The 114,964-nt window shown below is 38.4% G+C and overlaps 3 protein-coding genes across 4 annotated transcripts; 1 reads left to right on the forward strand and 2 right to left on the reverse strand.

Moving 5' to 3' along the window:
* Positions 1–46,917: 46,917 nt before the first annotated feature.
* LOC128504983 (V-type proton ATPase subunit S1-like protein) lies at positions 46,918–59,845 on the reverse strand. The gene is made up of 7 exons (XM_053475264.1): positions 59,745–59,845; positions 55,115–55,161; positions 54,899–54,960; positions 53,893–54,122; positions 52,412–52,462; positions 49,779–50,022; positions 46,918–47,523 (listed from the first exon to the last, which is right to left on the reverse strand). The coding sequence occupies exons 1-7, from the start codon at positions 59,834–59,836 to the stop codon at positions 47,200–47,202; spliced, it is 1,050 nt and encodes a 349-aa protein (XP_053331239.1). The 5' UTR covers positions 59,837–59,845; the 3' UTR covers positions 46,918–47,199.
* A 3,362-nt stretch (positions 59,846–63,207) lies between these two features.
* Positions 63,208–65,980, forward strand: RPS23 (ribosomal protein S23). Its single transcript, XM_053475242.1, has 4 exons — positions 63,208–63,347; positions 64,057–64,216; positions 64,907–65,027; positions 65,791–65,980. Exons 1-4 carry the CDS (start codon positions 63,344–63,346, stop codon positions 65,935–65,937), a joined length of 432 nt encoding a protein of 143 aa, XP_053331217.1. The 5' UTR covers positions 63,208–63,343; the 3' UTR covers positions 65,938–65,980.
* Positions 65,981–71,068: 5,088 nt separating this feature from the next.
* Positions 71,069–114,379, reverse strand: ATG10 (autophagy related 10). Of its 2 annotated transcripts, none has more exons than XM_053475233.1 (7): positions 114,243–114,379; positions 111,254–111,378; positions 105,939–106,058; positions 90,978–91,107; positions 85,525–85,622; positions 72,278–72,351; positions 71,069–71,194 (listed from the first exon to the last, which is right to left on the reverse strand). In XM_053475233.1, the coding sequence occupies exons 2-7, from the start codon at positions 111,365–111,367 to the stop codon at positions 71,107–71,109; spliced, it is 624 nt and encodes a 207-aa protein (XP_053331208.1). In that variant the 5' UTR covers positions 111,368–111,378; positions 114,243–114,379; the 3' UTR covers positions 71,069–71,106. The 2 variants fall into 2 exon arrangements, with proteins under 2 accessions (XP_053331208.1, XP_053331202.1); XM_053475227.1 differs by lacking the exon at positions 114,243–114,379 and adding an exon at positions 111,478–111,565.
* Positions 114,380–114,964: the final 585 nt, after the last annotated feature.

Consider the following 114,964-nt stretch of genomic DNA (forward strand, 5'->3'; position numbering starts at 1 on the left):
ATTCAGGAGGGTGTCTTATCTCTGGATAAGTAAAAATTAAAGGGCAGGCTCTGCCACAACAACACCTACACACCAGGACAAGCTGTGCCACACCGACATCCAAACACACACACCGGGACAGGCTATGCCACACCCCATATGCCAAACACACACCCCAAAGCATTGGGACAGAGATTGCTAACTTCTGGATTGCCTGACATGCATATTTAAGGAGAGATTGCTTCTTCTAGAATTAGCGAAATGGGTGTTTTCATTTTAGCCAAGAGAACATGGAGTCTTTCGACAAAGGTGATATTGAGCTAACATAGAAAAAAGTGTGTGTGTAACAAAGATACGTAAGACACATAAGCTTTTAAGACCTAATTTGTCTCTCTTTCAGAAAGAGTCTGAAGACATCAAAATTCTAAGCGTTAAACACCTAAACAAGTCTAGATTAATTTAATAATTTCTCAAATGGCTCACTTAAAGTTAAACCATTCTCTGTAATAATATTAACTTGCACCCCAAAATAGCAATGTCTTTTTCCATAGCATAGTTTAGGATACCCATTATTATGGTCAGTTACATTTTCTAAATGTTTTTTGCCGTGTTATACTCCAAAATTGATGGCTTAAATCATACTTGCCAGAATTATATATTTTATTTCTTATCATTTTTTTTTTAAGTAGGTAATTTTTATATTTCCATTATATGAAGACAGTGTGGACTTTGTAGGAAATTGTCATGGCATCTCAAAAAAATATTTTACAAAAGGAACATATTTAGAAAGAGAACAAAATGAAACAAATGTAATTATTAATAGAGTACTGTCTGTATTCAATGGGTCTATGTTCATTTATTGTGTGAACAATTATTTAAAATATAACCAAAGACCTTGGCAAAAAAAAACACATTCACTTCACTGACTTTAGTGTTTAAATTGCAGAGTGTTGGGTGTCAAAGAAAATGAAGGATAAATATATACCGCTCCTGAGGGGATGAGTGTTTTGTGATGGCAATGTCTGAGTATGATCAAGCTACCCAAGAATCAGGAGTAATGATGCAGCTTTCACAAGGAAACTCCCAATAATAAATGCTCGAGGGTAAAGTTTCAACTGTATTCACCAATTCACATTTATGGAACAACGTACAAAATTGGTAAAATTGGTTCTATTATGCACATCCTATGCCATGTAGTAATTGAGAGTCTAGATTTTCCACCTTCCCTTTACTGTTTTAGAAACATATATGCAAAGACAGATATGTTCCTTTTCTCTTAGAATTAACTGGAACATGTCTTGTAAAAGAGTCTATAGCATAGCATTCTTCTTTATTAAATATTGTGGTGATGCTGGTTTAAACATAAACCAATCTCTGTGATATCGTGAGAAAATAGGGGCATCACCGGCACCGCAAGATGAAGTGCTGCTGCTACCTTGTTCTTAGTTATACTGTCGACAGGGTTACTAATCACCATTCTACATTTAGTTGATCGGCCATCAATTCCTCCACGTTTTAAATTAAAAAATAAATGCCATCTCTATGAGAAGTTGCATATTTAGGGGCTGAACAAATAAATGTGATTTTAGACAGCAATTAATCATTGGTGTTTGTTTTTTTAATTTTCTGGACTTGAAAAAATGGTTACAGCAAAAAATAGCATTTTTTTCGTCAAGCCCATTATAAATATATTAAAAATATGCAAAATGTGTTTTCAACAGGTTATCCAAAAAAATGTTTGTGTCTATACATTTAGCAATGCAATTACATAAGCTTAAATATACCGAGGCTACAATTGTGATGATAATTATAATGAAATGCTAACATGCATATTAATTTATGAAATAAAGTGTATTTTCTGACCCCAGATGAGGCCCCAAATTGAAAATTGGATGCCGCTTGCCATAACGTGGCCAAAACTGTCATTACGCCCTATGACTACCCGGTCTCCATCTACAACAAACAAACCCTTTGTATACTTTTTAAGTAATATTTTATTTTTTATTTTTAAACACTTCTTGGCAATTTTTAAAGGTCAGAAAACAAGTAGTGATGGAATTACGTGATTCATTTTTAGAGAATAATAATGACTAATTCTGTATTAGTCTTTTTCTTTCTTGCCAAGCACCGTTCAGGCATCCCAGAAGTTATGGTCAAAATACAGCAGACAATATTGCCCTTTGAATGTATATTTTGAGATTCTGTCCTCCAATTGACATTAGCCATTGCTTTTTTCTCTATTATGTCAACATATACATTATTATTCTTAAATTTAACTTCTATAGCAATATAGAATCTTGGATATAACCCTGATCAAAATGCCACATACACAGTTGATCCCAATACATACATATATTTAGCTGTTGGAATAACCATTTCATTTTCCGAAAATCCAATATAGGTGGCTTGATTACAAGCCATAAAGGAAGGAACATTTGAAAAGCAGATTTGAATTATTCAGTAAGAAGCTTTTTGTTTTTTTGAAACATGCTTTTTTTAAGCAACCAAAGATTGTTCTTCCAAAAAGGCTATTTTATTTCTACTGATTAAAAGGGATTAATGTACTGTTTTAAACAAAAGTTTTTCTTTACTCAGGGGTATTTAAATGGAACAACTTCCTATCAGAAGTGGTAAAGGCTAATACAGTAAGAGAATTTAAACATGCATGGAACAGACCTAAAGCTATTCTGCCTCAACGAAAAGATCAAGAACTGATTAAGACCCCAGTCTTACATTAGGAAAAATGGGCTGATGGGCCAAATGCTCCTTATCTTGAATTCTTCTGCTTCTATGTGATGATCCTTTTGATGTTTATAACATTATCTAGTGAGCTTGGAAAGGTACATTATGGCTGTAGACAGCGAAACTTGCGAATTCTTGTCAAGGTTAATGCTAGGTGTATTCTCAGACATCACTTGTAGGGGATTTGGGATTGTATTTAAATAAAAGACCTTTAACTGGTAAATGGTTCCTTTACTGACATAATTTCCAGAGATTAAATGTTGGTCAAACAAAAACTTAAATGAAAAAATGGAAACTTAATTAGAGAAAATGACTTAGCTGGTTAGCAAAATGAAAATTATAATGTTTCAGCATTTTTTATACTAGAGAATTACGAAAGGATAAATTCACACATTCAGTTTGATGCAAAACATTAAATAATGATTTACTTTGTGGTGTTGCCTTATGGCAGCTTTGTGATGTTGCCATATGGCAGTTGCTAAATAAATGTTTTACTAGACTTTTCTTCAAAACTTTCTTTGTATTTGACAAAATGTTCGTCTGCTTTCCATAGAAACAGGAAAGAGGTTAGTTTAGAGTTATAGGGTTAAGTATAGTAATGGACTGGTTAAATTATCTTAATTCAATTAATTACATCAGATAAATTTATTAATGATCCTAATTAAATCAAAACTTTATAGAGAGTCTTAGACACTTTGTGAAGTGACAGGCTGAGGCTTACCAAGTCTCACACAAAAGAAACTCATTCTGTAAAATGCTCAGATGCAGCACAGCAGTATCACATAAAGCAGTCACAGTGAAATGAGCGGATCCCTTGCCTGCTCCGCTCTTATATAGGCTCTCTTCATTGCTAGTCTGCTTTTTTTTTCTTTGAAAGATTCAGCACAGCCATTGGACAAGTCCTTAGCAGGATGTGACACGAGTGAGCTGATAGGACAAACAAAGATCAGTTCACTCAATGTCCCTCCTCTTACTGCAGGCTCTTAGCTATTAGCACAGTTATTCGGACAAGTAGACAAAATGGTAACAAAAAATGCGCAAGTGTAGTTTTTGCAATAAATTTATTTGGCTAAATACCTCCAACCTTAAACTTAACTTAGTAAGTACCACTATTTACTTTACTGAGAGGAAGGTATAAAAATAGAAGAGTCTCCCATGAGGAGTGGTAGAGGGTATTAAAGTGAGGGAAGTACTGGCAACTCCAGCAAGCATACATGGGAACTCTTTGGGCGAAGTTAACGGAAAACTTTGGGTCACGGAAATTGCGTTCTGACACGCTCAACTCCCTGTCCATTTCTCTTTTAAACGTTTCTTTTTGCAAGAAAGGTGGCAACCCTACCCTTGCACGGTGTGGGACTTCCTGCCCACATCCTGGAAGGGAAGGGTTGCCACCTTTCTTGCAAAAAAATAACGGCCATGCTAATTTGCATAATTAATTATACATGCGTGGCATCACAAGTGATATAAGAGATTCGATACATATGTAGAGGAAATTTTCCTAAATCCCTCTTCTCCCAGATATGCTGCCACTCTGCCCCCCCAGATATGCTGCCACTCTGCTCCCCCACATATGCTGCCACTCTTCCCCCCACATATGCTGCCACTCTTCCCCCCAGATATGCTGCCACTCTGCTCCCCTAGATATGCTGCCACACTGCCCCCCAGATACGCTGCCACTCTGCCCCTCAGATATGCTGCCACTCTGCTCCCCCAGATACGCTGCCACTCTGCTCCCCCAGATACGCTGCCACTCTGCTCCCCCAGATACGCTGCCACTCTGCTCCCCCAGATATGCTGCCACTCTGCTCCCCCAGATATGCTGCCACTCTGCTCCCCCAGACATCTGCACGTTACGAGTAGACAACTTCCGTTGCCGGTTGTTTACGCGCATCACCACAGCCCGTGAACGTCTGCGCGATGCGCTTAGACAACCTTCCATGCTGGCACTCCCTCCGTGGGAAGTGCTGGCAGGGGAGTTTGTCTCAGCGCATCGCGCAGACGTCCACGGCTGCCGGAGAGTAGGATCCAGATCCCCCGCTGCCTGCCCGGCGGCACTCTGCCGGTATCAGTATTTTAAAAATACCGACAATGCTGTGCCGGTAAAATACCGGCCAGGTGGCAACCCCATGCAAGGGGGGCTTTAGGTAGCCGGAGCCGTAACGTTACCAGGTATACTAGTAAGACTACCACTGGCTTGGATCCTTACATATTACTTTTATATTGATCTAAAGGTGAGCATGTGTTTATTAACAGTGAACGTTTTAATATATATAGCAAATAATCACTAGCCTCTGTCCTTTTATCTGACTTTAACTATTACAGAGCAAGCAAAGGTAACAGCTGTCATTTAAATATACACACAAGTACAAGTTAAAGGTATAACAAAAATGTGAAATATACAAGTGCCTCTAATATATACCGGCAGCACCAATATCTATGTGCAATTCCTCAATTACATACACATTAGAACATAAATACCCCATTTGCTTGATTATAAGACGACCCCCTAAAATTTGAATTTTATTCTAGCCAAAAAGAAAAGGCCTGAATATAAGACTACCCTAAAGGAAAAAAAGTTTGACTAGTAAATATTATTCACATGTAAACTATTTTTCATATTTAATGAAAACTATGATTGAAAAAAAATAATATTTTTTGTTTTTATTTCCTTTTATTTGCCAACCTGCCCCCAGTTATGCACATCTGCCCCCCAGATATGCATTATATACCACTCTGCCTCCCAGATATGCCTTACACACCCATATATGCCACTCTGCCTCCCTGACATGCAGTTTAACCCCCTATTTGACACTCCCTCCCCACAGGTATGCCTTTTAACCCCCTACATGCCACTCTGCCTCCAGAAAACCATTTAACCCCACCCATATCACTCTTTGTTTGTTGATTAGTTAAAGGTAGACTACACATGTATTTGTAATGCAATAGGTGGAAGACTGTTTAAGCATGATCTTTTGTCATAATATTGTTTTTTCAACAAAAGATGCTTAGTCTGCCACCTAGGGACAGGAATTGATATGCCGTAGGTCATTTCCAAATGTGTTTTCGCCCTTTCTACTCACATCTTTTCAGGTATGGACATATTGGGCTTAGGCACAATTCAAGAGCTCAGTTATATAGAATAAACCTGTACGTTTGAAAACCGGGTGGTTTGTTGTTCAAAGTTGCATCTAAAAGGATTTTAGTGGCTGTTAAATCTAGACTGTGGTTACTAAATAGCATGCTTATAGAAATCCATGAGAATTTTTTTATTATAATTGGTTCATTTAAAAAGCACCCTCACCCACAGCATATATATATATATATATATATATATATATATATATATATATATATATATATATAAAGTCCAAAGTGTACAATTGCACACCAACCTTAATTTCTCTGCCCGGTGCCTGGTAACTGGAGCAGTCGTATATAAATTCCAATATATATATATATATATATATATATATATATATATATATATATATATACATACATAAATATGTGTGTGTGTGTGTGTGTGTTTTGTTATTAAATTTATAATGTATTATCTTATGCCCTAAAAAAAAAAAGTTGAGGACCTGACATTTTCTTGTTTTCACTTATCCCTATAGTGTACCACTCTATGTTATCAACAAAAAAAGAGATAGGTTTTAGAAATTATATTTCAGTAACCATACATAACTCTCCGGTTGATCCAAATGGTTGTTAAATTATTTTAGTTTGTACAAATTTCATTTCCTGGCCTTTTGTGCTTCGGATTAACATTCTGGGGTTTTCCCAAAAGGGTACTCATGTTGATGGGATGCATTTGTCGGATCTTGGGTATGACTTCTTAAATTTGGCAGTGGTTGAAGGTCTTGTTTCTTCTTGGTGGGAGAGCCCATCCGGCTTAAGGTGTCAAGGGATGGGCTCTTGGCGGAAGCTTGCCAGGTATCTAGGGGGTTAATGCTGCAGGTGGCAGGTGGAGTTGGGAACCTCAGATCTGGGTTTGGGCATCCCGGTATGTCCTTCTCTGTGTGATACCTGGTGTCATGAAAGGCACTCAGGCTCTCATCACACCTGGATAACCTGGTAAGCTTGGGGTGTTTTTTGTTACATTAAATGGTTAATGTTAATTATTTGTCAATTTATGTTATTTATTGGTTTCAGTGTGTTGGTCACTGTCCTGGTAACGCACCTATTTCCGGTTTTAGGTCTGCGTGGCAATGGCTAGTGTTAAAAAAAACAACTGTGGCCTTTCCTAACCCAACCTTGGTTGTCGTTATGTGTTTCTGGGGAAACCTAGCATGGGAGTCGAGGCTGCTGCAGTCATAACCAGGTATGTTTATCTTTGTATCTCCACCAATGGGAATGCTCCTGGACTGATTGGACATGCCCCTTGCAGCTTTTTCACTCCACTTTTTCCCTGGGGAAGCAGCCTACTCTGCAATCATGGAGCCACACAGGGAGACTCTGAAGATGCTGCCTGGGGTAGGGGACCCAACAATCCATTACTGTTGCTGTTTTGGGCCTAAAGGGTATAGAATGAATTGGTGCAATCTGGATGCTGAATAAGTCCTGTGGATGCAATCTGGACAAGTCCTGTGTCTGTGTGCAATCATAGTGCTGCGGCGAGTTCTTTTTTGTGCAATCTGGGTCCCGGGCAAGTCCTATCAAAAATATAGAATGTATAACTTATTTAACTCAAAATACAATCACTTTCTATGATCGGATATGGGCTCCTTAATCTATTGTAAAACCTAGCAACGATCTTTGATTGAGGAGATAAATGATTTCTTTTATATATTTAGTATATAATTAGTATATTGCACTATACAGATTGTATTTCATTTTATAAATGTTTTGTTTGCTTACACTCCACATGTCTTTAATATTTATTAAACCTTTCTAACATAAATAATAGGGACTTGATGGTTAGACAATATTTAACTTGTGTAATTATATATGACATTGTATCTATTCTTATTTTATTTATACCTGTCCAGTTCAGCTCTGTTAAAGATATTATTGTAAATTCATATGTTATTCTCTTATTATAAAGTTCAATAAAAATGTACTGCAAAAAAAGCAATGTGACCCGCTATGTTTGAAATGATGGATGAAACCCATCAGAGAGATAACAGAAATGTAAAGTGTAGCAATGATGAGCTTATCTACACCAAAATGCCTGGATAACCATGGAAGACAACTGTATTGCATGAATGAATGATTGCAGAACAGTAAATGTTTACTCACTACTTTACATTGTAGCAGAGTGTCATTTCTTCAGTGTTGTCACATGAAAAGATGTAATAAAATATTTACAAAAATGTCAGGGGTGTACTAACTTTTGTGAGATATTGTATTGTTGTGATGACAGACTAGTTTGTACAGTACTTTTAAGTAGAAATTAAATTACTACATTTTTTCATTATAGGTAGAAAAAAAAGAAATAAAAGCAAGTTTGTATACTGCAAAGACACCAGAAAATTATTTATTGGGAGATTTTTTAAAGTTGTTTTTCATGTGTACCTACAATATGATGTATGCTTACTTTATAATGGAAAGCTGGTGAGATGTGACTTGGCATGCCTGCATCAAGGATCCTGAACCCAAGAACATGTCATGAAATATCATTATCTTTCATAATGAAAGTCTAGTTTCAGTTACTAAATGCTTTACTGGCAAGCCCTTACACATGTCTCAGTACATGGAGAGACAAGTAATTTAATTGTAACTATTAAGATGAGAAAGCAGGCAATACTACTTATATTGAATACTAAACTAGAAACAAGAACTCATCTTTTCCTGGCTTGACTACACATGAAATAATTAGAAAAGCAACGCAGGAGTATGTTATATAATGAGTATTATTAAACAGGCAATTACAAAGCAATCTGATTGCCTTTCTGTCCTACATACCCCTTCACCACCAGGAGATTTCTCACCGTAGTGACCAGAACTTTCTTGCCATTTTTACACATTTGTATTTGGGGGGGGGGGGGTTTCAAGGACTGATACACTATTTCTGCTACATTTTTTATATGGGTAGTCTTTTATTTAGTATGGATAATATATATAAAAAATAAAAGTTTAAATAAGATACTTTTTTGACTTTTGTAATTTGAGGATTTCTTCTACAAGTTTTTGTCGTTTTTAAACTTTTGGGTTGGAGGGCAGGTGAGGTTTATTTAGATCTCTGCTGGGAATGGTATAATGGTATGTTATGTTTTAGTATCTTTTTTAGATTTTATTTTATTTTTCCATTTGTTAAATGTTTTACTTTTCATTTTATTATTATTATTATTATTTTACTTATGATCCGTTTGAGACCCTTATAGACCTCAGTCATCTCTCTGAACCAGTGGCGACTCTAGAAACAATATATGGGGGGGCACACAAGATACCACAGTCAAACTGGGGGGGCATTCATAATTTCCAAAAGTAATGTGCTATGGAATTATACTTTTGTTATTGGGCTAAAATAATACTTGATCATTCAACATGGGAAGCCTGAAGCCACAATTGAGTGCGACTAATCCTTGAAATAAATATTATAACACAATAAATAACTTTTCCACTAAATGATTTCAGGACCTTGAACGTTTTGTCCCCTGAAGTCACTACAACTTCAGGAGGGCATTTTATCTCTTGATAAATATAAATTAAATAATTCCTACTGTAAGTTAGGTGCCAGGAAACAGATGACCAAACACACACACCAACACATGCTCTGTCACACCAACACCCAGACACACACATCAGGACAGGCTCTGCCACACCGACAACCAAACACACACACACACCAGGACAGGCTCTGCCACACAGACACCCACACACATCAGGACAGGCTCTGCCACACCCACATTCAAACACACACACACCAGGACAGGCTCTGACACACTGACATCCAAACACACACCCTAGGACAGGCTCTGCCACACTGACAACTGAACACACACACCAGGACAGGCTCTGCCACACCAACACCCAAACACACACCAGGACAGGCTCTGCCACACCAACACCTATACACACACACCCGAGGACAGGTTCTGCTACACTGATAACCAAAAACACACAAACAGCAGGACACAATCTACGTCACAGACGTCTACATCAGGATGGATTTTTCACACTGCATTGTCGTTTATACCCCCCTTAGTGTTTTTGCCCCTTGTGTATTGATGCCCCTGCTGCCCATATATATTAATATTAGCCCCAGTTGCCGATATATATCATCAGGTATAGATCAACACATTAACACACAAACCAAGCTTTACATGTATAGATCAACTGATATTCACTTGTGATCTCAGCACTGAAGGTATATATCAAATAAACAGAATCAGACATACAAATCCTGTATTTGCAGGTATACAATAGTATATGAAACGTAGCATTGCAGGCATAGATCAAATAAATACATGGAAACAGCATTGCAGGTATTAATCAACTGAATAAGACATACAAACACTGTATTTGCAGGAATACATAAATAATGTATGGAAATATATAGATATGGCTCTACAGAATAACGCATAAACCCAGCTTTGCAGGTATAGATCAATTGGAATTCACATAAAAACACGTCATTAAAAGGTTAGAAATCACACTCCTATCATGCCAGGTCAGCCAGTACATGATGGTACAGGGTGGCTGTAAGTGATGTGTAGACCCCATACTGCTGGCAGCATCAATACACAAGGGGGCAGCTAGCTAGGTTTCAGCATGTACTGGCTGACTTGGCATGATAGGAGTGTGATTGCTAACAGCAACCAAAGTCCCATCATGCCTAGGTTCCAGCACTTACACATCCAACCAGTAAATGCTGGAACCTAGGCATGATGGGACTGTGATTGCTGTTAGCAATCACACTCCTATCATGTCAAGTCAGCCAGTACATGCTGGTACAGGGTGGCTGTAAGTGATGTGCAGACCCCATACCGCTGGCAGCATCAATACACAAGGGGGGCAGCTAGCTAGGTTTCAGCATGTACTGGCTGACTTGGCATGATAGGAGTGTGATTGCTAACAGCAATCAAAGTCCCATCATGCCTAGGTTCCAGCACTTACACGTCCAACCAGTAAATGCTGGAACCTAGGCATGATGGGACTGTGATTGCTGTTAGCAATCACACTCCTATCATGCCAAGTCAGCCACTATATGCTGGTACAGGGTGGCTGTAAGTGATGTGCAGACCCCATACTGCTGGCAGCATCAATACACAAGGGGGGCAGCTAGCTAGGTTTCAGCATGTACTGGCTGACTTGGCATGATAGGAGTGTGATTGCTAATAGCAATCACAGTCCCATCATGCCTAGGTTCCAGCACTTACACATCCATGCTATCACACACACACACTCATTCATTCATATACTCATATTCATTCACAGATTCATTCCCTCAATCATGCATACTCATTCAAACACCCTCCCCACCCCCTTACCTGCACTGCAGCTCCTCGATGCCGCTCACAGACTTCAGCAGGGGGCGCGGCCTCCCTCTGCGTTCTCTGCTAGCTTCCGCTTCCTCTATGCAATACAGAAGACCCTCCCACAGGTAAGTAGCAGGGCTTGAGGTGCGGCCCGCGTAAGATCGGTTGCCCTGGCTGCCGATCTTACGCGGGCCGCACTCTCTCTCTCTCCTCATCATTAAAAAATAAATAAATAAATAAAAAGACGGGATTTAAAGTCGCATTGCGACTTTATTCAAAATTCGGCAGGGGGGCAACAGGGGGGCAAGGATTAACCTAGGGGGGGCAATTGCTCCCCCTAGCCCCCCTGTAGCGAAGCCACTGCTCTGAACTAGATAATACTCCTTACGATGTCATGGTGACATCAGCGGGATCTGCTCATTAATTTGTTTAGTTTTTTTCCTTTTTTCCCTATTTTTACATCTTTTTTATGTTATTTTTTCTGTTTTGATCCCCCCACTGCAAGTGATAACAGCCTGATCAGGATGCAGGTGTCTATAGCTCTGCATTGCTGAACACAGTGCCTGTGATCAGCCTGCAGGGGTGGGGGCACATAAGATGTCCCATCTGGCTACAGGTAGGAACTCCTTTACACTTTGTCATAACAGTGTAAAAATACATTCTATAGTTGTTAATTGGTTAAGACACTAAACTGTTGAATAGAATGGTCTGTGAGTCCTGTGGTGGAGAAACTGATAAATAACAGAACACATCTTGACCCAAGGAGCTGCAAAGCAAATCACTGAGAAACTGGTATGCGCAAGATGCAATCCAAAGTAGTAGTACATTTCACACATTAGCTGTTTCCAATTTCCTTTTATCCCTTAGCCTGGTGTATACAAGGCATTAACATTAACTTCCATAAGGCCTATTGGCTTTGAGAAGTATCCATCAGACAACATATCAGTGCCTAACCCTGCCCATGGACCTCCTTTGTTTCTTAACTCGCAGTGACACCTCAAAATCAGACATCTGGGCATGTATTTCAATATAGAGAGGTTTCAGGTAATTTTTTTGTCATAATTCTTTGTATTTCATCCTGCTCATGAGTCTAAAAAAAAGTGGTCACTGAATATTTTAAGGACAGGAGAGAATAAACATAATGGAGCCTTAGGCAAGCATCCCCTTCTGGGCCCTTTTTGGGCTCAAACAGACCACCCCCAACTCAATTACACCTCAATAAGAGGGAGGTAAAGCTTCTTTCACAGATCTCTACACTATCTTTCCTCCTTTGCAGTCTGTGTGGTGCCTGCTGCTGGGAACCTGGATATGATGTCATATCCCGAAACTCTGCATCTGCATATCCCGAAACTCTGCACAGACCCTAAGGCAGCTGACCTGGGCCCCTAACATAATCTTCCCCTTTTGCTCTGTATTAAGGAAAGGCCTTAAAAAGCTCCACCATATTAGTACATTATTTTCTCATTATCTAGTAGTTTATTACTTTTCCTACAGAACAAGCTACAAACTTTGAATTAAAAAACATACAAATAAGTTGCTTTCTCAAAACGCCTGCGTCCAAATTTTCCTTAATAAAATAAACAAATATTATTAAAATATAAAGATTATTTGAAGCTATGACGCTTTTTGGTTGTATTGTTAATGACTTAATGTATTGAACTAAAGAATCATGTTGCTTCCCTTTTTGACTTTTATTTGCTTGTTTCGATTTAGCTGTTTAAATGTTGTATACATTGTCACATCTGCTTCACATATGGGGAAAATATAATACATTTGTTTAGCCCTAAAATTCTAGAAGTGGGTAATTGGCAAAGGACATTAAACCTAGTTTTCCTTGTTTAGCATCTTCTAGGCAATGACTTTTAAGTGTTGGCAGTGAATGAATCATCATACAGATCAAACAAAATGTTATTGTTTATCTTCCTGCCTTTCCAACTTTTGCCTTTTACCAATCATATAGGAAACGGTGATCTTTCCTGGAAAATATTATAGTCTGCCTTATAAGAAAGATGCAGGATAAGCTGATTTGTAAATCTAATTACTGTGTTTAAGGAAAAAGTACATTAAACAACAATAAACGGATGCTTTTATTTTTTATACGATAAAATACGGTAGTGTTAATGTTTATGACATTTCTGTAACCCACATGTGATACCAATAATGAAATCTCATTCAATTTGTGGTCACATTAAACTGTGAGACAAAAAACAACAAAACAACTTTAATTCTGAAATGATGTGTTAAAATATGATTATGATTATATTATTATCAGAGTCAAAATATTGGAATAGTACATAACCAAACAAAGCAAGACTTTTGAAACCTCTGGCATAGATCTGAAATAGGAAATCCACTGTTTCCAAATTAAATCCTATGAGGGGGAGATAAAGGCTAATTTATAACATAAGGAAGATGTAAAGAAAGAATCCAATTAAAATTGACACACACTAGTCAACAAACAATATTTGGAGCCCTGTACAAAATGCTAGTAAGGCCACATTTCAGTGTATCCATGATACATAACCTTTTTATGGCAACTTTACCAGTTAGCGAGTTATAGGAGACCCCAATGCATACATACATTTATGTGAGACTCATTAAGATGTCCTCATAAGTTCTCATACCTGAACAAAAAATGTTGAGGTTGAACATAATACACTTTCCAACATAGGACAAGGTGTCACATCAACTTTTAGGACCTCAGTGAGTTTTTTTCTCCATTTTCTCTTAAACGGATATAACTGCTTCCCTTATTTCTTTAATTAATTCATGATTTAAATAATTGCAATAGGAGACATAGAAAATAAGAACATTTTTGTCTTTTTCTGTTAAGTGAAGTAAAGAGAGTTCAATCTCCATGTATAAATCTCCAACTACAATTTTGGTTTTGTGTGTCTGTTTCTGCTGCTATGATCCTTTAACCCCTTTGGTTGAAATGACCAGCAATATCAGTATTGTGAACTAAATTCTACTTTAAAAATGCTTATTTCTCAATAGATCAATAGGTCTGCATGCTGGAAAATCTGATCCCTGCTATTATACATGTCATATGACATAACAGGTACTCCGTACACTCTAAATACTCCCTATAACTGTAAAACAAAGTAAAATAAAAGCACAGTGGCATGAATGTATATAAATATATACATTTAAAATGTGTAAGTATTACAATGGCTAATGAGCTTCTGTGGAAAAGAATTCCCATCACACCCTTTCTTATATGTGCTTATATGTGCCAACCTAGCTATATATTGTGTATAGCCACATGGGCTTTGTGTGCAATCTACATGTACACTATACGGACAGACGAATTGGGACACCTGACCATTACACCAACACTGACTTTTATGACATTGCATTCTAAATACATAGGCATGATTATGTAGTTGGTCCCCCCTTTGCAGCTATAACATCTTCTACTCTTCTGAAAAAAACATCTTTCTACAAGATTTGAAGTGTTTCTGGGAGAATTTTTGCTAATTCATCCAGTAGAGCATTTGAGATGTCAGGCACTGATTTTGAATGAGAAGTCCTGGCTCACAATCTTCATTGCAGTTCATCATTGCAGTTCATCGAAAAGTTTGATGTTTGATGGAGTTGAGGTCAGGGCTCTGTGCAGGCAAGTCAGGTTATTCAACATCAAACTCATCTTGCTGGAATAGAAAAGGACCTTCCCTTAAACTGTTCCCACAAAATTAGAAGCAACTTTGTCTCATTCAACATACCAAGACATTTTGGACAATGCTATGCTTCCAACTTTGTAGGAACAGTTTGGGGAGATGTTCAGTTCAGGAGATGTTGCTGAACACACATTGAGGTGTTGTTTTGAATAAGTGCTTGGAAAGAGTTAAAATACTAGCATTTGTCTTCACACACATAATTTGATGGGGTAAATTGAACTGACTGGCTTCAGATATGTCCCAAATAACACACGGGAGCAGAATTACCAGTTTGCTACTTGTGCTTATTGCCCTATTACTTGTACCTATGAGTACTTCTAAACTCAGGACAAATATTAGAATCTATTTAGCAGGGTTTTTTTATTATTATTAGCTGTTGTAGATAAAATTTTCAAGTAAAAGTCAGAAAAATAAAGTTTTTCTCTTCAATTTTCACCATATTATATTTTCATTATATATATATATATTAGATGATATGATCAAAATAATGGTATCTAAAGAAAGCTCTTTTCTTCTAAAAAACAATATACAATTTGTGTGGGTTGAGTAAATGAGAACGAAAAAAATAACAGCTAAATACGAGCACCACAGCCATTGTCACAAAAGGGTTAAACAATGTATTTAAAAGCCCTCTCTTTGTCAGAGTGTTTGGACTACATCACCCCCATCCAATCTACTTCTATCTTTTCTAGACCTAAGAACCAGAGAGTCCATTTAAACCAAGGACACTTATTACAATGCAAAGGTATAGGGTGTTTTTTTTATTTGTTATATTGTGTATTTTTCCCCCCACTCGTTTTTTTAGGGCCTGTCTGGTCCTTACCACATATTGTTTGCCACAACCGCACTGTAATATATACACTACATTTTTGCTGTTGCAACTGATTTCAGATTAAATAAAAAATGTTCTTCCATTACAAAGCTTTGTTTGCTAAGGGGAAAAAAAGACAGGTTCTACAATTAGCACATGAGTAAATGAGAAGTATTGGAGTTTTCTATGAATATTAGCTCAGCCTTTTGAGGGGTAAAATGTTTCCTGACCCCCAGCACTCAAAGGGTTAAATAAATGTACAAGTAAGTTTTCATCCCCAACTTACTTTATATAATTTTTCAAATAACTACCCTTGTAAATTAGTCTACATCTTTATTGGGTCATTATCTTTGTTTCCCTAGTGATACTAATGGAATGAGGAAAATTATTTCCTGTAAAAGTTAAAACCAGTAGCTATTGCGCAAACAAAATATATCTTTAATCTTGTTCTAATAATTCCACCAAGAATAAAAAGAATAGTGTATAAATAGAAATCTGGCCATAAAGGGACCACTGATAGTATATATCGTGCTTGACTTGACTTATAACCATGTCAGAATTTCACCGGATAAGATTACTTTCAAAATCGGTTTATCTAGTAGGTTTTATAGCAGATTCACACCATGAACGGTGGTTTGATTTAAATACATATTGATTACAGTTCCAAGAAAATCTCACTCTTCCATTTTCTCAGAAAGATTTTTTTTCTTCTTTGCGTTCCGTATATTTACTGCTGGTATAATTTCAGCAGACACATCTGTATATTATTACAGAGAGTTGGCAGGAAATCAAGGTCCTTTTAATTTACAATAAAGTATTAAAGGAGTGTGATGTCATCTAATCAATGAGGCTTGATCTTTTCCCATTATAAATCATGTTTATCCAATTAGCACTTTAGGTAAACAGTGATGTGGCTTTCACGGGCCACTTAAATAAAGGGAAGAAAAATAATGTGTAAATTATTCAAATAGAGTGGTATGTCCTATCCATGAACTAGAAGCACTTTGAATACAATTATAAAAGCATTATAAGGGCATTGCTAACTAAATTCAGCCAGCCCTTCGTAGACATAGCTTAAACTTAGTAAGAGGTAGAGATATTTAATATTATTTCTAAAATCAACATACACATATATATATATATATATATATATATATATATATATATATACATAAAACACAAAAACTGATTCACAGCTATCACTATAAATAGGCACTTATCAACCGCTTTATGTAAAAATTTGTCACTTCCCCAAATATTAAAGATTGCATACCATTACACAAACAAAACTATGTAATGGTGTTTACAAAATAAAATAAACAATATGTATTATGTATGTATTAGGATTGCCCTGTGTATCATGAGAGTGTCTATTTTGGACATATATGATTTGTCCTTTGCATGGGTGTAGAGGTAAGAATAAGAGATAATCTTGGAAAGTGAAATTAAATGATCTTCTTTGTCTCTCTTTTATCCATAATCAGTATATATATAGGGGGAAAACTTTAGTGCTGAGCTTTATTAAGAATTAGGGAGCTAACAGAGTTTCACAGTTTAATATTCTATATTCACACATCTAAGGAAAACATTGATTCAGCAGCTGTTCTTACTCAGCAAAGGCAAGAATAAAAAGACACAACAGACAAAACATATCCTAATGTGCTCCCAGTCAAGAGTAACATGAAACAAATGTGGTAAAAATGTGAAAAGTAGCACTTGAACCCAAGTAGCCAAATTATTAATACAAATCTTATCAGCAGGGATTAGCATCACTTTCAATTTGCAGACTGTAGATATTAATAGATAATCAATGTTAATTAAATAATTAAATTAACAGACAGGATATTTTAGAATAATCAAATTTAAATGATTTGCAGCTTGTGACAAATCACTAGGTGTATTACAGGTGCAAATAAACAATGTGTTGTGGATGATGTACGTATGTGTGTAGTCTTAATGCTAAATGTTACTCGATGTCCATGCATATTCGTAGCTGAATTTCCCATTACATATGCTTGCTTTGATACAAAGTTTTTGAATGACATCTCAGGAAACCATTCGGCACCATTTACAATTAGCTCTAACCTATCCCAAAAAATTATTCTGTAAAATAAACATTTTTTAAGAATGACGTAGAGGCAGCCATTATTTTTTATTTCTTGGGGTGGCTGAGATATTAAGTCAGCATATTATCAGGTTCTTGCATGTTGGGGTGTAGATTCACCTACAGCTACAGGCAGTCTGGAGCCTAGGGGCTGGGTAGCGCACACTCATGCAGAGGATCTAAAAGATGGAGGCACACAAAATATATAATACTCATGAAGACCTTGAGATCGCACAAGAGCTAGTCCAAAATGAAGGACCTGAAAGGGGACAGGCAGGAAATGTAGTTATGAAGCAATGATGTGGACTGAAAGATGTGGTTCATAAGTTCATAAATGAGTAAATAAGCCAGACAGTTCTAGTCACTAAACAGAGAGTACATGTGAGAAGGTTGAAAAGAGTTGGTAGGTATGTGGTCCTATTGGCCACTAGCCCACTGATCATAGGCCTGGTGAGCCAGATGGCCAGTCTGTGCCTGGTTGGAAGGGAGTCATATTTTGGTAATACTAACAATGCAATTGTTTTTATTTGTAACAGGAATTATAAATCAGTTCGGCATGAAATAATAATGTTTTGGTAATGGTTACCCCCAAAAAGTTCAGCTTATTTTTCAACAAAACTGCATCTTTATTTAATATTATCACACTACAATAAGCACAGATAACAATACTTCCACGAACAACATATTTATATAAGGATTGTTCCATTGTCATCCAGGATATTTTGTTACAGAAAGTCTTCGCATGTGAAACAGTGCAGGAAATCAGAGATAAATTTTATCAAACCAAAAAAATGTCAGCTGGGTACGAAAGGAAACCGCTACGTTAATATAACATTACCACTGTAGACATTACATAGCGTGACTACTGAATCCATGCCAAAATCCATTGCGGCCAGGAATGTTCCGTATATTAAAGAAATACAGTATGTATGGATTTCCATTTTAACAGGAAACAAAACACACGTTACACTTAACTAGTAACATAAGAGAATTAAGAATTTACATGAGGAAAAGAACAAATTTTACTTGTCTGTGTCTAATATACATGGAAAATATAGAATCAAGTTTGCAGGAGAATGTAAAGCCTCACGTTATTTTGTATGCATGTATGATACACACCTACCTTCTAAGTGTCTTTAAAAAATTATAAATGTATTATACCCAAGATTTCACAGTTGGCTATATAACCTGCCTGGTTTACAATTTAATTTCGTTTGCAAATGTTTTTTAGAGTCTGCAAAAAACGGGAGTTAATGTAAGCATGTGCAGGAACCTGGCACGTCTGATTGGCTTATGTTAGGGAATAAACTCTTGATGTAAAGAAGCGACAAGGAGTTTGGAATGTATATGTTATAGCAATCGGTTAAATCTTCATGATGATCATACCACTTTTCACCAATATTGTTTTTTTAGTCAATAACCTTCAAAGTGCGGTGGTTGAAGAGGAGGTCACAAAAAGGTGGTAGATAAGTGGTAGAACCTCTTAGATGTGCATTTAAACATGAGGTAAGCATAAGGTTGTCCTGAATATAAGACGCTAAGGGTTTAGTGTTTACATCAGGAAAAATGGGCAGACAAGATGGGACGAAATGTTCTTATCCCTCTCAAATTCTGTGTGTCTATGTGTCACATACAGGATGTTGTGAATCAAACCTTTGACTTTGTGCCCCTTTGTCATCAGTCTAGCAGTCTTGCCTAGCTCTAATTCTAATACATAGATCTAATACATAGATTTCTTCATTGACTTTAAATATTTCCACGTGTCTGACATTTGTTTAAGTGAGGTTCTATGGTTAGTACAGTTATAGGGCTTTATTGAGACATTTTGAGAGAGGCTATCATGCCAGCTGCTACAGGAGAAACCATGAACAGTGTGTGAAAGCCCAGTCTCCATGAAGTTGCATGAACAGACCCAACAGTGCCAGCTAACATAAAGGACATATATTTGTTATTAAGCCACAAGAGTGGTCTGATTTTTAGCATTTTGTTTAATAAATATTCTTCTTGAATGTCCTCACATGATGAAAATTACATAACATTAATTAAGTAAAGCAATACTGGTAATCTATATGTGTCCCATGAGGACAGGGTGCTGCCATATTGTGCTCAATTAACACTGGCAACAGCTCCTTTTGTCTCAAGGTACTTACACGATGGTCAGATGAGCTGTGTGTTTGGTTCCCCAGTCACTGTGTGCCCCCGTATTAATTATATGGTATTGGATTAAAGTTTCAGAATACACAAGAAACATCCAATTGGCTGAACTGTTCATCTGAAGTCAGAGCCATAACCACTGCCCAGGATGATTCTGTTTTTACTGAACTTCTCTGGGGCCTTTTACCTATTACCCATTTCTTGGGCCAAAAATATGTAATTGGAATTATTTGCTTCTCAATGTTGAAATGTCAAAAAGATAAATGTGTTAAAGGGTAGAACATGTTTATTCTTAATACACCAGGGTAGGTATTGTGTCAAACAGCATTTTACGTTATAATTATTATAAATTTAGCCCATTTTTGGTTAATTGTCCTTGGGATCTGAAAAAAAATAATTAAGTTGCAAGAAATGTCATTATTTTTGCTTTATACCTGCTTACAATTCAGTTTATTAGGTGACAAAATACAAGCTAGACTTAGCCACATGGGCAGGTTAATTTGGTTATTTAATTATACCTACAAATTAAGACAAAGTCATTAGTATGTATACAGATAGCAACTTTCACTATATTGTTGGTTAAACTGAACCAATAAGAGCGGCAACATGATGCACAAAATATGTAACAATGTTTAAAAAGAAACATGATTACTTTCTTCATGTTCACAGGCTGGGAGCATCTGGAATGACATAACTAGATATGTCAAGATCGAAGATGTTCTGGATCACATTCTAAGCTGATGTAGCCTTTGAAGCATGTTCAGCCCCCAAAAAACTTGCATCTGTACATTAAAAAATTATATTTTCACAGATTATAACTAAAAATGTTAGATTTGTTTGCAATTGTGTTTTTTGTAAGAAGTAGTGCCTTGGCGGAGTGCTAGGGTAGGTCTTTGTTGGTGGCTGGGGCAGGTGTACGGCTGACCGCAACCAAAATACATCACTGCTGAAAACTCACATAACTACATAACCTTTCGATCTAGATAGTGACCAATGTGTTCACCCTTGTTTGAGTCCTTATTATGGTGTACAGTTCTGTGGAACCAGCATTTGCTTTAAAATGTATTAATAATTGCAGCCAAGATAGACTGTATCTAAGATGAGTAGATAGTTAAGTACATACTAAAATGTCTATAAGGAATACTGGTCCAGGCCTAACTCACTACACACCCTAATATCGGGCACTTCTGCATAATAATACATATGTTTGGATCAAATAAAATATGTCATTAATTAATACCTCAGTTCCAAACATAGCAATTATGCAACTGACTGATCCTGGAATTTGTTAACAAAAAGACTGGTCAATGAAGATGGTAATATGGGTTTTTGATTTATGCCCAAATACAGTGATCACTGTGTTAGAAACATGCTAAAAGTAGCATTGAAGTGAGTCAGCCACTCAACAGTATATTACCCGATGTCTCTAATAAATTCTGATAAATTTCACCAGTCCAATTTTCTTTGGTGATAAGATACCGTCATTTTTAAAACAGTATCTCCACCTGAGGAGCCATCATTTCCTTTGTTGACTTGCTATTCTCTCTTGCACAGTCTTCCTTCTGCCCCCTGCCTCTGATTGGATGGGGTAATACAGCACTTTTTTAATTACTGCTGGAAATTATCTCTAGTGCTAAGAATACAATGTGTTATACTGTTTAATATAGTTTGGAATTTTCATACAATAAGTAAAGCTGTGTAATTTAGAAATGTATGTAGTAGATGATAAAAAGGAAAGATGTTAATTGCAACAAAAATGGCAAATGTATGTTGTACATTTACAAGAGTAAGGTTGCATGATGAACCTCTTATGCAATTATGTAAGTATTTATTCCCCTTTTCTTAAAAAAAGAAAAAAAAACTCCCCACCAAACATGATCCATTGCCGTTACACAATGGCTATGATACAGAACTTCGAGTTTTATTCTAACTGATATTTATTTTATTCCATGAGCAGAAAAGAGGAAATTGTGTAGATGTTTATACTGTGTATCTATCTATCTACCTATCTATATATAGATAGATAGATAGATAGATAGATAGATAGATAGATAGATAGATAGATAGATAGATAGATATAGATATATATATATATACACATTTCGAGACATGAATACCATGTATATCTGATAAGCTTTTAATTATTTAAAACTTACTTAATATGTAGCATTTACACCAAAGCATCATGGGGAGAACCATTTTTTCTCCCTTTTCATAGCCCAAGCCAAGATCACAAATATTTTTCTTTTCCCAGTTGACTTACCAACAAGACACTCAGGTTTCTCTTTAAGCAACCACCTAGTAATTATCCGTACAAGGCTATTGTGTCTATGTCAACATTAAAATATATTGCAGTATTCCATATACCACATACTAGTTTTATAAATAGTTTTGGGATATAGTTAGGATGACCAAATAACCTTCTAGAACTGAGTCTTATTGTATAAGTTTTCATATACAGCATTTCCCCAAGTGAAGCATACGTTTTTCTATTGGCTTGCTTGTTTTTTAATAACAATAGTTTTTTTTAAAGCGAAGGAAGTAAAGCAGTGACTTCCTTTTTTCAATTGAGTAGATCTTTCCTTTCCTAAATAAACTTCAAAGAGAACATATCTCTTCCAAATTAGACCAAGGAAAAGCGAGGGACTGTTGGAGAGCTGGTTTAGTGGCTCTAATGTAAATGTGGAAAGTCTGCAAGTTTTATCCACTTGGAAAAAAAAGATAAGATTATTAGTGGGGAAAATGTTTAAAATTGGTATATGCTTCCCACTTATAGAGCTCACATTAACAACACTGATATAGAACATATAGATAAAGACTTGCTTCCTTTTTTAAACCTTTGAGGAAAATGCTATTGTTTATTTCCCATAAATATCTTAAGCTCTTTTTGCTGTATGGTTTTACAGACAGACATTATCATTTACACTGATTATCCTTATATGCAGACACCTGCAGAAGAATGGAAATGTTACGTAATTCCTGTGTTTGTATCTAAACACAGACTTCACATCAATCAACCACCATTGAGGTGGCATAACACGAAGACCTTATACAACTTGAATGGTTACTTCTCTATGTTTCTGATTTACACTTAATCGATGTACCATTATCTGTATTTACTTTGGGTTGAAGGTGTATTTTTCTTTAGTTATTACATGCTTGTATAATATTCCATTCCTAAAATCATTCACAATGTTGAAATAAATGAAACCAATGAGCATAAATGTTCTATATTAAAGATATATATATATATATATATATATATATATATTCCAGTTCTGGCATCAAATCTGCCTCTATCCAAGGCATAGCCAGGAGATGTCATGCATGTGTTGACTACGAAATGCTGGCTACCTAGTATTCACTAATATTGTGTTACTGCCAAGGAATGTATTTACCAGAATAAAAATTGGATTTCTTATTCATCTGCCATCTTGCTGATGTTTATGAGTCCATGGTCGCTGACTTCTTTGCACTTTTGGTTATCCAGATTCTGTGCATTTACCATTCATTCAAGAAATACTTAAATGAAGAAGACTTGATTAATAATTCAGAATAATCTATAGCCAGGGTAACCAGATGTCACCCTTTTCAAGTCAGCCCCTAAATTGAAACGTCTGTTCCTGTTTGATCTTTGTCCCTGAAAATGTCACCTGAATCCCTATTAAGCCCATGAGGGAAAATTTATTTCAGAACTAGGGTTTACAATAAATGCCATTAAATATATCTACCATAGTCAAGGCTATATATATATATATATATATATATATATATATATATATAGCTAATATATAGCTAATATATATATATATATATATATATATATTACTATATATATTACTATATAACAAACACTATTAAATGTATGTTGTTTAATATTACTATTAAATATTGCGTTAACAGTATTGAATTTCTGAAAAATAAATATTTAAGCAAGATTAGGTTATGTAAGTAGACACACAAAATTAAATCACATTCACACTCTGTCCAATGTTCCAGGACAGAATGTTGGAGATTAAATAATTGCATAAAATTCCCCCAATTTTTGGTTTGTCCATTGTTTACAACCACTGACTATAACCAAAAAGAGCAGACGGCGCTTAGCCTCTGAATGTGACATCTTTTAATATTTCACAGTAAGTGTACTATATCTTTTTTTCAAATTTATATTTATTCATATATTTTACTGAAAATAATAGAATCCCCTCAAAAAGCTGGGATTAAGAAATGCAACGCTATGTCTCTAACTCTTTCTTGAATCTGAATAAATAGTTTGGAGATGCATTTTTTATTGTACAGAAATAGTAGTATCAAAATATACATGCACATATAAATGTATCACATAAACTCAGCCATCCACTGCAGGCATGTTTTTTCCAAAACATGGTGTTCAAAAACAGTATTTATTTATTTAACCTAGTTTTGCATATATTACTTACTCCTCTACGAGAAAGTATATACTGAAGCATTGGAATTCCAGAGGGGTGCCCAGCATTATCACTTAAAGAGTTTTGTTTTCCTGGATTATACAGTTATAGCAAACCAAACTAACGAAACTAAGACAAATTTGTGCAAATTCGTCCTGCAGCTTTTTATAACCCATACCTATTAACAGCCGAAGAAGAAAAGACATCAGCACTCAGATCACATCAGAGGACCAGAAACAGCAAACTACATTCCACCCAGATGCCCTGGTTACCTCCAATATCCTTTCACGGTGAATTATAAGACTGCCAGTTATTGAACAAAGATTTATCCTGCATCAAAGTGCTTGGACTAAGCAACAATACACATCCACTTAATCAGATGTAAGGAGCTGTTTCTTGTCAGATAGTTTTGTAATTTTAGATGTTCACTATTAGTTACATTCACACAGGGTATTGCATATATATATATACGCATAGGTACACCAGACCATTACACCAACAGGGACTTTTATGACATCACATTCGAAATACATAGAATTTAATATGGCTTTGGTCCCATCTTTGCAGCTGTAACAGCTTCCACTCTTCTGGAAAGGCTTTGTATAGGAGTTTGGAATTTGGGGATTTTTTGCCTATTTATACAAGCATTTGTGAGCTCAGGCACTGATGTTGGATGAGAAGGCCTGGCTCACAATCTACATTCCAGTTCATCCCAAAGGTGTTCCTTGGGGTTGAGGTCAGGGCTCTGTGCGGACCAGTCAAGGTTTTTCACACCAAACTCATCAAACCATGTCTTTATGGGCACAGTCATGGTGCACAGTCATGCTGGATTAGAAAAGAGCCTTCCCGAAATTGTTCCCACACAGTCGGAAGCATCTTTGTCCCCTTCGGCATACCAAGACATTTTGGATAATGCTATGCTTCCAACTTTTTGGGAACAGTTTGGGGAAGACCATTTTCTATTCTAGCATGACTGTGTCCCAGTGTACAAAGCAAGGTCCAAAATCAGTGCCTGATCTCACAAATACTCTACTGGATGAATGGGCAAAAAAAACCACTCCAAAACCATGTGGAACACCTTCCCAGAAGAGTGTAAGCTGCAAATGGAGGACCAGCTGCATATTACTGTCTATGTTTTTAGAATGCAATGTCATAAAAGTCCCTGTTCGCGAAATGGTCAGGTTTCCCATTACTGATCTTTACATCACGAAAAATAGGCAGATTAGATGGTAGTGATAGTAATTATTTTAATAGTTAAAACTAGTGAATGCAATTTTTCCAGATGAGTAATAACAAACATATGACATTTCTAGTTATACAATATTAGGTAGGGAGTGATGCAGTACCAAAAGGGAGCATGCAAAATATGTGGTTTATAAATTGTCAGAGCTGGATAGTCCGACCGACTACCTCCGCTGACTTGTGCTCCCTTAGCCTGGGACACCACACTCTTTCCCGGTTTACCAGTCTCTAGCCAAGACTCAGTGTAGGGTATAACCAAAATGAAGACTACTTTATTTTTCACACACATGGCTGGATATAGCCAGAAAAGCACACATTAACATAAATAAAAATATTGGGATACAATGGGTACACAACCGCCCCCTTAATCTGCCTCCTAGAGACAATAGGGTCAGTAAAGGGATTAACAGTACACTGACAAACACAGTCATATACACACATACCTGGTGCTGGCTGCAGCTCATGCTGAGCTCGGTGTGAAGGAGGGACTCAGTTTATCAGGAGAGGCTTTTAAACTCTAAGCCAATCAAGAGAATAGAGAAGTCTTTCCGGATTGGCTGGGACCTTCGCAGAATTCTCATTCTGGGAAAGTGCATTCCGGCTGCACGGCACCTGGCACTTGAAGTCCCATTGCGGGACTATCCTGGGCCTTCTGGGGCATGTGGTCACCCTAAACCCCATCAGTTTAGTAAAATAGTCTAAAACAGCAGGGCATGGCAGTCCCTCTGCTAAAAAGTGGGGACAGATCACAACACTCATCAGTAAGGATAGAGAAAGCAGAGGGGGTAGCTGGGGTTTTGACCATGGTCAGGCCTAGGGTGGATCCTAAAGTAAATGCAGGCATAACCCACATTAACATACACAATGGGTTCCAGAGCATGTATATAAAACTAAAATGTACTTAAAGTGAATCACTACCTTTTTCACTTAGCAAGTACTGCACTGCAATTGTCAGCTCATTTGCAGCACCAAATGCCCAAAAGATACTCTTCTTGCAATGCAAGCAAAAGTAAATGAGGCAGTGGTTGTGCTGCAACTCGCAAGTGTCCTTAAAGTGAATGCCTGTACATCACTACTTACTTACAGTAGCCCAATAGACATTACATGCATAAGGCAGAGAGCAAAGTGCCCAAAGTAAGTCATAGGATCTTATGTTAACACGTCAACATGTGCTGACAGAACATTGAAACTTAAGTAGAACTCAGCAGCAATCACAACTACCCATTCTGTCGTATGAATTCAAATGTAGGCACACTGGGTTCTGACCACATCCTGTTGAGTTCAGTTTTAATTAGCATATATAAAAAAGACATACTTGTAGATAATAACTCAAGAGCTTGTACTAAGTAAATAGAAACCATGCTTGTGAAATTCATATTACTGAGGACTTTGCATACATCTATTGTAATTTCTATTTTTATAATAATTTAAGCCAGGACACAATTACACAACAGGAAGTAAAGATTTTCCATGGTTTTTAAAAGGAATATCAGAGCCATTTATTTGTGGAACATGGAAAATACTGAAATATGTTTCCCTTAGTTCAGTATAACCATACTAGGAAGAAATTGTGTGTGATCGTATACTATAATGAGAATGGATGCATGGTTTTAAGAAGTTAAGCCAAGAAATTAATTTGCCAATAGTATAAAATCTCTTCAATCATAATGAATAGGCTGGGAATGTACACCAGATCTATGGGATAATTTCACTGAGGGTTATGGCCTTTTATGAAAAAGATTACGTTTTTTTTTTTTACTTTGACTATTTGGATTGGTATATAAGGGAAAGTAATGGGGTAAAATATGTATTTTCATTCTTTTTTGTATTTGTGCCACTATATCATGTAAGGGCATACACACTTTGCCTTAAACCGCATATCAATGAATATCTCTATTTGTCCTGAAAAAAGTGTTTTCCACAAGTAACATGTAATGTTGTCTCCAAAATATAACTATAGCAAAACTACAAAATTTTGCCCAGTTTCCCAGAGGAAAAAATATCCTCACCACCAGCACCCAGAGAGTTTAACATATGAAAAAACAAAACAAAATCCCTTCTGACCCTTATACGTAGTATGTGTCTTCCTCAACCTAATGTCCTCTACCAGAGGCCTGGGGGTTTTGAGGGTTCTACACAATATTCTAGCTGTTCCTAGCACTGCACTCTTCTGGACAAAGTGTTCTGATGAGTAGCCTTCACTCTTCCCATCTTCTCTAGTTCTTCTTTCAGACTCTGGTGCTTCTACAGCTTCTCATACTCCTTCTTTCCAATGTTGCTGTCACTTGGAACTGCTACACCTATCACAACCACTATCTTCTGGTCCTTGTCTACCACCATAATGCCGGATTGATTGACCAATACCTGCTTGTCCGTCTGAATCAGGAAGTTCTAAACCCTGCTAATCTCCCATTTGCACTTGGGAGAGTTAAGCCCATACTCTGTGCAGATGTTTCTGTACATAATGCCAGCTACTTGGTTGTGCTGTTTAGTGTATGCCATCCCTGTGAGCATCTAATACCCTGCCACTATGTGGTGGACTGTCTCAGAAGCCTCTCTACATACCTGCACCTTGAGTCCTGTCTGAGGCTGCAGATGCCTGCCTCTATGGATCTGGTGCTTAGTGTCTTCTCTTGTGCTGCCATTGCCTCAGTGCTGTCTTTGAGTCCAGCCCTGCCGAGCCACTGGCAGGATTTCTCAATGTCAGCAACCTCAGCTATTTGACGATATTGTCTTGGCTTGCCATGGTACTTCCTCTTCCTTCTACTTGATCTTCCTTCCACGTCTGTTGCTGGTTCATGCATTCTAAAGTTTCCATCGGTAGAAATAAACAAGTTGATTTAGATCAAAGTCTATGTTTCTATGTTTTTCTTTTTTCATTGTCTCTAATGTGCATCATCAGCTTAGTATGCTGATTGTATATGCAGTACTACATTGGAATATACCATACCAGCACTTTTTACACTGTCATTTTTTTAAGGCACTTATCATTACTGAAGGCGAATTAAACTCTTCCAAATTTTAACAGTGGGCTGCTGACTAAATGTTCATAAAAGGTCACTAGATTATTGCTGACATAGAGGTCTAAGGAGCTGAGTAATTAAAAACATGTCCCCTCTTAAAATTCAGACTTCATGCCCATCCAATGGTTTGGCTTGGTTCATGACATACTAAAGACAATTTGCCTACCTTTACCCATTGTCTTGAAGCAGATGGCTTCAGTGCAAAATGTTTAGGCAACAAATTTTAGATTTTCTATATTATCTCGCTCTGCCGTATGCTAACAAGCATGTTGCATTTGTGGTTCCTTTATAGAGTACTGTAACACCATAATAATTAAGAAGCTGTGTCTACTGTTTGTTTTAATGAGTCTTTGAATGTTATTTTATAATAAACAGCATGTTCCAGTTGGTGTTTCCACATCATAGATGGAGTCAGATGTTGACTCGTTCACTGTTCCATACTCCCTGAGCTAATCCATTTTAGAGATGTATATGAAGAAAATATGACTTAGCAGTCCAAAAACAGTCTATGTGTGGTGAGCCAGTTGGAGGAGAAATCTAAATATTACAGCATATACACATTCTAATTTGACTTACATCCAAGAGCTTGACTGGAAAAATATGCATCTCTCCTGGACCACGATCTGCTATTTATTTAATGTTACTGGCATAACTCCCAATGCACAAGTAAGAAATGAAGCAAAAAGTAAAATCAGAATATGTATAAATAAACGGTGTCACATCACAAAACCCTAATTAATCTACAGAACATAAACAAAGCTTAACACTGGTTGAGTTCTCCTATGGCCAGTCCCTTATCATATATGTCATAGCTGTGACATGGATGTGAGCGGTGAGGAGTATTTAATGCTGGTTCAGAGCCGTGGCAGGAGTGCAGTCAAAGGCAAAAAACATGTTTCCTAATAAAATTGGCGATAAGTAACCAAAATAACCATAACCACCTTCAACACAGACTGCAAAATATGTGGCTGTTTTCTTTCTCCTCTCTAGAATATGTTTTGTTTCTAATTTCTCATCTAATAAAGCAATAAACCCCACTTGATACTTCATCAGGCATTTCTTAAATGAAGAAAGTGATTGAGAGAGAGAGATCGAAAGGAGATATAGCAATATATAGCCAGTTTACTCCAGAAGAAAACTTCTTGGATACAGGTAAACCAGTGTCAGTGCCTCACCAATATCCACAGCAGTTTTGATAAATAGGAGAAATACCTCCTGCTTTAACTGTCAAATCTTTATTGAAAGAAAAATACACATATATTTTATACACACAACTCTAATTGTATTAATCACGTGCCCCATAAAAAGAGAGATGAGGTGTAAAACTGTGTTCAGATTCTTATGTTGTCCTTATACTTGATTCTAAGCTAGAGCTAGTTGAGGACCATGAAGCCCCATGTCTATTTGGGAATGCCCCCAGCATCTAAAATCTGGAATTACCATATATCAGGTAGAGGTGGAATCTCTACAATGTGCAGTATATATGCAACATTCAATAATATGATAAGGTTTATTTAAGTTATCTAGAGTTTTCAATGAAGCTCCAGGTCTTTTATAAGAACAAGATTAATACCCTGCATTTATGTGAAAAAGACCCGTAAGCAAGGTTCATACCCTATACCCACACCAAGGCCACTGACTAGATGGTGACATCTTATATTTTATAGACCAAGGACACAAACACTGGATTTTTTTCAATTTCTGAAAAAAATAAAATGTTATGTAGAATATAGATCCAGGCTTCTCTTTATATTGTCTTTAGTAGTAAAAGAAAATTGAGGGCAAGAATTGGAATATCATGGTGTGCAGTTTCCTCACTGATTGCTTGTCAGGAGTCGCTAGCATCACGTTTGTACAAGCAAAAATTCTATAGCATCCTGATCTTCGATGGCTATAGTGACACCCAAATATTAGCCAGTATCACAGAGAGTACACAAGGTGATGTAAGCTTGCCATACTTCTGGATAGCCAAAACGCATATTTTTTATCAAGACCCCAATGAATTCTTTCTTAAAAGCTGAGCATAAGGTTAAAAACATTGAGTGTTAAAAAGATAGAAATTTAAACTCAACCACATTATTATTTGAATTACATGTAATCCCATGTGTCTTTTTGTGCCATTTACCCATTCTTGGGACAATTTATAAATATGTGTTTGCATAAAGGCAAATGTCTAAGCATTGTAAATGTTGTTATTGATTCACTATCTATGTGTCTCAAAGGTAAAGTAAGGACAAGGAGTTTTGGTTCACATATGTTCAGCAGGGTTGTACGTTATATCGTGTGCAAGTGAAAACTGTATTTTCAGAGCCAGATTTACATTGTGATGAAATCTGTAATCAACTGTAGTGATTTTTATCAACAGTATGAAGCCAGCTTCAGAAGTTATTTTGGATCAACGTGTTTGGAACTCACTTGGTCATATCTCTAGAGAGGGACCAAAGCAACAGTTATCTCAGTTACCATGATTTTGTTTCTTGGTCTAAATATTTTTACAAGGGCGACTGATAATTGTGTGGTGTAAAATATCTTTTCTACAGTGTCCATTTTAGGACATCTGTACCCCATCCCCTCAAACTCCATCATCCCTACTCCAAAACTCTGTTATCCATCCTCCAAAACCCCTTCCTCGTTTCTATAAACCTCCATCTTCCAAGGATGGAGCAAAGAGTTTGATGGGAAGGAGTTTAGCAAGATGGATGAGAGAGTTTTGGAGTAGAGATGCTCTAAAATGTACTTTGCATATTGCTGTTTTGCCGATCCTCCATAACATCCTGAGATCACCAGCCTTAAAGGCAATCCAGATGGCCCATTAGTACATGCATGGGGGTGCTTATACGGTGGTCTCAAAGGGAACCACACTTTGCAGGCAATTCTATACCATGTCTAACGGGCCGATACGTCTTATAAGTTGCTTTTAATGCATTGTGGTGCAAATGGTTTGGAACTCCACAATCCCTATAGCAAACTCTCAAGACATAGGTTCCTAACACAATATGTACGCAGAATAGACTTAATAAGAGCCAGCTGCTAGTTCATAGCAGACAATAACTGGAAGCCCAAGTTGATGTTTAAGAGGAAAGGCTAAAGGTATTTTATAGTCAAAACAATAATGAATAGTTTTCCATTCAACAATCACCAAAATGCTTTGTTTTCTATTTTTTCAGACATTTAATTAATTTGTCAAATCATCCACTTTTTGTACATCAGCACTCATATTTTGTAGCATATCAAACATTTTTCTCCCACAAATTCCTCTCCAATGATCTTATGCAGCCATTATTTTAAGATCCCAAGCTTCTGTTGACCTGTGATGAAGAGTTCCTTAGCATTTTTCCTGTCATGTAAAGTTTATTTCTTTTTCACATTACTCCGTAATAGCTTAAGGGTTTGCTTTTTCGTAAGGAGATATAGCAATATATAGCCGTAATAGCTAAAGGGTTTGCTTTTTCTGAAAGTTCCGCGTGACATGTTACTTCCTGCTCATTGAACTAACCTTTTAATAAAACATTTTTTTTTTACTTTTGTTGATAAATATCTTTTATTATATTTATTCTTCCACAACTGCGTGGTTAATAATTCCCATTATATTAATGAGGATTGGATTTTTTTTATCCTGAGATAATATATGTCTGAAGTGAATGCTTAACATAAGGAGTAGCGGAGTATGACACTTTTTGTGAAAATAAACTAGTTCATATTTTTTTCTGGCGGAATAGTTTCTAATATATTTTAATAATAATCTACAATTTAAACTATAAAATCATATGTATGTAATTTTAGAAAAAAAATACTAATTTGCCTAATTCCATCCTCATTATAAAAAATGTTTTCTTGCCCCTATTTAAAAGGAAATAATACAAAATGCTTATGATCTCTTCTTAAAGATGCATTACTATTTGTTTGTGAATTCATTGGAATGAGTACAGGAATAAGCAGGTTTATGCATATATTAATATGCGTGTATCCAGCTGACAGCTGCACATGTGATCTATGGACTGCTTGCTTTACAGCGCCAATTCAACAGCCCAGTATAGTCCTGGATCAAAAGGGATAATTGTAGAAATTAAGCATTTGTGCCAAATCATAAACAAGGTCCATGATAGTTCTGTAGCTATACTGTGCAGCTATAAGAAATTCAATGAAACTAAATAGACAAGGCAGACATATCAGACATATCCTCATATCCTCATCCACATATATGTGGTTTACTTAATCTCCTTAACGGTTATATATTTCCGGTACATTTTTTTAATATGTGGTTTTTGCAAAATGCTTAACTTGTGGACCTAAAGGGAGGGGACCAAGTACTGACTGAGGTCTGAGTCCCTACATCAGGAAAAATGGGCAGACTAGATGGGCCAAATAGTTTTTTTGTTTTGTTTAATATTTGTTTATAGAAAGATTTTTTACAATACCAAATAGTGGCACATAGAATGTATGCATCAATATCTCTCCCAAGTGTATGCGTTACTCAGCCATACTGATTTGATCTTACAATTTCAATGAGGTAAGATTACATACCCGTTTATCACCATGGACATTTTTGTTTTGTGCTAAATGAAAAGAAAGAAATCTAGGTCAGCGAGAATGGAAGGAATATAAAGAAGAAGAAAAAAAAAGGGTGGTGGTCTCCGCTATTTCAGTAGCTTGGTTCCATTGCATAAAGCTGAATGATTTAAGTGATATAACCATACCTGGGAACTCTCTGGGTTTGACCTAGAGAACTCCAGAAGAAGCACCACTTCTCCGGGTCAACACCCGAATCCTTCGCGTTGCGGGAACGGGGTTTTGACATGCCCCACTCCCCTCCCATTTCCTCTTTAAATGGGGGTGTTTCCCGCAATGTCAACGGGAATGCCCACTGACATCAGCAAGAACACCCCTGACAACAGCGAGAAGGCCCTGACGTCAGCGAGAAGGCCCCAGCGTCAGCAGGACAGCCCACTGATGTCAGTGAGCAGTCCTGGCCTCTTCCCGCAAGGGCACACTCCGGGTAGCCAGAGCCCAGAAGTTCCCAGGTATGGACATAACAACTCTTATCACAACTAATTTTATTCAAGCCCCCTGGTTCTTAAGGCACCCCTCTCCTTTTAAAAAATTTTGCCCAGGGCAAAATGCACCTTTACCTTGTGAGGACGCTATCAAGTCCTCAGCCAAACTGATGGACTCCACCACAGCCAGCCAGTTCCCAATTGAAGGTGCCTCTGATTGTTTCCAGTGATGAGGAATAAGGGGTCATCCACTGATCTAACGACATCTATGAATGTTTGCTTGTAAGGTTGAATTTTTCAGGCAGGTCCATCAAATGTGCATAAAATCTCCCCTTTTGTCTCCAGCATCTGTCTGACATCCCAGGATAGAATGTATGCTGTGGGGCAGAATGGTTCTTATCTGTTGTCAAATTCTACGTTTCTATGTTTATTTTTCAATGTGTCTAAATACACCAAAGCCACCGTACAATAATATAATGCTTAAATGTTTCCCCTTTTACCTTTTACAGTTACTGTGTTTAAGTAGTTATTCTTAATAGCTTAATGGTTTGTAATGGTTTTGGTAGATTCCCCTGGCCAGGCTACCTGGAGCTCCCCCTCTTCGGAGAAATGGTTTCAGGAGAGGTAGGCTAGCTACTCAATGGTCGGGGTAAAGACTTAAAGGTCTGTCTGTAGACAAGGGCTGGGCTCATCTGAAAAATGCCAATGTAGCTTAACCCCTTAAGGACAGCTGTTTTTTGTTTTGTACCCTTCATGGCAATAGCTATTTTAAAATCTTTGTGGTCTTCTTTCTCATTTACTGTACCCACACAGATTATATTTTTTTTTAAGAAGGGCTTTCTTTAAATATCATTTTGATCATATTGTCTAATCTACTGTTTTTCCTGAGTTCTATTTAAAAAACATTTTACTCATCTACAAAAGTTAATGGAAAAAAATGCTAAATAGATTGTATTATTTGTCCTAAGTTTAGAAATACCCAATGGTTTTATGTTTTCTTTTTTGCACGTTAGAGGGCAATAAGTAGCATTTTACCATTTTACTACCATATATGTTTGAAAACTAGATACCTCATGGGCAAATATTCATGTACATTCTTCGTGTTCCTTTATTGTCTTCGTTTTTTTGCAAGTGTTTTGTAGAAGGGGTTAATACGGGGGTTAACGCGGTACGCACTATGCAGCAGCTTTGGTGCCAGGATTTTAAATGTCCGTACGAGCAACTCTATTGGTCGCCGGCAGGGACCTCCTCTGCCATCAACCAATGAAGTGCACCTGTACTTTATTGGTTGATAGCAGACGAGCCCCCTGCTGGCGACCAATAGAGTCGCTCGTACAGATTTTTAAAATCCTGGTGCCGCAACTTGGCCGGGGAGACCACTGGTCTCCCCACTCCAAGAGTTAAAGGTCCGTACGAACAACCAATAGAGTCTCCCCAGTTGTGCCATGAGCAGTTAAAGGGCCGTGCGAGTGAGTGATGCCAGAGAAATTCCCGCTGTGTGATGTCTATGGATATGTAGACGAAGATAGCAGATTGAAGAGAGAAAAGAATGGAGAAGCTAAAAGGTAGAAGAAGAAGAATATACAGAAATGGAAGTGGTCTGCAGAAGTGGTCGGCTGAGAATGTGGGGAAGAAGTCAGGGGAGCATGAGAGAGGAAGTCAACAAGAGTAAATATGGGCACAGGGCAACGAATTTTGTTCCTGAATTAAAAATGCCGCAGAATTTTTGGCCGAATCGAATGGGCGGAAAACGTTGTCCAAAAACAAATGGGGCAAAAATAAACTGAAAAATTTGGTTTTAGTCATTTTTGTCCCATTTGCACAAGTCTAATATACAACTGAAATAAGTCAATTTATTTAAGAAAACTACCTTTTATTTATGTAGCTATATGTAAAATTCCAGTTTCATTAAAAATAGTATCTGATGACACACAAGACTGAAAATTGTGCAGAAGCATAGATTTTCATCAAGTAACAATATTTTTTTATTTATTAATGAGACATTAAATACGCTAGTCAAATTTGCTGGAGCTATATCCTAATTTAAGCCACATGTTCTCTTAGCAAAAAAAGTGGAAACTAAGGGTTCTGTTCACTACAGAAGAACAATATTAATGAAAAGCGTCATTATAAATAGATTTCCACAACCTTAAGGGCGGATATAATGCTTATAATGGAATATATAATGCTGTAGTCTGGGTTTCCTTCTTGTGCAGTCCTTCAGCTCAGAATAAAAAGCCTGTTATGTTCTCCAGAGAGTGTCAAATGTGATTTATTAAGAGGTATGCTTCTTGTACAGCATTGCATAGGTACATCCATCCAGTTCATTTTCTTGACATGTGTTGTGCAACCAAATGTAGTTTTCTTTCACTCCTTTGTCACTTAGCTGGAAAGCCGATACCATACAGAATGCTATCAAACCCTTATGGTCCCTGATGTATTGTCTGATGTATTGTTACATATGTGTCAGCAAATACTTTAAACATTAAAGAATACCTTTCTACCTGTATCTATCAATTCTGCCTTAAATATTTTTTTCAAATAAATACAATCTTAGGAAATCAACTAAGTTGGCAATGTGTACTGTGATGGATCTATTCATTTATTCTATTTCATTTATCATCTTTCAAGTATTGTACAAGAGATGAAGAATGAAAAGGTAACATGACGAATGTTAACGTCATACAAAGGTAGCTCGTAAAAAGTTATATGTATTTTTTTTCTGTCCTTAAGACCAATTGTCACACAGAGCATATCCCTGACGAGGCAAAACAAAATCATGTATTTCTTAATAGTACCACAAGATTATATTTAGATATCATGATTGTGTCCCCATCCCTGCAGATATTTCTCAATATTATCAAGTAGGTATCTGTATAGCTGAACATAGTTTGCTTGTATCATCTCCAGCATAAGGGGATCCGTTGGCTCAGCCAAATGCTGCTAAAATATTTCTTCATTCCTCACTCTTCATTCCTTACCTACATGCCATTATTTTAATGGTAGTTCCTATTGTGTGAATCCCCTGTGTGCTTACTTTATTAGTGCAGAATTATAACATACTTCTCACACAGTGTGATTAACTCTTGTAGTATAGAGGTTCCCGAACCATCTTGTTTAAAATTATTCGCCTTAAAGATTTCAGACAGTCTTAATGTTAAACACGTTTCACTACCTCATTGTCTGTTTCTATTCTTGCTTACAAAGTTAAAAAGTGAGAACTTCATTTTACATCAGAATGTATACTTCATGGAGTACATAAGTATGCCTCTTAATCTCATATATATATATATATATATATATATATATATATATATATATAAGATATTCTTTGAGTACAATCCATTGAAAGATGACCAATATCAAACAAAGGAGACTGTTACAGAACACAGGATGATCTTAAAGTTATTTACGATACTTGGAGGGATTGAAATGTAACAAGAGGCCAAATTCAGATGCCAGATGTATCATTACAGAAGGATCCTGAGATTTCAGAATGATGCATATACTATTTGTCCTTAGTAACATCTATAAGTACACATCTCGTTTATGTTATTTTTTTATTCAATGTTCATCCTGGTGCAATGGTTTGGAACAGAATACATAGTAAGAGACTTGGAGATACAAACCTATATTTTTCAAATCGGGACCCGGCGGCAGGGGGGCCCAAGATCTTTGTTCCGGGTTTTTTTTTTTTTTTTAATAAGGCAAGCCGGGCCACGGAGCTGGCGACGGCCGCCTAGTCATTGATGCAGCATGAGGGGCGAAAGCTCCGCCCCCTCACGCTCAGAGTGCAGGAGCACCGGATGGCATCAAAGGTTGATAAGGTATTTGATGGTTCTGAAAATTAGATCTTATGTTTTGATTTTTTGTGATGGCTGCTCAAAGTGAAATAGTGTGTAGTAATCATATTAAAAAATAAGATATAAGGGTTAAAAAACACAAACATCCTGTATTTATGTAAACATGCAACTGCCCTAATTATGAATTTTAAGGGAATGAGTCACTGTTTTTTTTTAGAAAAAAATAAAAATTAACACCAAAGGGCAAGACATGTTTATTATTAAACACTTTGTTTAACCCCTTCACTACTGGGTTTTTTTAATACCCCATATAATGTATGTTTTTGCCATTTTTACTATATATTGGTTTAATTAAGACCCCCCTTTTCCATGTTTGATATACCTACACAAATTATATATGTTTCTTTTGTCAGGAAAAAGTAGGGCTTTCTTTTGAAACATGCAATAAATAATTATCTTTACTGCTAGTATGTAAAAAAAACTATAATAAAATTTTAAAAAAAATCTCAGGTGTCAATTATAAACATAAAAATAAATATATGTGTGTGTCTGTGGAGGGGGACAAAACGCATAAGTTTTTTTTAAAAAAAATTCTTTAAAAAAATGGAGATTCCTAGATTTATTTTTATATAGATATAATTGTCTAGACACATATATAACACTTATATATAGATTAGACACACAAGTTCAGCTCCCCAGTGTCACCTTTGTCCCCATCCAGCCAGGCACAGTATGGGCTGTTTGGGGACAAAGATGGCAAACCCTACATGTGTTATCTGGGTGCTGGTCATGGCTGGTTTTGGGGTGTGCAACCTGTGATCTATGCCTATAATTTAGGGGGTTTTATCTATACCTTTAATGCAGAGTTTTTATGTGAATTCTATTTGATCTATTTCTGCAATGCTGGGTTTGTGTGTTATTCTGTTGATCTATATCCGCTATGCTATGCTTCCATACATTATTTATGTATTCAAAGAAAAAGGGGCGCATGTACAAAAGGGGCCCTATGTACATGCGCCCCTTTTTCTTTGATTATGCCCTTTGTACATGCGCCCCTTTTTCTTTGATTTTTTTTTTACAGATATGATTCAATATGTAAATTGAATTTGTTGAATTTGTTGAAAAAAAATTGTTGGGTAAAAATCATGTTTTTTTGGGGGGGGTGAGGGGGTGGGGGGGCCCTTAACAGATTCTCGCACCCGGGCCCTGAGGCGTCTAGTTACGCCCCTGATGTGTACAGAATGCAAACTAGGAAGAAACCGCTAAAACTCTACTGTTATTCAAGCATGAAGGGTTAAAGTACTCTGTTAATGTATGGATGTTGTCAGTTTGTTTATATATTGTGGTTTCTGCCACATTAAAGCTTGTATGTAGTTGTCTTCTCACTGAGGATGTGGGTTTAAGAGGGTAACCATATGGATCAGAGATGCTCCATGTACCGGTGTCTCATCAGGCTCTACAGTCAGTATTCAATTTGCTAATAAAAAACACAACTCTGAGCATTTATGACCTAGCTTGACTTCATGGAGCTTCGAGGACATACACATGATACTGATACACCCAGCTTTTTAGACATTTTTAGTTTAAAAGAAAACATGTGAACACATTTTCTGTACAATGCTTTTTACAATACCGGGCATCTACATACTGTGGACTTCCTTCCTATAAAACTGTGTATTTAATATTGATCTTCTACATTGCTATGTCCCTGAAATAATAGAATGAAGTATAATCCATTGTTTGTAAACATGTCATTTAATCTCCTTCTCAAGGTGTTGGCAGATTTTTGGCCTATATTTAATTTCAACACGACTGGCCCATGGTCTGACATGGTCGCTGGCTGGTAGTCTACATTAATTGTCGCCTGCAAGGTGTTTAATGAACCCAGAAAGGCATCCATTCTACAATATGCTTTATTGGTTGTCGAGAAGTACGAGTATTCTCTAGACGTATGATCTAGGGCCCTGTATAAATCAAATAAGTTATTATAATGCAAGTAGTTAAGGAATCTTTTGCATTCTCTTTTCCGTGTAGCACTAGTATTTGAAGTGTCTAGGCTACTGTTAGATATCAAATTGAAATCTCCACAGACCAAAATTGTTTTAACAGTATGAAATTCTTCTAGTGCGGTTTGAATCACTTTAAGAGTTTGAAATTGTTCGCCAGGGGGTAGGTATCCATTAGCAATAACCATCTCTTCCCCTTTAATAGAGCAATGTAAAATCACATATCTTCCCTTTTTATCGGTTATAGATCTGTGAAGTTCAAACTGTAGATCCCGTTTTAGGGCAATAAATGTTCCCCTTTTTTTATTTTTATGTTTAGAGTGAAAAACATTTGGAAAGTCTCTATGGCCAAAGTGTGGCTTTTTTTAACTGGGCAAAATATGTCTCTTGCACACAAAGTATGTCAATGTTATGTCGCTTAACTTCATCCCAGAGCGTTTTGCGCTTAAAGGGCGTATTTAGGCCCCTTACATTATACGTCATAACCTTAACCATGGTGGTATATAGTGGTTTACGTTATAAGTAACATCTGGTAGCACGTAATATAAGTAATATAAGTTACCACTCTCTGTTACGATCAGTTTCCGTAACACCGTAGAAAATAATTTTAGGAAATAAAAATTAACAAACAAGCATAGGATGAACCAGAGTATTGTACAACGAAGAGAAACCAGGTGACTGTTCTGGCGCAACAAGCATGCCAGCAGTCTAGTTCTCTTCATACCTCTCCTTCGGGGTGTAGGAGTGGTAATTAACATGAAAGTGAATGTAAATTACCAATAATCCGCATCCACTCAATTATTTCCCGCACTGCAAGATGAAAAGTGTGGGACAAGAGCATAAGGATATATGTTCTGTACTTTACCAACATTTCAACAATTACCCATAAATTGTATGAACAGTAGTTACAAGATTTAACAGTTTTCTAAGACAAGTTTAGAACAATCATAAGTAACACACATTAACTGTTATATTATAGGAGATTGTGCTTTTTACCATATCTCACTCAGGTGTTTGTGGTGAGCCATGAGAGTTGCTGGATTGTCTCATGCGTTGTGGCATTTTATGCCAATCACTATGTATCTTTCGTGGGGTTTTCGGAATGCCACTTGCTGGTGGTCGCTTCGCTGTATCAACTGTATCCAACATGCCCCACTCTTGCAGAAAAGTGAACGCTTCTTTAGGCTCTTGTAAAGGTTGGACTTTATCTCCCTTGATAACTAATAACTTGCATGGATAGCCCCAGCGGTATAAAATTATTTTCTTGCGTAGAATCTCAGTTATGGGCTTCATCTGCTCCCTCCACTCCAGCGTGTATGTAGACAGATCCGGGAACAGCTCTGTAGCTTGGTATCTCTCCGGAATGTCCTTGGCCGTCCTCAGAGCTTTCAGCAGTGCAGCTTTGTGGTGGTAAAAATGGATTTGGGCTATAGAGTCCCTAAGAGCAGTCACTGGAGCCATGCGTCCTTTTGGGAGTCTATGTATGCGGTCAATTACCATATCAGCCTTTATCAAAGTCAATGACATCTATCAATCTAGAATGGGTTACAAAGCCATTTCTAAGGCTCTGGGACTCCAGCGAACCACAGTGAGCGTCATTATCTACAAATGGAGAAAACCTGGAACAGTGGACATCCTTGCACTCGTATCTCTGGTGGTCTAAGTAATGAGATCTGGGTCTCTGTGGGCTCAGATCACCCATTTTCTGCTCTCTGTGCAGTCAGCCCATTGATAGGGGCTACGAGAAATGTCAGGTTACAAAATTATATCATAATGCTCCTTGTGTACAGACACAAAAAGCAATGAAATCCATCCTTGAGGCAGGCAGACTGTTCTTTTGAATGTTTATTTTTAGTTAGCGTCATGACTACAGTGTGAACATGGTATTTTCCTGGTGTAAAAGTGGGGAGCTCACATGTGATGAAGTTTTGCTATCACTTTAAGATAAGCACATTGAAACTGGCTAAATGCAATCCAGAAGGGTGGAAGACAGACTTTTTATACCCTTATAAAGATTCCATTGCTTCAACAGTAGAAATAACTGGTTTTACGATTTTCATGGGTCATTTAGAGTAAAAGAATGACACATTACTGGAAGCAACAGCACGGGCCTATGTGTGACAGAAACCTTTATTCCAGTTTACAAAGACAAATCACCCATTTATTAAATGCCGCATGAAAAATGTAATATTCTACTCCTGCTTCCTGGGTTTCAGAACTTCAAAATAATTTTCAAATGTTAGAAATACAAAGGGAATCATGTAATTAATTACCAATAGTTAATCATATCCTGACATTTTAATCCAAGTCAGAGATTCCCACATTAAGCAGGAAACCTACTGGGATTTTAGCTCCACTAGTAACACAGGAGTTGGACGATGCTTTGCAAAGTACTGATGAGCAAAGTATGAGTCACAGTAATGAAATGCAATGGGTTAAATGCATTTCATGTAAAGGGTATATTTATTTCATAATATGCTGTCTTCGGGTAGTCTTAGGTTTTATGTAAACATAAAGTCACAGGCATTAGTTACATGATGTGTTAAAAACATTTGTCTTCGAATGTCTTACTATTCCCACAATCCCAATCCATATGGCTATTAATGTAAAGCAAAGTATTTAAATCCTCCTCTTTACTAAACCCAAAACAAAAGAAATCATAGAACTTCCATCCTTATGACTACTGACCAGAATCCACTTCAGTTCTCCTCTAGCCCTTCTAACATTATCTGTTCTACCCTTCACATCCTTTTCTGGCTTCTTTGTCTTTTTCGGAATCTCACCTCCATCCTTCTCACATTTTTTAACTCCCCTCCCTGTGTCATATTCCCCCTCTCTATTTGTTTCCTTGTTGTCTGTTCCAGGGAAATGCAGCAACATGTTTTGTGGGAACATCCCACATATGCCATATAAGCAGCACTGGCATGTTCTGCCACGTGGATGGGATCCAGGCTACTCTGTGACTGTTCACAGTTATGTCACCGTTCCTCATCAGCTGCTCCATTGTGCCAATCACTCAAATGGCTCCCCATACCATCTAGAGCCCTTAACAACTCTACACCACCTATATTTTTACCATCCTATCCAAATACACCCTTAACCACCTTCTTCGTTGGTATCACAACCTGAGTCTCTCTTCTATCATCATTACCTCTTCCCACTCCCGTATTCAGGATTTCACCCATTTGGTACCCATTCTGTAGAAGTACCTACCTCATTCTGTCAGACTTTCCCCTCATATACGCGACTTTCAAAGGTTCCTTGAAAACCCCCTTTTTTCAGCGTATGTACGTCTTCCTACCACTCACATCCTAATCAAGCCATATGGACAACCTCTACAGATCATCCTGACTCAACCAACTCATCCCCATTCAAGCAGTCCTATCCTACTGTTTTACTTCCCCCTCACTTGTGAACTCCAAAGATCATGGCCCTCTTCTCCTCTTGTACCAGTGTGTTATTGTTTGTTACTTTAAAATATTCTACTGACTCTGTTGTAACAGCTCCATGGAATCTGCTGGCATTATATAAATAGTGTAAATGTAAAGTAGTGAGTGTACAGCCTGTATAACAGTGTAAATTTGCTGTCCCCTCAAAATAACTCAACACACTGCAATTAATGTCTAAACCTTGGCAACAAAAGTGAGTACACCACTAAGTGGAAATGTCTAAATTGGGCCCAAAGTGTCGATATTTTGTGTGGCCACCATTATTTTCTCTTGGGCATGGAGTTTACCAGAGCTTCACAGGTTGCCACTGAAGTCCTCTTCCACTCCTCCATGATGACATCACGGAGCTGGTGGATGTTAGAGACCTTGCGCTCCCCCACCTTCCGTTTGAGGATGCCCCACAGATGCTCAATAGGGTTTAGGTCTGGAGACATGCTTGGTCAGTCCATCACCTTTACCCTCAGCTTCTTTAGCAAGGCAGTGGTCGTCTTGGATGTGTGTTTGGGGTCGTTATGTTGGAATATTGCCCTGCAGCCCAGTCTCCGAAGGGAGGCGATCATCCTCTGCTTCAGTATGTCACAGTACATGTTGGCATTCATGGTTCCCTCTATGAACTGTAGCTCCTCAGTCCATGACACTCCCACCACCATGCTTGACTGTGGGCAAGACACACTTGTCTTTGTACTCCTCACCTGGTTGCCGCCATACACGCTTGACACAATTTGAACCAAATAAGTTTGTCTTGGTCTCATTGGACCACAGGACATGGTTCCAGTAATCCATGTCCTTAGTCTGCTTGTCTTCAGCAAACCGTTTACGGGCTTTCTTGTGCATCATCTGTAGAAGAGGCTTCCTTCTGGGATGACAGCCATGCAGACCAATTTGATGCAGTGTGCAGTGTATGGTCTGAGCGCTAACAGACTCCCCACCCCTTCAACCTCTGCAGCAATGCTGGCAGCATTCATACGTTTATTTCCCAAAGACAACCTCTGTATATGACGCTGAGCACGTGCACTCAACTTCTTTTGTTGACCATGGCGAGGCCTATTCTGAGTGGAACCTGTCCTGTGAAACCGCTGTATGGTGTTGCCCACCGTGCTGCAGCTCAGTTTCAGGGTCTTGGCAATCTTCTTATAGTCTAGGCCATCTTTATGTAGAGCAACAAAATCCTTTTTTTCAGATCCTCAGAGAGTTCTTTGCCATGAGGTGCCATGTTGAACTTCCAGTGACCAGTATGAGAGAGTGTGAAAGCGATAACACCAAATTTAACACACCTGCTCCCCATTCACACCTGAGACCTTGTAACACTAACGAGTCACATGACACCGGGGAGGGGAAATGGCTAATTGGGTCCAATTTGGACATTTTCACTTAGGGGGTGTACTTACTTTTGTTGCCAAGGTTTAGACATTAATGGCTGTGTGTTGAGTTATTTTGAGGGGACAGCACATTTACACTGTTATACAGGCTGTTCACTCACTACTTTACATTGTAGTAGAGTGTAATTTCTGCAGTGTTGTCACATGAAAAGATATAATAAAATATTTACAAAAATGTGAGGGGTGTACTCCCTTTTGTGAGATACTGTAACTAGCCAGTGGGAACCTACTAATGTTCTTGCTTCATCATCATCAGATTAAACCTTCTTAAAAGGACCACATTATCAAATGACTTGGTGTTACCCATGTATTTGTATCTGTTTCCTTGCATTGGACTGATTTATTATATGTGGCATTATTTGTAGGCCCATCTGGTTTGTGTTATTATACAATCCGTGGGAAGTCTGTGATACAATGGGATGTGACAGCAGCCGACCTTTTGATAGAATGCAGTTTTTTTTACATTGTTAGTTTTCTCACCAAATCTTGCACAGTGGATCGAGATTATATTTGTTATTAATACAATCAAGAAGATAAATCAATTTTATCAAAGAGAAGCTTATTAAATTAGAAGTCAATAAAAAGTTGGTTAAACATGATAATGCAGCCTATTCACCCTTATGCTACTCTTCTATGGTAAGTCTTGAACACCACTGCCATCTTGTGGCTTGTTAAAGAACAATTCGGAAGTGAACGGACTAAAATCAAAGCAGGGAACATTTCTTTGGCATAAATCATCTTTTTCAGAAAATAATTATGTTAATTGATCAATCGCCAGCTGCTTATTATAGCTGATTGTACATATTATAACACAGAAAGATTACCCTAGCCAAAAAAAATACAAAACCATTTAAAGGGATGCCAGTCATCGTATACACTTGAATGCATATGATAGCTAAGAGGTCCCTTTGTAATTTAAGTCTCCTTTACAAATGCAAATGTTGGGGGGATTTGCCACTTTCCCTGCCCTGCACTATGTGCGATCAAGGCGATGTATTTGGCGGAACCCTTCTCCTGACACGTGGTTTACTCAAGACTAGTCGGCCAATGAAGGGAGGGTTACTAGTCCCGATGTGCACAGAAAGTGCTCCCTCTCAAACAGTTACAGTGACAAAGGATTTGAGTCATGATAGAGACCAGGGCCGGCCTTTGGGGTGTGCGACCTGTGCGACCGCACAGGGCGCCACACTCCAGGGGGCGCCGCCGCCGCCGGGTCCTCCCCCGCCGACGCTGCTGCCGCCGCCGCCGCCGCCGCCACGGGGTTCTCCGCCGCCGCGGGGTCCTCCTCCGCTGCCGCCGCCGCGGGGTCCTCCTCCGCTGCCGCCCCCTCTGCACCTAAATGAAAACGTTGTTTTTTTTGTTGTTGGTTTTTTTTAACTTTATTTAACAACTTCCATGTTAAATAAAGTTTTTTTTAACTTTATTTAACATGGAGGATGTTAAATAAAGTTAAAAAAACCAACAACAAAAAAAACAACGTTTTCATTTAGGTGCAGAGGGGGCGACGGAGGAGGACGACCCCGCGGCGGCGGCGGAGGACCCCGTGGCGGCGGAGGACCCCGTGGCGGCGGCGGCGGCGGCGCCCCCTGGAGTGTGGCGCCCTGTGCGGTTTGAAGGGGCAGAGGGGGGTAGTTTGAAGGGGCAGAGGGGGGGGGTAGTTTGAAGGGGCAGAGGGGGGGTAGTTTGAAGGGGCAGAGGGGGGGGGTAGTTTGAAGGGGCAGAGGGGGGGTAGTTTGAAGGGGCAGAGGGGGGGGTAGTTTGAAGGGGCAGAGGGGGGGTAGTTTGAAGGGGCAGAGGGGGGGGTAGTTTGAAGGGGCAGAGGGGGGGGTAGTTTGAAGGGGCAGATGGGGGGGTAGTTTGAAGGGGGGGATAGTTTGAAGGGGCAGAGGGGAGTAGTTTGAAGGGGCAGGGGGGGTAGTGAGGGGGGGCGCCAGAGGAGTAGTTCGCACAGGGCGCCGGAACACCTAAGGCCGGCTCTGATAGAGACTCTACTGGGATGTCCTATGATGCCCTGTAGTTGATCACAGAGACACAATATTTTACACGAGCAGAGCCCCTGCATTTTTACTGGGCCTTTTTACCACGCTTTCCTTTCTTCCTCTCTTTATATAACTGGTGAATTGTTTATTCCAGTCGATAATGTTAGTTTAGTTAGTTGCACATTTCTTTCTATAACGGCCAGTGTTTTTATACAATGGACTTCTTCCTCTACTAATGAAGACGGTCACACTTTCCGTCTTCTCTAGCCAGAGCCCCTTGAGTTTACTAGATCTCTACATTTCAAGTCAAGAGCTTAACCCATCGAAATCCTGTGACACCCAATTTTCAGAAAACGTTCCATGATTTAGACCACTGAGAAGCACTGTAGAAAGCTTTCTTAAAGCTTGTCAGGGACTGAAGCTAAGAACAGCCACAAGATTACTTCCCAAGATGGGTCAAGTAGGTTCTTGAAAGTAAATACCCTAAAATAAAAAGTGCCTCTAAACTATACATGATCCAACATGTTATGTGAATAAACACACTGCAGCTTTCTGTACATAGCATCTCATAACTCTGTGACCTCTGTTCATAGTCCATACACAACGTCCTTCTAATCATACTTAACTTTGTTCTAGAGTTTTGTAATCATGCACAACGTCAACTTATTGTTTACAAAACCACATCTCACATATAAACCCTTAAGCAAATAAATGACTTATGGTTATGATTATTGTTACCTTTATTGTTTTTTAAGCCACAGCCTAACACCTCAACAACACATTTGGGAAATAACTGTTATAAGGATTTAAAGACTTTTTCTTAAGGACAAAATTAGTGATACAGCTTCAAAACAGTGCTCTAGTGTCTTTGGTCTCAGGAGTTATGTTGCACAAGAGTTTGTTTTATAACCTCTTTTTCTGGGGAGTCAGTTCTTGGAAACTGTGTTTAATACGAATTCAAAACAACAGAAATACACAAAGGGAAACAATGCTCAATTATAATGCTAATGGGAAACAGATGCACAGTGCTGCATGTGAAGCTTAGAACATTCATGCTGCCGGAGTTCGTAATATTCCTGTAGAGTGCCTCTCAGAGGCTCCTTCTCATCTTCAAGGGAATCGTCTGTTGTTTTGGGAAAATAGACAGAACTTTTCCTTTGATAGTGTTTGTCAATAGACTTCAGGTGAATTAGCATGTGGAGCGCGTAGGCCAATACCAGAAGTAAGATAAGTGACATCACAAGCCCCATCAGAATGGCCGGTGAAAAGTAGGTAGTACAGTCTTTGGCATAAGCAAACTTCCCTTCTTCAATGTTAAATCCTTGTATCTGTAATAAAAAAAAAAGAATATATGACATATAACCACATAGTTATATAGGGCTAGACTGTGATCTATTAGTTACATTAGTAATTAGTAATGCTTTTTACGTTAACCTTTTCTGAACAACGAAAAGAATGAGACTTTCATTTACCAACTTTGTCAAAATGTGCATGTTTTATTCTTTTTTTTGCATGGTAAACGAAAGTTAAATCTACTTAAATGTACCAATGAGTGAAACAGGCAGGCCAGATGGGTTATGATGTGTTAAAGCAATACGAACCTGTGTTGTCATTAATAAAAGGGGTTTATCACAGAACCATGGAGCAAGTTGGCAGCTCGAGTATTACCATCACCTTATCTATATTTGTAGGAAAACCAGAAAAAGACTATTTGTACAATGTTATGTTACAGTTTACATTCAAATACTTTGTTTGGTACATGTCTCCTATTGTATAATGTATCACTGTTCTCGTTAGTAGAAAAAGCTGGTACATGTCAATGGTTTCTTTTATGATTTTAAATGTGCTGACAAGACCTTTATTTTTATAGCTGTCATGATTCTACAGGGAGGCGGACAGCTCAATGCGAGATGGATGGACTGTCAGTCAAAGAAGAAGGAATGTGTCCCTTCACACCAAACTAGAATCCTTTAGCCTCTTAATTGGTTCCACCAGGTTAAACCCTGGGACAAAACGTCTGTAAACTCTGCTTTTAGTGAATAAGCCCCATAGCATCAGGCGTGATAGATGAAACCCAATTACAAGGATCTGAAGGAGGTGGCAAGGCTGGGCAAATAAAGAAAGGTTAGGAAGGTTGTGTTTCTTTACAATAGAAAAAAGCCATCTTCAAAGGGATATTATAACATTGTACAAATATACACACAGACAATACCAAAAGAGGGTTTTTTTTATAATAGATCAATAAACAGGAAATTCACCACCCACATTAATTCAATATATGCTTTTGTTATCAAAGAAGAATAAATAGCGATATAAAGATAAATAACTCAACTCAGATTGCCATTTTGGAGTTGGTAAGGAATTTTACCCCTTTTGGAGGCAAAATAGAACATTGCTTCAACAGGTATTGGCCTTCTTTTAGCTCAAAAGCTGAGTTGATCTTGGTGTACACGTGTCTTTTTTCAAGGCAAATCACTATGTTGGGGTGGGGGTTACATGTATGCACTTTTAAGGGAAGAATATACATTTAAAGGGGAAACTCAACTAAATATTTTAAAGTGTATATAATATATGCACTGTTCCTTTCATAAATTCTATCTGAAATTAAGATATAGACCCTTGTGTAGTATTCATAAACAAATAATATTATTTGAGTTAGTTATTATTAGACTTGGGCACTAGCCAAGTCTTCATGTTCGTGGGGGAAAAAATTGGTTGATGCCAGATGAGCCCCCTGCTGGCGACCAATAGAGTCGCTCGTACAGAGTTTTAAAATCCTGGTGTAGCAACTTGGCGGGCAGAGAACACTGGTCTCCCTGCTCCAACAGTTAAAGGTCCGTACTTTTGGAAGCGACTTTATTGGTCGTTCGTACAGACTTTTAACTGTTTGAGCAGGGAGACCAATGGTCTCTGCCCACCAAGTTGCACCATAAGGAGTTATCCTGTTTTCTACGCAGCATCGCAGGGGTTAACAGGAGCGGAAATCCGTATGTTCGGCGTAAGGAGTTAAAAGGGCCGTGCGAGTGAGCTTATTGGACGCCTGCAGGGTCCTCCTCTGGCATCAACCAATTGGACTCTGCAGGCGGCCAATAGAGTCATTCGCACGGCCCCTTAACCCCTGGCGGCGAACCTACGGATTTGCGTTTTCGTTAACCCCTGCGATGCTGGGTAGATAATGTAGGCTAGATGGGGAAGGAACCAGGGAGATTAGTAGACGAAGACGAACACGAGGATTCTTCGTGTTGTGTCTTCGTCTTCCTCTACGTTTTGCCGCAGCCACCGTCGTTTCTTCGTTTTTCGGTTTGAACTACAAAAACGCACTATTCGTGTTCATTTTCATGTTTGCCCGAAAACAAATGCACAAGTCTAGCTATTGCGCATATTATTTTAGTGAGCTGCAGGATAATAACACACTTTTGATAAGAAAGATCACTTTGCGTTAATTCTATAGGATAAATTCTTGACATGGAACATTATTAATCTAAAAAGCACATAATGCTCCTTTTTATTTCTAGTTTTTTTGCCTTACCTGGAACCAGCTTCAACAAATATTTTATCTCTGTTGGAAAATATTTTTTATTACCTGGAAATCCAGGAAAGTGACGTCCCAGAGCCTTGAGCTTCCATTAGTAGAGCTGTGCATTAACAATCCATTGTATTTCTGCAGGGAGCTGACATGTTCACAATGGTAGGAATAGCTGATTGGAGCAAATATTCTGGTTGTACTAAACACCGCCTGCACGGAACCGTTGAAAAGGACTTGCACACTTTGTAATTTAAACCAGTTGTGAACAGAGAGTTTGTAGTAGCTTTTTATTAATAGAAATCTAAATTAAAAAAAAACAAAAAAAAATCACTAATTAACTTCAATCTATGTAGCATTTTAGAACATTTCAAATAGAACCACAGATTTGATACAAATGCAAGCCAGATATAAGCATGGACATTATTCATAGCGTACGTTTTAAAGTTACTGGATTAACTCAAAGAGATACTAAATAGTTCCCCTAGGTTCAAATGTGTTAGAATGAATCATTCCATTCTCATTACAAATGTTCAAACAGAAATAGTAATGTATTGACTGTCGAGATAAACACATACGCCTTACACATACGCATGACCGAAAATATGTGGACACTTGACCATCACACGTATATGAGTTTGTTAGGCATCCCATTCCAAAACCGTGGGCATTAACCCCTTAAGGACAATGGGCGGTCCCTAAACCCATTGAAAACAATGCATTTTGAGCCCGTACATGTACGGGCTTTGTCATTAAGGGGTTAATATGCAGTTAATTCCCCCCTTGTACCTATAACAGCTTCTACTCTTCTAGATTTTGGTCTGTTTCTGCGGGAATGTGTGCTCATTCTTCCAGTAAAGCATTTGTGAGGTCAGGCACTGATGCTGGACAAGAAAGCCTGGCTCACAATCGGTGCCACAAAGTTGGGAGCATACAATTGTCTAAAATGTCTTTGTATGCTGTAGCATTATCATTACCCATCACTGGAACTAAGAGGTCCAAACCCTGAAAACACCCCAGACCATTTTTATTCCTTAACCAAACCTTACAGAAGGCATTATGCACTCCAGTAGGTGGCGTTCTCCTGGCATCCACCAAACCCAGATTCATCCAATAGACTCCCAGATAGTGAAGTGTCATTTAATACTCCATAGAACATGTTTTAATGCTTCAGTCTCCAGTGCTTTACATCACTCCAGCAGCCACTTGGCATTGTGCATAGTCATCTTTTGCTTGTGTGAACCCATGTAAACCCATTTCATGAAGCCCCCCACACACACTGCTTGCACTGATGTTGCTTCCAGAGGCCATTTGGAACTCTGGGGTGTATAATGCTACAGAGAACAGGCACTTCAGCAGTTGGTGGCCCCGCTCTGTGAGCGCACATGGCGTACCACGTGGCTGAGCTGTTGTTTCTCCTTGATGTTTCCACTTCTAGCTAGCAGGGCAGAAATTTCACAAACTAACTTGTAGGTGACAGCCTATGACAGTGGCATGGTTAAAGTCAGTGAGCTCTTCAGTATGACCCAGTCTTCTGCCGATGTTTGTCTATGGGGATGACTGTCTAGTTGGTTTTGTGAGGCTGTATCACCTAAACTCAATAATTAGGAGGGTGTTCACATACTTTTGGTCACATTATTATTATTATTCTTTATTTCTAAAGCGCCAACAGATTCCGCAGCGCTGTACAAGGTGAAAAGGTTACAGATAAAAGCAGGTACAATACAGATACAAGAGGAATGAGGGGGCCAGTTACCGCAATCTAGGTGGATAAGGGGTAAGAAACAGGACTGCATGGTAGTGAGGACTGCATGGTAGTGAATGATATTAATGTGGGGCGAGATAAGGGGTGTAAGTGGGTGAGAGAGAAGTTTTGATGTTTATGTCAGTGGTAGGCCTCCCTGAAGAGAAAAGTTTTTGGTGAGCGTTTGAAGGAGGGTAGAGTTGGCGAGAGTCGGACAGCACGGGGAAGAGAGTTCCAGAGGGTTGGTGCCGCGCGGGAGAAGTCCTGTAGGCGGGCATGGGAGGAGGTGATAAGTGAAGATGCGAGGAGCAGGTCATTGTTGGATCTTAGAGGGTGGGCTGGAGTATATTTGCTTATGAGGGAGGATAAGTAGGGGGAGCGGCGTTAGTGAGAGCTTTATAGGATAGAGTGAGTAATTTGAATTTAATTCTGCCATGGATGGGAAGCCAGTGGAGGGAATTGGTCATATAGTTTAATATATATTTATATACATTTATACCCATGCCCACATACACGTGTGTGTCTCACCACACATAAGGCACTTAATTTCTTCTGGGTACAATGAAAATCAAACGAAGGGGTATATTTTAATATAATTTGACCTCATGTATTAATTATTCAGTAATTGTTAAGTTATGAAATTTCTCCATGCCCAGGTATTTTTCAGGATTTTATTTTGTAATAATTGCTCAGGAAAGCAATGCTCTGGTGCAGGAGAAGAAAGATATGTGCTGGCAGTGCCCTAGTTCCCTCCATTACACACTGGTCCACTAGAGTCTGACAACACCATTGGTGGAAGGTAAATGTAGGACAAGACCCCTCACCTCCACAAAAACCTCATCGGGTTATGAAGTTTCGTAGCCACTTTTACACCTATATTTGCCTAGGACAACAAAATCAAACCAAGTTCTCAGATACTATCGTTTCTTCATAATAAATGCAGCAATACCTTAACATAAGTCCATCCATATTTCCAGCATGGACAAACTTTAAAGAAAGTCTGAAACACAAAAGAAATAAGTGTTATTTTTGTAAACTCTATTCAATAAACAAACCATGTATTTCTTATATCTTGTGTAACGAGTTTGGAGCATTTTCTGGTGCTCTTGTCATGTCTATGCATGAGATATCATTTGAGCTACGCATGAATATGGCCATTTCAAGCAGTGACACTCTGATCTAATTTAGGTCCTTAAAGTTTAAGTGGAAACTACTACTGACTGAAAAATATTTCCTACTGGGTAAAATCTAAAATTGTTCTATAGCATGAAACTTATGATGAGATCAGTTTTATTATTGAATGAGGTGGCATTTTGTGGCAGTACGCATGATGTCTCAGCAAACCCTATTTAATATATTTTTTTATGAAAATTACTTTACTATTGGCCCTTAAAATAATTTGGGACATATCCCAGTCTGGCAGAGGAATGACAGATACCCATATCACAAAAGCAGGGTTCTCTCCCAGGGTATCCAACACAAGCTAATCATTGATTTCTGTACTCAGTATGGAAGATGCTGGTTGAGGACTCTTTCCTGGAAATTAAGAGAGGTGCATGAATTAGCAGAGCATAATCCCACTGATTAATATTACAGCCAGGGCTCTGACCCCAAAAATCATTGTTTATAACAAAAGAGCACCAAGAGCGCAGATAGACCTTATGAGAGTTTTGGCCAGCAAGCTAAAGAGAATAGTTCTTAATAATAGTTAATAGTTATTAGGCGTTACTTTTTAAGTTAACTTTTTGTGGTTTATGTTTTTTGTTAGGTTTACATGTAGTACAGTTTAGGATTATATTTTGTATGCTAGCTACACGCGCTGATAGAAAAGACAGCTTTTTGTGAAAGGTAAGAGCATTATGTTTTACTAAGCTCAGTTGTAGTGTACATTCCTTCCAAGGGTACCATCCTTTATCCTCATATTGGAGTACAGTCTTGACAGAGCATCTTAAAGTGTAATCTCTATGACCAAGCACCACTTGTACCTCCTGTGTTATACATCACATTGCTTGGGAGAGAGGTCCAAAGTAACACTTAGAGCATTATTTATATGTGAATCCTACTCTAAATATTCATTTTCATGAGCAGACAGAGCGATGGAGGGGATAGAGATGCACATTCCTCCGTTTAGAATTCAGATGGTAGGTCATATACAGTTGCAAGTTCCTCATTGACAATAGCTACGTTTTTAGGTTGCCTCAAGCCCCTGTTCCTTGTCCTTTGCCTGTGACATATCCCCTTCACCCTTCTGTCTATTGTCCTCAGGTAACACCTATTTATGGAACGGAAACACTTTAAACACAACTAAAGATTTATTGTGACTTAAACCTTGCTGAACCCTTATTATTGTGAAGGCTGTTCACATCATGCTTTTTACCCTAATTAAGGAATGCAGTATACATATTTACCATTTAAAACACAGCTGCTTACGTGGCATTTTCTTCGTTGCAGTTTGAATCCTCTGTGTCCACATTGTGATATACGCCAGTATTTGTGAGGTCCAGCTGAGTTTGGTTGTTATATGTTATTATTATCCTCTTAACTCCAAAGAGAATACAGGTGTTTCCATTTGTTGTAACATCGATGGGGCCGTAAGTCTCATTTGCATGAATTCTTTCTGTGGCCAGTGTGTCCTTCTTTACTATGCTGTAATGCATTCCCTGTATTAAAGAAACATGATGTTATCAACCAAGGTAACAATAATGAGGTCCACTGCGCTGGCCCCTAGGTGTCTTTGTAGACTCCAAGGATGACGAAATGACCCCTGCATGATTACTTCACCTTGCTCCTCATGGAGTATCATTGTGAAAAGTACTACTATATAGCAATTTCTCTGTCTCCCCACCGCTAAGAACGATCACATGCATGGAATAGGTATTTGCTGCTGGCATGACCAATGTAAACGTCACTCACAATGAAGCATCTGCATTCTGTGATGTATATACACATCACTCAGCGCAAAAAGGGTTTAAAACAGTGGAGCTGAGTACATACAAAGTAACTGCATCTATATCCCGAGTCATTGTTGCATTGCCACCTTACACTTTATTCTCCACTTCTTCAATTTCAACACATTTGCCTCTCACAGTAAAAAGATGATGTTCGGTAATTTGCATGTGTCATGCGCTATTTTTGCCAGGAGACTTTGCACTTATAAATAAAAAGTATCTGAAATTTAATGGTTTTTCCAATAAATTAAGTACAAGGTATATATTTTAACACTAAGCTGTCCGATTCTAACATTTTTGTGGAAAGATAGTGTGCCCATGTTTGCTAAAATGTAAAGACCTAAAAGCTTATGTAATGTTATCTTCTTCTATGTGGGCCCAAACAAAGTACTACATTCAACTAAACACTCTGCTTTCTCCAGGGTTAATACGACACTTTAAATTTGTCTTAAATAAAATAGAACACTTACTGTCCACGTCCACCTCACCTTCCTAATCCCTGCTTGCATTATTTCATGGTGTTGCCTTATTCTGTGCTCACCAGGGTGATCTGCAAAGGCAAAAAAGTGTAAATCAGCTCAATAAAAACATGAACTTGAAGTATTAAACATTACTAATAATATTATAATTGATTATGAAAAAACGTGCGCACATTTGGGACAAAATGGATAATGATAATGAATTAACAAACATTAAAGTCTTACCATAAAGCAATGGCAATTTTCCACCCAAAACACTGTATGAATTATACCTGCAAAGAACAAAAAACACAAACCAGTTGTGAAGCACGTTAAAAAGAACAAAAAGGACTTTTTACATTGATTAAAGGAGAACTCCTACCATACTTTTTGGTGTTGTCCTATGATTGTAAGGAATACGCATGTAATATTTGGCATATAAATAATAACTTTATAATGTATTTCTGTGTTTTGCGTGAGTACTTACTTACCTACCCATGATCGTCTGCTATTTTCCAAGGTAGTTCTCACAACCTGGAAGCATCTTGGGTATCAGGAACACAGCAGCAATTACTTGGGACGTAATCACGTAAATATGTATGCTGCAATTATAGACTCCCTGACTAAGTGAAAGCACTCAGAATTCTGCATTGGGTAAGCGGAAGACTAAACTAATACCTTATATGTGGCCCAAAAATCTTGATATTGTAATCCATATTGTAAAACATTCTGTAAACTAGAATGTTGCTGCTTTTGCACAAATAACAGAAAGTATTTGCCTGGAATTATAAATATACAATAACGATTTATCAGGATTCTAGAGAAGCATGACTGCAGGAAGTCATGTGAACAAGAAAGTACACCCTCTTTGAATTCTATGGTTTCACATATCAGGTTGTAATAATAGCGATCTGTTCCTTAGCAGATCTAAACAGTTGGTCACTAAAACCTCAGATGAACAACACATGACATATTACACCTAGTCATGATTTTTTCAACAAAAATAAAGCCAAAATGGAGAAGCCACGTGTGAAATAGCTGGTAGAACCACCTTTAGCAGCAATAACGTGTTTTCTGTATGACTTTATCAATCTTTTTCATTGTTGTGGAGAAGTTTTGGCCAACTCTTCTTTACAAAATTGCTACAGTTCATTGAGGTTTGTGAACATTTGTTTATACACAGCTCTCTTAAGGTCTCTTAAGCATTTTAATCGGGTTGAGGTCTGGGCTTTGACTGGGCCATTGCTTCCTAACTTTAACATTTAACATGCTAAATGAGGCCTGTATGGTCTGAGATGTAACTCTTTTTTGCAATTTCTCTTGGAAGTCCACTCCTGTGAAGATTGGCAATTGTCTTGAATGTTTTCCATTTTTGAATAATCTTTTTCACTGTGGAAGGATGGACATTAAATTGTTTGGAAATGGCTTTAGAACCCCTCTCAGATCATTGCTAATGTCTTTCTTCCTTGGTATTGTGTTTACACGCACCTGAATGCTCCAGACCAGCAAACTGCTAAAACTGTCTTTTATAGGGGTGGTCAAACTTGTTGATGATCAATTAATCAAGGGCATTTCATTAGCAACACCTGTCTCTTACTTAGCATCTTAATTCCTGTGAAATTATTGAATAAATCATGACTTGGTGCAATAAATCGTGTGTTCATCTGAGGTTGTATTTACCTAATCTTTTAGACCTGCTTAGGAACAGATCATTGTTATTATATCCTGATATGTTAAACCACAGAATTCAAAGAGGGCGTATTTTCTTTTTCACACAACTATACATATATGTTTCAACTTTGAAACATCCCTTTTCATGGTGAAAGAGGTTTGGCCACCTTGTTTTGTGACAGAAAGCACATGGATTGTTATATATCGACCCACTGCCTATCTTCTCTCACTAAAGGCGATCAATGCAAATATAAATTGTATTAGCTGAAAAAAGCATAAAAAGGGGCTTAGTCGAGCCACCCAAACCCTAATCACTAAGCAAAATCTGGTTAGGAAGGCTTATTAGGGCTATTATGTGTCAAGTCCTACTTATCACGCTGTATTATCCATTAAGAAGGTAGAAGGTCTTGTTGTGTGGGTCATATAATGTCCGCACATTGAGCACTAGGATAAACTGATTTACAAATAATTTTAAACAAGAATGAACATTTGCGATTGTTCGTATCACAAACACATGATAATATAACATGATGCTTTCATTACGTATTTTGTCCAAGCATACTCCTGTAATAAAATACGACCGCACCTCTGCAATAAATTGATAAACAAAGGGCATGTGTGTGCAGTTTTACAGACATTAGCCATGTGATTCACTTTATTCAAAATGAAAAGGTGAGATTACCGCTCTAAGTAGGAGAGAGAGAGAGAGAGAGAAGAGAGATGAGAGAAGAGAGAGAGAGAGAAAACATCCTTTCAATACAAGATGTTGGTAAGGGAACGGTCTTCTAGGGTTAGTAAAAGCACATAGCAGGTCCAGCTCACGCTAAAGTGTGTTTACTTTCAGCTTTGTTCTATGAAGCTGCGATGGCATTTCCACTTCCCAACAAAACACACATGTTGTAGCCAAACAGAAATCAATCCAGCAGTTGCAGATCACCCACATCTCTTGGCTGAGATAAGTGAGAGACTGAATTACACTAACCTGGTCCTTATTAAGCATTACTAATCACGCCAGCTGAGCTGCAATTTGCTTCTCCTGAGTAAATCCTGGATTTGCCAAGTTGGTGGAGGACCAGCCCATCCCGCTCACTAGATACTCCATTACCAACACAATTAGCAAGTCTCACTAACTGTTAACTGGACCTTAGCAGGTTTGTTATTTAATGGTTACTCTGAATGGTTAATAACATAAATGATAAGCTATGGAGAAAAGGATTTCATTGGACAAACAGGACCGCATTACCACAATCAGTGCAGTGTTGTGTTTGAGCAGAGAAATGCATCTCACATGACTGACAACAATGGCAGCCTCCAGGTCTCCAGATAGAGGGTGTTTATTGGAATATATAAAACTGTCTATAAACTATTTCTTGGAAGGACTTTCACAAGGACTAGGTATGATGCACCATGGGTGGAAAACCAAAATAAATTCATTAAAGAGGAAACAGTATGGCTGAGGTAAAGGTTATTAAATGTCAGTGACTGCAACTACACAGGATCGTATTCACTATTCTAACGTTAACGTTAAACATGACTGAACAGTTCTATAAGTGATGGTCGAGCTAGCTAAGTGGTTTACACATCAAGGAAGTAAATGGAGGAGTTTCTATAAATGTCAGTTCCTTTGGGCAACTCTTATTCCATTCTACACTGGGCTTCTCACAGCACAAAGAGAAGAAACTCAAACAAATTCAGTTTCTAGGCTTGGGTGGTTAAGACCATGGCAGACCTTAGCGACTCATTGTAACCAATATTTTTCCAAAAATTATGCCAACTTTAATGACACTGAAACTTGTGCAAACAAAACAAAGACATTATCTTGCTTCTTGTTGCTGTACTTGGCAGATAAGTCTCACCAGCCCAAGAAGCCTCTCCCATTTCTAATACATGCCTGATGCTTGCTGATGAGAACTAACAAACCTCTAGCTGGGTTACAGAAGAGCACACTGATATTTGTCAACTGCATCCCTGAGTTATCACACTGGAGTGGCCTTCTTGTACCTTAAGACCTGGTGCTTGGTTCAAAACACTGTTGGTTAACTGTCACTTGTAACCACTAAAAAAATTTTGTAAATTGGATGTGGTGAACTAAAGCTGACTAATTCAGGCAGTTTTTTTGTAGCAATCATGGCCAAGAATAGCAAACAGGAAACGTTTGCGCGGTGCTGTAACTAGTGCTCTTGGCGCCTGGGGCAGGGTTGAAGGTCCTGCGCTGACATCACATCAACTTCTGGCAGCGTAAGAGAATGCAGAGATATTGCTGCCGAGCTCCTCATGTGCACCCCTCACCTCGCAGCACCTGCCCCTCTTGTCCCAATGACGTTTCGGCCCTGTGACAGTATATTCACTGGCTGCCCTACTGGTTAAACGTCCAGTGAAAAATTAGTGACTCCAGTTTAACAATGGTAATTATTACTTCTTGAGTATGAAACAAGAATGCTTTTATAGCATTTGATCAATAAAAATGTAAAAGTGTTAATTACAGAGAATGTAATTCTAAATAAACTCAAACGGCATGCATAAAAAAATCTTTTTTAATTAGACATCTCCCCAAGGTTTCTAGTTTTTGGTTCAATGTATTTTGAATAATACTAAAATAATAATAATAATAAAAGTGGGTTTGATCTACAACAGCAAACATATTGCGCCTTTCAGCTGTTACTGACCCAAAGTCGTCTTAATAGAAGATTAGACAAATCTCCACATGCTATTGCCCTATATCCAGCGCTTTCATTCCCACTGCGTCTGCAGTAATCAGGATATCTTCTTCTAATTAGTATTTAAATAATGCAAATTCCTCAAAGAAAAAAAAGTAATTGTATTTATTTTCTGGAAGCGGAACCAATTAAACAGCTTCACTTGTTATATAACAACAAAGAAAATGATAACATTTCCAGCATAAGTTGATTCTGGATTTTAGAAACAGCTTGTGTTTAACCCTATCGATGTCCAAGGGGAGCAATGAAACAACCACCTTATATTACTGGGAAAACACAGCATTCTGATTGAAAAATGTCATGATAAAGAAATGATCAGGAAAACAGATGAATTTCCAACTATGATTTAAAATAAAGAAAATGGGTAGTTCCAAATTATATCCATTCTTAACAATCTGGAAATATAAGAATGTATCGGAAACTCTAGTGCATAAAAGATACAAGCTGTTATAATCAAATAATAATATAAAACAAATGCTCTTACTCACCTGTTATCTAATCCTGCAAAAACCCATTTCTTGGAGCTGATAAATCCCGTTCCTATAATTACTACAAGAAGATAAATGCTATTCTTTTCCATTGAGGAGTCTCGGATCTCTTCAGATCAAGAACATTTGTTAATCTGTGGAAGCAGAAGAAAGAGCTGCCCTTCCAATCACACTTGACATGTGACAGAATTTAAACCAATGGGAAGCAATCAATGCCAAGGCTTACAGGTAGAATTTCACAATTACAGCTTCTTCTCGGCATTGCCTCTACGTAGGCTTACAGTAACACTGAATTTATTTAGCTCGTTTTGTCACATTTTCACCAACTTGCTGTGACATTTGAAACAAAAATCACTGTTGTTACGTCATGTCTATGCCATAATTCAAATATAATTTTACAGAATAATTATAATTACTATGGTAATTCAGTTTTTTTTGCGGCATCTAATGCATATCCTTATTAAATACCTTAGGTTATCTTCTGTATGACTTTATATATTTATTCAGCATATTGGGATATTATAGCTTTGAACAGCAATGACAGCAATAAATACAGTCTAGATTAAGATGATCGTTTTCCTAATACTTTCATTATGAACAAAGATAAAAGTATTTCCCTTTATATACCAAGTCAGTTACAAAAACGAAATATTTTTGTAATGGCCCCTGCCTTTGTAAATTTTTCAAACAATATGGTATTAACACAGAAATTTAGATTGTACACACAGCCGATGTAGCTCATAGCACAACACAGGCACAAATAAGAAGGGGTTAAATTCCATAATTGTGTTTAAGAAAAAATATTTAATACACAATAAGTATGGCAACTTTCTTGCACACTTTAGACGGTTACTAGCATCACCCTTTTTATTGCCTTTTACATTTTTATGGGGAAGAGGATTGACAGTGTAGGCAGTAGCACCTGTGATGTTAAAAGTAACAGATCCTGCATGTTAGCAGGGGTCAGACATCATTTCCTGCATGCTGACAAGCTGCTTTTGCAATAAATGGGCAGGCAGCACGCTGCCACTTTTTTGATATGCAGATGATGTCTTTGGCTCAGAATATATGTTGGAACGCTTCTTTTTCTTAGCAAATCTGTCTTTGTGGAAGTTCACCTGGTGGCCAGGTTCACAGAGAAACGGATGAAACAAAGAAGACATGCGGGGCAGCGGTTGAAGACAAAAGATAGAAGAAAGAAGACAGGGACACAGAAGCAATTGGCAGAGAAGATAGGGATTCATTCAGAGAGAGCATTAGAGTGACTGAGAGAGCATGAATGTGAAAGAGGAATGTAAAATGACTTTGTCCGAATGGGCAGGAAACAAAATTAGTTTGCCAGCACCATGCTTTACTGTGGCTGGTATTCTCTGGGTGATGAGAGGTGTTGGGATGGGTTCTTTGGTCTCTTTGTTGCCCTCCTCGTCTGGTCCGTGAGTTTAGGTGGGAGGCCCTCTCTTGGCAGTTTTTTTTGTGGTGCCATATTCTTTCGATTTCTTAATAATGGATTTAATGGTGCTCCATGAGACGTTCAAAGTTTTGGATACTTTATTTAGAACCCAACCCTGATCTGTACTTCTGCACAACTTCGTCCCTGACCTGTTTGGAGAGCTCATTTGGTCTTCATAGTGCAGATTGCAGACAAAGTTATTTTCTTCATTTCACTTCACCAATTTGGACTAGTTTGTGTATGTCCATTACATGAAATCCAAATAAAAATCAATTTTAAGTCCAGGTTGTAATGAGAGAGAGAGAGAAAAGATGCATGCAAAATTTTAATATACTTGCTCATGATTCTTTAGAATTCACGAGAATCAACAGCTTCCTTCCTCCAATTTACATTTCATTACACTTTTTTCACGTTTACTATCGTAATGGTACTATTCTTACTCAAGTATGCCCTTAAGAATAGATTGTTTTCAACCCATGCCATGTTGTCACCGTAGCACAGGACTCACCTTTATGGGTTTCTTTGGGTATAGTTCTCACATGCACACTTTAAATACTGTTGGGCATTGCAGTGATTAATTGAGTCCAGCAGATGGAATGCTATTTATATGCAACTTTCAATGTGTTGCATATTTTCTCTTAGAAAGGCATGTTATGTGATAGCCAGGTGGAAGTCAAATTCTGTGAGGAGGTGAGATAGGCCATTGTGAAATAAACTAATTACCTTAATTGGTTGTTAAATATTATATACAAACCAATGTCTGGAAAGTGAGATTGATGCTCACTAAACATCTCTCTCTCATTTCTATTTGTATGTTTTGCGTGACCGTTTTTAGCCATTATAGTTCATATTACAAAGCAAGAAGTCTGGTGGATGTTTTCTGCATTCAAATCTGGTTTTCAATTAATATATTTCCTAAATTTCTAAGTGCTGTTTCTGTAAGGTAATACTTTCAGAACATAACGAGATTCTGAATGAAGCCACTTATATCAAAGGAGAGAGTTCAGCTGTGGTATTCCAATGAGAACACCAGGTCTAGAGCACAAGCACACTCATGTATATTCAGTGTGAGTGCACGTACCTTCAATGCTTTCTCCCTTAGCAGAAGTGAACATGAAGCTCAAAAAGGTTAAAGTTAGGTCACTTTGCTTTACTTACTCATGGTTCCACATTACAAAAAGGTTCAAAGTGACCTAATAAGTTGTATTGGAGATGTCCAGAGATGTATGGCACAGATGCATATACCGCATTCCTACAGCTAACATTGTTTGTTGCGCAACACTGTTTTCATAAAGATTTATGCAAACAAAATTTCTGTATCAGTATGAAGACTATGAGTCTCATGATTAAGACTAAATGAGAGGTTGGGGTCTAGCCACATCCCAATATATGACTTTATCATAAAATACAAAATGTACTGCGAAGCAGCGCAGAAGCAAATTGGAATGGTAGTCAGAGTAGGGGATGACTGCTTGTGCCAGATGATTCCAGTGAGGGTCACATAGAGAAATCTATGTTGATCTCGCAGGGAGCATGATTGATGTCTTCTTTAGGATGTTGGCTGAGGGTGTTAGGAGCGTGCATTGAATGCGTCACTGAATAAATGTATGAGAACTTGCAACAAAATATCATAGTGAACTGTTCCAGAGGCCCTTATCAGACAACAGCAGCACTCTCTCAAACGTGAGACGGTTCTAAGTTCTGTAATCCTTAAAACCCATTCACACCGACAAAAATGACACACCACGAAAGCGCTCTCTGACGCAGTAAAATGCATGCATGTACTATCAGCCCACCGCCGAACCAACCGCGCAAGCTCCAAAAGGAGGCGGTCCCTTACTTGAAGCCCCTGTAAAGTAAAGCACGACGGGAATTGTAGTTCAAGGACTGATCTACTGCCTCTACATATTACCCATAATCTAGTCATAAATACAATTTCAACTGGAAAAGTTCATGGATGAGCCTTAAATTTAAATTAATTCAATCTAAATCACCTATTTTACACAGACGTCGTTTTCCTGTAACATATCTCGCACCATTAGTTTACAGGCATTACGTCGGGCAGCCTAAGTAGGGTCCTTCTGGCTTCTCTTTCTCTCGGTGGCTTCTGGGAATCGCTCTTTCCGTAGTCAGCCCTGGGACAGGCAACATGGGTGAGTGCGTCTCCGCTGTGTATACCGCTTACCGGGGCCCGCTTGGATGTCTAACGGCGTGCTTGGCGTGCATAAGAAGCTCCTGTGGGGCAGTACAGGCTGGGCAGACCGGCGCTGATACACTCTCCTGCGCCTGACTCGCACCACGAGGCGCTGCTGGAAATGTAGAATGAGGCGCCATGACAGGGCCCGTGTGTGCTTCGTACACGGCGGATGCAGTGTTGCGTATGCAGCCGGCTGCACCCTAAACGGGGATATATATTGATGATACGGGCCAGTGCAGCAATAGCGCTATGAATCGCCTGGTCGGAGAATAATATACGGCTCCCGTGCAGTGTTTGTACCCGCAGTCTGTAGGATTCCGCGGTGTTCACACAGGCCGTTCATATATGTAATCACTGTTTATGGGTTGCTATATAGGAAAATATTTAAATACTTGCAGCGATCGGTGATTAAATGTTAGTTTTAATGAAGCACTTAAAAAAAAATAAACATGCTACGAAACACGCAGTGACGAGGCGATGAGATGTACGCTTTGAAGATCTCTTCGATTCGTGTTGATTAATGGTGTGATGCTTCCTGATGGCTCTTTATTAAGATATACAGGGGATCTTACAAGATGGCCTGGTGTTCTGTATCTCAGGCACTCGAATGGAAGGATTGTGTGATTATTATTATTAATGGGTTCCCTTGTGTTTGTTTGGTTCAGGCAAGTGCCGTGGTCTTCGTACAGCCAGAAAGCTCCGTGATCACCGCCGTGAGCAGAAATGGCATGACAAGCAGTACAAGAAGGCCCATTTGGGGACAGCCCTGAAGGCTAACCCATTTGGGGGTGCTTCCCACGCCAAAGGAATCGTCCTGGAAAAAGTGTAAGTATTCCTGTTGGATTGTGTGTGATGCTGCCCATGACTCAATGGTCTGGTCCTCTCGTGCAATTTAAATGGATGTAGGGACCGGAATGTTCTCTGCATGCGTGTATATACTATGTAAACATAACTACAAATGCAGTGTCCTATTGGGATCTGTTACTGCAGACGTGGGAGAAGCATTGGTGTAAGCCTTAAAGCTACAGCAAGATGGCAGCTCACAGGTCAAACGTGGAAATAATTATGTATCTGGTAATAAGAATAGGTTTCATAATTACTAATAACTGCTGTCAGGTATCTGGCTTAATTTTATTTTGTCAGGATGTAAATTTGCTATTGTTACTTTGTCGTTGATCGCTTTCCTGCTACCCATGGATTAATTGCTGCAATGTTACTGATTTGCTCCATTGTGTATTTGTTTGAAATGTGGCTTTTCCATCAATAAGGAATGAATGTTTTGCAGGAAAAGGCCTTTTTGTAAGCCCTCAAAAACCGCTGGGATTTTACACTTCTCATTGGATTTGTCAAATTTAGGCATATCAGTGCAACTGCATCTATACCCTCGGTGCAAGTAGTTTTTTAAATGTTTGAATAAGATCTAATGTTAATAGATGTGGCAGCTAATGTGCATAATCGTTGTTAAAAAATGTAATTTTTCATGGAAGACTTATTTTCTTTTTTTTTTTCTTTTAGCGGTGTAGAGGCTAAGCAGCCTAACTCTGCTATCAGGAAATGTGTCAGAGTTCAGTTGATCAAAAACGGCAAGAAGATCACAGCTTTCGTACCAAATGACGGTTGTCTGAACTTCATTGAGGTGAGCGTTCTGTTTATGTATTATAGTATTTGTATCCGGTGCTGCCGCAGCCCTTGCTACACTACTGCATCTGTCATGAACATTAGACATGAAGTAACAATTAAGTCCCTCCTTATTGCAACCGTAAGGATGTAAAGTTTAAAAAACCATTTGCAGCCTAATACATATCAGATGCTTTCACAGAATGTTGGGATGCTGAGCATAGGGACACTATTTAGTAATGTTTTGTTCTTTAGCTCTTGTATGATGGTGACCTTATGTAAAGGCCCTGCTTGCAATCCAGAGGGCATGGGCTGTAAGACACAAGGTATAGCGATAGATGAGGAGTGCCATATACAAATGTGGCAGTTATGTTCTCTGAAGTAGGCTTTGTTTTCCTGAATATTATGGAGGATAGAAGCTGGAGATCAGGTGGCAGTGAGAAACATGGAGGCAGTGTGCCTTGTTTTGGGTCATTTCTAGCAGGTGACAACCAACATTTGTTTGGATAACCTATTCTGTGTGTAATGTCTGGACCTCTGTCATGTGAGGTTCAGTTGATATAGGATATAAGGGATAATTAACTGTTAAGAAATGTATTTTTAAAAAATATATACTAATTATACCAGAGGTGTATTTTTTTGACATGGCACAGGTGTTGCATTCCTATAAACAGGGAGGGAGTATGTTGTCAGCTGAGACCCACTAGTGAGCAGAACTGCACCTTTTCTTAAACAGGTTGAATAAACTTTGGTACACTAACTTTTTTTCTTTATATATGCAGGAAAACGACGAGGTTCTGGTGGCTGGATTTGGTCGTGCTGGTCATGCCGTTGGTGACATTCCTGGTGTCAGGTTCAAGGTTGTTAAAGTAGCCAATGTTTCCCTGTTAGCCTTGTACAAAGGCAAGAAGGAGAGACCAAGATCTTAGACATGTTCTGTCAAAATGTTTAATAAACATTCTTTCACATCTACTGCGTGTTTGTGATTCACTGGTGTTTAACAGGTCCAATGATCTTTTAGAGGATTGGTATTTCTGGGCTGGTTTGTAGAATATGGTGTTAAAATTAATAGTAGGTATTATTGGTGGTGTAGTAGAAGTGTTCTTGGTGCATCTGTAAATTGAAGTAAATGGTCAGCCTGGATAGGTTAACTGGTTCTTAGCTGTAATCTACTGATGTCATGCATTGATAAGTATTGTCATCAAATTGTATCTTAAGCGATTACATACTCTACATTTACAACATATTGTAATTCCTTGAGTCTAGATGGTGTTTAGGTCAGTGCAGTGATTTAAATCCACTGTAGGCACTCTTATAGACGTTACTTATACTATATACCGTATTGGCTCGGATATAGGCCGCCCCCGTATATAGGCCGCACCCTAAAAGTTTGGTGCTTTTTTAAAGAAAGTTTTTTTTCTTTAAAAAAACACCAAAAAAACATGCTGCCACTCTGTCCCCCCCCCCCGAGATACGCTGCCACTGCCCTCCCTCCCCGAGATACGCTGCCCTCCCTCCCCGAGATACGCTGCCGCTGTCCTCCCTCCCCGCGATACGCTGCCGCTGTCCTCCCTCCCCGCGATACGCTGCCGCTGTCCTCCCTCCCCGCGATACGCTGCCGCTGTCCTCCCTCCCCGCGATACGCTGCCGCTGTCCTCCCTCCCCGCGATACGCTGCCGCTGTCCTCCCTCCCCGCGATACGCTGCCGCTGTCCTCCCTCCCCGCGATACGCTGCCACTGTCCTCCTCTGCCCCCCCTCCTCGACTTACCGGAGCAGACTCCCGGGTGTCTTGCGGGGCCGGCGAGGGACATCTACGCAATACGCGTATGCAACTTCCGGTACCGGTACCGGAAGTTGCATACGCGTATTGCGTAGATGTCTCCCGCCGGCCCCGCAAGACACCCGGGAGTCTGCTCCGGTAAGTCAGGGGTGGGCAGAGGTAAAACGCTTAGATAAGTGCTGGCAGGGGAGGCTGTGGGAAGTGCTGGCAGGGGAGGCTGTCTGAGCGTATCGGGGAGAAGGATGCAGGTCCCCTGCACCGCTGCGGGGGATCTGTATCTTAACCCCGCTGCCTGCCCGGCGCCCGGGACTGCATGTCCCGGGCGTCGGGTGCTAGACCCCGAATATAGGCCGCACCCCCACTTTAAAAACTTAAAGTGGGGGAAAAAAGTGCCGCCTATATTCGAGCCAATACGGTATTTTCTAACTGCATTAGATGATGCCATACTCCTAAACACACCAGCTAGGGCTTCTCCAATGAATGGGAAGGTTTAAGGAGATGAAACTCCATGATCCCTTCAGTGAATAGACCCCATTTGTAGCCTTAAAGGATGAAAAGGTTCAAGCAGATTTTACAAACATTTACAACTGTTAAGTATGCAGGAAGTTTATTTTTTTTTTTTATATACATGTATAAAGCTTGTTAAGCAGAACTTGTGTGCAGTAGATGCTACCACATAGTAAATGTTCTACTTAGTCAACCAAATAGCATGATTTACATGTATAGTTAAGCAAATAAACATTAGCAGGTATGTCCTTAGGTTTGATAGGGGTCTCAGAAATAGCCCTTGAGGGTGTAACCCAGCTATGACACTATACCCTGCACATGAGAATTTAGTCAAATTTGTGACCAACTTAATTTGTGTTCAAGGCAAGGAATAAACAAATATTTAGTCTGACCATCAAAGCTCGACATGCCTGGCGTAACACCTAGACACCCCTTCCCAGAGCCAGTGCTGGAGGGGAGTATATCATGTGCATGGAGATGGTGGGGAAAGGGTCAAATGGGATGGAGTCTGCAGAATTCCACATGCATTTACGAGATGGTCAGCATGGAAAATGTAAGTAATTCTGCATTGCTGCGTACGATGGCCAGTGTCCCTTTGTCATTTTAAACAAGCCAAGTAAGATTTTCAAAAGATTCATAAATAAGACAACCATAAGAATAGCACAAATCAAATTATGGGACTATTATCAAGCCTAGAGTAAAGAGCCAATGTATACCGGTGACATAAGCTGGAGTGGGATTTCTACACTTGGTTGCAAAAAGCCAGTGCTATCTAACTTTGCGCTGGATAAAGCAAGGGAAGAGAATGATGCTCTGGTAGGCAGCTTCTTCGGAAACTTGTTTAGAGAAACTGAAACATGGTGGGTGCAGCTAGTCTGTTTACTTACTTTTCAATAGCAAGCACTCATGGCTTTTTGTATCATGGAGATAATTAAATCCCACCCTCTACACATTTTATATAGCACCATCATATGCCATAGCACTGTATAATGGGTAAACAGGATGTAAGTAGTATATAACGTAAGTAGACTTAGCTGGAACCATCTCACCGGTTTCTGTAAAGCAAGCTTATTGGAAATTTGTTTAGAAACTGCTTATTTCTCTGTTATTGGCCATGTATCACTAATGTGACAGCAGTGCCAAAAGAAAAATCACTAGAACCTCACGTTTACCAAGCAAAGAGATTGTTGTCCCTTAAGAACTTGGCTTAATTTCTAATGTTTCTTTTTCAGAGTTTTGTCCTAAATAAAATCTAAACCATTTATATTTCAGCTTCGCAAAACCCTTTTTTGTAAATTTCCATCTGATTCTCAGATGATTGATAAAATCATCCACAAGTTTTCGGCTTTCGTATATATAAATATTTAATCTGTACATATGACCACACACTGTATTTTTTCATTAGGTTAACTTTTTTTCTTCTCTATCTACAACCACATTGTGCCTCATTTTAATTCTGGAAAACTATCAATTCATCTACTAATTTACAGTCCATAGTAAATGCACTATTGATTTTTTACCTAAACTAGCAAAATTAAGAAATTTAACGTTTTGTGGCATATAAAGTTATATCAGCTTGGCAATGCAGCCACTATATAAAAATCCGTTCACGAGTAAACTTTCTTTGGTCCATTTAGCATCCGCTGTAGGCGGTCCGTCACTACGCTATCACATCTGAAATGTGCCATGGGCTTTAAGGGATGCTATCCACGAAGGTGCCAACAGTTGGGTTCAAATCTTGGCCTGAGAATACAGAATAAACAAAAAGTCATGACAGATACTTTGAACCTGTAGAAAAACAAAGCAGTGAAAATGGCTTTATACGATGCTCACAAGTAATATAAAAACATATATATAATAGAATGTTGAAGATGCCCGTAAATCAGAAGGGTAAACAATATTAAAAAGGAAATTGTAATATTTATTCCAAATGTCCTGGCTAAGTAGGAAGATTATATTGCCAGCAGGACTTGGGAGCTGCTGTCAGTAGGAACAACGCTAACACCATTCATTCTCTTTTTGTTTACGATGCTCATCAGAAAAAAGCCATGAATTAGAATTGAAATCATTTTTTCCAGATGAAGATTTTGGAACAGAGATCAATAACATCCATAAGATGAGTAAGAATCTCCTCCAGTGTGTGGGAAGACTTTGCTTTGTACCCAGTAATGTATCTGAAGAAAAACACGTAAGCCCATCTGCAGATCGGCAACTGTAAAGTCACATAGCGTGAAAGAACAATGGAAGCACAAGCGCTAAGTGGGATGCACCGAGCAACAAAGGCAAACACTAACCAACGTCCGGTCTGTTTGCTATTAATATTCCTCATAACTGCTAGTAAACAACTGTCATCACAACTCACTTCTAGGCAAAAGCATTGCAAAATAATAATAAAAAAGAAAAAACTAATATATGTGTTACAGTAAACACAAATATAACCCATAGCATATACCTGCAGCCATAAAGCCCAGGATCGACGAACCTGGGAGGCCATGGTGACTAGAAATGACTCCCTGACACGTTGGGGATCACCTCCTTGCAGTATACAGAGCTGTTTTTCCTTACATCAGAACTCGTCTAAATTGCAAATGAATCTGTATGTCTGCCCACTCCGTACTATTATTTACACGGTAAGATGTATAGGGCAGGGACCTCCTTTCCTAATGTATTCATACCGATAGTAGCGCCATCAAAATGTCTGTATGAATAATGTACTTATTGTGCCTCGCTATTATACTGTAGATTGCAGAGTGCCAGGTAAATCTGTAAAAAATATACATAAATACATAATGCGCCACCAGGAGGCAGGTGCTCAATGGGGTCCGGTGACACTGAACTGGTAGCATGGCAGCTGGCACCATGTGCAAGAGGAGCCTGACTGTGCCAACTATGGTAGAAGTAGGGCAGTGGTGACAGTAACCAGTGTGACGTTCCTGCAGGTCATATAACCATCAATAAGGTTTTCTTTACTGGTGGAGAGTTCTGAGAGTATATTAGATCCATCACCTAGAAATCTAATGTAATATTGTGGTCTAGCAACTTATTTTCAATCTCGCTTATGGTGATTATTGAATGTTTTCTTTTGGAATATTCAGCTAATGAAAATTAGATTTTAACAGAAACATATTTTATAGTTGTAGAAAGGAAGGATATGTGTGTTTTCTGTGACCATCAGAACATGATAGACTGAATACACCCCGTGGTGATGCAATTCACAGCCAATAAAGTGATCTGTTTGCTGTTACTTTATTCTCAAAAGCTCTCATACCAGCAGTCCCGGACACCAGTAAATAAATTAAACCCCAGCTGTTCCCCTAGGTACCGCCGCCGAGCCACAGTTTAAATTGCAGCTGCTTGTTTTCCCTGTCCATGCAGAGCATCCAAGTCCACAAACAGCTGACCATAAATATCTCCTATATAAGATTTGCATGTTAACAGGGTTTGCTTTTTGGCCAAAGACAGTAAATCCTCTGATCCAGAATCCTACAAAATCGAAATGGAAATCAAAATGTATGTTTTAAATCTTTCTAATGTATTTAAGCGTTGTTATAACAGATATAATGGCTGGTCTGTAAGATCTCAGGCAATAAATAATTTCAAATGGTGTAACGCAGCTCCAAACTTAGATGCCAAAACATCTGCATAGTGATTGGCCACATTCGCTGTATCCCATATAGAATGCCTTAACTGGATTATTATTGGATTATAACACATAATAATGTACAGTACATTCAAGTTTGAAAGGGCATTTTGTACCCTCAATGCTTGATCAAATAAGAAATACCAAAAGTAAAAGTTTCGAATGTACCTTTACATGGCTTTTCCATAACTTAGTGGCAGAGTTAGCCCAACCACAGGGCCCACTGTGCTTAACCAGGATGTAACGTAATTTCCATTTCTGAAAATGAAAAGATGCATTTTATTACATATTAAACATTCCGTCATCTCAAAGAGCTCTTTGCTTTCAGCAGCAGTAGCCAAACCCCGTTCCCGCGGACTCTTGGCACAAGTGACTCTTACTAATTTATGGCACAGTAATTCAGAAGAAAAAATAGAAAGATCTAAAATATTTTCAGTAACCGATTCTTTCCTAGAAAGTCTTGAAGGCTTAACCGCTGAAATTAAAAAACAAATGGGAGCAACCAGCCTAAAATCCGGGACTGGCGACTCACCTCACATCCATTTACCGGAAAGTGATACATTAAGAGGGGTCTGTGGGGTGTATTCACTAAAGGGAGAGTTGGAAAGGGATTTATAGTTTTAACTCCCTGATGTTACTGTCATAAAGGTCCAACACTGGCATGTTTCTCAGTAAGAAGGGCTGAGCTGGCCCCGTATAATGAATAAGTCAACTGGTGAAGAAATCTCACAGAAAAAGTACTAGAGTGAGATTAAGTGCAAAAAATCTAAATAAAAAATATAATAAAATAGGCTTTAAATTGGGATGAGAGAAGCCTCTTGATGAGACCTCCTTGAGGACATCCACTGTTGATACCCGATGTTCCCATACCTGTGGGGTATATGTAATAGCATAAAGGCTGTGACAACATTACACTATTGTATTTTTCTGTTTTATATCTTTGTCTATATATATATATATACACACTGATGAATTTTAATACACAAGAGGTGTCTCTCAATCCAATGAAAAGGAGTAAATCCTATTCTATTATATATTTTTTATTTAGATTTTTCTGCACTTCAGCTTATTTTTAGTATTTCTCTCTTTTTTGGGAGGGGGGGTTATCACATTTGTTTGTATGAACACTGGTGCTGGGTGTACAGTGATGCACTGAGACAAACACTTGATTAAACTATACATTATGCAGGGAGACTGTGATATGTATCTAGTAGCAGAAGGGACATGATTTACTCATGATGTTATATTGTCATGATCCCGTGAGTAAGTAAGGGGGTGCGGGAAGTAAGGAGGTATCATTTTTTTGGCTGAAAAAGTATTACTTATATGCCTGGTTCTTACCTGATTGATGACATGAATTCATTGGTCCGACATGGATGAAGCACAAAAAATGGTTGCCCCAGAATTGGATGCTCCTTAAATGTGTAAAAAAAGAGAAGAGTCGGACATTAATTTAAAAGACAAAAGACCAAAAGTCTTCTCGACAGACTGTGCTACATTTAGACAGTGAGACCCCTAATATAGTCAGCATGAGTTTCAACGACAGTTCAACACTTAATAAACGCTATTACTGCAACTATCACATATGGTTATTTAAATTAATGTATTATTCTGTATTCATTTTGAGACATTACTGCCAATTCAAACACAATTACAGAAATGTATTCTCACATATATAAAATTATTTTTAAAAAAACAGACGTACACAAAATAGTACTGAAAAACTTTGGATAAACTGTATAAATCTTAGCAGGGCAGTAATTTGTAATATGCATAATACATATGGATTTTAGATAAATAGCACAGTAAGTGATATTCAAAAATACTGCAAACTATTTAAAGTGAGGCGATGATAATTATTTTATGGCAGTGTGTTATTGTAGAGAAATTCAGAAGTACAATGGGCAGACTAGCAGTGGAAGCCTATTCTGATTTTCAAAAGACAACGAGACTTCAAATCATAAGCAAAAACGTGTATCAAACTTGGCCCTAAAGTTCCAAAAGGCATACAAAATCCACCTTATAATGTACCCAGAAAGAAAAGAACAAACAACCGATCAGTCACTTTTGTTGGCTTTACAGAGGCATTTAGTTTATTTATGACCCTATCTACATTCTGTTAGTGGTCAGAATGACGTGTGGATTGTTACCAGATCTGGTCATTAATGGGTTAAACTATCCTAAAGGTAATGGGGGAAAAAAGTGTTACTGCAATTGTATCAAATAACCCACATACCAGAAACTTGTAAATAAGGTGTAAATGTGGGTTTGTCTTAAATCATGGATACCTTACATCGCTACGACACAAGGGTTTGAAAAGTAAGTTTGCAGGAGAGTTGCAGTTTCATCTCACAGACTTTACTTTTCATTGTAAGGTAAGGTAACTGGTGAGCCTCTGCTGCGGGACCATTCCTTTAAAATGCACAATGAATTCAGAGAATTGAAGCCGTCTCGCTCCCACATACTCTATTGCTAACACTCTCTTTACAGAAAAGTTTTGAAATGGTCCATCTCAAACCTCAATACCTGTACAATAATATCATTAAATATTGATAATAAATCAGCAACACAGCAAAAAGATACATTCAAAACCTAAGATTTTGGACAAAACCATAAACCCAGGAATTCCAAATGCAGGTTTTGGAAGCAGAATCAGGCTGCTTTCACATTAATCCACTCAATTCACCCAAAATCTACCCCCCCTTTCCCTGTGCTCCCACCAAATACAAGTCTCTTATTCTATTAACAATATAGATGGAATCCAACAAGATCTTTTAAGTCATATTTTTAAGGCAAATGTATTTCATAGGTCTTTCCTCACATCAGTGTATCTGTTACAGGAAAGCACTTTTCTAGCAGTACAAAGTTTTATCACATATGTTCTTCTAGCCAAAGGCAACGGAACCATATGATAATGCTACCATCTGCTGTTCTTATGCCTGTATGTCTCCTAGTAGAAGCTTCTTGTTACTTTATTAATGGAAATGTAATTTTGTTTTAATTTTAGAAAACGAATGGTTGGAAGCCTGGAAAGAATATTGTGAACTTCAAATGATCTTAAAAATCTGTGCCCCCTAACGTATTTTTTAATTAAGTTAAAACCACGCACACTGTAATATTAGAAGCAAAAGCAACAAGCGTTGCTTCAATCAGACAGGATTTGTGTTTTGATTTACATACATGACCTTCAGCTCCTGTCCTACACAGGAGACGCATTCAACCGAGCGCATCTCCTGCTCGGGTGCAAGTGCTTAGTTTTCACCTCCATCCTGCAAGGTTTTCAGGTCTTCCATGCGTATTCGGTGCTCCCAATCATTTCAATGAGAGTACTTCCAAGCACAGCTCTATCCAGCCAAGGCGGGCGTGAAATATAGTATGTTCCTAACTTCCTATGCAGTTCTTTTTTTTTTTGTGGACAAGGTATAAATAATGCATATGTAGGTTGAAGCAGTCCCTTTAAATACTTTATTTGCACAATATTTTTCATAAGTAAATTCAAATTATTCAGACCCAACTGGATTGTTCTGGTGGGCACCACATGATACATGCTCTTTAGTAAGAAAGTAGATTAAAAACACTATGCCTATGTACCCAGTCACCCAACCCATAAAGAGTCAAGTGGCACCCACCAGCCCTTCTCCTACTATCCTACTTTTTTAGGGTACAAATTGTATGTATTAATACAAGAAAGATACTTTACATAGAATAAACTTCATTCTTACATTTAATCTCTCATTAGTCAAATATTAGTTTATAAATTTCAAATGAGAATTTGATCAGAAGAAGAGCCCGCTGAATCCTGTGACTCTGCATCTTCTTCTATGATGATCATATAAAAGCCATCACCCTCAACCCATCAAACAGTTGCCACCACAGGCTGATTTCCAACAAATTATTTTGGTGTAAAGAGTACCGTTTTCCAAAAACAGGTAATTGCAATAGTCCTGTATTCTGGTTAATTCTGATAAAACTCACAGTGGGCAGTGGAATATTGTAGTGGGTCGTGGCCTAGGGCACCTGGGTCCAGGGGAAGCGGGCGCTCTTCCGCGTGCGTTCTGTGCGTACACATTAAAAAGGTTACAGTAATGCCGTGGCAAGCATCTCACTTTAGCCCACACTGTTTTATTAAATGCTTCACAGCTGCTTCTCTCTCTCTGTTTCTTGTATTTTCCCTCTACACAGCAGATCAGATTTGAAAACAGTATTTCAAGTGTACATGCTGACAGAAAGACTGAAATGGTTAAAATCATGGGTTTTTTTTTTCTTTTTCTTTTTCACCCTGTAGAACTTACTGGAGCTTGGGTACTGATGCATAGATTTAATTACCAGGTGGGAGTTAATGTCAGATTACAAGAGAACAAAGGATTTGCTAAAAGCGACAATTGGGTGCTGTATTTTAATTAATTGCAGGGTATTATATGGCATTTCTGAAAGAACAGTGATATATATATATATATATATATATATATATATATATATATATATATATATATATATATATATATATATATATATATGCAACCTAAATTGGTAAAGTAAGCACACTAGTGAAACATTGTCCACTGCTGGGTTCAGTGTCTAAAGGATGGGTGTACCAGGAACACATGGAAATGTTTAAAACAGTTACACGTTACCTGATCTCAAATCCAAACATCCAAATGTATACACTGCAGCCCTCATACAATAATAATGTATTTTGCAAATCCAAATGCATCAGATACCCCTCTATATATCTGGCATGTTTCCTCTGCAGTGTGCATGCACAAGTTCCCATCATGATGGCTGGTGAAGGCACCTTCAGCTGCCCAAACTGGTGCCAACAGTGGACACTGAAGGAGTCGTTACGCTGCAGCGTCATCAGGAGCTATGAGGATTTTATTTAAAACAAAGTCAGGAATTCATATTAAAGTACCCAGAGAGTGTGCCTTGACGTGCAGATAAGCATATGTGCTTTGGCCAAAATACATGTAGATGGTTTTCTCAAGAAGCTTCCATACAGTATTGTGTTGCCCTATGAGGCATGATATCATCGACTATATTGCCTGATGACAGAAATCTGCCACAAGTTCCTGGTACAGAACGGCAAAATATAGATCATGAGCTGTTCCCTGTATCTTCTCAGATTGCAGGATGGATATGGGGTGGGTAGAATAATTACTCAGGTGCCATCCACCTCAGATCGTCTGCTAAGCAAAGGATCGCAGAATGAAATATCCATTGAGAGACTGTGGTAGTTTACATAATTGGGAAAGGAGAAAATACTTTCTGCATAATAAAGGAGCAAAATAGCCTTGAAATTTGCCCCTTTTCTGTGCCCCGGGTACTACTCCTGTGACGAGACCAGCTCAGACTCCCAGAGCAAAGACTCATCATAGGTCAACCTATTTAAGCAGAGTTAAGGTACTGTATGTTGTTTTACATAGATAGTTGGCAGACAAAGGTAGTAAAACCTCATAGCTGTCACTGGATGTCGGTGATATATCTCACCTGTTTTCTAAAATGTAGGACGGAGGGTCCATAGAGCCCAAACAGGTGCCTTTCCATATGTTTTATAGACGTCTACACTACTGAAGAAGGCCATCAAATGAATGCATGTATCAGAATGACAACGCCCCAACTACAGAGGATAAGATGTATTGTAGGGGAGAAGACAACATCCACGTTGCCAAGCAAAAAACACCAGCCAGTATTTACATTTTTACACTGTTAAAACAGGTGAATAATATTCCCGGGTACAGCGCATTACATACAACTCACCGTTTAGTGAAACGAACAGTATAGTGAACGAACCATTGATATGTGGAACATTTGGTATGTTCTACATATAATAAAACAGCGATTCAAGAGTTATTTACAGGCACGCGTTTCAAAGGCACTTTATTTTTCAGACTTTAGTCCATTGTCTTCGAATTCTGTGGAAACCAATCTAGCTCTCAAAGAGTCAAATCGCTTTGCATAAGAATAGACCTTTTTATGACATTCAAATGACAGATTGAGTGAAGCTTTAAATGGGTCAATAATTTAGCAAAAATTGTAAAGTTTCAGGTATAATAGTGAAATCTATTGTAAAGATTTATTATGTCCATAAACTTGAAAACCAGACGATTACAGTGCATGAAAGTGCCACATCCAGAGCTCTCTGTACCGTAGAACGGATCATGGTTGATTTACAGTATTTGGGAAATTGATGCTGAAAGGCAAATTCCCAAGTTGGGCTTTTATTTGAGCCGTTCACTAAAACACAATGGACCCTACAAATCGCATGTGATTTTTGATGCTGTCGGTTTAATATTTCTATAGCTCTGAACAGTTTAACCGTCACAGTAAAGGAGATCTCTATAGCAAAGCACAGACAAAGCTATCCTCGCTTTATACCCATGTACCCTTGCGGGAAATTAATATCTTCTTCAATTCCCAAACGGAGCTTGATTGCTTAGAGCAACTATCCAACTGGGGGTGTCTTGAAAGCTCTAAGATACCTAGCAGGTATTCTAATTAATGGTTCTTTTTTGTTATATCATGTTATAACTCAATCATGTTATATAGGATGAGATTTATATTTATAAACTGAAGATTGACAGACTGGAGGTTACAACCTGGACGTACCCATCGTTCTGGCCCTTTGTTAACCTGTAAGCACTGTATTAAGATGGTAAAACAGAATTATCCAAAGTACTTTTTGTTATAGACCTGCCCCATGTCTTTACAATGAGGTTATTTAGTCCAACGTATTACTTAACATGCCCCCCCATAAATAGGTTTAAACGGCATATATTTCTTCCTATATATATGTTAATATACCTATTGCTATACAAAAATGATGGCTGTGAAAGACTAAGTCCATGCAGCTACCTTCTTTAGTGCAATAATCCTAAAAAATAGGTTTATTTAAACCACTTAAGATAAAATACCGAACAGAAAATCTGAGATTATTGGAAAAGCTGATAAGGTTTATTCACAGAACGAAGGCTCCAGTTTAAGATTACAAAGATTCTCTCCATAGCCAAGTGTAGCTTGTTTATCAAATAGCTTTCCAAATGGTTTAATAGAGAGAGAAAACACAAAATAGCTAAAAGCATAATTTCCATCATTTTGTTTCCTTTTCGCAAAACTTCGATAATGTACATTGTGACGGTATGCGACAGGCTTTTCTATATTACCCTTTGTTAAATCATAGCATGAACTACCGTATTTGCTCGATTATAAGACGAGGTTTTTTTCAGAGCAAATGCTCTGAAAAATACCCCTCGTCTTATAATCGGGGTCGTCTTCTAATCAGACCTCAAATAGAGGTCTGATTATGAGACTAAGATCCAGATCCCCCGCACCGCTGCAGGGGACCTGGATCCTCCTGTCGTCGCCCCCCCCCCCCCAATTTAACGCCCCCCCCCCCACACACACCGGTGCTTCCGGAGGTGAAGTTGGCAGCGGAGGTTTGTATGCGTCCGTCGCAAATACCTTCCCCGACTGTCAGAGATCAGAGTTCCGGTGCGGGGAACTCTGATCTCTGACAGCCGGGGAAGGTATTTGCGACGGACGCATACAAACCCCCGCTGCCAACTCCACCTCCTTCCGGCTGCCGCGGAATGAGACGTCAACCCGCTGCCCCGGCAATACAGCAGGAAATTGGAGGCACCGGTAAGTAAGTGTGTGTGTGTGTGTGTGTGTGTGTGTGTGTGTGTGTGTGTGTGTGTGTGTGTGTGTGTGTGTGTGTGTGTGTGTGTGTAGGGCATTTCTGGAATGCCTTATACCCCTATATGCCACTCTGGCACTTAGGGGGTTAAAAGGCATATTATGGGGCAGAGTGGCATATAGGGAGGTATAAGGCATTTCAGGAGGCAGAGTGGCGTTAAGGGGGCATTTAATAGTGCACTCTGCCTCCTGAAATGCCTTATACCTCCCTATATGCCACTCTGCCCCATAATATGCCTTTTAACCCCCTAAATGCCAGAGTGGCATATAGGGGTATAAGGCATTTCTGGAGGCAGAGTGCTCTATATAATGCCTTTTAACTCCCTTAATGCCACTCTGCCTCCTGGAATGCCTTATACCTCCCTATATGCCACTCTGCCCCATAATATGCATTTTAACCCCCTAAATGCCAGAATGGGATATAGGGGTATAAGGCATTTCTGGAGGCAGAGTGGCACATAGGGGGTCAAAAGGCATACCATAGGGCACAGTGGCATATAGAGGGTTAAAAGGCATATCATGGGCCACAGTGCCATATTGGTGTGGCAAGCCTGGGGGCAGATGTGTGTAACTGGGGGACAGGTTGGAAAATACAAGAAATAAAAACAAAAAAAAATATTTTTTTCAATCATAGCTTTTATTAAAAAAAATAGTTTACATGAATTAACATTTACTGGTAAAACTTTTTTCCTTTGGGGTCGTCTTATATTCAGGCTTTTTCTTTTTTTCCTAAGTTAATATTCAGATTTTGGGGGGTCGTCTTATAATCAGGGTCGTCTTATAATCGAGCAAATACGGTATGTCAGCCGTGAAGGGTGAGGATTCAGTTACTGGAAGTAGATATCGCCTTCATTGAGAGATGGCATCTCGCTGCTTTCCGCAAGTAATATAATCTACAGTGCCGGCCTTAACCTGCGTGAATAAAAAGCTTTGGAAGGAGTTTTTCTTTTTCTTCATAACTGACATTTTCTAACCCGCGCTTAAAAATATTCTTACATATGCATTGCTAAGTATCTCTTCCCCAATATGCCCATTCATTATTTTAGTTATTCAGGGCTGCAAGTTTTGATAAATAAAAAAGGAATATTCTATAGATTAGACGTGCCCTTTAATCATGTTTCTAAAAAAAATGGTTATGACGATAAAGGAAAGAAACAAAATACAAAAGCGGCATGTAGTGCGCATTTAAACGTAGTGCAGATTTAATGAGAAACTTATTACCAACTCAGATTCCTACCTTATGTAATATATAGTTTCTCACCTTAGTATAGACTAAAACAGTTTTTTTTGTTATGTGGTAAATACTGGTATCTAGAGTTTGAGGCTGATGTGCAACCTGCTAAACAAATGAGAAACAAGGGAGCTTATAACAACTAACTAGGATCAATGAAATATATAAAAACTTTTTGAAGTTTGAAGCATTGAAGAATTTGTATTGCAGGTACGCTTGTTAAAACTTCCTATATAAGCTAATTTCAGTTTGCTTTTTTGAAGGAAAATGGGAAATTCACTATATGACCATCACACTCATATGAACTTATTGGGTATCCCATTCCAAGACTATGGTAATTAATATGTAGATGGTCTCCTCTTTGCAGCTATAATCGCTTCCACTCTCTTGGGAAGGCTTTCCACAAGATTTTGTAGCATTTCTCTGGGAATTTATGCCCATTCATCCAGTAGAGAATTTGTGAGGCCAAGGACTGATGTTGGATGAGAAGGCCTCGCTCGTAATCTCCCCAGTTCATCCCAAAGGTGTTTGATGGGGTTGAGGTCAGGGTTCTGTGCGGCCAGTCAAGTTCTTCCACACCAAACTCATCCAACCATGCCTTTATGGACCTCGCTTTGTACACTGGGGCACAGTCATGCTGGAATAGAATTGGGCCTTCTCCAAACTATTCCCACAAACTTGGAAGCATAGCATTGTCCAAAATGTCTTGGCATGCTGTAGCTTTAATATTACTATTCACTTGAACTGGCTACAGTTACGGTTTATATGAAGTGTGACAGCAAAGCAGTTAGCTACAGTATTCAGTAAATCATCCAAAGACTCAGTGATGCCCAGAAACGTGTTCTCAAGGGGAAAATATATATAATACTCTTCAGCTATTACAATCACAACTGAATAAATGAACATTCATTTATTTCAGTTTCTGGAGACATGCATCACTGTTTTAATCAATGCTAAAAAAATCTAAATTAGATATTTTAACAATTAACATAAATAAGAGTGGTTCCCTGCAATAATTTTTAAATATCATTGTCACTGGAGACCGGTGGTATTCCTGACAGTCCACTTCTTGCTTACTTAGAATATTATATATATCCAGATCGATCTGTAACTAAAATCTGGCTTAACGTTAAGATCTCTGGAACACCCCAGCTCCAAACAATGCTTACTTTCACAGTTTACTTTTTATAGTTTTCTGTATTATTAGAGATGAAGGTTTGACATTATTCCAGTTGGAAATAAGTGGCTATTGAACACTATATATATGATAGTTAACGTCAAGACAAAATCCTTGAAAACCCCAACTGAGTAACACGATGCATCATTTTCTTCATGTGTTTATGGGCAGTAGCTATGGTATATCGCACACGATAATAACCGGCAGTAGAGGCTTCATTCGTTGGCCATAGTTATAACTTTCAGTCAGGATTCTATCCTGACTGCAGGATCTTTGAAGTGTAACCCTTTGTTTCATATGATTTACCTATTTCAACCACCAGGGGTCACTCTACCTGGCAATTGTCTGGTCTGACTTTAACCTGGACTTACCTGATTACCAGGCCTATATCTGGCCCGTCCCCTGTTTGTTAGGTGCCTTTACATTAAGACTGTCATGATCTTACAGGCGGTGTAATCTAGCTCCTGATATCCTGTGATCTAACCTGCATTTACCTGACTAAAGAACCTGGTTCCATTGGAATGAAGATTACTAGACTCAAGTTCCTCAACTACAGAAGCCTGTGTATCTTTATAAGAAGTCTTATTGGAACATCAACTCTGCTGCTGTCACACCAATACTCCTTATAGATCCAATATCTCACTTGGACTTCAGCTATTAACTCTGGGGTAAAAGAACTGTAATCACCGGTGTATATGGTGTATATCTGCCTACCTGCTTTCATGAGCTGTTGTTACTATGACAGTTCCAATTGGATTTTCTCATAGACTTCACGCTATGAACTTTCATGTTCTTTATTTTATGCTTTGCTTTATGAATTGTCTTCAACAAAAGATATATCATTTATCTGTCTTGGATTAACTAATCTGTCTCTGGACAACTGTGTGCCTTATTTTCCTTTTGTACTTGGTTCTCATTATGAATTAACCGTTAACCCTGAGCTGACTATTTCCTGACCTGGTAAGGTTCATGACACTTTCTGTATAAATATCATACCTCATTGACAAATTAGCACCCACTCAGTTTCACAAAGTTGCAATTTTTCATCATATTGTGACCTGTACTAAGTAGTCAAAACTTTGTCCAACCCTGATCTGTATAAACTGATATGGTGTCACTCGATAGGTCCCCATTCTGTATATTAGACACCTCCTGACACAAATCTGAAAACATGTGGGTTGGAGAGGGGTGTGGCCAGCACACAAAATGGGTGGGACTGGCCCCCATAAATGGGCAGGGTTAGAGGTATGGCTATGAGCCCACCTTACCCAAAGTGCCACCTTGGAATGTCGCAAGTTAGCCATGTGAGAGCTGCGATGGCGGTCTGTGCTGCAACATTAATTAATTTTACATCTCCCTGGGCTGGTCACAGGAGGTTGGATGATCTCCCCAACCGCCCATAATCCCCACTGCAGTGGGGCAGCAACCTGGGACAGCAGGATTAGTCCCCAAAAATTGGGACTATGATGCAAAAAAACACTGTTGGGTGGTATGTGTATATAATTAAACCTAGAACTTTTTTTTTTTTTTTTTTTTTTTTTTTTTTAATCAACCTTACTATGTCTCTCTGAATCAGGGCCGGCCTTTGGGGTGTGCGACCTGTGCGACCGCACAGGGCGCCACACTCCAGGGGGCGCCGCCGCCGCCGCCGGGTCCTCCCCCGCCGCCGCCGCCGCGGGGTCCTCCGCCGCCGCCGCGGGGTCCTCCTCCGCTGCCGCTGCCGCCGCCGCGGGGTCCTCCTCCGCTGCCGCCCCCTCTGCACCTAAATGAAAACGTTGTTTTTTTTGTTGTTGGTTTTTTTAACTTTATTTAATAACCTCCATGTTAAATAAAGTTTTTTTTAACTTTATTTAACATGGAGGATGTTAAATAAAGTTAAAAAAACCAACAACAAAAAAAACAACGTTTTCATTTAGGTGCAGCGGGGGCGGCGGAGGAGGAGGACCCCGCGGCGGCGGCAGCGGAGGAGGACCCCGCGGCGGCGGCGGCGGTGGCAGCGGAGGACCCCGCGGCGGCGGAGGACCCCGTGGCGGCGGCGGCAGCAGCGGCGGCGGTGGAGGACCCGGCGGCGGCGCCCCCTGGAGTGTGGCGCCCTGTGCGGTTTGAAGGGGCAGAGGGGGGGTAGTTTGAAGGGGCAGAGGGGGGGTAGTTTGAAGGGGCAGGGGGGGGTAGTTTGAAGGGGCAGGGGGGGTAGTTTGAAGGGGCAGAGGGGGGGTAGTTTGAAGGGGCAGAGGGGGGGTAGTTTGAAGGGGCAGAGGGGGGGGTAGTTTGAAGGGGCGGGGGGGGTAGTTTGAAGGGGCGGGGGGGGTAGTTTGAAGGGGCGGGGGGGGTAGTTTGAAGGGGCAGAGGGGGGGTAGTGAGGGGGGGCGCCAGAGGAGTAGTTCGCACAGGGCGCCGGAACACCTAAGGCCGGCTCTGCTCTGAATTAACACACAATTCATCTTTAAAACAGGAGCCATGGTTTACACTGACATTGCAATTCTAAGTCAGCAATAACTACTATTTAATTTCCTTGTCGATTCAGATTTAAGCACGCCTCGCACACACATTTATACAGGTGCAGAAAATTGATGTTATTACAAGCCATCAGGAAATACCCACAGAGACTTACAGAATCATTTGAAGGTTTTGTTAAGCAGCTGTGCCTTGTAATTGATTTTGTGCAATTTAAAACAGATGCAGATATGGGGTGCTGAATGTTAACACACAGCCGGATGAATGGGAAGAAAAGACAACTGCTGCCGAAGAGGATTTCAATCACTACAACGCATTGTTCATTTTAAGTATTGCCTGCATACACACCCGTGAAATCATTCATGCCTTAGGTGGCACTCCAGTTCTTCACTTCCAGACAGATCCTTGGAGAGTGTTCCAATATTGTTATTAGACATGGATTAAAAATAGCATGTCACACACTTTGAGAAAATGACCTGCATATTGTAACAATTATTAGTCTTTTTGATTCCGCGTAGTTAATTGTCTCCTGTTGATTAATGTTCTTACAACTTTTAAGACTACCAGCAGCCCTTGCTTCATATTCACAGCCCAAAGAGTTACATTAATCACTGATTTTTTCAGCCCAGATAAAAAAAAATACAAAAAGCTCTGGATAGCTGTATCTGGGACAAAAAGCTGTAAAACAGATCTCCCATCACACATTTGATATTCTAAAGGTCCTAGTTACATGTAAAACAGAGAGAAAACAAAAGGCTAGACAGATAGATTAGATTCTTTAAGCGCTTAAGTTACAGATGCTTAGATATGGCAGACAGGACTGCAAGCAAAGTATGAATGCCTAAAGTGAGCTGTTGGTTACAAACTAAATGACCAACATTAACACAGATATCACTGTAGTCTTAGATACATATATAAAGTGTATTCACAAACAAGACAAATACCAGTGATGTCCACATTACTGACCCACCGCAGAGATGGTACATATTCCATTTTGGGCTCACCCTCATAAAGTAGTCTATTACTTCTCCCCAACTGACACTGGCCGCTCATTGTATTATCATATCTTTGTGATGCAGTCAGTTGGATACATTACTAGTGGCTCCAACTGGATAGTAATAAGACTGAGGTTTTATAATAGGCTCAGATTGCTGTTCCCAAAAGTTGCAGGTTTTACTCAATCTTCCTCTTAGTTTCTAGTAAGGCTGTGTGAGGTTATTATCAGCAAATGACCCCAGAGTACAGTTATCTTTGAAGCAGGATTTTACTATTTTAGGATGCCCCAAAGATTGGGCTGGAGTTCATGTTAGTTTTGAGTTTCCATGCTTTATGTCTACAAGTCTGGGCAATGGACATACAGTATGCACAACCTCGCCTCTTGTTATTTTATGGACTCACCATGAGCTTCCAGTTGACTTTTCAACTTTGAAACATTTTACCAACTTCAGTGAGCATTATGAAGAGTCACCCCCACCGAGCTTCTCCTGGAATAAGTTGCTGAGATGGCCCCGCCAGTACATTGTCAGTCTATATTCACAAAGGTTCAAGCTGTGTTGAACTGGCTAGAGAACAAGAGCTACTTGCTATTCCATGTTATTCCACGACATTTCATGTCAACCTGTGAGGCCGACTCCAGTTATAACTCACAGTTAGTTGCAATGAAACGTTTAGTAATTTGTCTATTTACAAAAAGTGGGGCTGGCAGGTAGGGCCGTCGAGTTGACCCAGATAAAGTACTATAGAGCAGATATTGATTACATCTTACTGTTGCAACAACTCACAAGAAAATTAAAGGAATTATTTTGGGACAAATGTATTTTTTTGAACTCTTAAAAGTTTCTTTATATTCAACATTTATTTCCTGGGATTGCTTAAGAAAATGTACAGGTAACAGGAGTATCCCATATTGGAGTCAATTCAACATTGTGATGTTGATCATGCAAATGCCTGTTTTCTTTTCAGGCGCACTTTCAGCCTAAAAAAGTAATAAATCAAATGAAAATTGGTAATTACTTGTATTACAATTTATCTTACTTGCTGTGTGATTGTTTCCCATGGCCCATGTAATAATCGAGGTCTATAGCAGTTATGAACGCTTTGCCACACCTCCTCCAGAGTTAGAGGTCTTCCATCTGTACACATCAAACAAAGAAAAAAGAAAAACATATATAAAAATACAAGGATAAAACCTCAGACCCACCCTCACAGAATATAAAGGAAACTTTTTTAACACACGTTGGAGTCCATTTTGCATGGACTCCAATGTCATTTACTGCATGCATTATTTGTTGGTGGAGTCCTGCCTCCTTTATCTCCTTCTCAGCAGCCAATCACATGTACGCTAGCAAAAGATCTGTTTTCCGACAGAATGCATGTGATTGGATACTGTGACTCCCATCAAATAGGACTTCTACTGGGCACGTGCAAGAAGCATACAGAGGTATGCCCCTGATTTCAATTGAGGCAGCAGGGGAAGTCTCTTTAACTTAATAATGCATGTACATAAATGCGTGCAATAAAATGCATTGGACTCCGTGTAAAATGAATTACAATACACATTTGACGGAATGAAAATAGGACTGTAGTGTTTCTGGCAGATTTCGCTGTGGAGATAATAATCTAAAGCATCAGCGTTGCATCAGACATACAAATAAAAGCAATGATCTGGAAACAGACTTATTTACGTGCATTTGTGCGAGGCACTGGTGCGGATCATCACTAAGTGCGATAAACTTGGGGGTCTCTTATACTGGACTGTTAGGATGGGACTAAAATGTGACTTTGCATCTACTTACACAATGTTAGAGTAGAGTAGGTGGATATTCTAGTTAAGAATAATTCATTCAGAACTGCTGACATGCAGGTTGCGTTCAGATAAATGGTGGAGCATCAGCTTTAGCAGCAGATGTGATAAAAATCAATATTAATTAAAGAGTAATCCGAGCCCCTTTTGCCATTCTTTTACAAAATGAACGACACTTAGTGGTGGTTTTAGAAATAACATAAAAAATGTATACAAAATTCAGAGAAAAGGAAGGGATATTGTAAGCCTAGTGACTTAAAATAAGGAATAACCCTTAAAGGTCACATATTATCCATACAATATACGTTTACATAAAAGTATATGCTATGCTATTTTTTATACACAGCGTGATTTTATAAACTGACCTATAACTTCTATGACATCATTTTATATTTTTGATGTGTTTAGTTGCCAAAATGTTAGAGGTTTTATGGGCTGCACGCGTAGAACCCTTCGTTAATTAATTAAGTAAGGTACCCCCGAGACAGTCTAACGGGATGTAATGTTGTCAAAAGGTGAAGCTGGCAGTTTTTACAAGAGGGGATAGGATGGAAACATTTAAAAACATAAAGGGATTCAACATAGAGCAAGAGGGATATATTGCATATTTCAAAAAATTAAAAAAGACAAGAGGCAGTCTAAAACTATGCGGTCTGACGGTTATATGTAATGTAAAGACATATTACTTTACGGAGGGTAGATAAGTGGAAAAGCCTCCCATCAGAAGTGGTACAGGGAATTTAAACATGCATGGGGTAGGCATAAGGCTACCATGAATATAAGACAAGACCAAGGACCCAATAAATTATCCTGGGAAACGTTAAAACTAGATGGACCAAATGGTTCTTTTCTGCTGTGAAATGTTACGTTTCCACATGTTTTGCAGCATGTTCTAATCTCTGTAGCGTACACCTGCAATAACAGGCTGTGAAAAAGAGCGTGCGCTGCTCTGTTTGGCTGCGCCTATGTTGCTGGATTCATTGGCCTCCAGATGTGTATAATTAAACATACGTGTAAACATTAATGTCCCAGCCTTCCTCTGGGAGTCTCATATGCATATTGCAAAGGTGTAGACGGGGAAGAGCCAAGGTTCTTTAGCTACAGGAGGGAACCGTTTATGAGCAGAAATCATGCTTCAGGGAACAGTTACTGGAAGCGAACTGTAAGTGGAGCTCTTGATACACAATACGGCAGTGGCACAGAAGCTCGAGCTCGCACCTAAACACGCAGATACAAGCAGTCATGTTTCAACACCTCCGACTCCCAGATGCTGACAAGCTAAACAACTTGTTTTGTCTCTCAGAGCTTTTCTGTGGTGATTAACTGCTTATGGTGAATGCTAATTATAGCAGAGACTGTTTTATAGCATTTATCGTTTACATTTTTATGGGGATTTTAGCCATTTATGCAGCTTGTTTTGTTGAGTTTCTCTTGAGAACAGATATGCACAAATAATTACTAGGGTGACTCTATGTATGCCTGAGCTGTTATTTGTAAACCCCAACATGTTTGCAATGTTGTATAATCGGTGACATTACATGTGTAAGCCTACAGAGAAACAATGGATTTTATCACTACTCAGACTCTCTCTCTGACAGGATTTTTCCCGACGGGTAGTTTGGGACGTGTGTATGTGTATATATATATATATATATATATATATATATATATATATATATATATATATATATATATATATATATATATATATATATATATGTATATGTATTTATACATACACACACACAACCCATTCAGCCATAACATTATGACCACCTGCCTAATATTGTGTAGGTTCCTCTTTTGCCACCAAAACAGCCCTGACCCGTCGAGACATGAACTCCACTAGACCTCTGAAGGTGTGCTGTGTGATTCGGCACCAAGATGTTGCAGCAGATCCTTTAAGTCCTGTAAGTTGAGAGGTGGGGCCTCGATGGATGCATCCTGGTGCTGTGTGTTCTCCAGGTAAGTGATACACACACACCCAGTCGTCCACGTGATGTAAAAGACCTGGCCACCTTCTTCCATTGCTCCGTGGTCCAGTTCTTATGCTCACGTGCCCATTGTAGGTGCTTTAGGCAGTGGACGGGGGTCAGCATGGGCACCCTGACATACTTGCTCATAAGCAACCAGCTGTGATGCACTGTGTGTTCTGACACCTTTCTATCAGAACCAGCATTGCCTTTTTCAGAAATTTGGGCTACAGTAGCTCATCTGTTGGATTTCACCACATGGGTCAGTCTTTGCCCCCCACATGCATCAATGAGCCTTGGCCACCCATGACTCTGTTGCCAGGTCACTGCTTTGCCTTCCTTGGGCCACTTTTGATAGTTACTGACCACTGCAGACTGGGAACACCCCACAACAGCTGCAGTTTGGGAGATGCTCTGATGGTCATCTAGCCATCAGAATTTGGCCCTTGTCAAACTCGTTCAGATCCTTACGCTTGCCTATTTTTCCTGCTTCTAACACATCAACTTTGAGTATGAAATGTTCACTTGCTGCCTTATTTATCTCACATTGACACGTGCCATGATAACAAGATTATCACTGTTGTTCCACTGTCGGTGGTCATAATGTTATGGTTGATCGGTGTCTATATTTTTTTATATATATATATATATATAGATATATATATATATATCTATATATATATATATACACACACACACATACACCTAAACACACACACGCATACTACATTCCCACTAGTGAAAATGTCTAGTTCATATTTATTTTTTAGGCTGCATATTATGGGGGTGTTTGGTGTTTCTCCCTGGGTAAGGTCAGTACAGATTTTATCTTCTTCCATTTGCCACATCTGTTGTTAGATACACCGGAGATGAGCTATGATGTCGACGTATGACGATCCCGAGTGCATCATGATTGTGAGAAGGGGACCAGCAAATTATTTTCCATGTTTACGTTCTGTACTGTTGCTTCCACTCTGAGATAAACACTTCTGTTCACAAGTATCACTGCTGGCCCCCTTCTCACAATCATAATGCACTCGGGATCCTATCTCACACACTCTGCTTTATTTACCTTCTCCCACTTTATTAACTTCTTACCCGCTGGCTGCTAGCCTTAATCTTCTAAATCTCCTCTTCATTCAAACTCTACCACTCAAAGCTTCTCCCCTCCACCCTACTTTTTAGGGGTAAATCAGAGATCCAGACTAAACCTGAGATTGTAGCTAAAACATGGAATTCATATGTCCCCCATTAATAAATCAACTACATTGATGGAAGCAAGGCGGCCAGGAGGCTAGCAATCATAACCAGTTACCAGAAGCAACAATATTCAGTTTGAGTTAAGATTAAGCAATAACCCTCATGCAGCATCTGACCTAGCCGTGATCTTTTTATTCGTTTAAAAGTGGAAGTATACATTTAATAAACTGCACACTGATCTTGTGGTAGTTAACCACATTATCTTATGCCAGCCGTGGCCTGCACTGAAACACAACCCAAATGATTTTATTTGAGCACTTAAATGCGATTGCATTTTAAAAGGCTATTAAATATATCATCTCCTACTACTGTGTTTATATATTAAACTATTATATTACGCTCTGGGCTAGTGCTGCTAAAAAAACTTTAACATTAGAAAATGTAAAAAATAAATACTAATAAAAATCTTTACATCCATATGTTACAGGCAAGCTGTGAAAGTTCAATACCAAGCCTGAAAATGATGTCAAAACTATAGAATCCATCCAATGCCCTGGCATGCTATACATTGCCTGAAGCTGCAGAAGTAAAAGAAAATATTCTATTTGTGATTGTATATCACCTTTTGTATCACCTTTATTCAGCATACTAGTATTTGTGTCATTCTGCTACACGTGGAGAATAATAAACTTATGTTTAATATATTTAAAAAAATGTTGTTTCCTCTTTAAAGGAACATTCCAGCCATACGCTGTTTAGTGCATATGAAATGGGGTGGTCCCTTTAAAGTTTCATGTGTTTCCCCCTTGCACACACAAGGGATTCTTTAGAATGCATTTGCCTCTTTCCCCAGCCAAACATTTCTCCTGCAACCAAGTAATATACTTACCACCAGTCAACTCCAGGGTCGGCAAAGTGAGGGTCCCCAGGGGGAGGCCTAACAAGATCCCCATGCGCATAGACTTTCCAGCTTTAAACAGCCGAAATTGGACCACAGAGCTAAGCCACTTTTATTTTTTCCCCACAGGTTAAATAAAGTATATGCAAATAATTACGTTCGTTGGTTAGGCTGACTGCGACTCTCGAATGTCCCTTTAACTATGCATTTTTCAGAGTAAACCCAGCTTCTTTTCTGTAGGGCTTACTGAGGTTGAACCTTCACAACATGTATTGTGATATCAAGGAGCTGAAATGTTCACCTCTCCTGTAAGCTTTCGGTTTAGTGTCTGTACCCCAAATGTAATATTATGCTATACAGTAACATGTGCAATAATAATGTCAATAATTGGGTTATGGTAAAATATACATATATATATTTATTTTTATTTTTTTATTTTTTTTTTATTAATATTACACTACAAAACCTTATGCTGCCATTAAACATTATGCATTGAAATAAACTTAAGTAAAATATATCAGTCTACAGTATGGGGCACAACAATTTTGTCCCAAGGAACAACTGGTGTCAGAATAGTAATAAAAAATAAGGTTGTGGTACAACCCTGGCTTACCGAGAAAGCTTGCTCTAAAATAGAGCACGGGAGCTTGGTAGCTAATGGAGTAAAGCACATGATATTCATAACGGATCACTTCCGAATCTTGAACAACCTGGACTGCAGAAGAGTCGATCGCCTCACCCTCCTGAAAATTATGCAAACACAAACATACTCAATGAAAGAAAAAAAGATATATGCAAAGCTTATGTAAAATACACAAGTCAATCATAAACATTACTCAATGTCACAGTAAAGTATTTTAGCCACTTGTGCAGAATCCTTGCATTTGGTGCACAGTATATGACTAAGAATATGTGGACACCCCTCCTAATTATTGAGTGGGGGTGTTTGAGCCATCTCCATTGCTAACATGGGCAGCCATCTCCATAGAGTAACATTGGCAGTATAATGGGTCATACTGAAGAGCTCAGTGAAACGTGGAAATCTCTACTTTGCCACGAGCCAGTTCATGAAAATTCTGCTAGATCTGCCCTGGGTCCGCAGTAACTACTATTATTGTGAAGTGGAAGAGTCTATGAATAACAACAGCTCAGCTGTGAAGTGGTAGACCATGGACACTCACAGAGCCGAGTGCTGAAGCGTGTAAAACTCGACCGTTCTCTGTAGCATCACTCTCTAGATTCCCAAACTGCCTCCAGAATCAACATCCGCACAGGCTCTGTGAATCGGGAGCTTCATGAAATGAGTTTCTATGGCCAAGCTGCTGCATACAAGCCGAAGATCACTATGCACAATGTTAAGCTAGACTCGGGAGCAGTGAAAAGATGTTCCTGGGAGTGATGAATGATGGAATGCATAGTGCCTACTGTGTAGTTTGGAGAAGAAAGGATAATGGCTGTTTTTCAGGGGTTGGGCCTCATAGTTCCAGTGAAGGGTAATATTGATGCTATAGCATACAAAGACATTTTAGGCAACTTTGTAGCTCCAGTTTGGGTAAGGCTCTTTCCTCTGGCAGCATGACTGTGCCCCTGCAGAGCCCTGACCTTAACCCCATCGGACATCCTTGGGATAAACTGGAATGAAGATTGCCAACCAGGCTCTTCTTGTTTAACATCAGTGCCTGACCTCCAAAAATGCTGTACTGGATGAATGGGCAGAAATTCCCACAGAAATAGCCAGAAGAGTGGAGGCTGTTATAGCCAATTCCATATTATTGGCCATGGTTTTGGAATGGGATGTCTAACAAGCGCATATCGGTGTAATGGTTAGGTGTCCCAATACTTTTGATCATATAGTGTAATTATATGCAGTATATCCACATCCATAGATTTACCACTCCACCCAGCAGGCGTGCAAACATGCAAAGGTTATCTATTTCACATACATAGTATTTATCACATGCAATTCATACAATTTGATTTATCGACCTGATCACTATTATTCAGAGTTTATTTTATCTGTTGTAACGGTCAATCCATAATTGTAATGTAGTTTGTATTAATTAACACAATAACACTATACCAGCATTTTGAGGACAACATTGACAATTTTATCATTTATAGGGCTAAATTTGCAAATTACAATGTAGGTCAAAAGTCTAGGCTTTTGAATACTGTTTCCATGTTCATCCAAGTTTAGATGATCAGGGTACTTAAAGGGATACTGGAATTAACCAAAGCTCAATCCATAACAGAAAATCAAGTATAATCATGATATTTTCATATATTTAAAATTTTTACATTTTGTTTCTTCCATCAGCCAGTGGAAAATGCACTGAAAAAATGTATTGGTCAGCCAAGTAGGAGCTTTTTGTATTCTGCTCATCAGCAGTTCAAGAGACTATTTCACTATTCTGCAAAGCTCCGATCACAGATATAATGGGATGAGGCTGCATTTTAATATGTGATCCAGCAGCAACACAAAGAAGAAAAGACACATTTTATATCAATACTTATATAGAAAAAATAAATATATATATATATATATACAGGTGCAGGAGTTAAGATTGATGATTATTTTGGAATGCAATGGTTCCCATTAAAAACTGTTTGGGAAACATAGCATTTATGTTACTGTGATTCTGACTACTATAAGTATATTGTTTTTCTTTAAAATAAAAATATATATATATTTATCAGTGCAGGACAACTATAATATAACAATATGCTATTATTACACAGTTAACTAAAACCATATTTTCAACAACACAAGGAACTAATCTATCAATGCTGTAACAATATGTAACATTTTTACATTATGTTGTCCTGTACTGGCAGTCCTGGATTGGATGTTCATATTTTATGCGTCCTGCAAAACTTTATAACCGTGTTTATAATAAGAAACTATAGAAGGATATTTCTAATAAGAAAAGCTGTAATCAACATCACTTTAAAAATAAACTTAAATAAAAAAGATTCATATCTACCAGCGGGTCAAAGTTTTGGTCGCCAAGTGCATATAAATAAATTCTGTAAATAAGGTACTTTCCCTTTCAACACTGGATGAGGGAACTGTTGCTTTAAGGGTTAATCTTCACCCGTGTATTCCAAATATAAAAAAAACGCACTAAGTAGAAAAATGGAGGAAAAACTCACATCACCTGATTTCTTTTGAAACAACACATACGTGGAGTGGCTACCCCATAACGGATTCCTTTCACATACATGCAAGTTGAAAAGATATGCATTTTCTAACCTTCTAAAAAGAATGCATGCATCAATTTTCATTTGGTAAAATACATCGAAGCGAATGCAAAATTGACTTTAATATACGTTTCACAACCAAAAGGGAAAAGGAATGTTCCTATAACTAAAACCAGTTAATAGGCTTCTCCAAGGGCTGTAAGAAACAGCATGGGCACTGCTTCAATGACCTTCCTAAAATGTATTCACAATACAAATCATACCGCACACCAAAATGAATGTTTTTGCATTTTTGTAAATATTTTCAAAATGATACCATTTGTTATTAAACTTGGGGTATTTCTAATATTTTTTTTTTATTTTTGAATGTGTTTCTCAGGTTTTGTAGATTACATGGGACTGCTAATTGCATCAATGTTGTCAGTATAAATCAAAGTTTAATTATGCTAATACTGCAAAGTAATGGAGAAAATGGTTTTATCTCAGTATTGCTCAGCACGGCAAATGGGTTATGCAGCTTCTGTTTATTTCTCAAGCATCTACATATAAGAATGTTCCAAGGTCACCACTAATGATCATTCAGAGAGGCAATGACCTCACTTCAAATTCCACCACGCTTCAAATTCCATGATTTCCTTTAGAACGTCAAGTGCTCTTCTAAAAGCTCTTGCAGTGGCTTCAAGATTTTTTATTATATTCAGATAAAACAAAATGCTCTAGATTATACCACTCTTATACCTGTCTAAATATGTATTAGAATGCAGATACTCATGCACTCGGCTCTGGTAAAAATATCAAGTGAAATCAGGCTAATAACATAAGATGGTTGTCTCTAAGTCAAATTGCTACGTTGCATACTACTTGTTTTGTCCTGTCCGCCCATTGTACAGCGCTACGGAATTTGATGGCACTATATAAAACAATAAATAATAATAATAATACTTTAATAACAAAGCACTTTCCATTTTAACAATTCATAAATCAAAGAGTAACTTTGTTGAAAGCCTCTTTACGTCTGAACATCTTGAAATATGCATTTGTTGCCTACAACCTTTAACCCTTTCTATAGCAAGGTGTTTTTTTTAGCACCTTATGTTTTTTGACATTCTTACCATGTTGGTTTAAATTGAGATTCTTCTCTCCGTAATTGACGTACTCACACAATTTATACACCCTTTCTCATAAAAAAGCGTTTTCATTTAATCCTTCTGATCTCCCTTGCACTGATCACACTGTGATCAGCAAGCAGGGTTCTGTAGCATTGCTGATTGCAATTCGTGTGATCACAATCCGGGAGCAATCCGAGAAAAGAGCTTCCAGTGGGCGTCAGCAGGGTGCTGATACATAAGGCATTCCCTTCCGGTAGGTAAAAGTGTACCAGCGCTTGCAATGAGCGTTGTTACACAGGATCAGTCGTCAGGAAACCAGAGATGCTGGCTTCTGCTGAAAGGTGGTAGTCCCGATCTCCCATGGAGCAGCAGGGAGATGTCCATGCTGCTGTGAAAAATGCACTTCCGCAAAAGGTCTGAGGAAAACCCTCTCCCTCAATTGGAGGAACGGAGGGTAAAAAGAGTGACTCAGGAGGTGGAGAACAATGTACTGTCTCCAGAAAATAAAATGCGCAAGAGGATTAAAAAAAAATAGACTAAATGACCAATAATAAACTGGAAAACCCAGACTATTATGATTGCTATATACAGTGAGATTAAGAGTTAAATACAAGGCATATTCACTGACCAAACATATAAAATACATGTTGTTTTGGAATGGAAATGCAATGCAAATTGTCTTTTATAAGACAATTGAGTTACCATTAAGAAAAAGCTTACTGAGTAAAGCAATAATTCCACTTCACTGTTACAAATACAGAGTAACAAGCTGTACAGAGCCCTATAATGAGAAGACAATTCAGACAATTGCAATTAGAACATAGTACTAGCATACATAATAAAATACAGCAGACAATTAAATGCCTAGCACCACAACTGACATTAATCCCCTCCCTCCAAAAAATGTGATGATGCTGTTTGGGGGTCTATTCACTATTTAAGGAAATAGTGGCATGATGAACCTTTTCCTCCTAGGGCTATACTAATTAATTTGTACTACCATAGACTAGGTTTGCTGAAAAGCATTCTGGTTTATCACGAGTTGGACAACTCTTCGCCATTTCATGAAACTCAGATTTTTTGCACAAATTCCATTTGTCTCCTGTAATTTCACATTGGCAACAGATTTGCTGTGGAATGAATTGACACCGATCTGCCGACCACTTCCCGTTCTTTTCCCATTATACTACTTGACTTCTGAAGGCCCTTAACCATCTAACTAGTCTCCTTGCCTTATGTTGATAAATAAATAGCTAAAAAAATAATATGGTAGCTATTATGCCATCCAAAAAAAACTTACCTGGTCCTTTGTCCTATATTAAGCCTCGTGTCTAACCATAGACATACAAACCAGAGTACCGTATTTGCTCGATTATAAGACGAGGTTTTTTCCAGAGCAAATGCTCTGAAAAATAACCCTCGTCTTATAATCAGGGTCGTCTTATAATCAGACCTCAAAGGTCTGATTATGAGACTAAGATCCAGATCCCCCGCAGCGATGCAGAGGACCTGGATCCTCCTGTGTTAACCCCCCCCCAACTTACCGGTGCTTCTGAGTCCCCGGTGCTTAGTCCGGGCTGCGTGTAGACCTGCATCCTCCTGTGTTATGCCCCCCCCCCCTCCAACTTACCGGTGCTTCTGAGTCCCCAGTGTTTAGTCCGGGCAGCGTGTAGAGCTCTACGCGATTCGCGTGGAGCTCTACATGCTGCCCGGACTAAGCACCTGGGGCTCAGATGCAGGGGACCTGGACCCTCCTGTGTTATGCGCCCCCCCTCCAACTCAGAAGCACCGGTAAGTTTGGAGGAGGGAGAGGGAGTGTTAAATGGGGGGTGTAAGGCATTTCTGGAGGCAGAGTGCTCTGTGAAATGCCTTTTAACCCCTTTAATGCCACTCTGCCTCCTGAAATGCCTTAAACCTCCCTATATGCCACTCTTCCCCATAATATGCCTTTTAACCCTCTAAGTGCCAGAGTGGCATATAGGGTTAAAAGGCATATCATGGGGCACAGTGGCATATAGGGTTAAAAGGCATATCATGGGGCACAGTGGCATTTAGAGGGTTAAAAGGCATATCATGGGGCACAGTGGCATATAGGGGGTATAAGGCACTTCTGGGGCAGATGTGCATAACTGGGGGGCAGGTTGGAAAATAGAAGGAAATAAAACCAAAATATTTTTCTCAAGCATAGCTTTTATTAAAAAAATTGTTTAAATGAATTAACATTTACTGGTAAAACTTTTTTCCTATAGGGTCGTCTTATATTCAGGCTTTTTCTTTTTTTCCTAAATTAATATTAAGATTTGGGGGTCGTCTTATAATCAGGGTCGTCTTATAATCGAGCAAATACGGTAATTCCCTGTTTTTTTCATTACATAAAAGTTTTTCGATAACTTGTGGGTACTGAAGTCAGTATAGAACTCTGGTGAATCTGATCACTGTCTACTTACATTCTTTTCCACCCATGCAGACTTTGGTTCAATGTTCACTTACAACAACCCAAGCAATTACAAAAGTGTAAAAAGCATTACAAAACCAGGCTACACACACAAATTATCTTTCTACTCTGCAGGTTTACATTTTCATTACCAATGGAAAATTCTATTCTGAAATTAGATAAACTAGAAAGTTAAAGCCAAACCTTTTGCTCTTCTACCTGCTACTGTTGGATCTCTGTTATTCCCCAGCTCCAATTTCCATAGGCAGTTTCTATACGTATATCTAACACAGTCCTTCCTTTAGATGATCTCCAATCTGGTTACCATTTAACAAAAAAGTACTATTTCCTACACTGTCCAAGAATAATTGCTTCTGCTAAAATCTTTTAGAATACATTCACCATTATTAACAAATGAGGAATTTCAATTTTTGACAATAGAAACATTTTGTATCCTGCTGCATACAATGTGTCAACCAGCAGGTTTAAAAGTTTTAATATATAAATAGTCATACGTATTTTACTCTGCTTGCATATCTCTGAACCAAGGTTCACCCTATGGTTTCCATACATACTTTTGGTAATGTTTACCTTATAGCTCTTAATAATGGCTTTATGTCATTTTTTTCATATGTGTATTGTTAGATAATTATCGTTAAGGAATGGTTCTAATGATTCTCCAACATTATAGTCAGTAGGACCACATTCCTGGCATTTTTTGTTTGTTTGTTTTTGCTTTACTGGAATTGAGCATTAGGAAAAAAGGAATATTGGACATCTGGATGCCATCCAAGGCCAGCGCTCAATTTAAAACATGTAACACAGCTACAGTTTGGAGAACCTTTTGTTTAGATAAGTTTTCTGTTTATCTAGATAGGAGCTAGGATTGATGTGCACATGTTTTATGTGAAATATACCGTATTGTTTTTTTTTGGGGGGGGTATCATGGGGATCCTATTTAATAGAACCATGCCTGGAACACATTCCTGGTGGTTCACATCCAAATCATTTATGATCTCATCTCCAGCCAGAAAACATAGGTACAGAAAATTGCTTCAGTGTTCCATGGTGGAATGGAGACAAGGGCATCTTATTGTCTCAGCACTTACTGTATGTCTAAAGGACACTTGGAAATAAAGGTGGGCATCATCCAAATTACATAAAGGTGCAAAAACCTAAATCCACAGGAAGATAAGATAAACAAGCCCATGCTTGAAAGAATAGCACGGACCATACCATATATGCCTTATAATAAAGATGAGTTTTATGAGGTCCACCTCAACGATGGACACACTCCCATTAAAACCGGCACAGCTCAAAAATAATTTGTAGGAAAAAAACTGCATTGCACAAAAAATACTAACTTAAAAGAACTACAAAAGTTGTTCATATCTTTTTTAGAGAAGAGATACAATGTGACATTATTTCCTTTATGTCGACACCAGTGCCTATGGCATTCATTATGTGTCTGCTAACGATGTGACAATTACCACAAAGGATTTGACCAATTAAAAAAAAACTGCAGAATTTCTGCGGTAACACTCTGATAAGCCGTTTTCTCAACCGCTTCAATTAACTACATTTATTACGTCTATAAGAATGGACACACATTTCAACTATCAGCATACTTTTGCAGATGTCCTAAAAATTAAGGAAAAGAAAACTATTTTAGAAAACAATGGTTTTAATATTTATATATACATTTATGATAGAATCTGATATATTCTGTAAACCCCAAAGAATCATTACTTAAACTAAAATCAACAAAACGAATTCATATTTGTCGATATATAAAATGTATACATGTAGTTTTGATTATATATACCAAAACCTTTCAAAATCTGTGTTGGAAACAACCTGAGTGACAACATGGGTCAATGTGCGAAGAAGGACATGAAACTAAATGAGCAGATTTCCCATGGACCGGACTAATATCCGCTACAATAATCTTGTCCATGGAATACTACATATGTGGTTATCTTCTCATTTTAGGTGGACAGCAAATGCCATCATGTTCTGAGATTCAGTGGTGGCAAGATTGTAGTTCTTCAGCTGTTGCAGAACCAATTGGGGTGTTACACAATTACACCAGCTTTCTTCAAGCTTTTCCTTAACTTGCTTAAAGGCAACTTTGATAAACATTATTTAGTTACCTTCAGTCAATATGGCTGCACAGATTCATTTCATAATGATATTATAACTTGTACCTCCTGAAATAAGTTTGTGTCCCAACTTTGTGTCACATCTGGACAAAGGTTCTATTCAATGACTTTTGTTTTCCAAGGGTTTCAACATCAAAGCAAAAAAACAGAAACTGTTAATCAGTGCTCACAAAATATATAAAATACGGAAACATTATCTAAATTGATCTTTTCTTAATCGCATGTTAGTAGTTTTGGATATGCACACCATATAGAGCAAATATAGAACCCTCTAAGACAGGCTCCATCCTGAACACATTGATGTGTGCATTTTTCTGACATATCCATCATTTATTCATCTTCCAAGATATATCACTGCTGCCACGCAAAATATCATTTAGTATAAATAACATTTTGGAGGCGACATTATATCCAGGCAGTGATGAAGAAACATGAGTCAGAGCTAATATTCACATTCAGAGACCATGGCGGCAGAACACTGTTTATGACTCATTGTTAGAAGAAATAAAGCATACGTGTTCACAGAACGGGAAAAGATTCGGAAGAAAGAAAAAAAAATCTGAGATGTATGTAGCATTATAGAAAAATAAGTAATATATAAATGTCTGTGACAAAATATCCTAGTATTTCCCATCTACTAGGTTACGTTAAGCCCTACAGAATCTTTAGCATGTCATGGATTAACATCAAACTTTTAATTATATAGATATGTATTTTCATAAAATGGTGAAACACATCTTCTGTCATTGAGATATACCAAGGTCAGATATAGAGAACCAGAGGACATACTACAACAAATGGCATGTAGGATACAAAATTAGAGAAGGAGTAATGCAATTCAATTAAACTTATAATCAAGAAGAAGAAAAAAAACACACAACATTAAAAGTAATATTAAACTGTGGTTTACTACATTCATTCAGCTAAATAGGAAATTCTGATGTGATTGTAAAGTTGTTTCTTATGTGCTGATGTCATTGCATATGCTATGATTTAATGAGTGGTATCACCACGGGGATTGCCAGAAGTCATCTTGTAATGAGGACAGAGTAGAATAATAGTCAGCTCATATTTCTTCTATGTGGCACTGCCTTCAAGTCAATTGTGTTGATTTTTCTATCATCAGTAGCGACAGAGAGCACAAGGCTATGTCACTGACAGAAAACAGAATTTCAGATTAAAGGTCCATAAAACATTAAGTTCTAAATAAAGACTTAGTAATTTCTGTTTAAATTTTGAGGAATCATGTGCAAAGCTGTCAATTTCCAGACTGTAGTACGGTCCATAACATTTTCATGGCGGATAGGATTCTTTTGATAAGTTCCTTTTAATTAATATTATTGTTTAGATTTCTGTATTTTTTGGCATGAAATATGAATTATAATTACTTAACATTTTGTCATAGGAGAAACACAACACAAATTTATATGTATCAGTTAGTCTTGGTTTGTCAATTCTAGTTTTGTCATATCCTTTGAATGTATTTACTGTAGGAAGTGCTGCATTAATCGCTGGTGCTATATAAATAAAAGATAATTATACCCCTTAAGCTTCTTCATTCTAAAAAGAAGCTGGATTGAAGGGGAGAGAAAGAACATTGAAAGCCTTAAGTATCAGCTCCGGAGAATAGCCAATTATTGGAAAATGTAGGGATTTAGGCAACATTGACTAAGTATATGGGACACCAGCCTAATAATGCAGTTAAAAATAAATATATAATGTGACAAGCACGAAAACATAGAAAACAAAATGTAATTTCTACGTGAGCGATATCAGTTAATCACTTAAATTCCAGATGGCTCAATAATGTATTGTTTGTAATACAGTAAATATTGTAAAATGTTCATTTTTACATACCTGCATTTTGAAAGAGAGAGGCACAATAGATAACATCTAGTTTTCCAAACACATTTTAGTAATTGGAATCAACCATTATTATTTTCTTAAGGGGATCATTTTGGGAAGAACAATGCACAGCAATGCAATACAATTTTTAGTATTGATCGCTGCGAGTGCATGGCCTGAGACAACTAATTCTGCACTAAAGTTTAGGTTTTGGTATAGTGAAACCTTGTTTTCCTTAAAAATGGCTAAGTGAACACAAACTTTTGAACGGTATATACACACTAACACTGGATAAATGTGATGCGAGTACTGTATATGAATCAGGATCTGCTGACATTTAGTTAATCGGAATACGCCATGATCCATCAGAACTCCACTAGTTACATTTCTCAGGATATGGATTGGGTAATGCAGGTCTCTGGCTGTTTTAATATAAGGTAAAGAGGCACTTACAGCAAACGTACACAGGGCACACAAGTAACACAATATTAGCATTTCACTAATGGCATTTATGCCATGAATATAACAAAAACATCATGCTATGAAATATTTAAATGGCACAATAACCTCCCTAACGAAAATAAAACACATTTGTAAATTATCAGTTAGATTTATTTTAAAGACAGTGTCTATAAAACACCTTTTATTGATCCAAGTTATTATTTGCTCTCTTGGCGAAAAGAGGATTGAGTGAAACAACTTTAACAATGCGGATCGTGAGACTTTATATAGCGCAGGGTTCTTTAAGCCTTCTGATGAAAAGTCACTTGGCATACAGCTGTATGAGTGAACCGAGAGAATGTGTTCTTGAGCTATACCAAACTGTTCTTAAACCACTGGAGACATTCATTCACATCAGCAGCAACTCCTTGCTGGTTATACTTGGATTGGCTGTACTGGAAGTAACTGCATTATATTTGTAATACATGATAACTTCACATAGTAATGTTGTTGCACTTGTGTATCAAACAGGGAAGATGTTTTACAATTCTATTTAAACAAACATATATAGCACTTTAATTACTCATATAATTTGTGTTCAATACACAACTGAGATGGCAAACTTTTTTTATAATATGTAACTTAAATTATTAATGTAATAATATGTCATTGTCCAGATTATTTAACTGGGTAGGGGGGTCAGGGAATAGTTCGTTTTAGAGCGGCATTTATCTTAACATGAGGTGTCCCCTGAACAGAATCTGCTTGTTCTGAAACCAGGTAAAGGTAACTCCTATTACTACATAAAATTCTGTCCATCATCGATGGACCGGTAACCACATCCTCGCCTTTTTTCCGTGGTTACGTGTAATGAGTATTGGTCCATGGGCTTGGCATCCAAGACTAAATCAGATGGAAAGGAAAGTAGGAAGAATGGGTTTGTGCCTTCCAGGGCCCAACTGGAAATTAAATACCAAAAATTAAATACCAGTGCCATATTTCATGGTGCCATTTTTGGGCACACTGCACATGGAAAAATGAAATAATAGGTTAAAAATAATAGGTTAAAAATGCAGACAGTTGTATAATCTGCAAAAAGATATCACTAATACAAATATTAAAAAGTAAAGGTCCTAATACTGACCCCGGAGGTACCTCACTAGTAACAAGACCATTAACTACAACCTTCTCTCCCCTGTCACTCAACCACAGCCTTATCCATTCAATTATTTTAACAGCTTAGCCCAAACACTACACCCTTTGCCTCTTTTGTTAGCTGCTACGGTATAAAGTAAGCCGGGCAATAAGCACACTGCAGGGGAATCTCACACCATCAAGTGAAAAAAACCAAGCAGCAATACGTTTGCCATTAATATACACAACAGGCATATGTATTGATTTGTTTTCATTTCAGCTAAAATATTAGGAGTAATGTAAATTGTGCAATAAAAGACGGTATATATTTCAAAATTATTGCAGTCAGTTATCCAAATAATAGTAAATCAACCGTAAAAAAAGAGGTCTCCAGAGTGTAAGGACTTTTTCATCTTTATTAATGTATTTAATAAAACAGCTCAGAGTGCATTCCAGCACCTTCGTTCTGCTAATGGAGCATTTATATCTGGCTGCAAAAGAATATTTTTTTTATGTTCGGTTGTAGATAGTGAACAGTTTATTTGCTAGCAGTTTGCAACAAAAACAATTTTACTGCCTAAAGATTATCGGTTCCGTCAGGTCACCACGAAACAAGATTGTCACAGGCAAAAAAAGAAAATATTTGCACAAGGTCGCAAGAGTGCACGTTGTAAGTTCTTTCTGCAGCTTCCTTATAAATTTCCTTTTATTTTACTTATGGAAGCATCGGTCACTCATGCATGTTCTTCAGGGAAAAGAAAACAGAATTCAACAAGACATCAAAGATGCAGTCAAAACAACATCATCAGATGCAGATGGAGGCGGACAAATATAAAGGCCCAAGACTGGAAATATAATCAGTTTATTCCAAAACCATCATAAAACATAGCCTGCAATATGAAACTCTACAGTAGACGTGCAAATGGGCCCAAAAGTATTTTTTTTCGTGCAACAAATTTCGTTCTCTATCCATTTGGACCCCAGGTAAATCGTGGGCTGGAGGGGCCATTGTAAATTCGGGAACGAAATTCATCGCCCGGTACCTACGTTCATTCTCATTCATTCTCTTTAAATGTTTCCCTAACTTCTCTGCCGACCACTTCCGCTTCTGCATCTTCCATCTTCTCTCTTTCATCTTCATCCACATCTCCGCGGACATAATCTGGCACACACTTTTTCTGTGACTTCCTCTCCCCTGATCCTCCAATCGAAGGAAAGGACATTTGCAAAAATGCTGCAATTTGGGGGGCAGTTCACCTTAAGGCAAAATAGAGATGTCTTCTCCCCCGATTGGAGCGGTCGGCACAAGCGGAAGAGAAGGTGGAGAAACCTTTAGAGAGGGCGCAAGTAATTTCTCATTACTACAAAATGAGAAATGTCTTTTATAATGAAGTAATGGGCTGCTTGTAATTAGAATGGATATATATTGGTCATATGTTACAAAATATAATATTTTTTTGTATGTAACAGAAGACCAGCAGAGCAACAGATGACATCTTCCTGTGCAGACTGGCAGTAATGATGAGTGCTGTGTCACAGAAAACAGAAGATCCAAGGTTCAGAGTTTGTGCCAGAGGGGGTGTATTCACTAAAGCTGAAGCTGGCAGGAGAGTTTGCAATTTCTTTATACATTATGAAGGGCCAGCCTCGAGAGCTTCAGATGCAAGAAGAGCTTGGATGGCTCTGCATAATGCACAAAGAAGCATTAGACTTTTATTTTTGCTTCTAAGGAGAACATCTAAGCAAACCTCACTTATATTAAAAGTAAAGTTTGCAGAATTGTTTCCTTAAGAGTTTAGTCAGCAGGTAGAAGTCAAAATTAGCAGGTAAAATAAGGTATTTTTCTTCTAAACTCTTAAGAATATGATTCAGCAAACCTTACTTTGAATACAATTTTAAAGTTTGCTTTATTGTTTTATTACGAGTAAAAAACAAATATGTTTAGTGCTATTTTTAATCAGATGTTTAACTGAATAATGCCTTATGCAGGGTCGGTTTAACCATTCCTGCAGGAGCAGGGGCGGCCCTTTACATTTTCGAGTCAGCGAGTGGAAACATCTACAAACAAATCTGCCAACTACAACTTAAGTGAATAAACCTCAGAGTCTCCTGAGCAAAAACATAGAATTGTGAGGTATGCGCCAACATAGTTCAGATTTCCTACTTGGGTACAGGCATTCATGCTAACACACCAATATTATTTTTCACTTGGATGCAGCATCCCGATGAGCCCAGGAAAGCCCTGAACACTGAGTGACATGCATAAGAGCAAGAAAAAATAACTGCCCTCGGTCTAATGGAAACATGTTTAACAAACAGTTAAGGCAGGGACACAGTCTTCATTCATTAGAACTGCCCCAGCGATGAACAAAGAAAGAAAACAATGGGGGGGTTTTTGGTTGAAATTTAATTAGGATCAATAATTTACGGATTGACTGTGGGGAAATCACGTCCATAAACTAAACTAAACTATTGATGTAAGGTAATAGTCAACATAAACAATACTGGTATTGTAAACCTGTTCTGAAATATATCTAATTTGGAGAGCTACTGGATGTTATCTGCTTGGGGCTGTTACCTATTTAAGGGCAGCTGCTGCGGTCTCATGTGATGGAGCTTTTGGATATATAATTCTTTTAACATAGAAACATATAGCTTGATGGTAGATCAGAACCATTCAGCCCATCTAGTCTGCCCATTTTTCTTGGTGTAAAGACTCAGACCTTAATCAGTTCTTGGCCTCGTCCTAGAGTCAGGATACCTTTATGCCTATCCCATGCATGTTTAAATTCCCTCACTATATTAACCTCTACCACTTCTGTTGGGAGGCTGTTCCATTACGGTAAAGTAAATTTAAAGATGGCCAGATAAGCCTATGGAGATATTAGAAGCCAGGTAGGTATTTATAGGAGCCGGATACACATGTATTGCGAGCAATATACAATGGCAGATGATCAAACTTAGCTACCAGCAACTATACCTATAGCACCTATGGCTCCCTGACTACTGGGATTGTCCAGTGTCCCCCTTATGCTCCTAAAATCATATGACAGTCTGTAACATGTAGAGTTTACTGTGCATTCACATTTTTACCTACTATTATACAGCAATCTGACGATTTCTCAAGAAGAGAACAGCATCTAATTTAAAGGCTGAGCGATTTCCAGATACATTTGTTTTTACCTTTAAGGAGAATATGCTCAATAATAACATTTCTTAAAGCGTGCTTAAGACATGGAAAGACTCACCTCTGTTTTATTAGCTAATGCTTTATCTTCATCATCTTCGGTTTCTACAGGCTGAATGGCTTCTGAACTAACAGGCTTCATCTGGTTGCAAATTTTTCTTATGTATCCTTCGTCAGACCCCTGTTTGAAAATCATACCCGTTATAGAACCTGTTGCAAATACTTCTAGATAAGTTTTTTCACATGCTGTTATCCTTGCAATGGTGCCTACTGACTGAGCAATCACTAGACAAGCATCAAGTTTCTCAATGTGTCACATGTATAGGCCACAAGTATTAAGCCAAGCCTGCACATCACATGTTCCAGGGGTTGACAAATTTGGTTTAGATCTAGGAGCCACCCAAAAAATGTAGGAGTCATGAAGATGATAGGTGAGAGCTATCCTGACTTGGTTATTTTTTAAACAATAGAATTTATACAAACTGCATAAGCTGTCTTCTGAAAAGTTGCATCAAAAGGTCTTGTATATCTATATTTATAAAATGCGAAGTTATATCCTTAAATGCTGTTACATTCTTGTTATTTTCTTGCAATATCACTCGTTACAATGCCTCCGCATTGTCATAGTCTTGGACAGGTCTCCTTATTGCACTAAACCATTATGTTCCTAATAGAAAATACTATAATTTCTCATTATTTAACTATAAATCTGGGGCTAGCCACTAGATCGGGTTTAAGTTGTCCCTTTAATACACCCTATTTTTGAGCATCATCTCCACCCTCAAGTCAAAAGGACTGTCCCAGCAGCACAGCAATCAGCCGTTGGTGGCAGGCTTTGTCGCACGTCTTAAGGCAGGCAAAACACTTGTCTAAAGCACCAGTGCGTTTAGGAGTTCAGGCAGTAGAAGATGAACAGTGGCTTAATGGACACTCTGTCTCCTCCCAACAGGACACACATCCAAATTCCTTCATGCGCCAATCATTCCATCAATGATTTACCCAGTCCCAGCATATACACTGCTTGCAACACCTTAAATCTTATTTAGTATTTTCAAAATTTGTTTCTAGGCATGCTTGAAATGTTACAGTGATCTTGCCGCACGCAGCCATGTGCACAACATTATTACTATTTTTTAAGTATGTTTCATCCTGATGAATCAATAACGCATACGTCTCCTGATTGTGGCATTATACATGTAAAGCTCCAGGGGATCCCACTGAACAGGTCACTTGGTAAACAGCTGGTACCCAGGGACGCTGGACGCTATACTATAATCGTAACTTGACCTACCTAAAATTTGGGTCACAGTCACGTAGATTTATTTAAGTGCATCACCACACATCTGTTTCTGACTGATTGTCTACACAATTCTTAAAGCTCAGTCTTTATAAAACTGAACTTATTAATGGAAGGAAGGGAAGCTAACATTTCTTAAAAGGGACACTCCTGCCATTATATGCACTTGATGTCATATGATGGCTGAGAGGTCCCTTTAAATTGTTGTGGTGTCGCCCCCTCCCACCACCTTGCTATATGCTGTGCAAGAGATGTATTGGCCTCCCATTCCCTGCCCGCCTCACTTTATTCATAAAAACTGTCTGATCCATCTTAAGTACATGGCTCATCAGAGATGCCCTAGGCAAGGCGTAGGGCAGCCCCTTCAGCCACCCATTCCACATTCTCTGTCTTCTCTATGTCTTAAAAGCCTACAGTGGCTTTAAATGGAGTCTATGGAGCCAACTTTGCACAGACGTCCATAGAGTATATGGAACAGTTGTGGAGATCATGGATCTCCCCAGCAAGTAGCCCATTGAGCTGCAGCAAACTAGGGGGTCTGATCACCCAAGAGGGCAGTATGCTGCCTACTTTTGTCAAACACATGTCATGCCTTATAAAAATCATATCATCCACATTATACACTTAAAGGGGATATTTGTTAGCCAGCTCTCCTGAGTAACTACTCAAAATAATTAGTGACATGCCAAAGATCTCTTCGTTTCTTTCTCGCCACTGCATAGCTGCATTTAACACTTTAAAACAAACATTTCTGAATTTTAGACCATTGTCTGTGCTTCAGAAGTAATTGGAGTCATGGAAAAATACTGGTTGCCATGGCGTCAAGAATGTATAGGGACGAAGCCCAAGAAACAGGGAGCTTTAGCTCTCACAAACCGCAACTGTTTTAGAGCAGGTTCCTTTACTGAAATCTCTGTATTAGACTGCAATGTCAGAAAGCGGTCTTATCACTATTGTGGCACAATGTTTAAAAGGTCTTTCCACAGCAACCAAACGAATGGTCCAATCAAGATGAGCACTCCATGGTGAAACCACTTTTTACATTTCATTCCCAAATCACTTTTTATACAGAACAGCCATTGTAGAAACACTGAATTTGTTTGTCCCATCTAGTCTGAGTTTAATCACTCCTTGGTCTCATCTTAAATTCAGGATGGCTTTCCTATCCCATGAATGTTCCTTCATTGTATTAGCCTCTACCACATATGATGCGAGGCTGTTCCACTTATTTACCACCCACTGCGTAAAGTAAAAATTCCTTACATTACATCTAAACCTAACGTTCCAACGAATTATGTTTACCCATATGAAAAAAAACTTAACATAACAACAATATACAAATAGATCAGAAAAAAAACTTTTTTTGGCTCAACCATTTTAAAAAAAAAGTTTCGTAAAGCACACTCCAAGCTCAAACTCCACTTTGGGGTTGCTGTTTCGCAAGTTTACGAAGAACCATATTTTGTATATCAAGTTTACAAAGGGTGCCATCAGGAACACTGCTCATAACATCAGCCTGTAGCAGGACTTTAAATGAGTCACTATATCATATGTAAAACCTAAAACCATGTATTATTCATCCCATTACTATTTTTTTTTTTTTACATTTCCATTTATGGAAATGTCTACTAACACCATACACGATTAGTTGATTCATACATGCATTGGTTATTGATTTATTTAATTAAACTGCGATTATTTTAATATTTTTAATAAAATCATTACTTATTAATTTATATTAGATTTTATTCTTAGTTAAGATATGAGAATCTGTATTATACATTTATAAATTCATCATTATTATTATAAGTTATTAATGAGTGGTATAATCATATCTCCCTTTTCTTTTGTGCAATAATATTTACATTAAGCATCAGTTTTAGATAGTGATATTTGTTTTAATTTATTATTTAGATTAATATTTAATATTTAAATAATAATTTATGTATTTTTTTTTTGTACCCACCTATTTATATGTATTTCTTCATATATTTATTAGCGCTTACTTTTTTGGGGGATTTTTTGTTTATGATTTTAATTTATATACTACACATGTGGACATTTTATGTCTATCTGTGTGGTATATATGTTATCTCAGCATTAATGCGGTTTCTATTTTCTATGTACATCGGACTATGTCCTTGCTTCAATTGTATCATGTGCAAGTAATCAAGACTGCAGGATGATATCAGTGGTGATTGGCTTAATTTTGTTTTAAATACCAGTTCCTTTGTGAGAATCATTTGCTTATGATTAAGCCCATATGGGCGAAACGCGAAAGACGTTGATGCTTTGTCCTGTTCTTATGGATCTGTGAAGATCAATAAGTTTTGTGATTTAACCCCTTCAATCCCAGGGGTTTTTGGTACCTCAAGTCCCAGAGCAATTTTGCCATTTTTGCGCTATGTCGGTTCAGCGATTATTCTCTTTTCCTATGAAAAGTGTACACATGTAAACGATAAATTGTTTTTTCAAGGAGAGATAGAGCTTTCTTTTGATACCATAGTTGGATGATTAGCTGAAAATTTAGAATGAGAAATTTAGTAAAAACTAGCGAAAATTAGAAAAAAAAAACACCTAATTTTTTTAAATTTTCCCTCGGAATCCTCACAAAATTAGGTGAAAAAAAGTGATGGAAAATCCCCTCCAAGTTTATCAATTCAGGTGTCCTGATTTCAGAAATACCTCATTTATATAGATTTTCCATACTTTCCCAGCACCAGGGAACATACTATAAGGTGTACATTTTTTGTAGAATTTTTATGCTTATGGCTTAACAGGTTTGGGGGTTGTGACCGGGGGCAGGAGGGTTATACTGGGTAGATGTCATTCTAGAGCAATGGGATGTAAGGTTTTTTAATTTTTTTTATTATCTTTTTTATATATTTCATTTTGTAAATGGTTAGAGGTCCTCTTAGGGACCTCCTGAACATGTTATTAATTCCAGTGATGTCACAATGACATCACTTAGCTCACTTTATTATTTTTTTTTATTATTATTTATATTATTATTTTAATGATTTTTTTATTATTATTATTTTTTTTTAAATGAATAACCGTTTTTTTCTCCTTCTCTGTTTCAGGACGGGGGGGGTGAGAGACATGGTTTCTCACTCCCCTCCCCGCGATCCCCCTGCACCGATCACACTTTGATCTCTATGCAGGTCCTCACAGACATGCATAGAGATCGCAGCGTCTGTGCCTCATCGGAGGACAGGATATCCCCTGCAGGGTATATCCTGTCCTCCGATGAACTTCCGGGTTACATCAGCAGTGACGCAACCTGGAAGGGAATGCCCGATCACGCGATCGGGCAGTTTAAAATGTAACTTTCCGGCTTTCAGATCAGACAGGCGATGCCGGCTTCTGCTGTCAGGGGGGAGTCCAGGCTGTCAAACGGCAGCCTGATCTCCCATGCAGCGGCAGGGATGTGTCCCTGACGCTGTAAGAAAGGCTGGACATACCGGTAAGTCCATAGTGGATTCTTAGGAAGCGTTTTTTTGGACGTACCGGTACATCCATAGGGGATTGAAGGGGTTAACAGACATATTGGCGGTACAACGTACATTTTTACTTCTCATATCGGAGAACCCTCTGGATTGTAAGCTCGTTTGAGCTGGGCCCTCCTCACCTGTTGTCTCTGTTAGTCAATTTGTTATGTTACATACTACTTGTTATGTCCTGTCTACCCATTGTACAGCGCTATGGAATTTGATGGCGCTATATAAAACAATAAATAATAATAATAATAATAATAAACCACATCGTCTTTAAATATTTAGTAATGATCAGTCTATAGCATTCTACACAAAATAGAGCTCAGATTCATACATTTTTAGTTATCTGTACTGTATGTAAAAAGATAATATTGCTAACTGTGAATAAATAAGGAGACACTTTGTAAATGTGGCAGAAGTCACATATATTCAATGACTGAAATGTGTAGGATGGTAAGTATGTACGGGTTCAGACATATATATTAAGCCAGTTACTAAAACTTGTGAAATCTGAATATGTTATATTAAATAATATGATCAAAATGAATCATTGCATGACTCTAGACATCTAGCCATGTTTACCTGCACAGTTTTCCACTCCCAGCCATCTCCTATTTGCTGTGAGTGTTTAACGAATTCCATACAAAAATCTTTGAATTTCTGCTCTCCGAGGAAAAAGTCACGTTTAGAATCCATATCTAGGCTACCTGTAGATACATTAAAAAAAAAATTGTAACAGAAACCAGGATATTCCAACTGTAACTCGTATTAATATTTAAAATCATTCACTGTGACCTCATATTAACCATAGACCTGTTTTTTTGGATGCAGCTCTATTATGGGACTGTTTTTCATAAATAAGAAAAGACAATATTACATGACTAGCTGTTGTTTTGTCAAACATTTTAAATAAAAACATCTGCAGACCAAGCTCATCGGGATGGAAAAAAAAACATGTCTGCTCCCTCTTCAGCTTTTCCAGAATCACACAAATGAAAAACATATTGACACAAAAAGCTACATTCATCAGAGCTGGTTTATTCCTCCACTACCATGAACCCTGCACATTTCTTGGCATACATTCATTTTTGCACTACTCTTAACATTTTGGAACCAATTTCAATAAATCTAAACACACATCTAAATATAAAATCAAAAAGCCGCATCAGTCGACTGAGGTGATATCCTGATAAGGGTCTATATCGGTGGAAGCCCATAACAGAGTCACACAACTCAGAGTATGATGTAAAAGCCATAATTGCACAAAGTATGCAAAATCACCCCATAAAAAACAGATATTTTCTTGAAGAAAGCCCAAGGTTTTGAAAACCACCAAATACAGTAAAAATAAGCTACCTGGATTTTTTTGTTTTGCCTGATAATTTGGTTTAAAAAAAAATACAAAAAAATTTTGCATTGCGCTAGTTCCTTCAAAATACATACATTAATTTATAAAAATGTGTAATTACAATACTAATTAACCGCAATAAAAATATAATGGATAAGGATATCACTTCAAGTATGTTTTATAATTATTATATACAGGAAATGCAAAAAGAAAATCTATCTAGTAGGACCTCCAACAGACTACAAATATAAAGGTTTATTCACTAAAGGTAGAACTGTTGCATATGTTCCCTATAACTATAGGAATAATAAGGGGTACATCTTTGACTTGGGCCCCTCACCCATTGCACCCCCCAGCAACCATTTGAGTTGGTTTCTTTGGGACAGAAGGGCATATGTGTCTATTCCACATATACGTCTGTTCTACTGTTTCCTTGGTGCAGTGAAGCACTGCGGTGGATTTTTGATGACCTAACTTAGCATCTCGAGTTACTTTTGGTGAGAAAGCAGGAGATGAGAATTGTATCTATGGAGCCACCTAACTAACTCCACTGACACTAGGCCAGCAGGCACCATAAAGTGGTATTGAGATTATCTCTTTACCTATAAAAGTAGCTGAGTGAGGCATAAAGTCACAGAGTATTGTGTGGGGGATAGGCGGGATGATGGTGTTGTGTAGGGGGGCACTTTCATTTTATTGTTTTTTGCAAGGAAGAGGGTTGCAGGACACTGTTGTTTGCACAGGTGGACAGGTAGCTGTATGGAGTGATGGGGGAATGCCAGATAGTGCTGTGTGCAGGATGGGTGAGGGGCTGCTGGAGAGTGTGTGGGGGAGGGTGAATCAAAACATTCTGCAGAGTGCAAGGAGAAAGAGAGAGAAAGAGGAAAGACAGTAGAGAAGATAGAAATAAGAGAGGTAGAGAAAAGAAAAACTTGAGGTAAAAGAGATAAAAGTACATGTAAATTTAGTTACAGGAACAAATGCTAGTATAAATATATAAATACAAGGGTGCATGGAGGGAGTAATCATCACCAGCCCTTTATAGGGGGTCTGGGGGCACCCCATTTCATTTGCTTATTTATTCTTCATTCTATTGTACGGTAGAGGGAATTACGCATTGGAGTACTGAAACAGAGGTCTTTAGGAACAGACCTCACCATAGGAACTAAGAAAGGTAAGAGATTGGGAGAAAGGGGAGCGATAGTAAGAAAATGGAGAGTTAAAGAGAAAGACAAAGGGGAGAAATAATGAGGGGAGAGAAAGAGAAAAGATAAATGAAATTAGGATAGATGGGGATATAGAACCTATGTGCTGCTGCTGCCACTATCAGAGAAGCCACCAAACATATTGCACCCATCATGTTTAATCTATATAGATTCCTAAACAAGATCGGTGCAAGGTGTTTGCATTGATATTTAGATTAAACAGGATGGGTGCAAGGTGTTTGCAGAATCTTACAGCAGTGATGCAAGGTGTTATGTGGCTTCTCACGTGTTACCCATGTGCTGCTGCCACTGCCTTTTTCTTCCTTAAGACATGAGAAAAAGAAGGGTTAAACATAATGCAAATTCTTCAAATTGCTACATTTATGCCCCAACAAAAACATATACAACAAAATAAACTGTATCTGCCAAGCTGCATGATGTATATAAGTGTGTGCATGTGCATGCGTAAGCATGTAAGTGTGTGCGAGTATATGCTTGCGTGCGTTATGAGTTTTTTCCTGGAAGATGAAAATAACACTGCACTATAACAGGGGTAGCCGCCACCATACAGCGTTGACACTTTCACGTCTGCAACTTGGTTTCATGCAGAAAGTTGGGCATCCAGGCCCAAAAATATTTACCTTCGCTGTACTGCAGTATATAGAGGAATCCCTCTTTGCATTCACGTTAAATTAACACATCAATTACAAGGTAACATTGCGTTAAAGTGCATACAGGGCTGGAGAGTTCCCTAAAGCCAAATTAACTCTGCATTCTATAAATACGTGAAGAGTAATTACACAAAAACTATTTCGAGAACCTCTCCTTTTCCCCATGTAATGTCAGCACAGATCATACCGCCCACTATATGCCAGCATCAGTTAGGTATAACACAGACGGGAACCCATTATAATTTTAACCCTTATATTTGCTGCGAGAACCATCTTATTTTTTATTTTTTTTAAACCAGAGGAGATTGTAGGACTTGAAGCTGCTGACACAGACATGCATAACTCACACTTCTTCCTGGTCTCTTCTCAGCACAAAAACATGCTGCAGTTCAACAGCTCCCAGCAGCCTCTGCTGCAGACTACCGTAATTCCTTGTGTAGTGCTGCACTACCAAACTGTGTAGAGTCACTGCACCTACTTCAGTTCTCCTTTCTAATAGTTTTTAGTTAATTGTACCAACCTATTTATCTGACAGTGACCGCTAGTTGTAAGGCAGTAAAGTCAGCACAGTTTGTGATTTAACCTGTGTTAATATACAATGTTAGATTGAAGCTTCCCCAGCTAGCGTACGATGAGTTAACACTTCCAGACTGAGCAAGTCAACTTGAATGTCAACATGTAACCAATGAGGTCATTGTTTGGATTTCGCCATATGCCAGAAATGCTGAAATATTTTCAGGGAATTTGCTTCTGAAATCTTTTTTTATCAGGATATTCTAAAATAACAGTTTGCGAAAATAGCGGTATGGTGATGGCCATATAGAAAGGCAGATGTCATGTTTCTTGAACCATGATTTTTAGTATATCCACACAAATTATGATTTGTTTTTTTCAAGGACCGATATGCCTTTCTTCTGATAACACTTTTAAGTGTATAGCCAAGCATTTAGCATGAATAATCTACTAAAACATATTTTAAAAAAATCATATGATTTTCCCTATTATAATTTTCACTTAAATTAGTTGAGTTGGCACAAAGAACCCAAAATCCTAATTTCAGAAATATCCC

The sequence above is a fragment of the Spea bombifrons genome, chromosome 1 (assembly GCF_027358695.1).
Source record: "Spea bombifrons isolate aSpeBom1 chromosome 1, aSpeBom1.2.pri, whole genome shotgun sequence".
In the NCBI taxonomy this organism is placed as follows: domain Eukaryota; kingdom Metazoa; phylum Chordata; class Amphibia; order Anura; family Pelobatidae; genus Spea; species Spea bombifrons.

What these genes read in the sequence shown, in the direction of transcription:
- LOC128504983 (XM_053475264.1), bottom strand. Translation starts at nt 59,836, where the DNA reads ATGGAAAAGAATAGCATTTATCTTCTTGTAGTAATTATAGGAACGGGA. An exon ending in TGCAAGCAGGGATTAGGAAG is followed by an intron (nt 54,123 to 54,898) that starts GTGAGGTGGACG and finishes TCTTTAATACAG; the next exon opens with GGAATGCATTACAGCATAGT. An exon ending in TCACTTTCCTGGATTTCCAG is followed by an intron (nt 47,524 to 49,778) that starts GTAATAAAAAAT and finishes TTTTTATTACAG; the next exon opens with ATACAAGGATTTAACATTGA.
- RPS23 (XM_053475242.1), top strand. An exon ending in GGAATCGTCCTGGAAAAAGT is followed by an intron (nt 64,217 to 64,906) that starts GTAAGTATTCCT and finishes TTTTTCTTTTAG; the next exon opens with CGGTGTAGAGGCTAAGCAGC. An exon ending in GTTGTCTGAACTTCATTGAG is followed by an intron (nt 65,028 to 65,790) that starts GTGAGCGTTCTG and finishes TTATATATGCAG; the next exon opens with GAAAACGACGAGGTTCTGGT.
- ATG10 (XM_053475227.1), bottom strand. Translation starts at nt 111,526, where the DNA reads ATGAAAAACAGTCCCATAATAGAGCTGCATCCAAAAAAACAGGTCTAT. An exon ending in TTTTAGAGCAAGCTTTCTCG is followed by an intron (nt 85,623 to 90,977) that starts GTAAGCCAGGGT and finishes TGATGTGTACAG; the next exon opens with ATGGAAGACCTCTAACTCTG. An exon ending in GAATTCATGTCATCAATCAG is followed by an intron (nt 71,195 to 72,277) that starts GTAAGAACCAGG and finishes TTTCATTTTCAG; the next exon opens with AAATGGAAATTACGTTACAT.